This window comes from Anopheles stephensi, chromosome 2 (assembly GCF_013141755.1).
Source record: "Anopheles stephensi strain Indian chromosome 2, UCI_ANSTEP_V1.0, whole genome shotgun sequence".
Lineage (NCBI taxonomy): Eukaryota > Metazoa > Arthropoda > Insecta > Diptera > Culicidae > Anopheles > Anopheles stephensi.
In genome coordinates, this window is record NC_050202.1 from 84,484,206 (window position 1) to 84,625,785 (window position 141,580).

Genomic DNA, 141,580 nt, shown 5'->3' on the forward strand with positions numbered 1-141,580 from the left:
GGACGACCGGATGGGTTTAGCTGCTCTCAGTTTCATTGCGTGCAGGCTCACATTTACCGCGCGCCCGGCCATAAAAAAAACCCCGAAAGCCAAGTGATGCCACATACATTTTTTTTTTGTGTTGGACACAGGACAACACACATACCTTGCGATCTCGGCTGTGTGTTGTCTCAGCGGAAAAAGCTAAGCCCAGCTCGTAAGGCACCGAGAATGTTATGATGTAATTTTACTTTCGTTCGGATGGGTGCCATCGTCTTCAAAGCGATATACTCTCCCGAGCGACCGTGCTGAGCGCAAAACTATCCACCGAAGGAATCAATCAATGCCAAGCGTTAATAATGTGCTGCTTGCAGCCCGGGTGCTTATGTTTCGTGATAGGTTGCGCCTGTCGGTGCTGTGGCGATAGGTTCCTTGACCGATGGACCGAGGACACTGGAACGTTCCGGGATGGAAAAACAAAAACAAAAAGGAAATTGATTTCACAACGCCACCGGTCGGCGCACAAACACTCGGAGTACAATTAATTGTGTCGATGGAAACAAAACGAGGCGCTGAGGCGGGCGCCCGCTAAAGCAGTGGATTCGATCCGGAGTGCAGTGTCTCGATACTTTTGTTTCCAAGGGACGAGAAGCGATGGACAGTGGACGGATATCGACTGTGAAAGCTTTGTTGTCTATTTTATTTAACTATTGCGTGTAATAAACCTGTCCATTAAACCCGAGGACTTATCGGAATATCGTCCGTCTTAAATGTTTGATTAAATATTTTAAATATTTCCTTGGCATATTGATGTTGTGGATGCTGCCTTAAAGATGCAGAAATCATAAGAAAAAGGATTAATAACCATTTTTAGAGAGAAATATGAAGATTTATTCGAGAAAAGTAGTGAGTTTTCTACGCATAAACTCGCATTTTGTTCCTTATTAGCTTAATAGAGACTGAGAACGCATTTCGGGCACATTTTAGAGACTTGACCTTTTTACGTGGGATTAGTATGTCACTATATTGTAAAGTACTTATATACTGCACTTCTATTTTATTTATTTATTTCTTAAGCGTATTAAAGCTAGCAAGTGAAAGTGTAGAAAATATAAGCGATTTAACGTTGTTTTAGTAAAAAAATCCCCCACACCGTTAATTTTGTTTTGAAGGTCTAATAGGAAGATCCAGGTTCATACTTAGTATGTGCTCCTGGGAGATGTGGGCTCCAAAGGCACATACTGCGTATAACAAGAATGTTTATCTATTATAGATTTAAAGCGTCGGATTGTACACAATATCTCATTTTTAGGACTGATCGTAGACGTTTAGGAACATTGCCGATAGTTTGATGGAATCATCAGTGGACATGTCTAAGCCAAGCAGCTGCCTCAGACCAAAGTAACTCGATGAAAGTAACCGAAGGCCTTTTTGTCTTGCTCTCATAATTCAAGATTTATTCCAACTTATTTAAGTAATAATAATTTCAAAACGATATGAAGCGTTTTTAGAACAATTAAAAGGCTTAAATATTGAATTTCTTCTTCGTGTGATAAAAATGCAAACAATGCTTCGTAACAGCACCAAACCACCAATGCCCATAGTTCATAATTGGAAAATGACAATTGTGTTCGTCCTTCACACCCAACTCTTCACTTAAGGACAGTGCCATCTTCGCCAAAGAGTATGATTTCCGTTTTTTCTGCTGCACTTCTTCAATTTCTGCACACGGTCACCACCACCCACTGTCGATCCCATTGGGCCGATTACTTGGCCTCACTTGGGTGGCGTGGAGCGATGAGTGAGGAAAAAAAACCAACCGAGCAATGGAAAACATTTGCATTCACAACCCGTCAGCCTTGAACTTTTGCTGTCTTCTCGATGTTGTTTGCTCTCGCTCCCTTTCCCCCATCATCTGCCGTAATGTTGTCCTTGCCGGCCATATGGTTAGGTTCGCGTGGCCCGGCGGTAACGCCGCAGCGCTGGACGGCCGGATCGACGGATGGGAGAAAGTCAATCATGCTAAATCCGTCGGACGTAATGCAATCATTGCCACCATCGTGATGTTTATGAGGGCGCTGGCGGCACTTTGATGCATGCATACGATTGCGGTAGGACGATACAAACACACACACGCTGAGGCCTTCAATTTGCATCATTTGGCCGCGGGCAGGGACAGTGTAGTGGGCTGTAACATTAAATCACAAAATAGTACACTGCAAAAAGAACCCATCGGATAAACTCGTTTATTTGCTCCGTACCGTGGCCTTGAGGGAAGAAATAGCCGTTCATTATAAGAGAGTGAGAAGTTGAAGAAGTGTGCTATGGGAAGAAAAAATCATTCACTCAATATTCTCACTATTCGTTCATTTGATTATATTTTACACACAATCTATCAGGCCAACAAACTACCACACTTTACGAATCTATCAAGCGAAAACTGGAGGAAAAACACATAATCTTCCCGAAGTTACGCCGACAAGGGCAGGCAAGGAAAACTTTAATCCTCTTCCGAACGCGCGCGCACACACACACACACCACAACATGGCTTCCGGTGCTAACGGTATAGAGAGTACACAAAAACCAGAAGGAAGCAAAAAATGATCGTTCACGCCCCAAAACCGAAGATCCGGACCTGGCGCACAGGGTACACAGGCATGGCAAATAGATTTTGTTCTTAATTTCCTCCCGAGATTCGTTGCACACGTGGCATCTTCGTGTTCGGTTGGTGGCTGCGATGCTGACGAGAAGGAAACTTCACCGTTGATGGAATTTTGGTTTCGACGCTGATGCTGCTGCTGCTGCTGCTGCTTGGAGCCCGTGGTTTTTGGGGGTATTGGGAAAGTTTTTGTTCACGCGGTGCAAAAAGTGGAAGTTTGATTGGATCATTTTCGTTGCTGCACAGCAAGAAATCAATTGCAACTGTGTTACACACAATTCATATTTTGGGTGGCAACAGTGGAATAAAGTTACGTCAATTTGCTTTCTAAACAGAAACTAAATAGCTAAAAATGAATTTTGAATTTATTCGACGGGTTCAACTGAAAGCGCCTTTATGTATGCAATATAGTGTTTAGTAGACGAGTTGTACTAAACCGTACTAAAAATGGATTGCATACTTTCAGGGGTATTGATGCTTTGGGACTAGCAATTTCCTTAGTCTATTTTTTCGATTAATCACTTATTCATCACTTATAACATTGCAATACTATCCTTTAAAATAAATAAGCCTCCTTTTTCTTCGATCGATAGAGAAATGTTGTGTCTCTACCTCTATCGATTCCAAGTCTTTTGAAGCATTTATATCTCAAAAGTGCCATCCTTACCGTGCTTTATCCTTATCAAGAAACCAATAGCAATTATAATACCCTCATCATACCGCTTTACATTGCTTTCCCAGCAAAACGGACAAGAGCGTTCCCCTATCGCTCAACGTTGAATATTTAACCAATAAACTCTAACAATTCAATTTCCCATCGATCTCCCCCGGCACCGCAACCGGAGCATCCACTCATAAAGTGCCACAGATGCACCACATCCGAACAACCGCAACAACAGTGCCCACAACGGGGGTATAAATCAACAGGAAAACGTTGAAAACTTACACAGCCTATGCCAGAGGTACACCATGGGCCGTGTCATGGAAACCTTCCCGATGCACAATACGGGATTGCCTTTTGTGTCGTGTCCGGTTGGAATGGAAATAATCAGTACGCAAGAAAGGACTACAGCAAGGACTGTTGGGTGGAGTGAATCAATTGGCAAAGCAGGTCCGTTCGAGTAGGACGAGGCCGGTAGTGGTGGTGGTCGCTGTTTGCACACATACACATCATCATTGTAATGATGGTTCAATGGGTTCGAACCGGCCAGGCACACCAGGCCCCAGAAGGAGATTACCTTCTCCGTAATGCCATGAATTCTCATCTTCGCTTGACACACAACGTTCGTTCGAGCATTCAAAAGGCCGGCCCATCCTCGACGCCGCAACAGTGCAATAGATTATTCATCCGTCAAGAAAGTGTTTTATAGGATGAAAACCACGAGCCACCAGGCGTCTCCATCGTGCGCTGGCTGGTGGATCCTGTTACCCGTGCGAACTACTGTTGCTTCGCCACGTGGTGTACGCGTGTTGTATCGGTTTCGGTTAACGAGCGCTTTTATCGCACCACCCCCAACAGCCCAACAATAGCAACACACCGTTTTGCATATAAACGCTGCAAAGCTGAGCTGTGACCTTCGGAAGCCCTGAGCGAATCAGCTTGACCAGCTGATCCCGGTACGGTGCGGACGTGACCTGTTTATAGTGGCACGCTGGGTAGTTGCAATTTGAGTGTTCAATTAAGCGTCCCGTTACGTGCGATTGTAAACCGGGGCCGCAAGAAACACCCGGCGCCGGTGACACTCGCCGCCCGGGAACACCTTACGAGAAAAAAGGGTAATCTGCCCTGTACTGCCCATTAAAAGGTTATTATACCGATGGCAGCGTGGCGTCTACGCCTCGTGTTGCCATGGTCAAGGGCGTAGCAACTGGTAGAGGAAGAGGCTGCACTCGCTGTCGAGGCGATCTTGGGTCATAAAAATCGATCCGTTTTCACGAAGGATTTTAATCGAACGAAGACGCCCAAGGTAATAAAGAGCTTCCAGGGCCTGTTGTAAATCTGGACAGGGGGGTTTTGTTTTAATTTTCGAGAATACAGCAAACTCTCCGGCAGAAACGACCACATTCGACCCTCCAGCGAACCATAACCTCAAAAGTTGAGCAACGGATTGAGCCTTCCTGGCTGCATGCGTCTTAACTTATTTTTACCCTCCAGCCAGCCGGTTAAAAGTCAGACTGATGATTCTTAGAAAATTAGCGTCCAATTCCACGGCAGCCGTCAAACGCGCAGGCAATCAAAATCTAATTTCTTTCCATGCGTAAACTCAAATTCAATTTCTCAAAATACCATTGCATCGGCACTGGTGGAGTGTTCTTTCTTACGCCTTTCAGGGCCGGTTCAGCAGTTGACAAAATTCAAGACCAACATCCTACGCCGGGTGTGCGTCGCATGAATATCTTATCCGATGGGCGTTCTCAACTCTTGCTCCGTTTCCATACTTAGACACCAAAGTACAAGCATGTTTAGTATTAATTATTCATCCAATCGGTTCGGCTATTGTGATGAGTTTTGCATGGGGCGCTTTCGTTTCGCGGAAAATGTACCAATCACGGGCAGTGTCTGTATAGTTCCAGTCCAATAATGCACATCCCCAATCACGACAACGTGACGGTAATGGATAATGTGACCACCGCCAGCACTGATGCAAACACACTTCAATGCACTTGCACATCACTCGCCATCACCTTTGGCAACACATTTCGACACACTTCTGCTCTGTTTGATAAACTTTCCAATTTTCTTTCGCTCACTCGCTCGCAGCTGCCTTATCTTCGCCAGAAGATCCACACTCCACAGAGGGCCAGCGCGTTGTGTGACAAAATCTCCGACGAAGCTTCCTCCCATCACCGGTTGAAGATGTGCTGCATCTGACGGTATCTCTTGGCGTTGTGCAGCGATAAGCTACTTCGGCCCACTGCAACACAGCCAACGCTGGAAGTTTGCTGCTCCGTCTGAAGACAAACTTTTCCGTTCTTGCGAACCAACCAACCAGCGCCAGGACCAACTTTGTGCCGAGATTTATCCTCCGAAAAAGCATCCGTTCGTAAACACTACCGACTGCTACCGAGTGATGGGAACTTTGCTTCCTCTTGCCGCTGGCTTCTTCTTGGCGAGCGAGACTTTCTCATAAGAACCCATTCGCTTTGCAGACGACCATGCGGGTACGACCATGTGTGTGTGTGTGTAGCGTCGGGCCGTCTTGGCACGCGGCATTTTGACGCTCGTAAAACGCTACCGGAGCGATAATTTGGTTTGATGGTGTATCGAGCAAGTTTACAGGCTTATCTTCACCGTCGGTTCACATCACCGGCATGCGGCGCAACGCAATGCCCTGAGAAGAAAATATCTCGAATCTTCCGGTAACCCACGGGGAAGTTGGCAGATGGTTCACAATACGCATACGGCGGGGTTATAATCCGAGCGCTTTTGCTTGCATGCAAAAACGGGGGCCGTAATTATGATGCAAAGTTGTGTTGGGCTTAATTATTAGCACTCATTGCCCCGGTGGAGGTGGCACACGATTCAGTTAGACAAACAGTAAGTGCTCATTGAAGTAATTAAGTTAATCTGTAATCAAGTTTAGTGTTTGCATAGTGTCGGAGTGGAAGAGTGCTTTTTTGGCTCTGTCTGTCGTGAACGTGCCCGCCTGGAACGATCTAAAATTAGCGTTGAAGGAAATTAGAAGAATAAAATCCTGCTTATGTTGTACGGATTGCATACATTGAGGCGTTTAAGCAGCAATTAATGAAATTTATAATTAGTGAGTAGCCTCTCTTAAAGATAAATCCTTTTGAAAGTGCCTTCAAGTAGATAGCGCCTAAAAGTATGCAATCGCTTTTTCATGTGAACATTTTAGTACAAACCAAGCGTTCTATTATTACACAACGTTTTTTATACAAAAAAACTTGTCAATCGTTATCGTACATCTGTATTAACTAGTAGTATTAACTTACTACCAGAATACAAGATGCTTTCACTATTCTTCAACTTTAACTCGTGCGCTCGAGGCACGAGTCTAGCTCACATCAAAGCTTAATGTAGTATAAAAAGGAACAGACGTACGAATCAGTAACAAATTCCTCTAAGAAAGGATCAAAGCGATGAAACGAGACATTTTAGCAGCAAACATTACCCCACATGGCAAACTATTCCTGAAGCAGCAGCGAAATTCTTCAAAATTCGAACCACCCATCATAACTTCTGCTTTGGAAATATGGCCCACGTCATCACGGGCATAACAATTACATTCTCTGCATATTATCATCCCTTAGCCGCTAAATGTGTTAAAATGGCTTTTGGATAACCCTCGTCATCAGTCTCAACAGCACTACGGAGCTACCTAGCTAGCGATTAGTTTGATTAGTGTAAATTCTTCCCCCTATAAATGTTGCCCTATATCTACAGGAAATGCTGCTAGTGCACGCTCCGCACCATCCTCATCATCACCATCCAATGTATGTAAATGTTACTCCGAGTGAAAAAGGGTGGAAACGACTGGACAACCGTTTCCCGGCGACTGCCATAAATCATACGGCGAGCGTTTGCCGGTCCCTCTGGCGACAACTCGGCTACGAAAGGCATCTCCTTGCGCCGCACGATAGAGATCACACAAAAGGTGAGAATCGTTTTCTGGCATACAATTTTCATACCGGCTGGCTACATACCGTACGTGGAAGCATGTGGAAGCTTCTTCTGCCCGCACGAATGCACGAGCGCCTGAAGGGCACATCTCCAGGCACGAAGCATGAAGAAGAATCAGTGCACGTGGTTGGATCATGCACTTTGCCGAGTTTTTGGGATGTGAACATTCCTACCGCTCATCCATTTTGCAACCAGAGATCACTCTCCGTCGGTCCACGGTGGACGGACATTAAGGGTTCCCCGTGCATGCATAACTTCAGACTGGAGAGGACACGGCGAGGAATGAAATACTTCACCGAGCTGCTGCATGACTGACAGTGGGTGGAATTTGCAAATGTGATTAGCTTTTCCGGCGTATGTGTGTTTGTGTTTGAGTGGCTGTGATGCACACACACACACATACAACAAAGAAAGCTTCGTTTGGATACAACTAAAACACGCATAATGAACCGTTGGTGCCCATTGCAATTATAGAACCCCTGATGCTGATCAGTGAAGTTCATTACGGACTAAAGACCTCGAGTCTTTGTCCCAAAAATAACACAACCAGAGATTGTATCGCCACTACCTGGCGCCAGACCCAATCATAATTCGAGGCTTGCGGACTGTCGGCCCGCACTGAAGGACAATCGTTTTGCATTGATTTTTGTTACGTTTAATGGTCCCATACTTCAGGGCCAGCTGACGGGAGTGCAAAACCATGCCCAAAGCCCGAATGTAACGCAAACGCACCGCGAGGACCAATGGAGTAGTACATTTTATTGTCAAAAAGAAAACACTGTCGCTCGGGGCCGGCTTATGCGGCCGGTCGGATGAAAATCGATGACAAAGTTGGCATTGTTCGAGGACACCGGAACAACCGTCCAAAACTTTCCCTACCGCAAGCCGGTTGGCATTGGAGCGACGAGGTAGGAAAAACGCAAAAAAAAGAGGAGATCCGACGGTGGAGACTCGCAGTAGAGATGGAGCGACTAGAACTACATACCGATACAGTGGACTAGTGAGAACGAATAGCTTGAGCGACTTTTATTTCGTGGTGAGAAAGAGCACACATTAGACCAGACCGGATTTTTTTCTTCTTGGTGTCGCTCAGCTGTTTTTGGAGCTTTTTTTGGGGGGCGTTGGAACCAATAAAAATAACACAATATCGGACGAATAATATTGCCGTAAATCACGATATAAACCACTCGCTTAAAGCTTTCGAGTTTTTATTTTCAGTCCAGTGTGGTTTTTATTTTCGCCTCCCCAGCCTTCTCGGGTTGGCCCTTGAAGTGGTGGCCAATTTTTCCGCCGATAGCATCTTAGCAAAAGGACGAAAGCTTTCGGCTTCGTAAAACGCTTACGTGGTGACTGTGTATCGGAACGGTTTATGGGCGATTTATTTTTAGCACGTTGAGAGGCTCAAACCGTACTCTAAAACTATTAAAAATAATTTTTACTTCCTCGAGATTTCACGACAGAAATAGTCTATACCTGGCCGACACGATAACCTGTCGCTTTTGGTTGGCAGTAAAATGGGGTTTGGAGTTCAGAAATAGCTTAAAGAAGCTTCAGATGCTACAATCAGAGTCAATATCAATTCTTTAGCTTTTATAGGAGTATTGGAGCCTCTAAGGATTTTTTTTTTCTACCAAGAGATTGCAGTTTGAAGCTGATTTATCAGGATGAAATGGCTACGCTTACTTTCGTCAGGACAAAGACTTTATTCTTTGCAACCTATCATTACCATTAAAAGTAAATTTATCAAAATCGTTCAGAAGTTCCCAAAAGCCCTGCTCAAACACCTTCTAACGTCTTTTTCAAATTTCCTCGTTGTAATTCGAACATTACTGCCTGTTCGAACCAATTTTCGAATATCACGGTTGCTTCGAAACTCTAGCCGTCTCGCTCTGTTCTCCGTTCGAAACCGGTTGACAGCTGGCCAGCGTGTTTGTGTTGTTTTTATTGTTCTTGTTATCATTAAAACGAAAACAGTTTTTCACAGTTCTCCGCTTTCCTGCTCCGTTCGGTTGTTTAATCGGTTTCGTGTGCCAGTGAAAGTTTGTAATCACACATTCCGTAACATAATCTGTTGAAAAATACCCTTACTCCAGTGATGGAATCTCAAAGGAACCGTCTTGTGAAGACGTATTAGGAATTATCTGTGTCTGTGTTGTTTTTTTCTTATGTTTTGCTGTGTGTGATCAATGTAGATAATATTGCTGTGCTGTGATCGTGTCGAAATAGAAGGAAAACCTTCAAAGGAAACCAGGAAAAAAGAACGGTTCCCGGGTGTGTTTCTGTGTGTGTAGGTTCTTATCGCATTTTCATCGCTGGGTGTCTCGTGATCGGTGAGGCGGAAAACGTGACGTGTTTTCCTCGGTTTTGCCCGATGCACACACACGCATGACGTTGGAATGCAAGGTGCAGTACAGGTGCACTCGTCACTGATGCAACAGCGCACCGTTCGAGAAGTGTTTGTGCCAGTGCAATCGAGTCATCGCCATCGGTTGCTTCGCTTCGTACCAGCTCCGACACAGTAGACGAATCGTGCTGGGAATTACGCTCATCCGGGAAGGCAAAGTCCAGCGGCGCACTGAACCCTAACAGAATAAAACGTGCCCGCCGGTCCGCCACCGCTGCACCGTCTGCACGCACCCTCGGGGCGACACGATAATGATAAGCCGCAGTGCGGACCGTTGCTGGAATTGTATTTGCATTCAGTCGTGTGCCAGCCGCGCGTAGGGAAAGATTACAACGTGCTCGTCATCCTTCGTCACCGTTCGTCACCATCCGAAACACAATGGAACAGCAACAACAGCAGCAACAGGAACCGGAATGTGTCGTCCCGCTAACAAGTGGCGCCACTTGTTCCGAGGAGCAACAGAGCTTGATGCTGTTCGACACGCTGATCGATCTGTGCCGCAACAACATCACGTACTTCGAGAGTGATGAAACGGAAACCGGTTTACGGCTGCACGGCGCATTCGTCGGGCTGATCGATCACATCGAGATGGCCAAACCGCTCGTCCGGACGGTGCAGGGTTTCATGCACGAGTATGACTTCGATCCGACCGTACCGGGCAACGGGTTCCGTAGCTTCCTGTACGTGGTGGAGTGTTGCGTGAAGACGGCGCTCAAGCTGGCCCGCTACGTGATGGAAAACCGCAGCACGATTCTCTTCCGGAAGGCGCTGTACGTGAAGGAGGTCGAAGCGTACAACCATCTGATGGCGAGCCTCTGCACCTGCCTGCAGCACGCGCAAACGTTGCGCGAATGGACCCGCGAGTCGGGCGACCTTTTCCCGGACGAATCGCACTCGGTCGAGGAACTGTTTGCCCACGGTGGCATTATTAATCAGTACTGCTTTTACGGGCGGTGTCTGGGGTTTCAGTTTTGCGATTCCATTAAACCGCTGCTCAAGTTCATCTCGATCGGCATGGCGGGATTCTCCGAGGGTTACTACTCGGAGGGCGGTCGCATCTCGAAAGCGACCAGCCTGATGTACACGAGCACCAAGTACATGCTCGATCCGGAGCTGCGCGCCCGGCGAATCGTGAACATTTCGCAAAACTCCAATGTGGACTTTTGCAAAGCGTTCTGGTTTTTGGCCGAATCGGAGATGATGCACTCGCTGCCATCGATCGTCGGCTTCAAGGTGAAGGTGAACCGGGTGATAACGATCCCGCCGGAACCGATACAGCTGAAGCTGGGCGGTGGATCGGCGGAGGAAGACACCTTCGTGGACATACCCATCCCGAAGAGCCACGGGGGAGCGGCCCCCATCAAGGCGCGGCTCATATCGGCCGTCAAGCGGAAGGGCATGATTGGCGAGCGAAGCAACTCGCAGCGGAGCACCATCTATCCGGCGTCGCGCGGCCTGCTGTTCCACTGTCACGGTGGTGGCTTTGTGGCCCAGAGCTCGAAGTCACACGAATCGTACCTGCGCGAATGGGCCGTCACGCTGAACGTACCGATCCTGTCGATCGATTACAGTCTCGCACCGGAAGCACCGTTTCCGCGTGCGCTGGAGGAAGTGTTTTACGCGTACTGCTGGGCACTGCGCAACTGCGAGCTGCTGGGGACGACGGGCGAACGGATCATACTGGCTGGCGATTCGGCCGGCGCTAATCTTAACCTGGGCTGCGCGATGAAAGCGATCGAGCTGGGCATCCGGCGTCCGGACGGGATCTTTATCGCGTACTGTCCGGTGCTGATCAGCTTCGTACCGAGCCCGGCACGGATGCTCTGCCTGATGGATCCGCTGCTTCCGTTCGGCTTTATGATGCGCTGTCTGAAGGCGTACGCGTGTCCCAGTTTGGAGGTGTTGGAAGAAAACCGGAAGCGTCACGAGCAGCGGCAAGCGATCGTAAATGCCGGGCAGCAGATGCGCAACAATAATGTGGCCGTAATGGTGCCGGGCAGTGAGAGAAAGGATGAGCAGGACAGCAAAACACCGGATCGGTCCGATTCGGGTGATGATAACTCGATGTGGGAGCAGCTGAACAGCGCCAACACGGTACAGGTAGGTTGTGCTTGGCGGGAGGAAGATTTAATATCGCAATTGAAAAGGCTGGGTCGTTTGGTGTCACTCTCATGGCGTGACCTATCCAATTGAAGGATGATAGACATGAGGGCATGATCAGCAGGACATGTTACTGCCAAAATCTAAGAAGTTTTTGTTATGGCCGATATCTCTGATGCGTATGTGAAGACTGGGTCTGGGGTTCTTGACAGTCCCATTATCCGTAGCGCGTAACTCAACATCTATATTGCTTGGTTGGTGCTGACTCTTTGACTGATTCTTCAAGGTTCTTAGCCCGGCTAAGCCACCTCATACCATATCGATCCAAGATCAGTCCGCCCGATAACAGATGCAAGACTGTGATCTCTGCAATTTTGTGGATCAACTGTGATCATTGATTGCTTCATTGGTTTCTAGAAGGGAAGGATAAAGGGAAAAAGCCCCATACACTTCGGATCTCTCTTCCCAGACCAAATTGACATGAAAATAGTACATTAGAAGGCACACAAACAACGGCCGCATTCGCAGAGATCCTCTTCTGCTAACCTTAAGGTCAGTTGAACCACCGATAAGTAGTACCGCCGCATGTTGGGCTTAACCGTCCGTACTAATCTGAGCGAATTCCTTCCTGATTCTTTGACCTGCGTAGTCCCCCCCCGCCCTGATTGCTACCACTCACAAGACAGGCAAGGTTCCCATTTTCCGCGCATTCGGCTGATAAAGTGCTTCAAAGTGCGATTGAATCATCGAGCACAAGCGGAATGGCGAATCCAGATGCTCTGAATCACTGTGCGCTGGCCGCGCGCGTGTGTGTGTGTGACGTCAAATATCCTTCACCGGATGCCTGAAATGGGAACAGTAATTTGATGTTATTTTGGGGAAATCAATAACTTCCTTGCGCCCCATTCTCTTCGGGAAGGTGCGAGTGATGTAACACGGGCCGCGTTCTTCATCTTGCTGGGGATGATTCTTAAGAGCGGAGAATGTCGTAATCAAGCGCGTTATCGCCCGTTTGTCCTTGTGAGAGGTTTCTTGAGCAAAAAAGCTAGGAATTAAAAGGAATCGCCAATACGGTTCGCCATTCGTTACAGCTTCAGCATCAGCATCTCAGCCCGGTAAGCGACACGGCTAGCGATACGCTGGCGCTCAAGAGCCAATCGCTCGGGAACACTATCGACATCATCAGCCCGGACGAGAGCAACACCATCACGTCGCTGGAGGAAGACTCGCAGCCCATCACGCTGCAGCAGGTCAATTTGAATACGGAGCGCAGCAACGTGACCGTGGTGGACGATTTGGACATGGATATGCCGAGCGACCTTAGCTCGGAGCAAAACACGAACCAGAACGTTTCCAACTTTATCAATAGGTTCGTTAGAGTTTAGAGAGGGTGGGGGGAGTTGCACGGAATGGAATGATAATATTAATTTTCGCTCCCACCCGCAGCTACGTCCTCGACACGACCACCAATGCCGCTGGTGAGCTGGAACCGATCCTTCGTCCCGTGTCTCGCTCGCAGTCGGAGGAGAACATTGTGCTGGATATTGGCCGGGAAGCGATAAGCGTACAGAATCTACAGGAACGGTAAGATGTGCAAGCAAAGTGGGCCTCCTGCGACCCTTGCCTACCGAACTAACGCTCCGTTCTGCTGACAGGGTGACGACAGCGGCGAGCAACTTTGTGAGCAAAGTATCGAACACGTTCACCAGCATAACGGCCTCGAAGCCGATCGCTGGCGGCGGTTCACAGAACGAGCTGCAGACGAACCTGGACGCGCTGATCGCCCGCAGCCCGTCCGATGAGTTTATTTTTCACGTGCCGAAAGATTCCCACCTATCGCCGTACTGGGCGTCCGATGCGGTGTTGAGTCAATTTCCACCAACCAAGATTTTAGTGCGTGTCTGCTCCTTTGTGGATTCCCCCACACCGATACTTATTCGCTAAATCTGCTTCCCCCAACAGACCGTCGTGCTGGATCCGTGTCTGGATGACTGTGTGATGTTTGCCAAAAGACTGAAGAGCTTAAACCGGTCCGTTTCGCTTGATATTCTGCCCGGGTTGCCGCATGGCTTCCTGAACTTTGCCACCGTAAGTATCGAGCCGGGTTCGTCCCGATCCCGCTCGTGGTTAACCAGCTCTTCGAACGCAATGTTTCAGATCTCCAAAGAGGCACACGAGGGTTCGAAGCTGTGCGTGCAGCGCATTGCCGAGCTGCTCGAAATACCGACCACGCTGGACGATCCGGGCACCAAGCAGGGCTGCTGTTAGCGAACATGTTGGTAACGGTGCTGCCGCACGCTGTGGCCCTGCTTTTGCTACGGTCGTGGTGGCCGTTGACTGATGGAGACGTTCGTTTTTGCTCAGCCAAATGTTGGAACCAAACCACGCGAAAGACGCTAGACCCCGTTGTGCTGCAGCAAGATAGACGGAACAAACAACAGCTTGTGATCCCCTGGCGAACCCGAAACGTCCAGCAGAAAGGGTTGGTCCAACAAAAAAAAGGGCATGGCTCTACAATTAGCAGTAAAACAGCGGGTGGGGGGAGGGATAACGTCCGCGCCAAACGTCCTTTTAAAGCATATTGGTAGCGCGCAAACCGATTGGCCTTTCTCATCGTCCCTCGCGTACAGGTTGCATCGGTCCTTGTTTTTTACGCGGCGATGCAGCTTTACTACTATGATTGTTGCACATTTTTGCAATCAGCACCAAACGGAACGCATCACCCCTTTCTAATGCGAGGGAACGTGCGACCATTTATTCTGTCTGCCTTGACTTTGCGCTTACCAAAGCTAGGATAGTTCGAGAAAAGCGTACAAGCGTCGATTCGATCGCTTACCCACAACTGAATCAGCGCTAGCCGATATTACCGTTTTGTTAAGGGAAAGGGATTGTAAGCGTAGGCAAAGAACCACCGATTTTGGTGCTTGGGTGTAGAGTTTAAGTGTTTCCGTTAAATTGTTGCCTGCAATAGAATCTTGTTTTTCGTTCGCTACCACTGCAGGGTTACTCAGGCCAGCTTAACATTGTAACACTATATTTCAAACAGCCTTAAACGCTTATTCGACATCGAACTGCGCCGAATAAACCTTCCACTGGTGAGTTGGGAACGATGTACGATGTCGAATTAGCGTTTTATGCTGTTGATATGTGCTGTCCCGCAATGTTGAACTGGCCTGAGAAACCCTGTACTAGCTCTGTTGCACTCCGCGTAAAACGGGCGCATTGCGCGAATTTCTTAAGGTGTCGCGAAACAAAACCAAACTCATCGTATGGCCCCACACACAGTAACAATTAGCTTGTTAGGATAGCATGTAAGCCCCGCGTGTTGGCGCCGTTATCTTGTTGTTACCACCACGCCGTCATCGTCGTTGCAAGTTAATACTAATCGATCGTACACCAAGTCCAATGTTCATTGTATCCGTTACGGGCTTTCTTCAATCACAATCAGTGCAATAGATTTGGTTCGAAAGACTGGATTTTTCCGTACCTGCGCCCCGGGTGTAACACATTCTGGCGTCTATTGGATGGCAATTACTATAGATTAAACAATCACTATTTTGCTCGTATTAAGAATACAACACACACACACAGTGGAAAGGAAAGCTGAATCTTGTACAAGAAAACTCTTTAAGGCTAGTATTTTGTGCGAATGCAGGGATAAGGAAAGAGCTAATGTGTTTATCTGTACTATCTACTTCTTACATTAACAAAACGGATCGTTTTTTTCAGCTCGTAATATGTATTGTAAAACTATTTTCAAATTGCTGGGCACCACCATCGTTGGGTACGTGACGTGACTCACAGAACATAATTGTTATAAAGGAAAAGCCGCGGTGGGAAAAACAATACTCAATTTTCAGTGGATTGTAAGCGAGAAAAGAGGTACCTACATTTTGTGCGAAATATATATATATACATTTAATGTATTTTCTCAACGGAAAGCAGCGCTGTTTATAGATTTTTTTTATCCGAAGTACAGGTTCTGTGCCTCTGGCTAGATCCTCGATTGTTAGGCTTCTGCTATATAGGAGAGCCTCTAACCAAATGATGACTATGCCATATCGTAGCTGCTAGTGGAGCCCCTCTAGCTGTTCGTTGGCCTGATCATTTAGCAATGCATCAAGATACTGAGCCCATCGCAAGAGGACCTCTGGCTGGTAGCTGACCAAATCCCCATCCTTATTCCGACAGCAGATCACCTTAGGTCTGAAGTTACTTCGGCGATCTACTATTTCCTGGTACGTCTACGTGATCCGTTTCGACGTTCAACAAGCTCGACTGTCGTCACCGGCTAATCAACACGTGGTCTATCTGATTGGAAGCGGCTCCGGACCGCGGCACACTTGGCACTTGCTACAACGAGATCTGCAAGCTGAACCTGAATCTACTACCGGTAGCTAGTGGAGATCTATTTTCAGGTGCCTTTGTTCGTCAAACGACGCCATACAAAACGGGAACAAAACACCATTCACTACGATCACTGTACGTTAAAGTGATAAACTTTATTCGTCCTAAAGTAAGGTTCGTTTAGATGTGTTTTTGCGTTCACTTTGTGGTTCCGGGGGCAATCGTTACGTTACTATTTCGCTTAACTACTTAAGATGAGTGCTACAACAGAAACACAAACCAAGTCGCTCACGTAAGCGGAGGGTGGGGAACAGGAACTCGAGTTTATCGGAGACGGACATACACACACGCGCGCACACTCATATAAACAACTTTCAACACCGGGGAAAACCGAAACAGGCGGTACACGAGAAAGAACACAGGGCGTAACAGGGTTGGATGGATGGAACTGGGAAGGATGATTTGGGTGGGGCAAATGAAGCTCTCTTTCGTAGCAAAGATCGTTGCATGTACAATTTAACAAATAGAACGAATCCGCTATCCGAATAGCGTGACACTCAGCATCATCATCATCACCATCATCGACCAGCGCGCGAAAGGACATCTCATGGTAACGCCACACACACACACAAGTTCGATGATTTCCATACGCGGCCGGCGCTGAAGGACACGGGGGACAAATGGTTCTCGCGAGACGTTAACCACCACCGTCCCGACGCTTTATCGGTTCTTTTCCGCTGCTTGCGGCGTTTGTTGTGTGGTCGAGTTTTGAATGCTCGAATGATTGTTGTTAACGTTCGCGTTGGCCGCCGCATCCCGGGCAGCGGCACCGTCGGCCGGCGTCTCGTGGCTCTCCCCATTGCCAACCTCATGCTGACGGTGGTGTTCCTCCGCTTCGGAACTGTGGTGATGATGGTGCGAGGGATTGCTGTTCGCTGCGGCGGCCGCCACCGCCGCCTTCTTCGTGAGCGTTTTCTGCAGCACGTGCGCATCGGCCGGTTCGATCCGTTTGTAGTAGTGCTGTTTCGTTTCGACTATTTCGAACCCGAACCGTTTGTAAAACTCGATCGCACCCTTGTTGTCCACCTTCACGTGCAGGAATATGCTGTCAAAGTTACCGTCCCGCTCGACACAGTTCAGGATGTGCTGCACCATCACGGTACCGATGCCGAGCCGCCGGTAAGGGTAAAGGCACCCGAGCGTCATGATGTACAGCCGGCGCATGTTTTCCGACGTATCGATGCGGGAGCAGACGGCACCGACCACGACATCGTTGTAGTACGCGAGCTTAGCCAGCTCGCCCGATTCCAGCACGTCCAGGTAGAATTTATCGTTGTACGATACCGGCAGCACGACCGTGTTGATCTTTTTCAGCTGCTTCAGATTATGGTGCGTTACGTCGCCCAGCTCAATGTTGGCCCGGGCCTGAGTTTCACGGGTTAGCCTGATGGGGAAAACGGGTAACCCGACACACATACACGAGGTTGAGGTTAGATGTGCTGAAGGCGGTCTGGGATCGTTGCCCGTGGCGGGCCAGATCCGACACTTACCGAGTCATAATTGATCTTGCGCAAGTAGAAACCGAACAGGCGGCAAACTGTACAGCGGACAGCGAGGACACGCTCCTGCAACGACGGTGACAGTGAAGATTTAGAGCCAAGAACTGGCACGGACTATTTTCCTTTGCTCGGAGTTTTTCTTTTTTTGTTCGGCCCGATTAGCACAAAAGCAAAATTGGTAGCTGTCAGTGTGGTTGACGTTTTTGGCCCATCTGTCAAAATTGTTAGCCCGCGGTTAAACAAAACCGAAATGCGCTATTTAAATTTGTTGTATCAAAACTAATGTTTTTTCGTCGAAATTAATGAAAATCGTTGTTCTTTTATCCCGGATCAAATATAAACTAAACAACAAATCAAAAAACGGGTTAACCATTACATAAACGCACCTTTTGTTTTCATGCGACCTTCTCCATAGTGTAGCTCCTAGCTAAGAACTGTCACGGCTCTTTGTTATTCTGTGCGCAACTTCGAGACGGAGAAGAGACTGTTTGTTTGGGGCTGAAGGAAAAAGCACCGTAATTACTACTTTTTGTGCTAGTTTTATCGGAAAAGTTAGTGCCCTTACTGTAACGAACCGGTGAAAAGCTAAAGGGTTCAAAATGGGAGCCGTTTTGGGACTCATTCCAATGACCAGTGTGAGTATGAGTAATGTCGCAATGGACTCTGCTTCCGTATCGATTTTTGCTGGTGTTTTGTTGTTGTTGTGGTTGCTGTGGCTTCCCAAGGCCGACACAGAAAAAAAGTGTCTTTCTTCCGTAATTTGATTAGCGCATCAGTACAATGTTTCGGAAGCGATGAATCATCGTAAATAGAGAGACATTAAGAACCTCTTTATCTCTGTTCTCGGTTTTCTTCCTCCAGCTGGCATGCTGCTGCACGGGAACGGCCTGTTCGCTGTGCTGCTCGCTATGCCCGTCCTCGCTGCAGTCAAACTCGGCCGCCACCCGGTTCATGTACGCACTGATGCTAGTGCTCGGTGCCATCGTGGGGGCTATTATGTTAGCGCCCGGGTTGCAAGATTTTCTGCAGAAGGTACCATTCTGTGCGAACTCCACGTCGAGCGTATCGAACATTCTACCCGGTGGGGAAACGATTGACTGTAGCTCGGCCGTGGGCTATCTGGCCGTGTATCGTATCTGCTTTGCGCTCGTTTGCTTCTTCGCGTTGTGGGCAGTCATGATGATTGGGGTCCGTTCGTCCAAGGATAAACGTGCTGCGCTGCAGAACGGCTTCTGGGGCATCAAGTTCCTGATCGTGATCGGTATTGCGATCGGAGCGTTCTTCATACCGGAGGCCGGGTTCGCTTCGACCTGGATGTGGATCGGTATGATCGGAGGGTTCGCCTTCATTTTGGTGCAGCTGGTGTACATCATTGACTTTGCGCATAACTGGGCCGTGCTTTGGAAGGACAATTACAATCAAACCGAATCGCGCGGATGGCTTGCGGCTCTTTGCTGCGCCACCGGGATACAGTACGTGCTAGCGCTGACCGGTGTTGTGCTGCTGTTCGTGTACTACACCCAGTCGCACGATTGTGCGTTGAACAAATTCTTCATCAGCTTCAATCTGATTCTGTGCATCGCTGTGAGCATTCTATCGATCACGGAGAGCGTGCAGGAAGCTCAGCAGTACTCGGGACTGTTGCAGAGCTCCGTGGTGACGCTTTACACGATCTACCTGACCTGGTCGGCCATCGCTAACAATCCGGACGCCGAATGTAACCCCGGCTTTCTGGGCATCATCGGGGAAAAATCGAGCAAGGTGCACTTCGACAAAACGAGCATCGTCGGGCTGGTCATCTGGTTGCTGTGCATCCTGTACTCTTCACTGCGCTCGGCCAGCAACGTTTCGAAGTCCGATATAGAAGAGCAAGGTGGGAATCGGATTTTTAACGATTTATTTTTAAATCTCTATCACCTAACCTTCGTTGGTTGTCTTCTGCTGCAAGCCACATACTAACACCAACCTTTTCCTCCGACTCTTTTGACTTTTATGCACCCATTTATGGATGTTTTACCACTGCCACGCTGAACACATTTATCTAACCGAAACAAGGTCTTACAGCTGAAGATGGATCGGTACGCGACAACGAATCGACTGCCGTCGCCTACAATTGGTCGCTGTTCCACGTTGTTTTCATAACGGCCACCCTGTACGTGATGATGACGCTTACCAACTGGTATCAGTAAGTATTGGCAGCTTCTTTCGATTCCCTCCCCCGTTTCCGATAGCCCTGACATACGTTTTTTTGGTACCTTTCTCTAGACCCAATTCTTCCCTCGACACTATGAACGCGAATGCTGCTTCCATGTGGGTGAAGATGGTCTCCAGCTGGATGTGCGTTACACTGTACGGATGGACGTTGGTCGCACCCTTGGTACTTACCGACCGTGACTTCGAATTCAACTAAGCTAATCGCGAATCACTGTACGCTAGTTCCAACATTATTACAAAACTCAATCTACCCTTCCTTTTTTTTTAGTAGAACGTAAGAATCTTTATGTTTTTGCATGCATTAAATGTGATATGAATAACCTTTAGGCGAGGAATGGACTCGGGAATAGGACGACGAGATAGGGTATCTTCTTGATGCGAAAAAAAAGGAATTAGAAGTAACGAACAAAACAATCCATCGCTAGATCAACTTTCAACTAACATTAATTCTATATTTCTGTGTTTTCCGCAACATTTGGTTCATACATTTTCCATTGCGTTCATGGCGCCACGCAGCCCCGACCAGTCTGTGTCCGTTTAGGTGCGTACGAAAGCGTGTGTGTGTGTGTGTGTGGAAGTGTATCATACATTTATCGAACGCGCTGTACGAAGCTATACGTGTGGCGTAGACTTTTAACCCATCAATAAAACAAAAACTCTAGTGAAACTCGTTGGAAACCGACAAAAATCCCGGAGGCTATCCTATTTCTGTCTACCGGCGGCTAGCTCGATCCGTTCGACCGTTTTCTCCCGGCCGAGTATTTCCATCATTTCCGGCACGGAGGGACCTTCCTGCAGTCCGCTCAGCCCCGATCGTAACGCTTTCATCAGCTTCTCAAATGCAAGATGGTTCCGTTCGGCAAACGCCTTTATAAATCGGCTCAGTTCGGATTTGCTAAACTCGGGCACGTCCTCCTCGGTCGCAAGGTTCTTTGCCAGCACGGCTAACACATCTGAAAGAAGCGAGCGAGAGCAGTATAAGTATCAGTGCAATCGTGCCAGTTTTTAAGCACATTTTAAGCGTGCAAAGCCCCTTTACCAGAGTCGACGATTTGCTCGTTGTTCGATTTGGGCAACACCCACAGGAAGGAAAGCTTGCTTTTGACGAGATCCTGTAGCGAATCTATCCGTGGCAGCGACCAACCGAGCACGTCCCGCACGTGTTCCGGGTTGAGCTGCAGATTTTTCACGTCCCTCGAGAACTCTTTCCGTACCATCTCCGTCACGTCGCGCACGATCCGTTCGGCCGCTTCCGGGTCGTTTTCGAGCTTGTGCCGAATTTCCGCCCGATTGAAATGCTTCAACAGTTCCGGATTGAGGCGACTAGAGTGGGCGTTAATTTTCTTCAGATCAAACTGTCGTATCAGATCGGTCATCTGCGGTGCATCGATGTCCAGCAGCTCCCGCCCGAAACCACCGCCACTTTGCGTGATGTAGTTTAGCAGTGCCTGCGGAAAGACGCCATTGTTGCGATAGTGTTCCAGCTGGACGTCGCCCTGCCGTTTGCTGAGCTTCGACCCGTTCGGGTTCATGATCAGCGGCAGATGGGCGTACTGGGGCGGACGCCAACCGAACGCGTGGAACAGCTGTATGTGCTTCGGGGTCGATATTTGCCATTCAACGCCCCGCAGGACGTGCGTTATCTTCATGTAGTGATCGTCCACCACGTTCGCAAAGTGGTACGTCGGGTAGCCGTCCGATTTGATGATTACCGGGTCACCTTCCTGCTGTGCGATGAAGTACACGATCTTACCGAAAATGAGATCGTTAAACTCATCCCCCTTCGAGTCTAGGCGGAAGCGGATGCAAAACTTGTCGTTCCTCGCTAAACGTTCCGCAATCTGGCCCGGCGTGAGGTGGCGACATTTGTTGTCGTACTTCGGGACCTGGCGCAGCCGGAGCGCCTCCTTGCGCAGCAGCTCCAACCGGCGCTCGGTACAGAAGCAATAGTACGCCCGACCGTCCTCCATGAGCTTTTTCACCTCACGCTTGTAAATTTCGTACCGTTGGCTTTGCGTGTACGGACCGTGCGGACCGCCCTTGTACGGGTCCTCGTCCGGTTCGACACCGGCCCATTTCAAATCGGCGTACAGCTTCTCCGCTGCCCCCTCGACGAACCGTTCCCGGTCGGTGTCTTCGATGCGCAATACGAACTTTCCACCGTGTGCCTTTGCGTAGAGATAGTTGTACAGCGCCGTTCGCAGCCCTCCCAAGTGCATATGTCCTACAAGAAAGGGTTACGTAGGCATAAACCTCTATTTGGTATACGAACTACAGTCTACCAATACCTGTTGGACTGGGAGCGAAACGAACGCGCACTTCCTGCTCATTGCTGCCACTGGCTTTTCCACTGACCGACGGGTTTCCCGCACCGCTGGACGGTTTATCACAACAAAATCGCACACAGCCCACCGACGATGTCCTAAGCGACGAAAGCAACCCTACTGGAAGACTCGTTTTCCGCAGCGAACCAGAAATTACGTTCATCTCGGCACTACAACACGGTCATAGCCGTGGTCGGCGGTTTGGTGCTGTGATAGTGATGAAATTCCTTGTTTTGATTTGCGCTCAGTTCGCGCGTTTGACGTTTCAACCCAAATAAACAACAAACAGCGTGCGCAGCGAGCGAGAGCTGTCAAACGGCAAACTGTCAAAGGTCAGCTGTTTCTGCTGTCACCCGACGGACGAGCGGTGGTGTTTTCCTTGGAGCCTTGTTGGCTATTTTCGTGTTGCAATAGTAGGCAGGAAAATTGCATCGTTCGCCGTAACAAGCATGTGGCGCGGAGTTCCCAACCCAAAACGGCCACTGTGTTAAACAGGAAACGCACACACGCACACACATACACAAACACTGGTGGAAGTTTGGAAGGAATTTCCCGCGTTTCCCGCGAGTGCGTGTGTGTGTGTCTTTGGCAACGTACCATTCCAAAGATAGCAGCGTATAGTTTGGCCCCTACCTTTATTATAAGTAAGCACCCCGCACCACAGAACAACGGAATTGTTGTTCGTATTTCATCGCACACGCGGCACAGAGTACAATCGATGCGTCTGTAAGTGTCTGTCCCGTCACGAGCCGTCCTTCAGTCGCAAGCGAACTACACAATGAGGAACTACGTGCCAGACATAATCATTTTGTAAGTACGGTCGCGCTCATCACCGTTCCACTTCGAAGCACTAACACCCCGGCACATTACGCTTCTAGGTTTATCATAATCGTAACGATCACGATCGTTCGATTAGTGTCACAAATTCTGCACGAAACGCTCAGCGATGGAGCGCTGCCCGTTCCGCCCGCAGCCGAAGCGAGCGAACCAAAGCCCGAACCGTCCCTCAGCCAGCTGATCGATCAGAAATCGAAAGAATATTCATGGCTGCTCCGGTTGATGGTGAACCTGTTCGGCTATCTGTGCATTTTCGTGCCCGGCGTGTTGATCTACAAGTATGCGAAGCGCACCAAGTACATGGAACGCTCGGAACGATCGCATCTGTCCGGGCTGGTAAAGTTTTGCTTTGCCGGATCCGGCCCAGACAGTTTGGAACGGCCGCTGGACGGACAGGTCGGTGGTGGTGGTGGGAAGGGAGCGGCTAGCAAACGCACCACGGCCCAGGAATGTGTGCTGCTCGGGTACTGTCTGGTCGGTCTGATGGGTTCGTACCTTACCTGGGGCGTGCTGCAGGAGAAAATTATGACGCAAGAGTACGAAGGACCGGAGAAACGGAAATCCCACTTCAAAGACTCCCAGTTTCTGGTGTTCTCGAACCGCGTGCTCGGTTTCATGCTAACGGCCGTCTATCTTGTGGCGAAGCGCCAATTCCGCCACCGCGCCCCGCTGTACAAGTACTCGTACGCTTCGTTTTCCAACATCATGAGCGCCTGGTTCCAGTACGAGGCGCTCAAGTTCGTCAACTTTCCCACCCAGGTGTTGGCCAAATCGTGCAAAATCATCCCGGTGATGATAATGGGGAAAATCATTTCGCGCAACAAGTACGAATTCTACGAGTACCTGACGGCGGCGATGATCTCCGTCGGTATGATCTTCTTCCTGACCGGCTCGACCGACGAGTCGAAATCGACCGCAATGACGACGCTGACCGGGGTGCTGCTGCTGACGTTCTACATGATCTTCGACAGCTTCACGTCCAACTGGCAGGGCGAACTGTTCCGGTCGTACTCGATGTCCTCGATACAGATGATGTGCGGGGTGAATCTGTTCAGCACCCTGTTCACCGGTGCGTCGCTCGCGATGCAGGGCGGGTTCTACAGCTCGCTCGTGTTTGCCGTCGATCATCCGAAGTTTGTGGTCGACTGCATCGTGCTGTCGATCTCGTCCGCGATCGGGCAGCTGTTCATCTTCTACACGATTGCCACGTTCGGTGCGGTCGCGTTTACCATCATCATGACCCTGCGCCAGGCGATCGCCATTCTGCTGTCCTGCCTGATCTATCAGCACCGCATTTCGTTCCTGGGCGTGATCGGTGTGCTGATCGTGTTTCTCGCCATCTTCCTGCGGGTGTACTGCAACCAGCGGCTAAAGGCAATAAAACAACGGCACCAAACCAGTGTGGCCGGTGGGGGCAGCACCGGCAAACCTCGCATCAACGTTTAGAGCACGTGATAGGCGTGATGGCGCGCGTGCTTAAGCAGTATCTGTGTTGCATTTTTCGAATTTAGTTCATTCGTCTCGGTAGGGAGCGCAGACATAAGTTGAGGAGAATTTTACAAACCAGGACAACAGCAGCCAGTCAGCTGTGTGCGGTAGATGTTAGGAGTTAAGAGATGTGTTTTTATTTATCGAACCCCCGGTACGTGTTAACGGTGAGGCAATGTAGTGTAGCGCCAGGTAGCAAGTAGTAACGAAGCAAGCAGAAAACCCCCAAAACCCCGATACGCTTGAATGCTTGTTGCTAACCAAAAACAAAACAAAAAGTAATGTAACGATCGATAGATTGTGAATCCGTGATCATTATGCGTTTGTGTAGTAATAAAATACCCGAAACGAAATAAATGGCTAACCGTGTGCGAAAAATCATTTCACTCTGCGTAGCGTCGTAGTTTATCAATAAGAGTAAATTGGTCACACCTCCGATAACGATGGTTTAGCACAATGATAATATAATTTTAACTGCTGAGCGATTTATAATGGAACGCTACAGGCACATAGCGCTTCTCCCGCAAAACCGTTAAAAGCCACGTGTAGCGATCGTGGTGCGGCACATTAGTAGCTAGCAAACAGCCGACAGCATGATACGACTCAAAGCATGGCTATGGACGTTACAGATAGGAACGATATGCTTGCTGCTTCAGGTACGTGAAGTGAAAGAGAAGTTTGTGGCTTGAAAGTAAATCCTTATATGCATTTTACAATTTTTGCAGGGAATCTCTGGACAAACAACACCCAAACCGGTGAAGGTAATGATTGTTATTGTGTTCAGAATCGTTTCATAAGTTAACGCTGCATCCATCTGCTTTTAGAAAGCTCATCGGTTAGTTATTATAGACTACGAAAGAGTAGGAACTGCGGTAAGTTACAAAAGCTCACCAACGATCACCGGAAAGCCTTGAAGTTACTCTCTCGTGTGTTTATTTCTTTTTTGGTTCTTTAAGACCGGACAAGCTTCCGCACCGTTGAGGGTCCAGGTAATTGTGTTTAAAATTGAGCAATCAGCTACTTAAACGCTTAATCACTTGACTTCTTGCTTGCAGAGTACCACGGCACGACCGGCTTCGTTACAGGTACGGTTGTAGATAAGAGTTGTAAGTGTAAGGCAAGTTTGCTAATGGAAATCACCTATTCCTTCAGGTCGGACCTGTCGCAGTGAGGACGGGTGGAATGAATCAGGTGAGACAATGTGAAAATCTTCAACCTCAAATGAAGTCTAGTGAGCACGCGTTTCCGCTTACCCCTTGCAGCAAATTGCATACGGCGGAGGAATGGTGCAACCGATGGCATTGATGCCAGCAATGGAACCGCCTGAATGTGCAAACTGTTCCACCGATGTTGTGTTTGTGTGGCCTGACATTCACTACGAAGAGTCCAGCCTCGGTTGGTACGCCAACCTGAGCTATCCGGACTATTCGGCGCTGGACATGAACGGTATGTGCGGGATGGGCGTCGCGTCGTTATCCGTTGGTGTCTAATGCAATAATCATCTGTACCGCAATTCTATACCTTAGCAAACAACTTATCGGTAAGTGACAATTGGGTGAAACCGCTTGCAGTCGACACAGGAACCCCAGTATCCCAGCTAAATGATGGGAAGATCGCTACCATTCAACCTTCCGACGGGGATTTAATGGTCCCGCTTCCTCCGGTCATCATTCCACCTCCGGCACCGAGCATTACCGGCAACCAAAATCTGCAAGAATCGGCAGTTGCACCAACATCCTTGACGACGCCCGCCCCTGTATCATCCACCATGCGAACGAGTGCAAAATCCCCTACCAAGCGGCGCGTTAAAATATCCCGTTCGACCACCACTTCTACAACGACTACCACTACAACGGTACCACCGAGGCGTAAAACAAAGAAACCCAAAAAAGTTAAAAATGGCAGAATCCTGAAACAAGCGGCAACAACCACCACCACCACCACAACCACCACCACCACCCCCACCCCCGGTAGGTCGAAAACTGGTAGACAGAAGGAAAAACGAGTCCGCAAAAGTACCACCACCACGCTCAGCACTACTCCCGAGACCAGGAAAATGGCGAAAGAAAGAAAAAGAATGTAGAGAAAGAGATATGAAAAGAAAGAGAGTGCTTGGCGGTGAGTTCCAGTGATTATTACATATAACCACGCATGGGGGGGATGAAGATGCAGCTGCGTGTCTGTATGTACGCGAAAGGGACGAATAAAGCGCCTTAATCCGTACTACCTACGGGTAGGTTGTGCAAATGGGGGTTTGCTCAAATGGCAGCCAGTACAACAATTCATTTTAAACCATTTCCCCGCTCCACCGAAGGGCCACAGAGACGATGAAGGTAGTTTGGGGTTTGGGTTTGGTTTAATTGCATTCGTTACTGTGTTGTGTACTTGCAGGGGAATAGGAACAAGCTATTGTCCTTCGTCACAAATGGTTCTCTCTTCGGGGAAGAAAAGATATAAAGTAGACCACTTTATAGTTGGGAAGTTGTTTAGGAATGAAGCTTTAATCTCCTTTATCCTCCAACTTACTGGGACTTCTTAGGTTATGTGAATCTCACAGTGCAGCAGGCCGAAAGGGCCGCGTAGATGGCGAAGCCTTTTGTACGACAAGGACTCTTGATAGATGTGGTTATATCCAGCATGAGGTTCCTTGGATGAGTGAGGTCTTCCACTAGACGAGGTCCCTTGGATGGCGAGAATCTTTGCACGACTACATCACTCGATAGATCAAATCATTTTGATGAATAGATTTCTTGGACGAGGCTTGTTGGACGACGGGGGTCACATGGACGACGAGGTTTCTTGTGGGGCGAGGTCCCTTGGACGACTACGATCTCTGGATATATCTTTACAGACGGCTCCGTCCATCGTGAATCAGCCGGCTGTGGGATCCATTCTAGCCTCGATAACTGCGTCATCAAACTTCCTGACCACACATCCATCTTTTCTGCCGAAGCTTTAGCCATCCGACTTGCCGCTGACGAAGGACTACGCACCGACATACCGAATGTCATCCTCACCAGTACTGCAATAGTCTTCTGTTGGATTCCGGGTCATTCCGGAATCCAAGGAAACGAGAAAGCCGACCGACTGGCCAACAGAGGTCGGCTCCGTCAAACTGAACCACACGACTCCCTATCTCGCCGAGACGCCATCCGCCTTATCAACACTGCAATCGCTCAACATTGGAACACCACCTGGTACAACTTAGACCTCTCTACAAAACTCCGTACGATCAAACACAACACAGCACCATGGGATGATCCTGATTCCAGCCGCAACCAACGAGTCCTATCCCGTCTCCGCATCGGACACACCCGCCTAACCGACTCCTAACTCCTCGAAAAATCCAGTGCTCCACTCTGTGGCGTTGACATCACGGTCCGCCACATTCTCACCGATTGCTATGGTTACACTGTACACCGAAACACCTGTCAACTAGATAGCGACATAGCCACCATTCTCTCACCCGACAAACAACAACAAAACCGCCTAATTCGATTTTTACACATCAGCAACCTTTATAGAGAAATTTAGTTTTAATCCGCAATAGTTTTCTATGAGCCACACTTGGAATAGTCCTTAGTTACTAGCTGGCCATAACCACAATAGTCATGTAACCTTCATACCGGAGAGAGGCGAATGAAGTCTTTAAGACTCAAAGCCTCTATAAATAAATGAAACAAAAAAAATCTCTGGATAGCCGAAGCCACTTAGCTGAAAAGGTTCTTGGGGCAGTGAGGTTCCTTGGCAGCTGAGACTACTTGGACGACATGGTTTTTGGACGACTTAGACCCATTGTTACGATAAGGTGTCTTGACAGCTAAGTCACTGGAATGAAGAGATCCCTTGGAGGCCACTTGGACGTCGAGGTTTCTTGGGAAACATGGTTATTATTTGGTCGTTTGGTAGGCTAGAGCCATGATCGACGGTGTCTTCAAGGGTCCAGGAAAGGATTTCGTTCTGGAAGGGATTTATCCCCGAGCTATCCTCGGTTACGGGACCGCCTCAAAATATAACCTTCGTTTATTTAATTCGCCAGTGATGCGTTCCCGTTAGTGAATTTAAAGCCTTGACGAGCATCTTCAACTCGATTTAAGGAAGCTCTAATTTAAATTAGCGTGGCCATAAACCTAGTCAGCCAGCCTAGAAGAAAATCAATCCAGCCGTGAATCCATTCCACGATCCTCAGCGTGACAGATTTCTCGCACCCTCTCATTGTACCACGGCATTAACAGCTCCTGGCGTGCACGGTATTAACGCTAGTAATTTAAACGATCGCTTCTCATCTCATAATTTAAAGCGATGCTTCTTTAAACCGGCATTAAAAATATAAATTTAACTGCTTTAAACGAATGGCAGTGTGCACACGTGCCATCATAATTATGGCCACCGTCGTGATAGTGAACCCTCACGCTAGGTGTGGATGATTACTATCGAGCCGTGAAAATAAAAACCACCTACAATAACGACACTCGTGCCGTGTCGTTTGTTTGGTGCTGCTGCTGCTGCTGGATCGTGCAGGTAAGTACCGCAATCACAACGGTAATGGTAATGATAGCAAAAAGCAGCTGATGAATGTTAATAGTTGCAATTAAGGGAGACGGGACAGCGTACTCGAGTGTTCGTAGGTCTGTTACACACGCTGCCAGAGAAAAACAATCGAAGGCAGGATTCTGTTGTGCGAGGTGAATAGAAAAAGACAACATTAAAATGCACTTTATGAGTGTTTTTCAGCGGTTGGTAAGGAAAAAGTGTTACTGAAAAATCGTTTTCTTTATATGGCGCAGTTAAGCTTTTAAAAGCGTTTCTGGCTGGCTGCAAAATTTATAGCAAAACAAAGTGCAATGAAAAACTAAAGCACGACGGTACCTCCATCGGATCGGTCGGCTTCACTGTCCAGCCGACCCGTCGGACATGCATTGATTGGGATAAACTTAATTTCCTATCAATTTTTTCCCATTTCCCCGATACGCTTGATTGCGCCGGAACGATCGCCTTTCGTGCAGGGTGAAATAGAAACAAACTCCACTTTTTTTCCCCACTCTTGTCCTTGTCCGTTTCGATGTGCCAGCACTAGCGTCTTTACTGCTTTACTCCACTGCACACCACAGCCGTGCGGGTGGTGGAAAAGCACTCGTAAAAGCATGCAATTTACGAGCTGCGATCTTCCGAGCAGATTGTCTCAAATTGTCGTCTAGCACGGGCAGGACGGGTGCCATCTTCGCGTGGTGATGCTCTATCGGCGACCGTGCATTCCACCGACGGCCGGAAGTGCGCGGCATGTTGCTCTACTTTCGGTCCGTTATGCTTCGATGCCGGCCGACCGGATGCACGCGTCCCGATCGGCTAGCCCCACTCGCCCAGGTCCCTCCCGTCTGTCCATGGACGTGGACGTGGCTATAGATACGGCCAGTTCTTTAGATATGATGGGCACTGCTTTATCCATTGCAAGCCACCATTCAACCCATTGTTTTACTGACTCACATCCTGACTGCTGGATGGATTCACAGCAGGGTTCGGTGCTCGGCAGAAAGAAAGAAAAAAAAAAAAACGATCCCACCACGGTTTGTTGCCAGCTGAATGGTCGTTTAGTTTTGTGTCTCAGATTGGTGTGCCAGGCTGCATTTTTTGTAGCTGTTTTTGAACCCCTTTTTTCCACACGGAATGTAAAAGAAAAGGTTCGTCATTTGCAGCAAAAGTGTGCAACAGTTGAGATGTCGAAAATGAAAGGATGGTGGCGCGCGACGGGAACCGTGGAAAACAGAAAGAAAAGGCCAACACTGGTGCCGATGGTTGTTGGTGAAAAGGAAACTTTTCAAATCTCTTTGCGCTGTCTAGTGGAAGGGAAAAAAGTTGTGGTTGGATAGTTTTCAATTTGCATTCGGAAGTGTGTGTACGGTGGAGGGACGCACGAACATTGGTGGAGGCGCCCGATTGTTTGTAGGTAGGTAACATTACAGAAAACATTTATTGTAAGTGGAAAGAGCTTCCATACAATAGCGAATGATCAGTGATAGTGCGTGGTGAGTGGTGGATTGGAAAACGGGGAAAGGGGATAAAAGTTTTTCATTAAAATTGTTCTAATGTTTTGCTCTCCGCCAGGATCAGGTGACTGCTTCCTGGAAGCGAGCGGAGAAGCGTTAACGGTATGAACTTTGCAGTGAGCAGCACAGCACTGACCAAGATTGGGCAATAACGGATTGAACTGTTTGTAGCTGATTGCTTTATTTTTAGTTTCTGTTAACGGTGGTAAAACATTGCTTCTGAGAAAATTGGAAACTTTTAGCAAGCATAGAACGTAGTAGAAATTTAGTTATTGGTTATTATAACTGGTAATGCATGAACCTACACCAAACAGAATTCCATCAGAGAATGAGAGAGGGTAAAAAAGAGAGAAGGAGAAAATCATTTCAAATTTTTATTGCTTGAGGTTTGATTATTTTTATTGAAGAAATCCTTAAATTTCGATTTAATAAGTGAATTACAGCTAATTGCCTAAATTTAGGCGTAATGAAATTTATATTTTGCCTAGGCAATCAGGTATTCTTGTAGCTTTGCCAATATATAGGTATATGTACTGAGCTTTTCTTTCAATTCTATATATGGTATATGTACTGAGCTAAGAAACAATTCTTAGAAAAGAATGACGTCTCAGCAATCAAACACTCTAAACACTAAGGAGAACAGAGCTAGAATGTTAATTTCGCATGCTTTTTCTTCCTGTCCATCCTGAACTCCGTATCAAGCCTTCTAAAAACCGAGCTAGAACTTAAGTCAGCCGACGTTAAACTATTCTAATTATCTGTAGAGGCGAAGAAATATTCCTCTTACAGGTCTGGTCTATTTAGAGCAACAGGATTCCACGAATCATGGGGTCTGCCGGGCTTTTATGGGTCTTTGTTTTTCTAGGCTTTGGAACCTTTTCGATCATACCGACCATTTAATGGTTCTTTTGGTAAATTATTTCAAACCGTTTGCCTGATGTGCTGATCGTTTGGAATTAGTGAATGGTCCGGTTGTGAGAAAGACCAGGCTTGTATCATTAAACAACCAGGCGCCTCCATTATCCGTGCGCATTTTTCTCATTTAATTTTTTTTAGACATTTCATGATTTTTATTCAATAATTTATTTAAAATAATCTGCAAAACAATCTTTTTTCGATGAACATAATATTCAACTAAAAATAAGCCTGTTCCAGCTTAAACAAAAAGTTTTTTTTATATCTCATCTACGACGTACGTTTGATTCATTATTACTGCTTGCTTCTTCTTTTTTAATATATGATGAAATATGATCCTCTCATACAGTTCCCCAGCTTTTCCGCTTGCCAGTGAATGAGAAAACCCCCAGTCAGATGATTATCAGCATGGATATCGAGTGCCCCAATATCCAGCACGGTCGTTGCTCATCATCGATCGTTGCTCCGTCCAGTACCGGCTACCAGTCGAAACGAAATGAGTCGACAGAACCCACCGGTGATGACTTTTTCTTGTCTGGAGCTACCGTGTTTTTTTTTTCTACGCTACGCTTTCCAGTGAAACACACGCCCCGTACTGCTGTTTGAGTTCAGTTTCCAATCAATGTCATCCCATTTCGAATGAAGTGGACATGCATATTTTAGAAGCAAAAACGACTCGCTCTCACCGTGTGTGTGTGTGTGTTCTGTGTGTACCTAAACCGGAAACCCGGGGTATATGGTCAGTTGTGTCCCGCATGCAAAGGGTTCGAATGAATCGTAAAATTTGGACTACTCATGACGACAAGGATTATGGGATACGGATTACCATTGCACAGCCAAAAACCCGACCACATTCGGTGCTTTGTTTTTCCGCTCCCCGAAAAACAAGCAAGTAAAGTAAATTTGATCACCGAAGTACGAAACGGCCATTACAATGCACGAGAGGAAAGCTCATCTAAAAATAAGCAGCATCGCTCCACTGTGGCGCTCGTCGTGCAGCAGGTGAACGGAAATAGAAATGGTCATGAAAACACACTTATCGTGCTGAACAGCGAATGCATAAATAAGCTTTTTCCAGCTGGCGAAAGGTGTCTCTCGAGGTACGGTAAAGGGGTTCTGTTTTCGATTCACGTCGAATTATGATGTAATGTCGAAGGGCCCAGTCTGCCGATAGAGTGGCAGGTCAATTTACTGCAGGGATAATCATATTTTCGGGAAAACACCGGCTTTCGTACCTTCGTGCTATGCAGTCCATTAGGCTACCACTTCGGCCGGGTAGAAGGTGAAAATTGGTTGGTATGAGCTTTGATTTTCCATGCTGGCAGAAAAATCAACCCGGGCATCGGGTAGTAGAACGCGTAAACGAACACTTTCGAGGCACGAAGTTCAATAAACCGAACCGACGGAAAGATAAATAATGTTAATGGAAGATTGTATACGACACTTGGGTTGTGAAAGAACAAAAAAAGGAAAACTCGCGCCAAGCTACGGAGCAACAGAAACAATAATTCGTCTGTTGGATCTTCTTCCGGCAGGTTAGTCGGCATTTTCTTTTTGTTCTTTCTACCCAGCAAGTTTGTTTGATCGACGACGCTTTCTCCGGGCCGATCGAATTTCGCACCAGCGTTTTCCGCAATAACAACCGCGTACCCCAATGGCAAACCGGAAAAGTGGAATGGAGTCTTAACTTTGAAAGATTTGCGGCACTAGGTTGGATTGATGGTGGGCAACGCTCCGGGGGTGGTCGTTGTGGGCGATGATTTAAGGGTGGTCAATGTTTTGGAATGGAATTTATGTACGTTTCCCTTTTGGCTTCTCCGGGAATTATTCGTGCAAGCGGAACAGCAAGCATTCCACACATTTAAGGGAATGGACAGAATGACCCGTTTCGTGGCGAAGCAGCAAGTGTCGAAGCGTTGTAACGTTTGGTTCGTGAGGTTTTTCCTTTCAAACTCCCCTGTTGGAGTGTTTTTCCAGAAATTCAACTAACAAAGAATTTCATTAGAGAGAAGGCTTTTTTGTACCATTTAGAGTGAAAGGATCGATAGCAATTAGAGCTTTTTTGAGGCTGTTTTTTGAAGCTATAGCTAAGCTATAGCACTTTCCTTAAAATTCTTTGGAAATGCAACAAAACTAGTTAACAATTGTTAAATGCAAAAATAAAAGATTTTTAAAGCTTCTAGAGGCGTTCACGTTTGCTAGAATTATAATAAGAAACAATGATTTCCATTTGAGAAATATTCTTGCCGTACGCCGTGCATCAAACGGTAACAAAATAAATCCCCGAGCTCATTATTGCATACCTTTAGGCGTTCCTCCTTCTTTATTCCGGTTTTTCTTACTATTTGTTTAAAATTCGAATGGAATGTTAATAACAGCAAAACAACTGAATAAATATAATGAAATGCATCTGGATGAGAGGATTCCACGTAAGCCTTCGCTGGTATTGCAATTTTTGCACAGAATTCGTATAGTTTTCATCGGATCGCGAGAACAACGAAACAGCGCGAAAGACGCGAAACGGTGTGTTCTGTGTTTTCTGTTGAAAAATTTAACTTGACGCGAATTGAATTAATTTTTCACCACACTTGAAGTGTAATTAAAATTTCCCATTTCCCCTCTCTCGCACCGACATTCAAACGAAAGGAAAATGAAAGGATTTTTCCTATGAAATATTCATTTGCTTCTCGTTTCTTTGGGATTTTTTTTTCTTTTGCCATCCGAACCCTGTGCTTTTGTTACACGATGGAGAATGTTATGTTATCTTTTTTAATAAATTCATTTCGCATGTTTTTGGCAAACGGAGCATGTTTTTTTGGCGTGCCCCGACAGCACGTGCCACGCCAGGCACTTGCACAGCACACGTTGAATGCGAAATGTCATTCAGCCAAACAAAGCGCGCCACGGTTGGTGATGGACCAACGCAAAATCCCTCCATCGAATCGATCGTTAATTTGCATATCATCTTTGTGTGGCCAACTTCTAGGCCTAGGTTTGTGCGTGTGTGTGTGTGTGGTTGTCACCGCATGTACGTTACGGGAGCTTCATAATTCAAAGCGCTCATCGCAACGGATGAAGGGAAACAATTTACAAGCATGGCATGTTGTAAGAACACAACAAGCTAAAAGAAACAGTACGAAGGGCTCACCCGTATTCATGTACCTGATTGTTCACTTGTTTCTTTTTTTTATGTCAGCCACTCTCGCAAGAAAACACCACAAGAGGGGCAACTTTGTGTGTGTGTGTGTGTGTGTGTTCGGCCCATACCCCAAATGGGCGCATACATTATGCATGGGTGTGGGAAGTTGCTTTGTTGCAGTGCGTTTAGGCTTAGGTTTACCCGCCAAAACTCGGCTGGCGGTCCTCGAGCTCTCGAGGTGGTGATAGAAAACAGAAACAAAGAATCCATCCGTGGATGGGTGAGCCACGATCAAACGACGAGAAATAGTGAAGTTTGGCGTTGGTCCTGTCAGTGAGTGAGTGAGTGACACTCGCCTTGTCTCACTCTAATACCGAAGCAATTCGATTAAAAAGCTTCGTAAATGCTATTACACGGTACGAGCCGGAGAACTCACGTTCCTTCCAGTGAGCACTCACGCCGCATACCGTTCGGGTAACTCAGTGTGTGCAGTGGAGTATTGCTAGGCGACGAACTCGACAGCGTCACGTGAGTTAAGGCGTTCTTTACGCACAATGGAATATTATTTTTTGGCTTTAAAATTGTAAAAAGATTTTAATAGTAAAAATTCTGAATTAAATTTATTCTAAAATCAATAAAAGATTGCTTAAATTTATTGCAATCAAATTCAGAATAATTCTATTAAGTAGGGTGTAGCCAGCTTGAAATCTTTTAAACCACGTCGATGTTGATTTGAAAAATTCAAGCTTTCGTCTTCCATCAATTTTAATCCCCGTTAAATGTCAACAAAATCACTCCCGCTCGAGGATGATTTATAGAAACAGTTTTGGTTTCCGCCTTTATCCCGATTCTTCTTCACCGTGTAGCTTTCCCGCTGCGACGAAAGCATGAATGAACGCGCTTTTCTTCGCGCGCGTCAACCGGCATCTTCGTAATTGTTCCTCGTGTCCTCCGTGTCCTCCGCAGGCCGTACTCCCCGCAGTATGCTCGGTAACTCGAGTGAGTGTTGTGCAGGCAGACCCGATGGACCGAACCAGGCGGCGGGCCCAAACACGCCCAGACGTCCTTCGCATCTACCCTGCTGTTCGTTCGGTACGGTCGGTTTCGGTTTCATTTTCGCGCGCGGCACACCACTGCGCTCGTTTGCTTAGAGGAACTCGGCCGTTTTGCCGTCTGTGTCGTGTGTCGGTACGCTGAAACACACCACAGATTTTCAGATCGTTCAGTCTGGTGTGAAAAATCACCTGCAATGGTTTAGTTGCCGTTAGTGTGTTTATCGAGCGTACGGAACACGAATCAAGTGAGTTTTTCCGTCTCGGATCCGGAAGCGAATAGTTTTTGCCAGTGCCAGGAACTCAATGACTTTGCCAATTTCGGGAGTTGGTCGAGGTTGCCGAACTATCCCGTAGTTTGATAGGTTTTTTTTGTTCAAGGGGAGGGGAGAAAAACGGAAGGAAATGCAGTGGAAAACTAGGTCTCTAGGGTGCCCATCCCATCTCACGCTCTGCGTATGTGCGGACCGTGCGAGATAATGTCCGTGATTACGGGTCCGAACGGTTGACCACAATTAGGAGGTGTTGTTGTGCTCACGGAAAACGGGGTCAACGAGGCATTCCCATCTAACATAGCACCAGGAAAAGGCGAAGTAAGAAAAGGGTTGGAAAAGTAAATTGGACGCCCCAAAAACGCAACACGTCCCAAGTGAAGCGAGTGCTGTGTGCGAGTGTCGCGTGTGTCTCGTGCTTTTCGAGAGTTTTCGCCTTATCAGATCAAATATTAATTGCTGTACGATATTGTAACTTTTCCCAGGCAGTTTGTGTGTGTGTGTTTGTTGTGAAGAAAGGCCAATTATAATTAACAACAGAAAATAATAATTCATCCGGATGTAGCCGATGCCGATGCCGATCACGGCGTGTGTCGCGTTTTTATTGCCTTTCTGGTCGTTAACGTGGGTTCTTTCTGCCTTTTTTTCCTTTTAGAACAACGTGTGTGCGTGTGTCTGATAGAAGTGAGAGTGGGTAGACTGGGAGGCAATGTAAATTACATAATGAAGCAGTGTTAACGGTGCGAGGTGTTTGTGATCGTGTACTGCGAGTGTTAAGGGTAGCATTGAACACAGTTCGCCACAGGGGACCCACACACAGAGGGCGAGAGACTCGCCGTATCAGCCAAGCGCCAAGCACATCAAGCCAAACAGAACGATGGATAAGGATTTAACGACCGCTCAAAGGTAATTTTTAACGACGATCAATCGATTGTTATTAACAAACAACAACAGAAAAAAAAACGTTAAATTTTCTCAACATCAAACACACGGAAGCCTGCAGCCGTCATCGCGTCATCGTGGCCGTTTTGGGCAATCAGCAGTCGGCGGCCATAAAAACGGTTACGAAACGTGGCGGTTGGGTGTGCTTTTTATCGATTGCGTCGTTTATTTGCGTTTAATTTTCAAAACAGCATAAACACGGCACACGAACGGTGCTGTACGGTGCTTTTATTTGCACCGATGCGAGCTTCTCGTCGGCCGGGTGTATTAAATAAAGTTCGTACACTGGGAGTTCTTTCTACCTTTAAACATTTACACCACCCGATCGGTTATTTCATTTTTCGTACTGACAATTGAGTTTTACAAATGACACGGGCAAAAAGGTTTCTCACCTCGCCAGAAAGAGGCTTTTGCCATGCGAGTGTGCTAAATAGTAGCAGCATTAGGGGCCACAAAAGTACATTTGCTAATTGCTAAATTTGCAGGTTGAACGATAATGTGGGTCATTAGGATACGGTGCCGTCGTCTATCCCTGGTTTCGTTGCCGACGTCGAACACACGTCTGTTTATTGTCACCGAGCCGAAGCGAACTAACGAGGTGGTTTGGTCCCGTATCAATTGTAACCGTTTTTGCTGGCACATTTGCAATTAGAAATGGGGGTTTTTCTGGGTGTGGTGGACCTAATTCGAGGGGAGAGAAGCTAGCAGAGAGCGGTTATTAATTGTGTGCTTGCAGATAACCTGTCCCTTTGTGTGACACTGCTGTCTAAGGGTGACACACTCTCTCTCTCTCTCCCTGCCTGGGGCTGGCCTTCTTAAAGGGGATGTTTAGATGGGAAAATTATTACAACAGTAGCTTGATTGCCCTTATCATTACTGTTGCTGCAAGAAGTTGCGAAATTATTTATTTTAAAAGTTTGAAGCTGGCGAGAAGAAAACTTTCCTTCGTACTCCTAAGATAATATTCGATGCTTCTTCTGTATCGCTTATGGTGTTCATCTTGCTCTTCGTGGAAAATTTATCTCGGCCCAAAAAATGGAAAATAAAAGCCATAGACCAAAACAGAAATCGACGGATGTCTATTTGGTACGATTGAAAAGCTTAAAACAGTTCGCCGAAATTTGGGGCTGGCAAATTCATCCCCTCACCCTCCCCCCCCCCCCCCCCCCCCTACTTACCTTCATCCATCCCCATTGTTCACTGTTCGGTAACTTTTGCCGAGTGGCGAGAATTGGTACGCCGTTTGCTCTTATGAGTACCGGAGTGCAGCGTTCGATATTAAATGTTCGACAAAGTAAAGAATACCAAACTTCCCCTTCCCTCTCCCCCCTTCACTCTCCTCCCCGCGATCCATTGCTTCTATCCCTTGTTGGGTGTGTGCTGATTTTGCTACCCCAGGCGCACAGAATACGCACCAATCGTTTTTACTGCACGATAAATTGTTTTCCGAGTAATGTGCGTACAAATGGTTGTCTGTTGTTTGGAGGAAGGCGAGTTGGGAAGCTGGGCGAGTTGGGAAACCTGGAGTGCTCTGAGGAGGAGAGGAAAAGTTTTATCTCCACAGCGCACCAGATATTGCAGAATCCAAGTGGTAGTCGGTAGATAGGTAGGAAGGTAGAGTATCCCATATCCCAAAGTCGTCTAACCTCTCGCTGTACGCCTTACGTGCACGTTACGGCACAACCCCGTGTAAATGAAACAATTCATCCGTGGAGGCCCAACAACGCACACGCGTTCTTCGCTGCGTTTGCTGGAATTTACCTTTTTCTGCCACGGGTTTTGTTGTTGTCGTCGTTGGTCGTCACAGGCTTGTGGTGGACTCATACCATATCTCATGGCAACGGAAACAGATTTATGACCCCTACAAGCCACATACACATACAGAGGTTTACACATAGCTGTATAGCTGGAAGGACGAAAGAGTCTGAGCCGAAATGAAAGATGTTCATCACAGAGAGAGCTTACCTGGAAGGAGCAAAACCCAGCCCCGTTTCGAAATTCAACCCGAATCACCAACCCTTCCCTGCGTGCGCCCCTGTTTGAGTATAAATGAAACGTAATCAAATATGGACGCGTAGATTTCCGAGACACGTGTCTCCACATATGCTGCTGACCACAAAAGGTGAGAGAGATGATAAGACTGTGCGGCGGTGGTGGTAAAGGTGGTTTGTGGTTACTTATGTAGCTCGAAGAAGGAAGGATGAAGAAAGGCCCCCCAAAGTTTTACCGGGCACGTAAAACAGTTTGATGTGAACAAAGACATATGGGTTAACGGCGCGGGTAGGATGTGTCTGTATGTGCATAAGACCGACCCCGAGACCCCAGGAGAGATCAAATAAACCATCTTTATGAAGTGTGCTTAAAGATATTGAATCAACAAGAAAAGGATTTTCGGGACACGGGGTATGTGGGAATCGAACAGCTGTCTGTCGGTGCGAGGAACAATCACTCTGCCCATCACGCTATTCCGATCGATATAAGCAGCACAGCTAAGCGCCACTACAAATGACCACAAGAGCTCGTGAAATGGAAAATAATGATAATTATCCTTATCTAATCACATCACACCACTATCTTAATCCTTAATACGCTGTCATTAAGGTAGATCTGAAATCAAAATCCAACAAATGACATAAGTTATTAGACGGGCGACAGTCTTTGAGCGGCACACAAAGAAAAAACACAGTCGTTAAGGTAACCTTATTTATGATTATGAGCCCAACCGCCGGCTGGGGATTATTAAAACTTGCCACCGGGAAGTCATCGGATGCGGAAAATAGGCATCGTCTCCCGTTACCTTCACCAAATGAATCCCATTGCTGTCAAACAGGCCAGCAATGAGATAATCGCAGTAAAGCGGACCTCGTTGGCACGAACTTTTTCCTACAGCTAATCTCGGTGCTTAAAAGGTGGTGGTGGTGGTGCGGAGGTTCGGCGGACGGTTTTGGGGCAGAATATGGCAGATGGCATTCCGCCGCTGTACAGATGCGTCAGATAAGACCGACATCGTCGACATGTATTCAGATGTCAGTAAAACTTCACCATTTCCCTGTTACGAGTCGAGGCCCGGTGAAGCGTACCGCGTCCTGGTTGACGAGTTCTGCACGGTTAAGGACTTTGGGGGTGGAATGGATGAACGAAACGAGAAGAAAACAAACTCTACTGGAATTCTAGCGAGAGAATAATCCTGTTCCCTAGTGCCACCACTATACGGCGAATGGAGGACACAACTGGTCGCATGTGAACTCATGTCGAGTAGTACTTCTGCTGGTGCAAGTGTGAGTGAGGGGTGTCGGCGCGGGGTGGAACTGAGAGGATGGGACGTGAGAGATACAAAAACACGGTGGGTGTTGTTTTTAGCTGCCATCAGGAACAACGATCTGGGCGGCCGTATGTGTGATATAGGCGGAACCCCCGACATCGATTCCTGGGACGGTGTGTGTACTATTCTGCTGTTCGAGCCCATTACATGTCACTGTACGTTGACGTGACTTGTTCACGTGCGAATGATTCTAATGACTAGAACAGGAGTAAACAAGGACCAAAAAGTGGAGGACGAATGTGGGAAAAAAGAAACGCTCCACCTCAATGATTCCGATGGATGCGTTCCGGGAAGTCAGTATGGACAGGTTAGGGCGAAAGGTCTCAGCTGGCTTCCAGTGTGTTATCGTTCCTTCAGCGTGCCGCTTCGACAGTTGACGGTTGACCGGCGAAATCACACCGATAAGAACCATCCGACCGTGGTTCGTTCGATGCGCTCGTGTGAAAACGAATTCCCCCCGGGTAACGGGAGATCGTAAGTCGTCTCATTACTTTCAATATTCAATATGGCCGCGTACGAGAAATCTGCGCATAATAGTGAAGACTCTAAATTGCATTCTAAATAACGCTATAAACAAACTTCCATCTCTAGCACTCGCTATGCGTGCTTGCGCCCACAACAAGACGTTCCTGGCGAGCAATCCTGGCAAAGACGTTTCCATGACTTTGTGGAGCGCTATAAACATGCCAAGAACAGGCAGGAAGCGCAGGAAACAATAACAGTCGGAATGATGCCTTCGGGGTATTTCGAAGCCCAGGGAGGATGTATTCCTGGAGGCAGAAGAATATTCCACGGATAAACAGCCACTGCCCGGCAGTGTTCCAGATGGTCCGGTGGACATCAAACAGGGCTCTAGAATGCTCACTCACTCACTCACTGCTTGAGCATGGTTCGACATCGGTTTCGGCAAATACTCTTGCCATCTTACCAGTGTCGCGGAAGGAACAGTGGTTCAGGTTTCCGGTTCTGTCGTCGAAAATCTCTGCTCAAGCCACTGCGGATGGACGATGAAGTTCACCGCACGCCGCCTTGGACGTGGGCTGGAATGTTTCAATTTGCTTCGTGCAGTCGTCTCCTGCCGGTATTCGAAGGAAAAGCGAACGAGCACACACACACACATTGTAGGCTTCCACGGTGTACGGTGGAAATTTATTCACAACGGGCAGTGGCACAAAATAATCGGGACGGGAAACTGGAAGATGGCGCTGCGGACAGTGGTGGTGTTGTCGTATCGTCGGGACGTGTTTGTTGATTGTTTGACTGGGTGTGTTCGCTTGTCGGTCGATGGAGACGCCCGATACTCGATCGTCAGCCGGTTGGCGATAATGGCTTGGGCAAAGCGGTGGGAAGTCAATCGATACCAGCGTTCATTTTGAATACGTACCAAGAAAGTTATGTACTTTACCGGGGACGTTGATCGCCCGAAGGTAACCGAAGGAGGAATGCAATATGCTAAAGGTTACAGGTCGGTTGAACAATTTATTTTAACAAGTTTAATTGTTTGTTGTTGCGCTTCCCGCAACAAGCTGCTTGTTAGAGGAATCATTTTACATTATAACACATCCTGGTTGGATTGGGCGGCCTTCTTTCATTACACGTGACGGTTAAATATTCCGGGAAAAATTAAATTCCAACGAAAACTGTTTTTTTTTTGCTCCGATTCCAGTGGATTAATGTCGTTTCGTGGAAATTTCATTTTAAATTAACAAGACGACACGAATGTCACGTGTCTTTAATTACGTTCATCACCAGGGCACACATAGACAAGGGTTTGTTCGAATTTTCCACCCAGCACGCCGACACACGCCACTGAAATAGAGAAAATGTTGGGCCGAGGAAGGTTTCTTAGCAAACCCCGACCCGAAACCCCATCATCGAACAAAGGAGTGCCTCGAGGCGAACTCCCTCCGATCGAACTGTACACAATAAATCGAACGGTAGCGTAGGCTTGACGAGTGCTTTACATCGCCCGGTTTTTGAGCCTACCCACGCCTGGCGGTTGCTGTTGTGCTGGAAGTAGGTCAAGAGTGGTGTCTTATCGAACTGAAACACCCGAAAGGTTAACCGAAGCAAAAAGGTTCTTCGGGCCGGTCTTATGCACAGGTTGTCCACACGGTAAGCGAAGCGAATGGCTGTTACAAGAATCAGCCGATACAGAATGTGGTCCAGCGAGTGATGCTGCTTTGTCTATGATTCGCTTGACCGAGTCTTGCCCACAGAGAGCCACTCTTTGCTCTGGTCTGTTTTGTCTGTTGCGACGTCATTATTACGCACATTGAAGCAAACCCGAGTTAGAGCGATAATCCATGCCATAAACCTTACTTCGCTCGCTCAGAACCGGTCTAGAATGTCGCATTCGCACAGTCTAAGAGCTGCTATAAAGTGATATAAATAGTGCGCTAGCGAGGATTAAAGTTTGTAAATTATTCCACCCGCCAACATTCACATAAGCCCGTCGGCTTTTGATGGGGCCAATAAACTGTCCTTTCCTGGGGTTTTTTTTCCACCCCCAAAAACACACCACGATGTTCGTTTGGTTTTACTTTTTCGCCGGGAAAAAATGTGTCCGAATTTGAGCCGCAGCCACGCACCGTTTGATGGAGTTGTAACCTATGGAGTTTAATTTACGAGCGACCAAGCCATCGGATGTTACAATCACTCGAGGCAGAACGGTTCCCATCCCAAAACAAAACGCAAAAATAGCACAAAAGTTATGTGTTTTTCGGAGGAGGGTGGCTTATGTCCGAATTTTATCACTGTTTTGAGCCACTTTTAATGGTTTATTGAAGGGCAAGCAGAGCCTGTGGTGGTTTGTCCGTACGTCGAATGATGTTTAGACTTTTCTCCACCATCATGGGTAGTTGTTAAAATAAAAAAAGCTTATTAAAAATATTCTTCATATTAAACTTAATTAAAAACCTCTTTGTTCCATTCCGCGCTATGTGTAAGCGGGAACAGTTTTCGCACATGCTACACTCCAATTATAACTTTTTAAACGGTTTCTTCCTTCCGGTGCCGGTGCAAAGCAATTTTTTTTGCTCAAAGTTCTTAACGCCCTCAACCCGCGCGTTATTGTATCGGGGTGACTTTCTGTCGACCCTCCGTATTGAGCTCGGAAAAATGGGATTCATTCTGATCCGCGGCAACCATAAAAACGGCTCCCATTGAAATGAATAGCGAAAAATCCATCAACTTCTTTTGCAACTTGTTGACGATTTTGTGGTTTCATCGCGCGAAGGTAAACCGTGCCACCAGCCAGCACTTGCTTTTGACGCGAAAAACTTATTCAAAGCCGTAAGGCGCGTTTGGTGATATTACATTTTTCTTCGCTCGACGCTTCTAGCGCACTGCTCGCGTCACCCGCTTTAAAGTGACCTGCTTCTTTTGCCGGCAATCGCAGCACGGCGCACTGAATGGTGAGGATCTAATAAAAAGACGGGGGGGACGTCGCTTTCGGGATAAGGATTCCTTTGGCGAGCTGGCTCTAGTTAACTATGAAGGGTATCCAATTGAATCGGGCGGAATTAAATTAAATCGAGCCTTTGCTGCCATCATGTTCAACGATAGGGATACTGCTTGTGACGGTTGTATCTGGGTGGTTTTATTCTTTTTGCCATCGCGAGTGGTCTGGGGATCTTTTGTAGAAAATTGGCCACATTAAATTGAACGCATTACGGCTGATGGAGTGCAGTGAGCTGGAACATTTCAAGGCTTAGCTAAATTAGGTCCCAATAAAGGCAGGCTTCCAGCACGAGTGGAGCTTTGGAGTTGAAGATTGATGAGAGACTATATAAAATATTTAGAGCACAGAAACAGATGTGATAAGGCACGCTTTTAGCAGCTCTTATTGTCGTCTAGGAAAAAAAACTCAATTCTTTAAAAGCATAATGGAAACGAAATGCAGCACGTAGTAATAATCTGCTGCTATGGTTATCTTGTGCTGTAAGGTGCTTAGAATACAGATGACATTCCTCTCGGGTAAAGCCATTCTTGGTGTAGAAAATGACCCGGAGTAGAGTGCATCGGTTGTAAATTTGAAGCTTTCCATTAGCAGTGCACCTAGACGAGCTTTCGTAAGTATTGCACCAGATGACGATGACGATGGTATGCTCGGTGAGGCGAACTAACTGGTTTATTTATTAGTTGCCCTCAGGTGCCTCAGTGCCCGTTTGCCACTGGAACAGGACTCATGAGGGTTGAAGTAACGCATTTAGCTCATTGACTTGAATGTAAATTCGTTAGGGAGTAGCTGCTTTTTTCGCCCTCCACAGAAGCGTATTATAAATATTAAAACTAACCTTAAACATCCCATAAGGTGTGCTACTGGGAGCCGTTACCGTTTGCTCTTGGAATTGTTTGATGGTCTTAGCTCACTTCAATCGCACTCACTTGCTAGCAGACATAATCCTGCTCCGCGTCTCCGGGCAGCATCAACACATTGCCACAATCAGTCAAGCAACGTACGGCGTCCGAAACACGGCTCAAGCAGTACGAGTGCTATAAATCTTTCCCACACGCTCGCACACGTATCTGCACCTGACGGCTGTAACAGATTTGTACTACGCTTTGCACACGTTTCGCTCGGTCTCGGTCCACACTTGACCTTATTCGTTTGCATGCTCCCAAGTGCAATCTGGCTCGAGTGGGTATAGGATGTACCGGCCACAGTACACACACACACACACCAGTGCACTCCATGGTAAAACCAATTGCCAATATATTGAATGTCCGTATCCTTACCAGCGGGTTTCAGCGGCGGTGGTTCGTTCGACGCCCAACTGCAGCCCAATATCGTAACCGGGCGGAGATGAATCGGAAGCGAAGTGGGATAGAAGTGTGTGCAGTGGTTTAGCGCAAAATGGAGAGTAAATGCATTTGCACTGGAATACAGATGAATGCATCAAAGAATATGGCTAATTGTGAGCTAATAGTTTCTTTTGAAATGAGCTGTGAGCTGAGAGTGGAGTTAAGTGGAATTAATGGAGGCGCATGGTAGTTTGTAGAACTGTTTGACATTAGCTGTTCTGCGTGATCAGTGAAAGCTGGTTTTGATTGCGAGTGAAGATGGATTAAAATATTGAATGTTAATAAAGATTAAAATCTCATTTAAAAGGGTGCTAAAGAAGATGTTTATTTGTATTCATTTATTTATTAATTACTACGCACAGATGCCGAAAATGTTTATTTGTAATAAAATATATGTTTTTGCTCTAAAATTCTCAGAATATTTCATATGAATTGAGTGCTTTATGCTTAATAACATACTCTCGGCTTAATTTATTAGTTTGATCCATCAGCCTCTCCACCTCCGTGAGCTGCAACATACTACGCAAGGTTTAATTAATATTCTTCGCAGCCTTGTTTACGCCCGCCAATCACATCACATCCGTCCAATGAAGCGTTAAACAACGCGTTAATAAGCTTTTGTTTGGAAACCTCCGGGCTTGGAAAGCAAAAATGTGTCCACGGCACACAATCTACACCGTTCCGGGTTGCTGACCATGGCATTGGAGCGGTGTTTCCCTGGGTTGACAAAAGATTGTGACCGTGGACGTTGTGCTCGTCGGTTCATTTTCCGGTGCGTCCTAGTGTGACGATTTGTATTATCATTTCGTTTGTTTACGAAAACTCGGGACTCGGGGTGGGATGGGAACATCCCGGTGTTGTGCAGAAGCACAAGAAGCGGGAGAATGTGTCGTGTTAGTTTCATGTACCTCATCACGCCTTAACGATGGCTGCCACGCCGGGGATGCTTGAGCTCGGAATTCTCCATGGCATAAATGGGCGATTCGTGCCTCCGATGTAGGTCAGTGTGAAGTTGTGGCAGAACGATGGCAAAAAATCGATTCCTGATGCCTGATGCCGTTCCCGTTTCACCCTGTTGGGATAGTCGTTTGCCTATTTGCTCTTCTTTGCATAACTAAGGCAAGTTGTGGTGGGATCTGTGGATTGTAATGCTCATTCGAAAGAGAGAAAATTGTATGATTTTAATGACACACGCACAAGAAGGAAAATTAATCGACTGCTTGTATTTAGGATTTTTCAACCGAAAGCTCGTCTCGTAAATTTAATGAACTTTCGCTTCACGTTTAATTGCATCCAAGAACGGTATTGACATTTTCCATGATGGTTTTTTTTTGCTTTTCCGGGATCAATTGGAAACGGATCGATCCACCCCTTTTCCGGAAGAAATTTATATCTTTTCCACAGTGTGCCGTTCGTGATGTGGTGTGGAAAAGCTTATATGTTTGCAGCTCATTTTCACCGAATGCTTCGTTCCATCATCAATCATTGTGCCACGAAGGGGCGAAGCAGTAGCAAGGGATAGCGGTGCTGCTCCAATGTTTCGTCGTACTGTTGAACAATTTCAACAGCCTGGTTCACCCCCATTCCTCTACAAACAATACTTCTACCATTGCACATAATTTTGCAACAATGGCTGCTAAGCCGTAATGTACAAATTGTTGCATTTTCTCAATGCTGCTTAAATAGAAACTTGTGGAATGTTTACCGTCGCTCGTGGTAGATTGCAATGCGTCTGTGCGCCGGTAGACGTGTGTATTTATTTTATCCAACCTCGACCTAGTGCTTAAATTAACATGTTCTGTTTACTGAGCGTGTGTGTGTGTGATGCGTCTGCAAGCTGCTTTGTACGTTGCTGTGGCTGGAACTTTGGGTGGTTATTTAATGGTAGTAATCGACCACAGCACTCGCTTCCAGTGCCAGATGGAAGTGGCAGCACCAGTAGCAGCAGCAGCAGCATCATGCATAGGGAATGAGTTTTTGTTCTCCATAAAGTTAGCCACCAAATTGATTTCATTATGCAAACTAAAAGTCTGCACTGGGGACTTTTGGGGTAGGTTCCGTTGTTTATCGACTGGCGAAAGTTTTTGGTGATGAAATGAAATTTTATAATTACTTCTCATACGTATTTGATGTTTGCTTTAGATAGGAACATATTGTAATAGCAATTTGGAGCGTATGGGTAGATTTAATTTTATATCATTTTGTTCAATGACCTCTCAAAAAGCGGAAACGGAGCTCTTCCTTTTAAACGATTTATTGCGTAATGTTTTGTAAGCAAAGGCTAGACCGGCTCACTACCCGCATCCCTAGACTCCCTGGAGAACCGGAGACAGGGTAGATTTATGACCTCGGCAAGGCATATCCATTATGTCCGACATCGAAGTACCATCACACATTGTGCGTCTGATCGCATCAGGCAAAATGTGTTTAATGTGGTGTTTGTAGGATATTCCGAGTGCCCGAATATGGGCCCTGGCTCTCGTCGGTTCGTTCATCTAAAGACATCTGGAGCACGTGTAGCTACGAGAAAAAGAGACTTCCACGAGCGGCACACACAGGGATGATATGTCTGACTGTGTCGACTGTGTCTAGCAAAGAGAGTAATTCCCAATCCCCTGTTCGCCTTCCCCACCATCCCTTGCTCATCCCCGAAGCATGATAATCCGATACCCAAAACCCATCGTTCGTTATGATCCTGGGCCTATCATTTATCTGTAAACAAGACACGATCTCGCCAGGGTGGTTATGCGATGTTTTCGCATCTGCCTCGCACACACTAACTCGGTGGCGGATGGATAGACCGAGATTGTAGCGTGAGTTAGCCTTTTGATGTGTTCGACCATAGTTGTGGTGTCGGTGCCGGTGGTCGGTGCAATTTACCAGCCGTTTGGGGTTCGAGTAACACCGACCAAATCATTTCCAATCAATTGGCACTTTATCATGACGGGAGGGGCTGGTCGGTGGTGTCGATTGTACGTTGTGGTAAGCCGGGAAACGGAATGATGCTTTACGACACGAAATGCAATTCCGATTGATGATTATATCGATTCGGTCGGTGCAGCTGTTTAGGGTTGTTACACTTAATCTGTTACGCAAGTACGATACGGCAAGGGGTGTGTGAGCTTCCATGGTTTATTTACATTTGATTTAATCTTGGGATGAGGAAAGAGACGAACGACGGGATGGATTCAAATTTTGTGCATAATGCAGCTTAATAAGGATTTATTTTATTACGGGACGGTGCTCTATTCGGCGTTTCGGATGTTCTTTTGTGATGTTTCCATATGTAGCTAAAAAGGTTTTATAGCTCAATGGCATCAAATGTACGATGCTTGGTTTAGTGGACTGAAAAAGTGTGCCAGCCGCATCGCATGAAGCATTTTTTTGTTGGGAAGGTTGATGGAGGCGCCTGGTTGCTCATGGATTGAAAGTAAATAAAAGGAGGATTAAATTTTTATTTCAGGTGATTATCGTAAAACTAATTCTATTAAAAATATCGTTAATGTTCTTTTGATAGGGAAATTTGATTTTAATCCATAAAGTGAAATACCATACGAAGTAATTAGAAATTGTTAGTCAAAATAAAAACGAAATATGCTCGGTCTTCATTGACCCTTTAAATTTCTTTTCTGGTGGTTCATGGTGCTGTGAGAAAATGAGTTATGAATGGTAAAGATCACAGTTTAAATTTATAAAATAATAAAAATAATGTTTCGAAAATTGAGCGATTTTTTCAGAAATAAGGATGGTTTCAGAAGCGTTAAATATGGTCTTCTTCTTATCGAACTCAATAAGTAAATTTGTTTTATATCATTTTTGTCCTTTTTTGTTTTCTAAAATCGCTTTAATAAAGTGTTGAAATATTTACTTGCAAATTGAATTATCATAGCTTTATTTAAATTTTTGCTTTAAAAGCTCATGCTAAGAGTAGTTCCATCTCGATTACTATGCAAAACAACACGTGGAGCTCACGCGCACGATAATCCTTGAATAATACCAAAGCAATGAAAACCCCCATGCAAGTATCCGCATGAAAGTGAAAGTGTTTTCTTTCCCTTTATTTAAATTCATATTCGCTTAAATGGCGTATTATCCGAGGTGGAAAGATAAGTGGCGGATGTAGCTTCCATATCGTTTTGGTTCATCGCAGGCTGCCGAGAGTACCTGTGCGACCCGTTTCAAGCGTGGCACGATAACGAGAAACTGATTGTATGGCAGTACGACTAGAGAGGACTGAAGCAAAAGAAAGTTTTCTTCCTGGGGCATGAAGTGTTTTTGGGGCAAAATTGTTTGATGAAGAAATTTCACTCGCCAAAAGTGTGCCGGCGTCTTCTCACCAGTGGCAGGCACGTGCCCCTGGCCTGTAGACAGGTATTAAAATAGAGCGTTACGGAAATAATGCTCACAATCTCAGCTCCCGGTGGGCATACGCATTGTTATGATAGTGAAATGTTTCCACACCGACCACTGACTTAAGCTCGAGCACGAAGAAACGAGCACGGACCACCAAATTTTAAGGACGGCGTCTATGCATGCATTCGCATCATGATGGAAGAAAGCGCTGAAACCTCAAGAAAAGCGGTGAAGAAGTTGAAAATGTTTGGGTGAAGAAACTCATCGTCCCACCGACACCACACGATCGATTGGTTCGTTAGCAACGGTTGCAAGTCTTGCCGGCCACAGCTGAACCGTTTTTCTCAAGCACTATTTGTCAGCTGGGGGTGGTTTTTTGGGTTGCGGGATCCTCTTAGAACAGATTACGGTGAGCAGCCGGAAAGTTGCAGTATCAGCAGCTAGTGATCGTTTGCCCTCTCCCAACCAAGCGTCCTTTCTCTTTAGCCCTGTATATGCAGCGAATGCTAAAATGAAGCGAATAGAATCACGTTCAGCATAAAGGCAATGTTATTTCCGACCGTTGTAGAACACTCGCTTCCGTGTGCAGATTGGTACGAAGCGATGGTGGCCGTTTGGAGATGGGATTAATTTTGTTCTCAGCACCCACACAATGGCGCAGCATTTCGTACCGGTCCGTGAAAAGGGTGCAAATTTAGCAGAGTACGCTTCATTTGCTCATTATGCGATGGCTTTTGCGTTTCTATTGCCTTTGGAGTGCAGGTGTCTGTCTGGCTTTGTGCTTTATGTGTGAGAGTGTTTTTTAACTCACTTCCTAGAATACAAATTACACGGTTAGCTACGAGGTTTGAAGTCTTGCCCATGGCAGCAGTTATGTAACTGCAGTTTCGCTACAGTGAGCACAAGTTTTGCATAGCAGGACGCTAGGTTATGCAATTTATTACACCAGCAGTCACAAGATAATCGCAATACAGGATTTATACATCGAACGGGGTGAAAAAGAGGGGGAGGGGGAGTGGGAGGAGGAGAGGAACAGCAGGAGGTACGTTTTGATTTCCTGTCCCCGTCTTCCCGGAAGCAGAATGCGGATTGTCCGTGTTGACCCGAAAATGGTACGTGACGAGAATAAGGTAAGCAACGCAGGAACCCAACCTCTTCGGTCGGAGGAATTGAAAAGTTTGACGATGCTTCCGGCACAATGGCAGAGCGTGAAATAGAGGTGGGTGAGAGAAACATTTTTCGGCCCCACAAAGATGGGTTGGGAAAGTTTTGCAGAGCTTTAAAATTATGACTGAGGAAGGTTATCGGTAGATTGATTATGACGTCTCGAAGTTAAATCGTTGTCAGGTGGTTTGGGTCTTAGGGGCGTAGAGAGCTGGATCGAATGGATTGAAATGTGAGTAAAATCCGCTCATTATAATGTATTGAACATCATTTCAAAACGATCTACCGCAGCAGCTGAAAAGAGCTATCTACGAGCGGAGATGAAATTTAATATCACAGCAGAAACCCTTGAGAGGATGTGGTTCGTTTACTTTCTAGAAATTGGTTGGTAAATAGTTCTCCCCGCCGTATTCAAAGTTAATTACATGAGAAACTAAATTTTATCCTTAAATACGCTTAATAGATCAGAAAAAAAAACATTTAAAGGGCCAATAGCATACTCTTAGGCGTTTTGCAAAATATATTGCATACTTTCAGGGGTTCAAAATTTATAATTTTTGTCTGTAAGCAATTTTGATGCGAAAAATCTAGAAAATCTATCCATCTTTGTAGTCTCAACGGGGGGGGGGGGGGGGGGGGAAACCTTACTATGGCAGCCAAAAAAGCAGTTCCGAACCGATCTCTTCTTTTGCTCGGGAACTTTAGATCAAAGAGCTACGATACGGGTGGTAAAGGCATGGAAGGTGGTAAAGGGGAAGCTAGAAAGCTAATCTACACACAAACACCGGAGCTGACGCGCCGGCATACCGATGGACATAACTCAGTGTGTTGCGAGCGAAGCGTACGTGCGTGTGTGTGTGTGTGTGTGTGTGCTCACCCACGGGCTGTTTATTTAGCAACTCCGGCAGTACCTTTGCCGTGTCTCACCTGTACGAAAAAGTAAACCGGCGACAATCTGTAGGGACTATCTGTTATTTCAGGAAATTATAATCTACCCTACGGGGAGTGCAGTAGACTTGTTTTCGGGAGGAAGTTGTTTTGGTGAGCTGCTCTGTACACCGAGCGAGCAGTTTATTGTCGGTTGGAGTACACCAATAAAACGAGCAAGAAAAATATTTGCTAAAGTTGAATAAATTATCACACACTTTATATTAACACAAGAAGTATTTAAGCCTCAAATTTTAAGTGGCTCCGAGAACCACAACAAAAGGGCACTCACCTCAAGCATCCTTCGAAGCGACTTCATCCAGTAACTCATGAGTGACTTTCTGTGTTGTGCAACATTACACCATGCGACACATGGGCCCTTTGGAATACTCTTCGAAAGCTTTCCCGAACCACCCTGTAAAAGCTTTCCGGAGTGGTTTATCCGTTCTGTGTTAGCTTTTTGACTGTTGCTCAACACGTGAGCGGCGTGATGCGTTTTCCAGTAACTTTGTCGCATCAGCATTTATTTTTCGGTTGCGGTAAGTGTGTGTGTGTGTCTGTGCGTTACGTTAACGTTACTACCTTATGATGCTCTCTTTCACACCGCCACGCACAGCTTCGGTACGCGTGTGTACCGTTGTTGATGTTGTGTCTGTCGCCTCACGCTGTCGACCAAAGGAGAGAGATGCGCGTCACTTCACGTGATTCTGGAGCACAATTTTGGGTTGGCTGGCGTAAGATATTGCCGCATGGCGAGACGTGTTGTTCCATCTGTGGGCTCCGGTAACCCCAGAGCAGCATCGCATCACCGTAGCAGGATGGCATTCGCGTTCGATCGGTACACGGTAACGGTTGTGTTGCGAGCAGGCAGCAGTACGGTTCTGTTCTGCTACCCGGAAATGTGTTTTCAATAGAAGAAACACCACGTGTGTCTGTGTGTGGTGGTGGTGTTCCGCCAGTGAGAAAAAAAAAAACCCGAGTAGTGTCAGAGTTGTGTTTTCCGTTCCACACAGTTCCACACTATTATTTGGATCCTCGCAGGATCGTAACGGGTGCCACGGTATTACTTTGCTTTCCGTTTCCACAGCTGTTGCTCCGATCCGGAACACGCTGGCCGGGTTTGAAGTCGTTTTTGTTTTAATTTAATTTATTCCCTTTTTCCGGTTGATTGCAAGTATTCGTGGTCTCTCTTGCTCTGTGCATGTGAGGTAGCGTGGTTTACTTTTTTTGTACAATAAAAAACCTTCCGCTTTAACTTTGTAAACCACGTGGTATAAAAACAAAACGCTTCGAAAGGGGAATAAAAACCAGTTCACCAGGATCTCGTGCAGCTCGCGCGCCCGTGTCTATTGTGAGGACTGGTTTATGGTTATTACTTTTGTGTTGCCGCGCGCATTTTTATGCGATTTTCCTCGTGTCTGTTTGTGTGTGTGTGTGTCTGGTGTTCACACAGGAGAAGGATGCTGTACACCGTTTTGATACAAACGCCGTGGTGTTCGTCCATCCGATTAGTGACCACATGCTAACCTTATAATCGTGATTTATGGTGTTGCTTTAAGAGCCCAGAGCCCAGAGCGCGGTGGAACGTTGTGTTCTGGACTTTCTTCTTGCCAGGTGTGCACGAGAGTTCATCAACACACCATAAAACCGAGCGATGGTGGCACGGGTTGTGGAAAGGGTTGTGTAATGTGCCCGGTGTGTACGTGCAGGAAACCATCTGATGCAGAAGCGAATTGGTGATTGAGTAGCAGCCGCAGCTAATTGCAATGCACGCTTGCCTGTCGTACGGGCCCGTCAACAGTCAGCATTCGTTGATTCCCCGACCATTTCCACCGCAATGAACCAGGAAATCCTGTGGTGCAGAAACAAGGGCGCATTATGGTGCACCGGGAGCGTTCGAGCAGGGGTTGAAGGGTTGGGAAAGCGTTGTTGAGTGAAGTGAGGAACGGAGATCAACAAAAACAGTGAATCACGTGAGACTCGGGTTTTGAAAGTTTTGAATGCTTGCTTTCTCTCTCGGAAGTATTATTTTCTGATTATTTTAATCACAGTTTTTGGTGCAATATTGGAATGATTTTGTAGCTCACGAAGCAGTGAAACTTTCTGTGTGTTTGTGTTGCATTGGACAATCATTGTGGGTGGCCACGTGAGCCAGCTAGCGTTCCTAGAGTAGACATCCACCATTCGCTATTGAACAATGGAGAGCGGTGAACCGAGCGCTCCCTCGCTACTGTCACCCGTGTCGGGCACATCGCCAAACGCCGGAAGTTATGCAATACGCCCGCCACCGTCCGCTTTGGCCAGCGGCAGTACGGCCTTCCCACAACCTGTTGCGGTCACGACGGTGACGGCAGCCAGCAACAATCCTCCTAATGGCCCGGCTGGTCCGGGCCAGCAAAGTTCACTGTCACCCCGTCGGCGGGCCCGATTGCAGCGCTCGGAGCGCCTCCAGTCCGACCACTCCCAATCGTCCCCGTCCTACTCGTCCTGGGAGGCGCTGATACGGGACAGCTTCGGTCAGATCGTTTGGCCCATCCGCATCACCAGCTGGGAGATGGTGCAGAGCGATCGGGCGGCCGGTGGGACGGGACCCGGTGGTACGGTGGGGGCTGGGGGTGGGTTTATGGCCGGGGGTCGTAATGCTTCGTACCATGCGCCCGATTACGTTGCAGCCAGGTAAGTTTCAAGCCATGAAGCAACACCGGCAGGAGTTAAGTAGCCATCGGGGAGCGTGGGTAAACGGGGCAAATAAACTTCCAACTGGTACCAGCCCGGGAAAATATGAAAATCTTGTATAGAAAATGAGTTGGTAGCAGAGAAAAAAAAACACAGGCACAAAAACAAGTTAACAGGTCTGAAAGCAGAACTGAAGGGGCTAGAGGAAAAACGCTACTTGGCTCGAGATCCTCATCAAAGCGGATGGGAAAATATGCTGTTTTTTCCTGCTGATGCGAGAAAGCGATCGTTTCTAACTGGTTTCGCTTTTCAGTTTTCCATCTGACTAGCTGTAAATGAAGGGAGCGAGAGAGAGAGAGAGAGAGAGAGAGAGAGAGAGAGAGAGAGAGACACTTTCATTCAACTCTAAAGCGGTCCACCTTGGGATGCGGTTTTCGCAAATGGTGGAAGATTCATTTTCCCAGCATGAAGGCAGTTATCGTTTCATCTTCGTGGTCTCACCCAAGGCCCAACATTTTGGTGATTGCATAATGGAATTATGGCGCAAAAACACCTGTAACAATTAAATCCCGTGGAGAAAGGCGACGGTTTTGCCTTAAACTGTTGAAGTTTGACCCCGAGGGCGTAGCTTCAGTTTTGGGAGGATTTTTTTTGCTAGCTGCTCCGTGTCATCCATTTTATCGCGATTTTCTTAAGTTGTTTTGCGATGTTTTTTTAGCTTAAGGTATATGGAGTCTGTAGGTGACAAGCATTGTTCTGAACGGGACTGCTTGCGATCTGATAACTAAGAGGCAGATTTGGAGGGAAAAAAACACCTCACAAAGCAGTAATGATACTAATGAGTTCCATTTAAAACGTAAATGCTGCTAGGACGCACAAAAGAAACGACCAGCCAGAAGAAGTTTAAAGAATCGTTAAAATGGTGATCAGTTTTCATTATACTTAGTCCGCTGTGTCTAAATTATTGTGCTTAGTCATTAGTGTACTTTTCGCTTTGGTTTTCTTGTTCTGTAAAGAAAAGCTTTAACTTCTTCTTAAAATGATGTTTATTTGTATTTCATACTTAAGAAAGACAGCAGCAGTAGCAACTTGCACATAAACTAGGCATAATATTGATTGGATGAGCCACTTGTGTCCCACACACACACACACACTCACGAACCTCTCGTCACGCAGATATGAGTAAAGTTTAAAGTTGTGGAGTAAAGAAAAACCCACCGCCCCAGTCTCCACCCACCCCCAGGAAAAACACGCCCAATTATAACTTTGTCAGTTAGTCGGCGGGCACTTTGAATGAGCAGCTTGCGTACGTTCAATTACATCAGCGCGACGTGGAGGATTGTTAAATCGACGGTAAACACGTCGGTCCCAGCGGCCAAGTGCGGAGACTGTTGCTTTTATTGTGCCCGAAATGAATTGGTAATAATGATGGGGGGGAGGGGGGCGAGGATCGGGTGGATGCTACCTATTCAACCGAAGCCTCAACTTCCCGAAGAGTTGGCAGTGTGAAGATGTTTGATGTTACTTTTTCTTCTGTCGCCCTTAGTCACTGCTAAATGTCACACACTCGAGCTGTGTGCGGTGCGAGTTAGGCGAAGCCCCTTCTTGGTTGAAATAATATTTAAGGCACCGCCACCACCACCTGGCATTCCACCAGCATCACCATCACCCGCAAAAACTGGCAACGATAACGAACGATTCGGCCGGGAATGCCAGAACCAGTGTGCCATAAACCACCGGCAAGCAACAAATGCAATAAAGTACCGAGCGCCCTGTACATACTTGCATGGTTTTTGGGAATTTTTGGCATGTTTTCCGCCCCGGGGTATTTTGCTGGTGTGTGTGTGTGTGTGCGTGTGCGTGAAGAAACGGCCAGCCCGAGGCAACCGGCAACCGGTTTGATATGGTTGATGTGAGCAGCCAAGATGGATGGTTTCCTGAACGTTACGCTTGCAATATATGTATTATTGGTGGAAGAATTATGATCGCGCGTAAAATGTGATTCGGATAGTTGAAATGCTTTGTATGAGTCGTTTTTGAAGGGAAGTTTGGCATTCAATATGGATGTGTTTAATGGGGGCGCTTTGTGCGGTAGAAGGCATGATGGTGGTTGTAATAATTTTATTTAAGAAAGAAAAAAGGCATTAGCTTCACGACTTTCTAATAATGATTGATTCATTTGTTACAGATAATTACATATAGAACCTGGATCATTTTTTTTTCGACCCAATTCCCGTTAATACAAGCCCACATCCAATTGCACTCTTAATGATATTGATTCGCTTCACTGAACCGCAGTCGAACGAAGCGAGAGTCACCATCGCCCCTCTGCTATGGTCAATATTTTCTCAGCTGTGCTAACGAGCCCGTGCGTACGGTGATGTTGTTTATCGCTACCTTAGCTATATTTCGATCGCCGATAAACGTATCGGGCAACGATCGGTGAAGGCGATTGCTGCCGACCATAATTGGGCTACGGCGTACCAGGCGTCTCCATGGAGAAAGGCATGAGCCTACGAGGTACCAAGCGTCTCCATGGATCGGCCGGTATTGCCGGTGAAGATCCTTGGCGGTAAAAGTTTTGGAAAGTAGTAAAACAACATTAGTTGTTTTAAAGGCAGAGAGAGAGAGAGAGAGAGAGTCGTTTGGATGTTTTTCTGAGCAAATATCATCTCGGTTGCTCGACGATCGGATCGGGAAACATTTTAATGATGCTATCTTAGTAATAGGGAAGTGGCTACTTTGACGTATAATTTCGTACAAACATTGCCTTATGTGTTATTATAATACAATCAGGCTACTATCCAAATGCATCACGTAAGAAATAAAACAAAGAAAACGTTAGAGCTTCCCACAATGATTGGCATAATGTGAAGGACTTTCTTTCTGGTCTGTTTCTTGCAGGGCATTGTTCCAATCACAAAGCCGTTGCAGAGTGACGCATGCCACCATCACTCATGTCGTTGAGGATAACAATCATTGCTCTTTTTTTCAGCGCTTTCTTTGTCATTCTTTGCCGCATAAAAGGGTTCACCGATGAACGAATCATCATCAGGAATAGCAGCATTTAAAAAAAATCGTTGTTCAATGTGCAAACAAAAGCATTATTCTATTTGACAGGTCATCGCAAAGGAAAATGCGCCAAAAAAACAGGTCAACAGATATCACAACCAGCAAAAAGGGTTAAAAAAGACAAACATATAGGTTTTCGCTATGTTGAAAATCAACCTTTCCTCACACAAAACACAAAAGGGCTTGTGCGTGTTCCGGCACCTCTTGCTGATCTAATTATTCGCGTCACGGATACGGGTAGGATAAATATTTAATTTCCGACGCGTTACATCTATCCGGTTACGGTTCGTTGCAGCCCGTTGCGTCGGGCCGAAATCCGTGTCTAATTACAAGACAAATATAGTCAAGGCTGGCAGCAATCGGTTTGGCAGCACCAGCACACTGACGAGATCTTCAGTGCTACCTGGTAAGGATGGCATCAACAGGGAGTTAAGGTGATAAGCTATGACACTTCCAGTTTGATGGCGTATCAAGTAACATTGCAATAAATGTCCTGAATATTACATGCGAGCAGATTGCTTTGTCCAAATATGTCTACGCTCTATAATGGGTGACCATTTGCAGATCTGGACTGATTTTGTTTCTCGCCCTGTTTGTTGTCAGCTGTACTTTAAGCGGAATCGTTACCGCCACGATTCCTCCAACTTCAAAGCTTTGCATGCGCCGTCAAGTTGCTCGTGATAATGCTCGGATGTTTGATGGAAGGTACCTTTTTTCCTTATGCTCGATGCTTCATCCTGTCTGGTGTGCGGAGCACAATGATTGAAAGAACGTGAAGCAGTTCCGTTTACCATTCATCTACCGACCTTGACATGGCGTGGCGTGTACCGAGCCAACACAATGACACGAGACAATAACGGCTGTAGAATCGTTACTGTAATGCTGTGGTATGTTTTGAGTTTTCTTTGATGTGAGAGCAGGAAACAGGAGTTGAACAAGACAGTACCAGTACTGTTAGTTAAAGAGTTACACCGTTGGAAAGTCTAATGTTACAAAACTGTTTGTTCAAAGTACCTTAAAATTGTTTGTAAAAATTTCAAAACCAAAAAGTTTACTCAATTCATCACAAGCTAAAAAGGAAGTAGCGTCCCTTAAGGATTGGGAAAAGTTGGAAACTTCTTCATCCATCACACAGCAACATTATTTTCCCTTCAGATGCTTTACTCCACGTCAGCTGATGGATGTAACCATTTGAACAGTCATACACGCGCGCACTAGAACAGTGTGGTCGGAGGATTAACGAGGCACGCCTGTGATGGGTGTCCATTGTCAACAGAGCCGGGCGTGTGTACAGAAGCTGCCACAGCTCTTTCGAGAATTCCAAGAAAATGCCTACATAGTTGTACTGCTTTTTTTCTTCTATGTGTTGCCGTACTCTACGGAATCAACTTGTCGAGCTGGACGCATCGGAAGAGAACGAGCGATAGAGAAAAAAAACTTTTTCCCTGCCATATTGATCTGGTTGTTGAAACTTTGTTGAATGTTTGAAATCACTTTGTTTGGTTTTCTTTCCTCTCTTCGATCCGTTCGCTCTGCACCGTTCGGCTGCGTATTGATTTGTTATGCTGGCTTCGTTTCGTTATTGTAGTCGATTTGTTTTTTCGCAACATGTTTGTTTGCCGTTTGCCAACAGTTTGTGTGACCTGTTATGTCTAGAGCGAGAGAGAGAAAATCCATTCGTACCACATTGTTTTGCTGGTGTTGTACACTTTACAAGTTGTTTTTTTACACTTTCTTTACTGGTGAAAGAGACGCTTCAAATGGTAGCAAATTCACACATATTCACATTCGTTGTGACATAATGAGAAATTTTATGATTCGATGCGTTCCGTCCGTTATCATTACAGGGCAGCAGCATTTTGGTCGGACGGTTCGCTCTTTGCTCGATAGCGTAGCCTTTGATATGCTTCGGCTCGTCCTACCTCCCATACCATTCCATACCTCTCGAGATCCACCCGAACCCGCAAGTACCACTTAAAACAAAGTGTTAATTTTTGATCCTCGAAATTTCTCTTTCGACCGACCGATAAGGGCGTTCCTAGGAAGTTTTGCTCCCAGCCGGGTCTACGCCAGCAGAATGGTTGAGGTTAGATTTAACGGTCCTATTACGACGAATCTTGGTCGGGGGCAGATTTTCCCGACCTGCCGACGGTATGGGCTGTAAATTAGAGCACTATGTTCCGCCCGGATTAGATTCGAATGCCGGGCAAAGGCCGTAAAGCGCTCGTTCGCTTACTGTTTGCGAGGAAAAACCACGCTGCAAGCATACACGTACGGGCCTGTGCACCTCGCTTCACGTACGTTGGTATTGGTAAAGGGCGGGCTTTTGTCGTAACCACCGTAAGGTTCCCGACTGCTGCTCCCAAAACCAGACCAGAGACCCTTGCGAGCAGATGTTACCCATGCGCCATACCTTTTGAGGTTTTTGGGGATGGAACCTTATGGAAAATGTATGCCGCCGCTGCTGCTTTGGAAGAGTGAAGTGGTTGGTTGAACTCGTTGATGGAAATCGTGGAACGGAACACACCGCTACTCTTCTTAGTAGACCGACGGTTTGAGGTCAGTGCGGGCTAGGTGGCAGGATTTTCGCGGCAGTTCTCTTTATGCTTTACGGTGCTGGATGCACGCATCGCTCGCTGTCTGTTGTTTGCACACGTGAAACCCTACATACCGCTGCAGCGCAGGTGCATTCGTGTGGGCTTGCAGGCTTGCAATTACGATACGACCCGTGCGTGCGGGATATGTGAAGCGGGAAAACAGTTACTTAGCTGGTTGTTGGGTGCACCGTGCATCACAGCCTCACTTTTGCCAACGGAAGCTTTAATCAAACTTTATGAGTTAAAAGTTTCCAAAGTGCATTCGAAGAATCGCCGGAAGCTAGATGCTGCTAGGTAAAGTCGCGTAATAAAGATACTCATAATTAATTTACGTGAGAAGCATTAAAAGCATTAAGCTGCGAGAGCTACCGTAGCTTGAGTGAGAAGAATGGCGAGTAGTTTGGGAAAGGTTTCGGTAGAATAGAACTCTCTGCGGGGGGTAGTAGTTGCGCCCGCTACAGAAGGCACGTGTTGGATAAGAAAGTGCACGCCGTTCTTTGTTTACTGAAATTTTGAGTTTTTGAGGGGGGGAGCACTGGTGAAGCTGAGAATTTATTTAAAAAAAGTAATTAAATTTCAATTAATAATTTTATTAAAAGAATAACTCGTTTTCAGTTCTAACTTGGATCATCCGTATAAAGAGAGCGGACTCGAATTGTGAGGAGCAGGTAAAACAATATAGCAAATGAAAGCTTCTACCGCAAAGCATTAGAAAAAAGCTACCAAACCATCAACAGGTGTTCTTATATTGTTATTTATCATAAAGCTCGCTTATCAATCACCAAGTTACTGAATTCCGGGAAATAAAAGTTTTTTCCCAAGGGTTATGTTGAGAACTGAACATGACACGAGCGTGTTCACATACCTCTCTACCGTACTGACTACTCTATTTTACCAGTCCTAACCGAGAACGTTATTTCGCTATCAAAAGCTTCTTAAATCCATTCATTCTGTCATCAATCAGTGTGTTTTTGTGATTGGCTGTATCGATTTCTGTACTCCATTTCATCATCATCAGCCGTAATTGTAATTCATGAATCACAAACAGCACTCCGAAAAAAAGGAACGGTTGTAACACACGGCTGTTCGGTGCCGGCATCATGCAGAGCTCTAAAGTGGTTCAATAAAATGTAAAGCACTAATTAGCATACAAATGAACATTGCTGTCGTGCAAACTTCGTAAACAAGTCAATGCGTGTTGCCTTACCGAAAAGCAACAGTAGAAAGAGAGAAAGGGAGAGAGGGAGGAAGGGAGGAAGAAAAAACGACAATTGAGCTTATCCGTGATTGAGCTTCGATACGATTGCAGTTGGATGGAATTGATCAAGCGGGATTGCAACAGCAAAATGCGCATAACCTGTTGGTAGTTTCAACCTTGCAACCCAATGTTCGTAGCCATAACTTACAATACACTCGCGCTCTCTCTCTCTCTCTCTCTCACTCGAACCTGAGTGAGCTGGTTGTGTTGCATTCCCTGCCGTTCGAAGGGTGTTCGTGATTCAAGATAAAACTGCACTTACGACGCTTCAATATGAAGTTTAACCATTTTACATACATTGAATTTTCAAACACGAATGCGCGAAGCACGCAAGATGTACCAGCGTGAAGCGTCGTACTGCAGTGGACGAAACGAGCAGCACATTTTATGCACCACTTACAGTTTCACCATGGAAATGGATCCGATTTCGAGGGAAGAAAAGTTTTCTCATTCGCTGTTCCCATTTTTATTCTGTCCTGTCTTTTCGTTTTCATAAAATGTGGTGGATTGCAAGCTCAGTTCTGTACTCACCCAGCCACCCGGACAGCGAGCAGTGTAGTGTTGGTGGCAAGCTGTAAGCTATTGTGTAGCCGTCAGTATGCATGGATTAACTTTCCATTTGAAAGCGGAGGAGATTTCAAAAAAAAAATCCATCCCTTTTCCGTCTTACCGGTGCAGTCACAGAAATTGCTTGTGTAAGCAATTACAAGAAAATGGGTCACAGCAACGAAGTGAATCGAGTGAAAGTGAAGTATCAAAAAGGGCGATGAATCAGTTTTGTCTTTAACAGGATAGCATTTTATGCGTGCATAATTTTATGTAAAAATCCTTTTTCATGTATTTTCAATGCACCGTCGCATAAAATTTAAATCATAAACGCATTAAAACAAACCCTTCCCCACAGAGCGCCGAGCGCGAACTTCCGGGAGCCCGAACCCGGCGGCAATACTGATACCTTTTCACGGTCGAAAAGTAGCCCCGGGAGAGATGATAAATTATTAACATGCTACCTTAAATTGCTTACCTTTCGGTGCACGGCACGACTTAAGAAGGTACCGGCAAAGGAAAGGGAATAAGCGACCGTGGCCCTCACCGTGGCCTTCTTAACCCGAGTCCGAGGGATTGAGCGCCTTTGACAGTTCTGCTTATTTCTCATTTCCAACGCAAATTCAGCTGAAGAACCCTCGGCAATAACAACGTTATGCTTTCCCGCTGCTTAACGTCATCGAGAGAGAGAGAGAGAGAGAGAGAGAGAGAGAGAGAGAGAGAGAGTGAGGGAGAAAAGCAGAAGAAGCTCGTGGCTTTAAAGCGGCTGAACGGGCAAAAGATTAAGAACAACCCATTGCATGATGGGAAGAGCGACGACGACAGCTTTCCCATCCTTTGAAAAAAAGGGCAGCAAAAATCGCATGTAACTCATGAAGGAAACCATTACGCATTGAGGCAAGAATTCAACCCCCGTAAAGCATGTTTGAAAAACCCACCCGCCTTAATTTTCCGCAAACGCAAAACTCAACGAACATTCCCACATAATCACACACAGGTGTTCATCGCGTGCCATACATCACGGTAACATTGCCATAACTATGGTCATTTGTTTTTTGTGCGTTTTTCCACCCAGCCTCTGATGCAAAAATTCGAAAACAAACGTCTTGCTTTTTTTACTTGATTTCTCGGCTTGTACTTGACCGACCGTGGACGTAGGCGGGAAGTTTGGTGTTAAAAATTAATATGAACATAATTCGCCATTTTGTTATTTGGCCGGTGCAGTTGAGCGAAGTGTAAGATTAAATTTAATGCGTTTGCGTTGTCATTATGCCGGCTCGAAACCGAGGGTCCAACTGCTTGGAGCTAGGGGGGGTTTTCGCTTTACGCTCGAATAAACATTAAGGAGAATTAATTGTGTGAAACGTTGATCTCCGGGCACAATGTCGGGGCCTGTCTGAGCGACAAATGATATCTAATGGGGGTTTGTACGCGGTTTTTTTGTTTGTACTGTGCGATGAAAAGTCGATGTAACGTAATGAATGGAAATCGGTGTTTGCAAAGTTTCTCCTTTTAAAAAATTTGATTTGGCTGGGAATGGCGAACGGGTTTGCTCTTGTGTAAAAAAAAATAGAGGAAGGATAAAAACCATCAAATTGTTTGGAACTTCTGTCTAGACTGTTTTTTTTTTCAATTTAAAATAGAACAGAGCATTTGTTGATATGGACTTTGAGAAAAATGTTCATAAGATAAGTTATTGCAGTGACAGTGCTTCTAAACGTCTCCTGGAATGTTCACAGTATGAGGAGTTCTATTCTATTCACAATTTTCGTAGAATAAAAATTTTCTTGGAAACTACCTTTAGGATCTTTTATCTAATTCTTGAGAGTTTTTTTTTGAAGTGCTAGTTGAGAGCATCTATTGAACTGCCTAGCGATCTGACATCGACAGTGGCTGTATCGTTCAGCAATCGATCAGGCACACCGATTCAAATAAACCATAGCTTCCGATCTGAAGTAATCTTCCCCCTAGTCTTATTAAGCTGCTCACTAATGCCATTCTGGTTAAATTGATCTTTGGATTTCACTTCCCTAAGACGACCTTAGGCTACTGGACTTTGATGCTTAAGAATCGAACTTGGTTGTTAGAGTGTAACACCCCGAATTTCTATTCCAATTTCTATTTTATTTAAGAAACTCGAAGGACTTCCAACTGTCATTGCATGGGATGCTGAACATGGCTAGAGTAAACAAATTCCAGATATTCACTCTGCAGTACAAGAATTCTGATAATGCTGTATATTGAGAGAAGCTTTTTGTTTGCTACGGATCATGCCCCTAAAACTATTTGCGTTAATGCTATATGCTGTTTACACTCCTGAAAACGCTATCGTCTGACTTTATTCTTTCGATTGGTCTGCGCAAGAGCTTTGCCGTCTGATTGCTGTGTGAGACATTTCAAAATTGTGGCTAGGACCATGCTGGATCAACTACCCCGTTTTGGAATAAAATACTCCATAAGTCTGTTAGATACTATTACAATATGAGCTAGGAAAGGTGGCCAATGGGGTTACAAAACAAATAAGACGAAGTTTTGAATACCTCGAAAGGTCATGATGCATGATCTTTCGGTGGCTCTAGCGTTCCGTAACTAAACAGCAACTAATCCCAGCAACTTAATCCCTAACACACACACATCCATAATAGGAGGGGGATTAGTCCATCAAACCGGAAGGAAAATCTTCTGCCGACTAATCCATTCATACACCATAAATCCTTACCAGCTCACCGAGCGCACAGTGTCTAATTAATCAAGTCAAACGGCAAAACCGACCCTCGCTCGTCTGCCAGTGAGACGAGAAATAAACAAATCGAATGAATGAAAAAAGAACATAATTAAAGGTAAGCCATCAAAGGTGAAGAAGCGATCAATCTAATTTGCTTGCCGTGGCGTTGCCTCATAAATCAATCATCGGTATGTGTGTGTGGGTCGGGGTTCAGTTGCGATCGAGTGTGGCGTTGACATTACGCCGTGCTGCGCATTTCACATAAATTCATACGATATGTATATGTGTAAACCAGCTTTCAACCGGTCGACCCGTCGTGTGGGTATGTGTGTTGGTGCGAGTGTGTTTTTTTGTACTAATTTTGTTTCGCTCCAACGAAAGTGCTCATTTCACGAGTGTGTTAGCATGGCGGCCCGTGTATCGATTCCAACGAACCGGAAACCGAAGCTTCCGATGCCCGGAAGACGCCAAAGATCGATCGATGGAATGCCGTTTTGGCACCGGTTTGGGATGGTAAATTCGGGCGTGCAGTTGGGTTGGTGGGAGCAGGGAAAACCCTCGTTTTCCTTCCTGTTCACACTCGCATCGGGACGAGTGATTGGTATCAATCGTGGAAAATTGTATGGCAGCTAGTATGACGGAAGGTTCACCGCCACTCACCGGAGAAATGTGCCGAGTGTCGTCCGGTGGGAGGTGTTAGTGGTTGGGGAAGGTGGCTGTAATTGATTCGATTTGTTTTGGGTTATGTTTTCACTCGCTCGGTTTTGTTCCTGCCGACAGCGGTGTGCTGTAAGCGAGAAGCTGACCATGTACGGTGTAAAAGGGAACGATTATTAAATTGTGTGGTTAGTTATTACGCTGTAAGACCATAATGATTTTGGTTTTACAGTTTTCCTGGGCTCATTGCGGAAGGAATATATTAAATTTGGGAGTTGGAAAGTAAATAAAGAAAAAAGAGTTGAATTTTTTTGACTAACATCGCATTTTCTTGTCTAATTTCAGGTATGATTAAAATTAAACCTATTCCTAGCGTGCCTTTCGCGCGTAAGTCAAGTAAGTGAAGATGAGATGAGATTGACTTCCCAATCAATACGCTAAAATAAACATAACCTACTGCCTAGTAATACTATTAACTCCACAAATAACTTTCACACTTGTGCCGGCGAAATCATTTGACTGCAGCCATAAATTACGTCAATGGCAGTTCGTTAGAGCTCCGATTGAGTCGAGAAATTCAAATCTTGTCACATCTTGTGCTCTCGAACATGAGCTTCAAGCTCTTGGAATGGTGTGCAAAAATAATGTTTAATTTGTCACGCTCAATTTTAGACACGTCACGTTTATATATAGCAAAATTCTATTTGCCTACATTTTCCACCTAATCCTATCGCCCCAAATAAGTTAGAATCCTTCTCAACGTCAACCTCCAGGGGGATGGGTTTGCCTACGGACGTTGACCATACCCAGCCAAGAAGCGTCCGAGAGAGAGAGAGACCTTTATTCTGTCTGAGTGACTTTAAAGATGCTTCCTGCTAGAACAAACTGCAACCGAACTGCTTGTTTTTTCTTCGTTCGGGAGTTAAGTTTTCTCACTCCCATCGCCACCTCAATATGGCCCGAGTGAGCAGTTTTTCGTAAATTGGTTGTGAAAACGGTTAAATTAGATTTCCCGTGACGATGGACTGAACGGGGGGGAGTCTAGGCGAGAGTAGTGCGGCTGGGCCATCACATCAGTTCTATGGGTCAGCCATTGTTTGTTCTATTGATTCCGGGGACTTTCCGAGGATTCTTCGCGGCAACCGAGAAAACCGAGAGGGTATTGTCGGGAGACTTTCAAACAGTCGAGCTTGGGTTACCTTTTACCCAAAATCCTCCGATTTGGAAGCACTAATGGAAAATACCTTCGAATGCCGGTAGAGGGTTTGATTTATGTTGCGGCCGAACCCCATTCCATCCGTAGGTACGTACGTGACAGCGCGTCAACACGATGACGGAACCACGGGCACTGAACTCACACGAAGAGAAACAATTAAAGTAGCGAAACTAGCAATGCGAGAGAGAGAGCCCGCTTGACGAAGGGCCCGGCCCTGACACTGGGTGGGAAAAATCGAACATTTTTGGATGTCCGGACACCGTAAAAAGGCAAACACTAATGCCGGGAGGATTTCTTCGGAAGCCAAGCGGCTTACGATGATGGCACTGGTAGCACAAGGCGCAACACGAAGGCAAAGAAGGTAAAGCTCAAGGATTCCACTTTGCTCCTTCAGTCGCTAGCTGATGCTTTTCCCAAGTATTTCGCTTCCCGTGCGAGGGTTTTATTTGATCAGCGCGTTACCCTAGTCCAATATACCATATATCAACAAGTACCGGAGCTCGTTTGCTCAGGTGATACAGCTGGAGAAGCACAGTAAGCTTCATCCCGAGCTGATACTCTATTGTGATGAAACGCACATATCATCGAACACATCCTTGGAAGTTGGAATTCTTCCTTGTGATCTCTGTAATTCTGCTGCCGATAGAAAGCATTCCATCGGCAGGCTCGCATTCAATTTCAACAGGTTCGTCATTTTTGCCAGTGGTTCCCACGTTTAAAGCAAATCAAGCCCCTGGCCTCGCAAGCTGCCGGTCCAAAGTAATTAAGATAATTTCCCCTTAATTTGTGTGTGCGCGTGTGTTTGAGTACGCAGAGTCAGGCAGTCGAGATGAAGGTGGCATGAAAGTGATTAGCAAAGTGGTTCTTGAGCAGTTTGTTAACTTTTTGATTTGCATGATTTATGACGAAAGCGACGTCGGCCGAGCCTTTTGCTTTTTGTTTGACATGCTCGAGTGGACTTGGCCGAAGTTGCGCGAGAGTTGGTGTGACCGTTTGAAAACCGGTGCTTACCGGAGCGGACGCAGATGAATGTTTGATAAGTAATTATCACAACTGAGCAATCATTTTGGAGCATTCCTAGAAGTTAACCGATTTGGATTAGAAAGTTTAATTTTGAAGGTGGAACTGAAGCATTCGTTTTTGGGACGGGAAAAGACATTCGATCGGTGAGGTGACAGTGATGATTGTTTGGCATTTGGCATTTGGAAGGAAAGGGCTCACTGTCAATCATTGTTAGACACTATTGGAACTCAATGTTCCGAACAAATAGGTTAGAAAATGGCGAATTCTACTCCGAAACGGTCCGATAGTTTGTGAGCTACCTTGCTGAGTTGTGGAATTCTGGCAGCGAGCCAACGGTCCAGAAATGCAGATTACTCTTAATGGACAGTCCAACACCAATGTCCCTGTGTCAATTGAATTCGAATCTTGGTTGGGAAATTCCGCATAAAAAGAAGGGGCTAAAACACACACACACACACACACATAACGACAGCAACACACGCTGGTGACACTCACAGCGACGGATGTCATGGCGCGGTGTCGATGTCGCCGACATTGACATGAGCTGCACGGCTCCCAATAATCCCGTGCACTCGACGGATGGATGCTGCTGCCCGTTGTTGTCGCTACGGCTTAAAGTCATCCCTTCTGCCGGCTCACGGGATGGGATAATGGATCCAGCTCAAAAGCGAGCGAACGAGAGAGGGATAGAGAGAGAGAAAGCGAGAGAGCACCAAACGTCATGCTAAGGATAGCGCGCATCCAAGCGGCAAAGAAAGGAAAATGAACAAAAAATAAATAAACAACAAAACCTGTGGCATGGCGGTGGCCGGTAGCAACAGCAACAAGCACAACAATAATAATAACAACATCGCCGACAGGGGCCAGGGTCGTATATGGTTGTGGTGCGATAAAAATATGCTTTCGAATTGGCGGCGCTCGTGACGGTCGCCGTGCCGTCTGCCTCTGGCAAAGTGGATGGGGCCGTTTTGGGGGGGGGGGGGGGGGGAAGAAAGCGATGGAAAAGTGGAGAGGGTTTAAGCGCGAAGATTCGCCCAAAGGGATGTAACCGTCCCGGGGAAAAGGTGGGGTGGGTAGTAGTGAAAAATGGGCTAGGGTGAACAAGGAAAAGCGAGACGGCGAGACGGCAGATCAGAATGAGAATGAAGCAGGAAGAAACAACAACATGCAGCGTAATGAACCGTTTTAGGTGGAACGAAACGTTACCGGCGAAGGATCGGTGTTTGTGCGTTTTTAGAACAATATTTGTCCAAATGTTTTATTCATGTGAGACGTCGTGTTTAGACAACTTTGTTTTTCATAGATGTTCGTGTTTTTGTGTGTCGCAGTTTTATTGCTGTATATTTTTACACAACTTTGTTTGACAATTCTGTTATCTATTCTTTTTTCTTCTTTTTTATTATTTGTCGTTTCTTTGATGTCGATTCTTCAATAATGATTTTAACTCGGTTCTTAGAAGTGCTTTGCTGATGTTGTGTTTTCATTATCCTTGATAATGTTTATCATACTTTAATTTGACTTTAAAATAATATTTAAGACAATACTTTTAATTTCCCAGAGTTTTTAAAAATTCTATGCCTTCATGAAGCATGATACTTTTTCATTGTCTTTGTCTTTATTTTACTTGCTATTTCATAAGTTTTATAGTAATTTTACGATTTATAATAAATATATTTTATTTAAAAATTTTAACGTTGTTTTGCTGCTGTAGGTGCCTTATGGCCAACATGGATTGGACTGCAGTTTTTTTTAAAGATTTTATATACTTTTTATATTACTTTTACTCAATTTTCTTCCTTTTTCTTTTACGTATTGCTATGATTATTTTTATGTTTTTTTTTTGGTTTAAATAATTTTTAATTTGGTTTTGATTCTTTTTATAAATTTTAGCTCAAAGCTTATTGTACCAGTTTTATTGTTATGATTATTTTGTCGGATTTTGAAATTTTGAAATATTAAATGATTCCTATGCGCATTATTTTTTTTATTCATATTGAACGGACAGGCATTTGTGATGAAAGGCACTGTAATGATTTTTTTAAAAAACTTTTAAACTGTATAAAAAATGGCTGCAATCTCCTTTTGCCACAAAAATGCAGCCTGACACCGAAAAAACGGACGATGTAACGTTGACATTCCATTACACATAATTGATTCCATAATATTCGCTTCATCCCTCTGTGTTTTTTTTTCGTCCCCAATTTTATCTGGTTTCGGTAGCAGTTGAGTCGGTGTGTGTATGTGTGTGTGCTTTATCTCGAACCACCAAACATAGTTTTATCCCGCTTGTTCCGAGTGGTTCATCCCTTAAAACAGTTGGGCTAACAGGTAGCAACCGGATTGCCTTTCTACCTCACAAATGAGCTCAATTACCGGAAGTTAAACAAACCATCATTGTCTGCGGGAATGCGTCCATGTCCAGGAAGCTTCGATCGTAAAGTGTTTCGCTAGTGTGTGTGTGAGGGACGACCAAATCACGGCTCGATTCACCCACTACCAGGAAGTGAAGAAGGAAACGAGAAACAAATAAAAATCCCCATTCTCACCCCGTTTGTACACACCCACAGTCACACACACACACAGAAACGCTCACATAAAATGGCAACAGGCAAGAAATGCTCATTCCAATGGATTTGCTCCCCCATACATACACACAAACACACACACGCGGCACAGTACGAGTAGTAGGAAGGAAAGAGACAGGGAAGGACACATTGTCGCCACATTCGGGCAAAAGGATAATATGGGCAAACGAGAGCTGGCTGGCTGGTTAGTGATCCGTTCCTCCCCGGTGTCTTTTTTTTTTGGCTCAACGATCGCGCTTTGAACAATCTCAACGTACGTGTTTGCAATAGTGTGAGTGTACGAGATTCGAAAGCAACAGGAAAATCGGTTCGAAAAAGGAAAAACAGGACAAACATAGTACAGGAACCACCGTCTCCACCATCGCCAGGCAGCAAATCCCTCGCGTGGAAATGATGGAGATAGATCAAGCCTCGAGAGCAGTCGTACCGACCGTGGGCAGACCGGGTAGACCGTGGTCGCGGTTCCGTGGTCAAAGACAACTGCCATCACTGCTCGGTACTGGTGAGCCAGCGCCGTCATCATCGTCGTCGTCGTTGGGCCACAGTCGGTTGCAGTCGATGCTGCTGGTAGGACCGTGGGAGTTTTCTTTGCCGCGGAGATATTTAGCGAAAGGATTACCCCAGTCTCAATCCGTCGGACCGTGGTTGCGTTTGTGTTGAACCTCAAGGGAAAAAGGTAGACTGGTGGACGATAGTGTTCGTAGAATCGCGGGTTTAGAATTACAGAAATCAGACGAAACGAGTCGTTGGGCAGTGAAATATGCAGTCGAGTGAAGGGATGCCATTTGCACGTAAACGTGAACGCCTAAGTGATGAAACGATCCGAAAGGAGCGTCGAGTGGATTAAAAAGTGTCTTTAACGGAACGACGGAATCGTTTGCTGTTTCATCTTCGTGGAGCCATTTTCCTTAAGCGTCAAACTTTCGGTTCGCCGTTTTGAGTGATTGTAACGATGATCCACACTCGAATGTCTCCGGACGCATTCCAACCTCCCAACTATGGCGTAATCCTATTTGCATACTTATTCAACCAAAGCCGCCGAATTACCGGTTATACCCGATTTATGACTTTTCCGATCGATTTTCGCTCACCGCCACCGCCGCCGCCGTCCAAAATCCAGTGAAACATCTCAATTTAAGTTGTCCTTACCATCTTCCCCATCAGCGCCATCATCACCATCAGCGTCGTCATCGTTCGGGTGAACTGATGTTTCCCGGCCCATTTCCAAGAACTGTTGGTACATTTCCCGGTGCAAACAAAAGGGCAAGAAACACCCTGGGAAAGCGCTTCACAATCAGCAGCAGCATAAGACAAACTAGTTTTCCGCTTCGCATGTCAACTGCACGCCCACGGTTCATTAAAGTTCACGGAAAACCCATCAAGATGCTATTTACACACGTTTCTCCCTTTGCCTCCCATTTGCCTCAGCCCTTTCTTACCTTCACACACACACACGCTCTAGCCCTGCCTGTCGGACAATCGTCAGTATCGTGTCAAACACACGGTTTTCCAATCCGTTTCCGCGTGTGTGTGTGTGTGTTTGTAGGGCTTTTTTTCTCTCTCTCTCCCATCTTCCTACCACGCAAAGGAGCAATTAATGGAAATTCGCCCGCTGAAAGCCGTGTGCACTTAATGTGCCGTGTGAGTGCGCTTTGGAAGAGGATTAGCATTTTTCGCTTTTCCTTCCCGGCCCGTGCTCGTAAAAATTGTGTGCATTCGAAATGGCACGTACGGTGTCGAACGAGTGCGTCGTCTTTCCTGGGAAAAAAAGGAAAAGAAAATCGATTGCTATTCGTGGAAAGTCACTTGAGCGGTATTGGTATTGTTTAAATTTCCTCTCGGTAAAGCACACTCTCAGCGACGATGAGTGCGAGTACCAAGGGGGGATGGGTTTTATTCACACTCGTCCGCTTTCCACCGACGCCACTGCCGTCGTGTAAACCCAATAAATCTTAAGCCACCAAGCGGGATGAGTGCTTTAGTAAGGAGGGAAAAGTGTAAAAAAGTAATACTTAAACTTCATCACTGGAAGATGATTGGTCCAACTGCTCGGCTCGGAACCGGAGAACAATGCAGCCACATTAAAGCGACAATCGATAGGTCTGCTGCCTTCGTCGTCGCTTTCAGCTGGTAGCGGCCGATGCTGTGTCGCTGCTGCCACATAAAACATCGCCAATAAACGAGTTAACAATAAGCCACAGTGCCGCACGTTGATCGATCGCGCCCGCTGCACTGATACAGCGTTCCGGGCTATGGTGGTATTCGATCGTTCCGGGAGCGTTTGTCGTTCGACAGTATAGCAATGAGATTGATCACATGTGAAGGGAATTGGTACGCTTGCTCGTTACAGCAATATATCATCATGTTTTCATGTTTGATGTATTAAATTATGGAGATTGAAAAATTCATAATTGTTACAAATATTACTTAGGAACTTACTTTGTTTCGTTCATATTCCATTATCATATCAAAATTAAAATTAACTCTAAGAAGATTAGAAATGATTGAGTTCGAACCAGTGTATCCATCCATCTAATATTGTTGTAATTCACTTGAGTGCAGTTACCATTTACTCCAACCAATGAACCACTTGAGATGTCTTCGTATTGCCTACATTTTGGCGTGAAAATAAATCGAATTTTCGGTTACCTAAAAGTAAAAATTGAAATAAAAATTATCCAAGAAAAAATGTTATTCTCATTCCTAGAACAATATTTGGCCTTAGCAATTAATTAACAAAAAATAATATTGACAGTCAGAAACAGCAAAATTGATAATCAAACTGTGAGAATGAATAATATAAATGTTAGGAATAAGCAAGCGAAAAATAATAATTTATTTTTACTTTAAGTTATACAAAATTGGATGAACAAAACACAATAAAAAATGAACTCGAAAGAATCTTACAATCATCAAATCAATAAGGAAGCAGTATGAACCCCTATTCGAATGAGAGACATAAACAATTCACCAGTAGCTATAAGAGCGATTTCCCTACTTCAAAATCCTCTTATCTACCTAACAATACTCTCGCGGAAAATAAGTTCATAGCAAACGGGAACTGGTAACCATGTTAACGTGTAAAAGCATTAAAAAAGACAACGCATTTGAACTGAAAATGAACACACCGAAACTCGGTTGACTATCGCGTCGAACGCTTCCGGAACGATCGAATCCAGCAATGGCGCCGATTGTGTGCCTGTGAGAATAAACGATGCTCATCAAAAAAAGGGATGAAGGCATAATGAAAATCTTAATCGAAGCAATCCACGGGGATATGCACATCCGATGGTGGTGGTTGCTCATATCACGTCCAAGTTGTTCAGCAAGACACCAAATCCCAGCGTTTCATACCAGCAGCCGTGGTTGATGGATCGGCAAACTTGTTCATTATCGGAAGCTCGCGGAAGCGCACATCAGTGTATAGAGTGTGTGGGTGTGTGTGTGTGATTGTGTGTGCTCAGTACTCGGTTATTTACAGCTCTGCACGCTGGTGAGCGTCAGACGTTGCTACTTTTCCAGGAAGGTATCCAGCTAGCTTTCATCATCCCGAGAAGCCGAGTGGCCGTGTTGGTTGGTTTTCTTCGACAAGACGAACAAACCGTTTTTTTCCCCGCTTTCCGTGAGTGAATCAATATTATCACCGACACCGAGAGTGCATCGATTATAATCGCACTGGAGAACACACACCCGTGCCCGTGGTTCGGTTTTATGTGTCGCCCTGTTCGAGCGAGGTCTGTGTGATGGCTCGTTCGGTGAAATCGGTCAAACCGGGCCTACTGCTCGAACCGGCCACCCTGCAAACGAGCTCCGTATCTGCCGGCAGTTCACCATCCGGACGTCGTAAAAGTGTGGCCCTACGAACCGGAAGCTTCGACGAGCAGCAACTGCTGCGGGCTGAGTTGGCGTCGCGCGGTGGTGCTTCCTCGACGCCGAACACCGCTCCCCATGCATCGCCAAAGTTCTTCCGAACGCAAAGCTTCGGTGATCGGTTGCTCGCGTCACCAAAGTTTGTGAAGTCGAAAAAAATGTTCCATTCCATCGGACAAAAGTCGTCCTCGTCGACGGTGCTATTTTTCCCGCCCGAATCTTCATCGCCTGCTGCGAAAACGAGCGGGACTAGCTTTGGATCACGTCGCAAGCATCCGGTGGAGGGATCGGTTCGTGCACAGGAACCTGCAACATCTGAACAATCGACCCCGGAGCGTGATCCACTCGGTGCGTACCGGGAGGAACTTCGGCAACTTCGCCAACTCCAGAAGGAACGCTTTCGGTCACGGAGCAGCAGCATTTCCATCGAGCGGTGGAATGAAAGTGCCACCGGACAGAGGTGAGACGGGAGGGACGGGAGGTAGTTGGAAATGTAAAATTAATGGTTTGATCCCGAACCGTCGTCCAGGTCGAGCAGGTGTGTGGCGCATCGATTTGTGATTGCCGGTTAGGCCGATCCGAATTTATTGCATACCATTAGTCACGGCAGCTCAATTGAGTTTTTACCAAACGCTAGGTCTAGTTTGTTGCGGCCGATCACAGGAGGTGCGTGATATGACACAAATGCAGAAACGTGCGTCCACCAGCCCCGTTCTCCCCCTCCCCCCATGATACGCATAGTTTACAAAATTGTTGGAGTCCGAACGCAAACAAAAAAACGGTGTCTCATCATTCCCGCCAAGCTGGACAACCAGCTCCAGCTGGTGATGGTGGTGTTGGAATGATGTAGTGCCGTTCAAAATACTAGATTGATAAATGGGATTCCTTTTCGATGGACGTTTGCTAGCGGGTCGTAGACGGAGAGTGAAAGAGACCGAGAAGAGAGCTCCATGCACGTCTCCATTACGTGCGAGGATGGCAGTAAAACGATCGTGCACGGGAATCCGTTAATCATCGCGGCTGATAAATGGGACAGAAGATTTGTGTGATTTGCGGATCGTCTAGCTGTTTTTGGGGGCCTTCTGGGTTTTTTTCGTCTCTCTCTCACTCTCAAACGCACCATTCATTTTTACCAACTACGAGCCTGTTCACAAATTTGAGCTATTGCGGCACGTGGCCTGATGCAACAATGACAGCTGGCTAAAGCGGATGGCTGAAAGCGGGCCTGTCATCGAAAGTGGGACACAATCGGACGAGTGTTGCTAACGATATACGTTGAGTGTCATTAGTGATATATTTTTTTCCTTTGCTCCTCTTGCTCGAGAAATTCACACCTACGGGAGATTGCTCTTTATCGATGAATACTGTTACAAAGGCCTGCAAATATAATTTTATACGGGAATACCAATATTTTCTAAACGTAAACTTTTTAGATTGTCTCTTCAAATGCTGAAGTGTCTAACAAATTCCTACGATATTGATTGACTGTGCAATAGTTGTTTGTCTAGTACCTGCACTAATGAAAGCAAACACTCTGGGCCCCAGTTCCCTGTGTTTTTTTATTATCTCAAAATTCAATAGTTCGCTTGTTTGTCAATCAATTTCCTACACCACTCCAGAGACTAGGATGAGTGCAACAACAACAACAGACAACAAAAAAAGCACCTCCCCCTGTTTGCATATAAGCTGACGGAGATAAATACTGCCAATCTCCCGAACGGCAGGCTTTTTGCCCTGGATCATACCACCCAGAGACATCGAACGAGACTCCCACTGTCCCTGTGTGCCTTTCCACGATAAATCAATTATTGGCGCGACGGAACAATTACTCACGAGCTCGCTTGCCATCACACGTGCCCGGTGCGCAGTAAAGGTAGTGTACCGCCATCACTTTGTTGCTTCGTCGGGATGGGAAAACACACAGCTTCATCGCTGCTGGCCGAGATCCGACTAACGAACGCGCGGATGTTCACGATGTTACGTTTAAACACATTCAATTTGTTGTTTGTCGCGATGACGGCGGAATTGCTCGCTGTAGTCGCTGGTGACAAGGATTATGAGCTAATTTAATCATCAGACTACTGGTGGATCTGGTGGTGAGAGCGCGGATGAGCTTTACACACTCAATTTCAGCTGTGGCGTTGTGTAGTTGCTTGCGAGCAGTGTTTAATCGCTGTTCGGCGAAGTTGAAGTGTTGTTGAGATCCGATCAAAGGGTGCTTTGTAAATGAGTGTTACAAAGATACAGTGTTTTCTAGTCCATACATCACGTGTCGCTATGTTTACAATGAGCGAATTTGATACAGCACAACCTAAAAGAAATATACCTCTTATTGAAAGCCTGGTAAACTAGCGGTTTTCTTTTGTTCTAATCTACTCCGGATCGGCTTCTTTCGTTACCTGTTGGCGATGCAATTTTAATCCTCAAATGAGGGGTTGAAGTCACCTGATGTAGCAAAATATGAAGCACAAAATTCTTATATAGAAATATTGACTATAATACTAACTTCAACCATCTATCCTCTTTTCAATCTAATCCAACCCAACATGCTATTTGAGCTACAATATTTGTTATAATTTATGTTTTAAATTTCTTTCTTTTTTCTATCATTTCAGGTAAGCTGATTATAAAATCTTCTACATGTGATCATCATTTCGTAAGTGTTAGAAAAATTTATCTATTCCTCCATATCCTTGGTACGTGCGCCGAAATGTAGGCAATCCAGTGTAAAACTTATGAAAGGTTCAGTGTAAAATTTAAATTTTGTTTTATTTTGTATTTTCTGTCTGTTTTATTAACCGAATATCGTCTGATCTAAATTTTCTCTTACTAGTTTTGAATTGAAAGAAGGGAAATCTTTTATTATCCTTTAAAACGGCCTTTTGTTTAAAAACTCAAGCGTTGCTGAAATATTTCATTCGCATGTGAAAGATTTCACGCAGTACTAAATGCACTCCATCACACACTTAGAAAAGCTTCGCTTTCTACGAGTGTTTTCCACGAAAATTTTCCCAGCGATAAAAGCTCCCTATCGTTTGAAGCTTTCCAGCCAATCACAACGTTTCAACGGCGATGTTTTAGCGATACGTTTGCTCGTATTTTCCACTTCCAAAAGCACGTGGCACCGTTGTTCGGAAGGGCAAGTTTGTTTACAAACCACTTGCCCCACCACGCATGTGTTGGTGGGAACGCTTTCCAAAGGGCCGGTTTGTTTGTGTGCGTGTGTGTACCGACCGTGCCTTACTATGCCCGAAGCACGGCAAATGATATGAATGAAAAGCGTCCCGTTTCGACCGACACAAAGGACGATGGGGTGGTGCTCGGTTTTATTTTTCTCGCCTCACGCAGACGACTCGGTTCGCATACTAACATCCATGCTCGATGAGCTTTTCCTGTCCCACTTTGGCACATGCCGTTGGAAGATGGCCGAAGATGGAGTTGGCGTTTTGCGGATGGGGGGATTTTATTATTACCTTTTGTTCGCCGATCTGTCGTAGTCGAATCGTCTCGCACTTGTCCTCCTTGCGACGCAATTTACGCCAACCGAACCGCCAAGCCAAGTGGCATCTCTAATCGATGACGTTACACACTCGCCGCTCCGTGACGTGTCTGATGCACGCCTTCCTATCTGGAGCATGGATTTTCCCGTCGGGAAAGAAGCGAAAGAAGAAGCGGAAGCAACAAAAAAGACGGAGGGTCGTAGATTTCGGCAAGCTTGGCGCTAGCTTCGGATACTCATTTCGTGTCAGTTTTCCACGAGCTTTCGGCCGGTATGGTTCGGTGTTTTTGGTGCGGTTCGAGCGCGTAGTTAAACGTTTCGTTTGTCGCCGATTCGGCCAACTCACACACTTGGATATACGTACAAACACACGGTTCGTTCGGTTGCAGTTGTTTTCGAATCGAACGAGGCGGCGGTCGGTTAGCTTTTCTTCACTGGATGGTGTAGATAATCGATGTGTGTAGTGTTGTGGTGTGTTATCCGGTTTTTGATGCATGAAAAATAAATATAGGCAGCATGTGGTTCGTAGGGTTAAGTGTCGGTTTATCAGAGGGAATAATCGAGTGTGTTTGTGAGTGGCCACACCTTCTTCCGGTTGAGTGATCGCTGCTTCAATGGTTCGGAAAGAGAAGTGTTAAAAAATGCATCCACTTAAACCACGCATCGTAAAGTAACCGTAAATTGAATTTATTGCATTCTTCGGGTGAAGGAAAACCCGCAAAATCAAAAATGTCCGAGAGTCGCGAAGAATGTGTTTCTCGTTTTCCTTTTGCATCGGGCTCACAATCATCAGCCTGAACCGGGCGAAGGATCATCATCACGGTCGTGAAGTCAAACTCATGAATGAGATCCCTTTCGTGGCTTTCGATGCAGCAGTCGTTCGGCACCAGGCATCAGCCAGCGAAGAGCTGAATTAATAATCATCGAACAAAAGGCAACATAATTTCGGAAGAATTACGGCACTCCGGCTACGCTGGCCGGATCGTAGGGCCACCGTGTTCGGTGCGGTTTTGGTCTACGCCTTGGGGGTTGCTTCGGGAGCGTTCTGGCCACCCTAAATTGGCTCTATGTAATTGAGTAAATATAATTTATTCACTTCGCAACCATCATTCGCAGAGCACCGGACGGCAGCACAGGCTGGATGCTGAACGGATTTCAATTAACCATCGCATAATTAAATCAGCAGTTGTGTGCTGGCCGAACACAACCAGCCACACGTGGGACTAGGAGCTTATTGGGCGAACGCGAATAAGAATTGTCTAGTGGACTGTAATGTCCCCACTTCTTGAGCGGTGTGTACCATAATTCATGTGCCCCTGCTCGTGCCTTCGTCCGCATGAATAACTCAGCTCAATCGTCTGCTGGTAAAAAAAGAAAATTCATTCACCGGCCAGCACCCTGTTTACGAATGTAATTAATTAACTCTCCGGAACGTTCAATCGGTGCAACTGTTAACCGTTTTGCGGTGACCATCCCAAGTGTGTGATCGGGCATGATTGATTTCCTTTCCTCTGTTTTTTTCTCGCCTTCCCTCCATCTCACCGGCTCTAGAACGGAGCTGTTTGCGAAACGTATAAAATGCCGCAAAGTTTCCACACACCCGAACGCTGTAATTGATGTCAATGGGATGTTGTGCGATGTTGGCCGTGGGTGAAAAACAGTGCGTGTATCGGGGGCGGTTCACAAACATCGGTACATCCCTTGCACGGCACGTTAATAGGAAAGTGTGGTCTCGTGTAGGTTTTCCCATCGGATATAGTTGGAATGGAATGGCGGTGCGTATCGTATGTTGATGAGTGCCGTTTGGAATTCGATTAGCATCCGGTCTAATTGTTCGTGCGATGAGCAAACAATTGTAACAGGAACGCCGTAGGGTGGTTAATGTAACGGGAAAGTAAGGTGATAACGTGACAGTGGCTCATATAACGATTTATTGTCTATAACATAAAATTTTTGCACATGTAACATGAGTCTGAGTAGAAAATAGAAGTTAATTGGGAAGCATAATTAATTGCAGTTTAAAGTTTTTATTACAAGCTACGTTGTTTAACGGACGTGGGCCAGAATGGTACACGCTAAAGAGCGATCCAATTCTTGAACAAAGTTTTCATCAGCGAACATGTTATCGATCTCATTCCGATCACTGTTTTGGAGTTTATTGTAGTGGTTGCTTAAATGTCAGGCCACTTAACGGCCTCTTAGGCTGTACTTTGAGCCCTTTCGAAACTTCTGTGGGTGGTGAATTCTGGATTGTCCTTTAGCAGTTCAAGTGACAAATTTTGTTGCGATTCTACAACAAAATTAATGATTGTCTTTAAGGTCAAAATGTTTTTTTAATGTACAAGATCAGAATAAAATTCAAGTTTATAACATTATGAGCAAAGTGCCGAGGATATATGAACCTGTGATAAACAATCCTTACTTATGGGCCCTTCATCCTATAAGCATATCTATCAACTAATAATGGATTTTTCAGGATATTAGAATACTTTTTGCTATGTATTTCTTCAGAAAGATATGCTTTTTGTAGAATATTTTTTATAAAATTTTACAACATTTTTAGAATCGTTTGGTTAGATGGTCCGAAAGACGGTCCGATTGATATTTTAGCCCCGACTCTGCAATGTAAAGACTGGCACAGCAACAGCCGGTCTAGATCTAAGTTTATAAAAATAAGGAGTTGAAAAGGAGAGAAAAAAGAAGAATAAGAAGTAGGCGAAGAAGAAAAATGTTAATTAAGAAACAAATAAAACAAAATGTCAGCTTTCCTTCAACCATAATAGATAATTCGATACAATATGGAACAACAAAAAAAAACTGATTCAATGGGAGACAGTGAACTCTATTCATAGTTAATTATGAAGCCTTTCCTATAACACACATTCCATTGATAGACGAAAAAAAAAACGTTATTACTACAGCACAGTATCTCAATGGCCTAGCATCAAACAAAGGCATGGAAAAGAAAAATGGAAAACCGCTTGGATTTTTTCCCTTAAGGATCAAAAAACCTTCCACGACTCCTCGATGCGAATCCGACTGTCGACACGGTGGACGTTGGATGATGATCCTCGGAGGAATACTTTCCCAATACACCACCTACGGGTCGCACAATCTCATTACCTCGGCTAAATCAAATATTTTCAACATCAAAAACAAAACCGACACACGCTTACTTTCGTGAAGGAGGTTGAGTCAGTTCGTTGCGCATTGAAGTGCAAACACTAAATTACCCTAAATCAACTCAACCCGCAAGAAGCACGGAGGGTGTGTGTGTGTGTTTTTTCTCTCTCTCTCTCTCTCGATTTCCTCATTTTATTTCCAGTTCTTGCTTTTCTCTATTTCCCTTTCCTCCTGCCAGAGATATTTCCCGATCGCCGGTTGGAAACCTAGCATGTTCGTACCCGACCGTGCCACCGTTTGCGTGGGTATCACGGCCTGCATGTGATGGGTCAAAGTTTTAATTACCTTCGACGGAGCACGCCCGAAAAGATGAATAAAAGCTGCTGCCATTTCGGGTTTTACTGTGCCCAGTGCTTCCACGGGGCTCTTTTTCTGATTTGTTGATTTAGTCGACGTTTTCTCGACATGAATTGAACGCTGTTAGGAGCCCTATTTTAACCCAGTACCGTGATGACTGATCCCACACTAAACACGAAACCTGGGTTTGGTTGGGGATGGTAAAGTTTCACATCCCCCAAAAAACACCATGGTGCCCGGTTTGCAAAAAGCACCCAATAGCGCAAAACTTTTTGCTTCACAAACTTTGGCGATTGGTTTTGTCGCTTCAACTTTTTCCTTTCCTGAGGTGTTTTTTTTTTTTGTTCGGTGTGCGCAATGTACGCAGAGGGTGTTGGGTGATGTTTTGCCGGGCAAACCATCTCGCGCGCTAATGGATGTTTGATCGAGCATATGACGGAAGCGAACAAAAAGGGAGAGGAAAGTGTCACTAGTGAACACTGTGTACCAGCTTTTCCACCAGCGGCAGCACCGACTGCTCGAGTCCAGCAAGCTTGATTGAGGAGTAATCATACCGTTTGAAAGAAGCTCGCTCGGGATGTAAAATCAATTTCGTGCCAGGGCAGGGATTTTCACGCTGTAATGCGCTGTGTCTGTGTGTGTGTGTGTGGACACAACAAGCTTTGTTTGAGTGTGCCAAAATCAGACTCGATTAAATTTCCCAAGCGTGTCTTTTATTTTTGGAATCCATTAGCTTTTTCCTCGGCGCGTTTTCCAACAACAACAACAGCCAGAAACGGCTGTAGGTGATAATTTAGCGCGGAAATGGTTTGTTGTGCTCGCTGACCAACGATTGGTGTTAGCAGTGCTGGGCTCACCACTCAGACATTCATTTATGAATATTAAATTAATCATCATTCATTGTGATCCCCGCGAGCACAGTGCGAGCTTGTTGTTACCAGCACAAAGAGCAGCCCGTACACTGTTCAAAGTGAATCTGTCAAACGATCGATGTTGAAGCTCGTTCCACGTTGGGTTTGCAAGTTGCATGGCAAAAGAAGCACAGCAACTTTTCAACTAACCAACTCCCTGTCACTTTTCCACCCGACAGCATGGAAATCGGCACAAAACCACATTGCATTGGGAAAGTTTTTCTGCCATTCTTCCGCACCGAACACCGGATGTCGAAAGGCAACGATCGACTGGGACATGAAGCCACCGTGAAAACTGCATGGGTACGGCTTTAAAGCATTGGTCACTCAACTGCCGTCTTGGGAAGGGCATTGCTTTCGGTTCTGGTTTTTGTTGTTGTCTCCGTTAGGGCTTGACTCTCTATCCAAGCTTGTGATTTATTTTTAGTGGCTCACACATGAAAGGTCGGTTGGATGTCCATTTCAGCTGTCAAAAAAGCTACGGTTCCGTACCTTAAATACACTGCCCACAAAACTCTTGTTCCCCAAAATGTGTACACGATCTATGTATGGAGTTGTGTTGTTTTTTGTTGTTACTGGGCGAGTTCACATTTGACCCGATCAATATTCAGAAATAACAACGACCAGCACCAGCCCCGAGCAGGAGACTGTATTGTAAACTAAGGCAACAGTCCCAGAGCTGACGTGAGTTGCAGTGTCTGTAAGGCGAACGCTAGAAGAGAGTCGCTCCTTTTTAGCTTTGGGATTTGGGATGAAGAATTATTATCCTTCAAGTATAGAGAAGGTGACGTTGAAGGATTACAAAAATAACGAAAAAGCGAAGCCATTTTCTTAACTAGTGATTGATTTTATCTTATGAATAATGTGATACTTCAGTCTGCGATATGAACCCATTCTAAACAGTGGTTCTTGGTAAAGTTTTCTTAGACATAATAATTATAAAATTATATCCATATCTGGATTACTGTTTTTGTAATACGAAATTATTTTGCTATAAAATTCTTAGACATAATTCATTCTTTCATTCTTAGACATAATAATTATAAAATTATATCTATATCTGGATTACTGTTTTTTGTTATATGAAATTATTTTGCTATAAAAAGTTTGCTTATTTAGTACAGCAAAATGGAACAGCAACAGATAACAGAAAATTAATTGATGAGCTTGAACCATATTCATGATTAGGAACATTTTTCATCGCTTCTAGGTGTCATTTGTCACCACGCGGAGCGTTTTGAGAGCGTGTTGGTGGTTTTGCGTAATTTATTAGTTCATACCCAGTCCTTTTTGTACACCGTTCTTTAATCATCATTATTGCGTTTCCATGTCGCTGCTCGCCATTATGTACCACCCAGCGGTAGGAAATAATCCAGAACCTTAAATTTTAAACACAAAACTCATTTAAAGACGAATCGAACTACACGGAATGATTTCCTGACGTAATTCATTGCGTCATCATCGCCCAGTTTTTTCCCGTGAACGCTCGATTTGTCGTCATAAGCCTCCCCTTAACGTCTATTGTAGCTCACGTGGCCTAGACAACGCGCACGCAAGTGCTGAGCGGAGCTTCGATCATATGTCAATACCGTCGCTGGAATTGGTGAGCTACTTTGTACTGGAATCAATGTTCCCCATCACGTTACCTGTTGGTGGCAGCAGAGACAGCGATTGGGGCAGAAGCGGCATGTTTCCCGTTTCATCACGATTGGCTTTTCTTCCTGAAATCTCGCCAGCAGCGCACCATCCAGACAGCAGGTGCAGTCCGTTTGCCGTAGGATAATGGTGATGGCATTTTTATCGGGTTTTTTTAAGCCCTCAGTTACAGTTAAATTGAAAGATTTCAATTTATTCAAACCGATGGAGACGCCCGGTGGTTTTCAACCCGATAGGAGGCGCCTGATGGTTCAATTCAGTGCAAGACGTGGGAGGTGAATAAAGAAAAATCCCATTCGATAGGGAATAAAATTGTAGTCGCTTAAAAGCTGTTGCTATTCATTTTGCTTTCCTGTGCAGCAAATAGTTTGTTGAGACTTAAATGTCAGTTATGGGCAGAACTTTGCTCGCGTTCCAGTCTGTTCCACATGAAAGATAATTAGCTCTTTAAATGAAATAGTTGCTTCTTTCCAACTACTTGCAAAGTTTTACGACTTGTTAACACCTAGCAAGGAAAGGTGTTAATAGTTGTTACTTGAGGAAAAACATTCGATGAGTTCAAGCGATTCAGAGGTGATATTAATCATTTTCATACCTAAATTAATAATGAAAAATATACCACACCATGCAATACCATACCGAAACATGTTGCAAAGCTTTAATTAACATGTATCCGATTCAACCTCATGTCATACTAATTACATTCAGCATGAACTCATATCGTAGGTTTACCTTCGTTTACACCTTTGCAACACTAATCCCTATTAATCTTTTCTTAATTTAAGTAATCCCAGCAGCACGACGAACCGCTCTCAGCTCGCCCGAGAAAAAGGGCTCCGATAGTTGCTCCCCTCAGGCCTTCTTCTACCGCCCCAGCAACAGTCTTTTTGCTGTGGTTAAGTTAGAATTGAATTAAATGAAACACCCATGATTGAGGTTTAATTGAGACGGATGATTTTGATGCCCCTTGCGCACAGTTATGCTTCCGTCAGCAAAACGGCTACCAGGATGAGGGAAACTGCGTCGAAGCTTTCATCATTGCCGTTGGTGAAAGAATCCGATTACGGATCGCGTCATGGCAACATAATGAATGGTGGTCGCTTCTCCACAAACAACACAGCAAACCGATTCAAACGATGTGACACGCGAAGTTGTAGAGTAATTGAGCTGTTGGTGGGTATCTGGGATCGCTGCAACAGCATTAATGTCCTCAGAAACTAAGGCCACCGCTGTGCTGCTCTGTGATTAAGTTGTAAGATGATAGAAAATGGAAGAGAACCGTTGCAAAGCTTGACAGGAACTATTGCATAGCTCCTTTGGAAAATTGAACTTGCTTCCTGGAAATTTGTGCGAGCGACCAGTACACCATAGCGCAAAAGACCAACTCTACAATATCAAGAATATCTCCAGGCAATAATCGATCCACTCAAGAGGTAGAAGCAGTCAAGTATTCAGCCACACCTCCGTAAACCTGCCTACAAGAAGAGAAAGAAACAAGCTACCAAAACCATCCCGAACGATCCCAGATCACAAGTGAAGATAATCGCTCAAGAACAATACTTCATCCGATGAAGGCCGGACTGCATCTTGAACGATACATTCGTGTTGGTCGTGCTGACTTTGAGCTTCTCGAAAGTGATCCTGCGATCCTTGAAAGGGTATACCGGGTCCGGACAGAACCAATCAATAAAGGTAGACCAGCAGCAGACAGGCATATCCTTCTTCGTTATTCACTTCGGTCAGGCTAAAGGCCGAAGCATCCCAGTATCACTTTCGGATGGATGGGGGTCCAGTACTAGGCGAGAAGGAATTATACACACTTTCGCCATACCTTCGCATACCATCCATCAATTGACCCGTCTTCAAAGGCCCGTCCGCTGCAGCGTTCTTCGGGCACTTAATGGATGTTGGAACGAAATTGAATCGCCGTAGCGCTACGCCCATAAGCATTACATCGATCGTATCGCTTCATTTTTTTTGTGCCTTATTTTGTTCGATTTCGAGACGAAGCTGAACGGGGTGAAGCATGATAGGTAGCTATCAATATTTCTGTTATTACTTTATCCTTCCGAGCGTGACTGTACACCGCGTGATGGCCGTGATTGCAGGGAACCCTAACCTGTGGGAAGAACTTTCGACTGCTCGAGAAGTTCCGATAAGTGTGGAAGTCGTGGAAGACATCCTTGAAACTTGCTTCGGAACTATTATTCATACCGAACCCGATCATTTCCCTGTCCTCGGCTCGGTGGCGTAAGACGGTAGTGGGATATTAGCTCAATTGTATTTGCTACCAAACTTCCTTGCTGCAATTGGTTCTTCTTGAACTGTCCTGTACTCAACAAAGGCTTTTTTCCGTTAAACTTTACCCGCCATAGAGGAACAGTATGTGCTCTACCATCCGTAAGATCGGGCGAGACACACGCTTTGAGGGCACATCGTCCAACAGCAAACTACCCAGCAGGACACCATGACATAGCAAGTACATGCCAAAATGGGCTGTTAACTTTCATTCGCTTACCCCAAACCCCAAACAGTGACGCAGATGCTTCCTTAAGGGGGGAAGGCGAACGAGATGGGCCACAGTAGGTCGTTGCACTTTATGGCCACACTATCGAGGTCAGCCATGGAGTGTCATGGTTTAGCTTATTGCGGTAATCCGGAACCCGTGGTCCCTTGCTTGCGACCAAACGTCCAATTTTCCATTTTTTTCCCCGATTCGGGCGCACAATACAAGCCAGCTCCTAGAATGACTTCATACGAGAATTGGTTGTTGGATATTCTCAAAAAAAAAAAAAAAAAAGCAAAACTGCATCATCTCTGACCGATAAGCAGCAGGGAGCAGCTTTAAAAATGTAAAACCTGCCCCAAGCCGAATTATCGATTGGTGCGCGTAAATACGGTGAAAACGGTTTGTTGGTTGGTGATGAAGTAAACTCAACGGTGCGGTAAAACGGGTTGCCATCTACGGTCCGGCCGCCGGTTAGCGGAGTTATGGGATTTGTAGTTTTTGGTTGTTTGCATTCATCGTTCCACTGACACCATTTTGCGGAGAGGGATTGTTTTTTGGCCACTGTTCAACGGGGCTGGCGAGTGCCAACATGTGATTGTACACATACGACGATTGACACCGTTGGCATACGAGGGATACTTAGTAGTTAAACATGTTTATTGATTATTTTGTGTTTGAATGGCTTTAAAAGTGCACTTTAACACTAAAACAGTAACAATTGACAAAAGAAATAGGGTTGAAGATGAGTGAGGGGTTTGTAAATTGCATACTTTTAGGAGGGGGTTTTTGTATCATATGATAGCAGGTCGATCAAATAAACTGAGAAACCCTCTGTCGTGCAGATTCCAGATCTTCCTCGTGTCGAAAGATCAATTTCCCTGGGGCAGGTTGATGTGTTCAACAATTTTATATAACACCATTCAAATTAACGACGCACAATATTATGTGAGCAGAAACCCAGAGCACCGAGCCCCGACTGTCTCAGCTACGACTGTACGTCTTATTATTTTGCTGAGATAAACGAATTTTAAAACAAACAAATTGCCAGACACCACAGCTCGTACGCGTGTAAAAGTTCAAAGGCACAGGAGGGCATATTTGTTTGGAGGATTATTCAGGTTCGCTTCAGGTAACAGCGCAAATACTGTTTACATTACAAACTAACTAGCTCAGACACTTCATTCGAATGGGAGAATGCTACCGCTCCTACATCTCCTACCGACCAGCACAATGTGTCGATTCAGCTGTATGTAATGAAATCATGTACATCTGCCAACACAGCTCAAGAGGAAATGCCGACCGGAAAAGCGTGTCTGTCTGCGTTCCGTTCCGTACGAACAGCCTCGAAAGCACACCACTGTCCAATGTGTTGCGCTAACCCGGTACGCATATAACTCGAACCTGCCCAGCTGCTATCATTTCCGATTTTGCAAAACCCTATGATCTGTTTGTTCTCCATTTCTGCTCGATAATTCTCGGCAGCCCACTCGGCCCACCCCGATACAGCCTTTGCCGAGAGCTGAGGTCGAGAAAATCGATCGGTGAAGAGTAAACATTGCACTTAATGCATTTGGAAGTGAAACATTTCCCAACGCAGTGGAGCCACGCTTGGTGGTGGCTAGGGAAAATCCGCCAGCACTTGTTCGGGATAACCGTTTGACCTGATGCCACACAAAAAGAAGCAATCCGTACGTCCGTTTTGGCGTATCAATCGGTGCTAAAAACCGTTACCAAGGTGATATTAAAATGAGGATCGCTTCAAAAAAAAAGTCACCCCAACAGATCGGAAAGAATGCGAGAAAACGACACCATCATGCGGATGGGACATTAGAATATGGCAAGATTTTCATCACCATGGTGAAGTAAGGTGCATTGTGCCGGAAAATTGGCTCAAACATTGATTTTAGCATTCGCTCACACTTTGCCATCCATCGGAATGTGTCACAAAACTGTTGATGGGGGCGAGCAAGGAATAGGAAGAAGCGCAGTGAGATGCGACCGAATAATAAAGATATAATGTCTTTGCAAAAGCGATACCCGATGTAGCTTTGGTTCAGGTGATTTTCGTTCTCAGAAGAAAAAAAAACAAACTTGTTCCAGGTCAGGTTGTTCGGGGAAAAAGTAATACCAATTAAAGTTCAGCAAAGTAGGGAAAGATGTTTAGAGGACTTTAAAGCAGTCATGTTTTTATGCTTGCTTTGGTTGTGCTGTGTGGAATAAGAGATTCAGTTGTTATTATCCACCACTGTGAGACGTTTCTACCTACATTCGGGAAAGCTTCATCAGGCACGTCTTGTTAAAATTATTGCCTACATGTAGGCGAACCACACCGGGCCATATACCTAAACTGAATCTAAAAAAAAGAGAACCAATTTCTTTTGACAAAAATAACGACTAAATCACGCATTTAATTGCGATACGTATTGAGTCATGGCTTCAAAGCTTTATCTATCGATTTTCTGTCCGGGCACATGGCCGTTAATAGTCATTAGCAATTGATTAAACGATTCTTCGCTTAATGGGCGCTTCTGGGGTCGTGTGTCTCATAAATATACCTGTACGTCACCTGTCCCACCCAATCCCACTTTCCGCTTAGCAAGCCCCGGTTCTGATTTGTGGAGCCCATTCCGAGAAAAGCACTCGTTCCCCGTGCTAAATTAGCTATCTTTCCCGTATCCGTATCCCGTTTGGTGTGCATCCACCGTAACTAACCTGCCACTAATCACATCCGGGACCGGGCTACGGGATTGCATACCGTGCGGCGCAATTGCAACAGTTACCCAGCAAAACCTCGCTGCAGTTAATTACACTCGAGTAATCGTACCGATTACCGAAGTGAATTTGAATCTTGTAAGGCACTGCATACGCTCCCCTAGAACATGATTTGACGTAAGCGCAACCGTTTCGGATTGGTGCAGCGAACCGCGCGACTAAGCGTCGGATTGTCGGCAATTGTGTTCCGTCCGCAATCCGTCTGCCGGTGACATTCGCAGCATTGCCAGTGTCGTGCAGTGGTGGTAGTTAATGAGAAAGACAAAGTTTCGTCCTTACCCTTTTGGCGCACGTCATTCCCCGTTTTTCCCTTTGGCTCGACCCTTGAAGCATGAAAACGGTTGAAACGGCTGTCAGGTAGCGGTGCGATCGGTCGTGTTGTTTTGTTTTCTCGCTAGTTAGTTTTCATAACAAAAACGTGCGTGAGTGAGGCTTTCGTGAGCGAACCGATACCAATTGACAGCTTTATGAAGCGATGTGTGGGGGTTTTTCTCTCATGGTGCCTAAATGAAAATCGCCTCTCAATCGTGGATCGATATGGAAAGCCTATTCGTTACTTTTATTGAAGTTTTCGACAAACTTTTACCACCTGCTAAATGGAAAACTTTTCTTGTTTACGATTTCATTAAACTTATTGGAAGTTTTTTTTTTCTGCAAAAGTTGATCAAAACAGTGTTTAATGAGTTTCTGAAGCTCATCTTAACCAGCGTAGGTGAGTTGCTCTGCAGAATGCATACTTTCAGGCATATTCGAAATCTTCGCCTGAAAGTATGCAATGTGATGTTATTTTTCTAAACAATCGTATTGAACCGCATTTCAAAGGATAGTTAGGATAGTGTAACGGTTTATTAAACATTTCCTAATGGTGTATTAATCTAAGCGTTAGAATTACTCAACCAAACACGAAAATTGATATGATTGACGATGCCCACGGGTGCTTATCAGTGAAAGCTGTACTGTGTTTGATCGAAAAGAATGTTCAAACGACACTACAGAAATGTGCTATGTACCATTAGAACATTGCCACAGCGTGATGGCATGATGTAGTGAATTGGTTCCGTAAGTAAACAACCATGTTAAAGTGATTCCGACCATAAATCGTCCCCCGTGGAGCGTGTTAAACGAGTGTCTCCGTGCAGTAGCAGCAGTCCACACAACGCAGAAAGCCACCCTGAGGCACCATCAGCAGCGAGCCACCGTCCCGACAGTACCGGAGCGACCAAACACCAAAAACCGGTAGCCAACCGATTCCGTTCCGTTCCTGCTGCGTGCTCAATAATGAGGCAATGTACGTACGTCGTAATGGGTGGTAACGGTGGCCGGCTCGCCATGGCTCGGATGTGATGTGTAACGGTTAGGCGCGCGCGCGTCACAAACGCCACACGTTCGGATGGACAATGTTGTGCTTCAATCTGAAGATAGCGACCATCTTCCGTACGTACCGGGAGTCGGATCCGGTGCGCGATCGGAGTCAAAGTTTGTTCACACCGCCACCGCGAGCACCGCACCGGGACATCGGTGCACTGCGGGTTCTGCAGCGACGAGCGTCCAGCGTAATGTAAGTTTTGCTAACGGTTGCTAACAATTATCCGGAACTCGTTACCACGTTCGATGGGTATAAGCTACACAAAGTGCTATGCATCGCCCGGATACATTGTTCGCTCGCCGGAAGTGGGACCATCTATCTGGACCATCTCAGAGTGCGCGAGTGTTCCGGGAATAATAGGGTGTCCGATAATAGGGCAGGTCAAGTTCATCATTGATAGCATCGATCAAACCCACCCACCGAACCATTCATTATTCAAATCGTTGCTCTAACGGCTCACCATAACTCCGCTTTTTATAGGATTCTTTTGTGTGTCAGCGCTTGGGACTGTGATAAAAATGAAACAGAAGGTACATTAACTACACGCGGCTCACTAGACACCGGGCTGGCGTGCCACGGACACGGAAACATTAGGACCTGGTCCACTTCCCTGCTATATCCCTCCTGCACCACGAGTGTACTATTTATACCGGTGCGCTTACGTGAGGCCACAGCACTCGCTATCTTTCGTCCAGCTTATTCCAAACCATTAAAATAAAGACGAGCAAAGTTGTTACGGAGTTGTTTGTTTTACGTCATGAGCATCATCAACTCGAACTCCTCCTCCGGTGCTCGCATGCTCACGAGGCGGACGCTCGCAACCCGGGAACGTTGAGTAAGAAGTTTAGCGATTCCTATTGTCGGTACGGTTATGTCCAACTGAAAGACAGCCAAAGACAGCCAAAGTTTATTTCCGTGCCCCGTTGCATGGGCTATGGACGGTTCGGTTACGTACCGATACACTCGGCGAAAGCGCACCAACTTTTATCTCGCATGCACAATCCGGGCACGTAGTTGATTGACATTCTCATCTTTCGGCTGCAATAGTGCAGCTCAGCATCGAATGCGTTCGATCGAAAAGGATTTCGGTCACTTGCCTCGCCGCAAACAAAAATAAATGGCTTACAACTTCAAACACACTGCCCCAAAACATCATTCGCCTTTGATTCATCTTGCTTGGTGAGGCGTACGTAAACGGTGAGCGTTGCAATCTCGAACCGTGCCGAAACAAGATTCATAACCAGTCGTGCCTGAATGTACAGTATATACGCCTTACTTCCATCACAAACACACCGCACGCCAGCATCAAAGCGGTCCGCCCGTATTGTTGTACCAGCCTCAAGAACCCGAAAGCCCATGCCCATGCTTACAACCGGGTCACGCGCCCCAAAAAGCCCCAAAAGCATATTATTGTTTCGCTTTTCTCCCTTTCGACCTAACCTGTTTGCGTTCGTTTACATTTCGTAGATAAACACAGGTTGGTCTTGGATGTTGGGGGTTGGCTGTTATTTCAATTGCGTACCAAACTTTCGTTTCGTCCTTAAGGTATATTATTCTAGTGGTTTGGTGTGAGTGGGGTAGCACGAGCCATTTAATGTGAGCCAGACGCGTGCTAGATGGACCAGTGTGTTTATTAAATTTTTAGAAAGTTTTTTCGCCTACCAGCGAACTTTAACTATTTAATCAATTTTATTTATTATTTAATTCAAACCATTAAAATTAACACTAGTCGTAATTTGTTTGAATAAAAAAGCGAATACCACAGCATTTTTCAGCTTAAAGCCATTAAGTCTTCCGCATTGCATACTTTGCGGGGCAGTCATTCATGATGCACACCTTGCAAAGAAAAGCTTATCCAAGCAACAAATGAGCTGTCCAAGCAAAAGACGGAATCTGAGGCATGTGTCATCGTGTTGCGCTGATTGCATACCCCTAGGCGTATCCACCAGCAACATTCTAAAGTATGCAAATTTCATGATGAAACAGCCTGTTTATCTATTTGTTATCTCCTTTTTTTCAAGCCTAAATTAAATATTTGTAAGCATTTATTTCTTATGAAAATAATATCCAATAACTTTACCCACTCGTTATCGTTAAAATGCACTCCCATAATCCGGGAAGCGAAGCACCAGCGGGTCCGAAATAGCAGCAAATCAAGATTAGCCAAAAATTAGGTTCAGCTCAACCATAAAGCCTGCTCACTTCCAAGGAATTTCATAGCACCTCCTTCTCCTCCTTTCGACTGTTTTAATGCCGCTAAACTGCAAATGAAATAACCGACCCGACCGAATCGAGAATCCGACCGACCGAAAGAAATGCTTCTCACGGAAGCATTCGGATTCACAACAACACACCAAATCTGCCGCATAGCACAGTTTTATTTCATTCGTTGCTGTGTTGCTGCTCCTTTTTGAATCCTTCTCCTGGGTTGGCAATACGAACCAGGAAACAGCCACCATCGTTATCTGGTGCTTCGAAAGAGTGATTCGAGCGACCGCGTATCATTGCAGTGTGTAGAGCTTGGTATTTCCCATGGTAACGCCGGTGACACTGATTAATGGGTCTCGGGGAATGGGTCACACGATTCCGGGAGGTCGGAGTTGGATTTTTGTTTATTTGTTTGTTTGCACACTTTACGTTCGAAAATTTTCTACCGCATGACCTTCCGGAGTTTTGGGCGGGGGGAGTTTTTGATCCTGCAAGTGTCTATTTAGTACCAATTAGCGCAGCTCGGTTGTGGGTTTATTTTTTCGGCTGCTTCTTTACGCCTTCACATCGGTTCGGTGAGCCACTTGGCAATCCAAAAAAGGCGTGTTTTGAATTCTACAGGTTTTTATTTTCTTGTTAAAAGAACATATCGTGAAGGAGGAAATTAAAATGGAACCTCTTTTTTTTTTCTTATCCGCTTTTCATTTACAGCACCTCGGCGACAGAACTCATATCGAGGAGAGGCGTTTTCTCCAGGCGCCATTATGGATCAGTGGACCAGGTAATGTAAACGTTCCGTTGTGCTTATCGGTGTGTTATAATTAAGACGAAGCTGAACCTTACCCGTCCCCGATATCAAAGAAAGTGCAAAAAAAAAGTATTCCCGAGAGTAATGATCGATAAGCAAAAGAGCAAACGAAAATCCTTTTTCTATTATCACACTCACACCTTTGCAAGGGGCTCTTCTTGCTCACTCACATCTTTTGAACCATTTTAATGAACTTAGTTTTCTTTCGATCACACCAATTCCCTTTTAACTTCCCTATTTTTTTACTCGCGAAATGAATAAAGACTATGAATAATTACTTGCCCCAGAGAGAGTGGAAACTTTTATTCGTGAACTTTTTTTTCCGCGCCATGATAGAGCATGTCGATTAATTTAGCCATTTGCCACAGAAACACAAGACTTAAGTGAGCTTCGCAAGGTTATCCACCTGAAAGATCTGTCCTCTGTTTTAATAGGAGGCAGATTTTTCGTCCGGTTTAAGGGTGAATCTTTATAAATGATTCTTTTTATTCCTGTAGTGGAGGGCTTAAGAATGGAATGTAACTGTGACCCAAATAAATCGCTTTTCGGGTTTCCAAAAATGGAAATCGGCTGTAAGAAGAGACTAAGAGATTACAGGATGAGTAGCTGAAAGAGAGATCGTTTGTTTAGCATTTTATATAAATTAGTTTTGCTGGAAAGGATAAAAGAGATTAAATCATTTATGATATCCCCAACTTAAACTAAAAATTCTCCTAACAAGTGCTTAAAACTAAATGATTCGAGTGTTTCGAGCGGCAGAGTTGTGGTTTGCTGTCCTGTGGAGTGAAACAATCAACGGTTTGAGAGAAAGAGAGAGAGAGAGAGAGAGAGAAAATGGCCATTAGTACAAGCGTCCACCGCCTGGAAGGCTACTCACGTTTCGCCAGTATGTAGATCTTGTTCGTGATCGGATAGTAGTCGTAGTCTTCCTCGACCTCTTCATCAGCACCGACGCCCGGATCGTCCTCCATGTAGTCCGGATCGCGAGCAACACCAGCTGTGACGTGGTGCTGGTAACCATGCTGCTGCTGTTGCTGTTGCTGATCAAAGCTGCTCAGAATGTGTGCCGGAACCTTCGGATAGGTTCTGTTCGGCATAAAGTCGATGCCCAGCTTCATCAGTACGTGTGCTTTGATCGATTTAAGGGAAGCCATCGCGTACACGTTACGATACTGGCACGCCCGGCAAGGATATTGAATGATGCGTGGCGTCAGTTCGTCCGACTCTTCCATGTACATTTCGCTGGACGTGTTGTAGTGATCCTCCTCCTGCTTGAGACCGCTCGTTTCCTTCGAGCTGTCCCGGGGCCCATAGTTCTCACCCTGCACGAAGGATAGCAACAGGGTGGAGGCTTGCAGTAGCCACACAATCACCAATGCCTGCGCCAAACGATGGCAGAAACTGCGTGGTTTCATTGCGTGTAGCGAGAGACGATTGATCGGTGGTAAGGCCGAGACTGGAGACCGGAACGTCTCTCCGTAAAAGTTGATCCCCGGAGCTCACGTCACTGTCACTTTCGAAACTTTCCGACACGGTTTCACAGCTACGCGCTATTCACAGCCCAAAAGGAGAGCACCAGAGCACTGACGACGATGACTGCACTAAACCATCAACACCCCTGGGAATCGGTTACGCGTCACAGCAAGATCCCAACTGCATCCCAGCACCACCGCCTATACAATGTTGTGCGCCGCCGCATGGGTAATGATATTTATACCGATCGGTTTTGGGGGACGTCGGCCGGGCAAGACGGCTCGGACGGCGCGGGTGCCACCCATTCGGCCATTCACCAACGTTCCGCGTGTCAATCAATTGGCATCAATGAGTGGCGCTGGAATGGCGCCATTTTTCGCGAGAACTCTTGGAGGCCGGACCTCCACCCTTCGTGCTCTCCCGCGGGGGCCAAGCTGTTAGGGCTCGGCGGGTTAAATGGTTTCAATTAAAATTGATTTTAATCGGACACCATCCCAGCTCGCCCGAGTGAGGGACCGCGGTGTTGCTATGGTGTTGCCCGGCACAACTCGGCTGCTCGTGGCCACTGGCGCTGATGTCGCTGAACTCTTTATGGTGCATCTTTATGACACCGATTGGCATACGATGCGTGCGGTGCATTAGCGAGCGGTGTATCGAGGGAGCGATGTTGTATGGGGTGTAATGATGGCAGCAACATTTTAGTGACTAATTTGTTGTGCATTGAGCTATCAAGGGCGAACGAAAGTGACTCAATTTTGGGGCGTTCTGTTTTGCTTTTTGTTTTCTTTTTACTTGAGTTTGTGGCAGTGGTGGGTCAAGATATTTGGAGGCCCCATGCGGATTGGCAGTTGAAGCCCCTCTAACTGTGATGTTGGAAGTGGGAAAAACAGGATCACTGGCTTGTGGGAGTCGCTGCCCTCGATTAATAGATAAATTATTTCTTGCGAATGGATTTTAACTGATTCAGCGATTTTATTTTGCTGTTTTAAATAAAACTGAACTTGTTGGTTGTCTGGTATCAGTCTCATAATGGTCAGTTTAAAGCCGAGAATGATAAAACAGTTTGTTCGTGCATCTTGTTGCTTTAAATGCCTCGCTTCGGATCCTTCTTTCGCAAAAACGTTGTCTTTGATGTCTTCAATTCCTGCGACCGCTGAAGGATTTTTCCACAAGACACTTGATAGCATTATTAATACCTGGTGCTCCCATCCGGTGCTCTAGTTAGTATGGAATCTTCCTGATTACAGTATCCAATTGCCTGGAGAAGCTATCACACTAATCAAATTCAATCAGTAGTTTTACTATTCTTAGAATTTATAGACTTTTTCTACGTAAAGGTTAATAGGAGATTCAAGGTGCGGGTCGACTGAATTTAATATTGTTTGACCCTTTTCAAAAAGTCTTATAACAAGGTTTCTAACTCAGAGAAGCTTCCAATGGGAACGCCTTAATGTATGCAATGGAAGGAGGCTTATAATATCTTTTAAAATAAAGTAAGCGTAAGGCTAATAATTATTACGAAGATTAACAACAGGATTTGGAAACAAATTTTTTGTATCACTGTGTTTTTTGTATCAACAAAGCTCGAAATTGTTTGACATCGAGGAAAAATAAATACTTCAAAACTATAAGCCTCTTCAACAAAGATATGCGCCTTGTTGTTAAAACTGAAACCCTTATCCCTGTAACTGCTCGTTTTTCCTAGCATACATTAAAAACCAATAAATTATTCTCCCACACCTTGTGAATTTTATTTGAAGCACACAAGCTTTTGCCAAACACCACCGACCTGTTGATAATATTCTCCTCCAACCGCAATGAGCATGAAAATCATCGTTCAACAGAAGAAAAAACGCCAACCATCCAATGGTTTGTGAAACTGGAAGCCATCCAGATAGTTTTTCCTTCTCTTTCGCCAAATACTTGTTTGACATGTTTCAAGCGTGGCACACTAGAAAAATTCCGCCAATCGAACACCCGCAACAGAGATCTAGTTTTTTTTTTTTTCGTTTGTGCGGAGCATTATAAGAGCTAGATTATATCGCTCACATCAAGCTCCACTCCGAGCTACATAGAAGCGGCTCGATAGTTTGGCTAGTTTCCTTCTTTTTTCGATTCCTTGTTTTTTTCCCCGTCTGCTTTGCGAGTTGTTGCGGTTGTTTCAAGGTTTTCTGTTGTCACACGGCTCTCCTGGTTCTCTCCCGTTCGGCCTTTGGTGGAAGTTTCTATTGACAGTCTTGCCTCGAGATAGTGGCAAGCGACGGTTTCTTCTTGCTTGTAGGAAGCACCACTTGTTGTGACGTTTAACGACGCTTTTCTATCTATGTTTAATTCATATGTCGGCTCGATTCTCCAGCACATCACACATTGGCTTCCGACGAGCTGGTCGAGCGGAGAAAGTTCCAGTTCTTCGAAACGGCAAGATGCGATTCATGAAACCTGATCCACAAAATCGCACAGGAACTTTGTGCAACAGTGCGTTCCGTGGATTCTTTGTTTGCTATCAAAGAATGGTGAATTTTTCCCCCTATCGCTTACACAAATAACAATGAAAAATCATATTTATTTTATTTATAAAACAGCTTTTCTGAAGAATGAGCTCGTACCGTCCCCACGCGCTTGGAGAAGCATCCCTGTAGCACGGCTGTATCTACTTTAAGCCCACATCTCATGGTTTCCGTTCTCACGAACCGCTTTGTGCTTCACCACATTCCAAAGAAAGGAAAACAATCAATTGTATGCCAGTTTTCCACTCTCGTTCGCCTCCGGTTCAATTCAGCCTCAGATGGGCTCAGGTGATGCTGAAGCGGTTTCGAGCGGGTTTTTGGTTGGCATGCTGCTGAAACGGGACGTCTGCGGAAGACACTCGACACGGTGACAGAAAAGGGAGAGAAATTTACGACCATAACCTAATAGCCTCGTCGGAGCACGTTTTCACATGCGAAGGATTTTCCAATAAACGGATCACACCACACACGAGACACGAGCTGTCGGTGCTGTGATGTTTGATCCGAAATCCGATACCTGATCCGACGACGACAGACCGAGCGAGCGATGTGCCAACATCAGCAGGCAGGTATCGGGAAGGTGTAGTCAGCCAATCATTAGCCACTAGCACGCTTTACCGTACCGGGGAGGAAAAACGGCCATCGTTTTCAACACAACGATCGAGCGGAAAATTGAACGAGACTTTTGCATACGTTCACCCTCGGCACGCCGCAACAATTGCACACCGCAAAACATCAACATCTTCTCGTCTATTCTTCCCTCTATGAAGGTATGTCGGCATGATGGAGTTTGATTCCACGTCCCGAACCTAGGACACTTCCGATGGAACAAACGCGTTGCTGAACGCGAAACATCTTGCCACCGGTACTGAAGACGACCGGTGAAGTGAAGTTTGTACAAGTGGTGTTCCATTCGAGTAGTAACATCGTCCACTCGCACACACACACTCGTTCACATGCGCCCAAATTACCATAGCGAAAGGGCAATCTTCCAGTTTAATGAATTATGCATTCCGCGAAGGAATAGTTCTGTTATCGAAGTCCTTCGAAAAGTGTGCTCGCGTGCTGCACAGTCAGCAGAAAGTAAAACGACGGTACTCCTCGGTCGAGTCGAGTGAAGAGTATGCTTACCAGGGCACCTAACCTTCGCAGTATGACCGGCGGTGGTTTGAACCGTACGAACTATGAAAATGAAAATATGGGAAAATGGACAGACTAACAAAGAAGCTGCAACTTGGAAGAAAGGAATGAATCGTCTTTGCTGAAGGTGCCTTTACACGGTAGATGTGTGGATGATGCGAGTGAGAGAGAGAGAAAATGTTATTCAACCGTATCTGATCTTCTCTTCTCTTTTTCCCTTCGATACTCAATAGTCTCGTGACTTTAAGACGATTTTCTACAACTGTTCAATATGTCTCATTTGACTCTTTTTGATCCACTTGACATTCTTAGTAGCATTAATTTAGCGCTTTGAAAAAGAGTGGCCATCCTGGATTCATATTAATAATAATGCAAGCTTACTAATAGCACCGGATAACTATTAAATTATAGCAGAATCCTTCTCTCGTATCCAAGACTGAGATCTTCTCTATACGGGTTAATTAAGTCAACAAAGTCGCAAAGAGACAGGCCAAGGCCATTCGAGATTGAAGCTTCTAAGAGAAAAAATTACTCCTGGATTGGTTCTTGGTACGAAATGCGTCGAAGAATAATTATTTGAGAAATAATAAATATACGTTCATACGTAGGCTACATTAAATAATCCTTAAAGTTCTTTAAAAATAATTTTTTTTAATATTAAAATTATTATTAAAAAAGTATTTTCAAAATAAATGCCTTAGAATGCTAGTATATCAAAATTCAAAATAATTTCAAAACAAGGGTTCCTACATTGCTCACTCACTCTGCTGCAGTGTACGGTCAGCTTAAGCGACGTTACACGTCCTCCTACGACCGTGAGAAGCACGAGATCAACATCATAATTGCTGAAGCGGCGATTCTGCATAGCCGTGGGACAATCGTTTTTAATTATTCACCCACAGTCCCAACCGCTCCAGCCGTATGTTGTTGAACCTAGCGTCCCCATGCTGAGCATTCTAGCTTCGACCAACTCCAAATGTGTTGTGGCGAAAGAGGTACAGCATGTGACAGCAAACGGGTCGGGACGCGCTGTTCAGGAAATGTGGCTTTTACGGTTGCTAATATGATTGACGGAAAAGGCGGAAGAAAATCAACTAACTTATTATTTTGACGGTTTTGACACTTCTCTCTCTCTCCCTCTCGCTAGCTACCACAGTCAGAGATTGATGGATTGGATCCGAACTGTCGCCGGTTTCGGTTGGAGAATGGAGAATCGTTAGCCGAGAAGGACGAGGTAAGTAATTGGGGGTTGTGTTGATTTCGGTTGGCGAGTGTCATGATTCGTACTTTGGTGTGACTTTAAGAGTGTTGTAAGACAACTTTTGGGGAGAGAGATGAATATCAAACAGAATTAATTTAAGCTGCTTTCGGAGGCTTTGGTAGGAGTTTATTTTCTCGAAGTAGGAATATTAAAGCATCCAAACCAATTTGACACATTTGCACACGCCTCCGAAGCTAGTTAAAAACTTTATCTCCAACGATAAATCCTGAAGTTTGTTGTTCCCACGCTTTTAAAATCAATTTACTCGATCGGCACCCATGCTACCCTTCTGACTGTGGGTGTTTTTAACCCCAACTCACCCTTAGTTCCACACCTTTTTGTCACCCTCCCCCCTCGGGCTCTTTCAAGTGGTGATGGATAAAAATCTCAGCATGGAGATCAATTTTCCTGAAACTTTATCAGTAATTTGAATGAATTACGTCCCACGTTCCCTGTAAGCTCCTTATCCAACCACCCGAAGTAGCATCCCCGAGCGATCGCACCCTTTCCCGGATGTCAGCAAATTGGCATCGATGGCACCCTGGAAGTGCTAGAAGAAAAAAGTGCAGGAGAACAAATCGAAAACTTCCGTTACCGGTGACAAGCACTCCTCAATTCCCGTCGACCAATACATCATCCGCGGTCGTCGGTGATTGGGTCGACCGTATCGATTAGTGGAGTAGCTGGAGGGTTTTGGAGCCGAGTTGACGTGGATGCTTTAAAGCTTAGACGAGAGCTCACTACAGCAGAAAAAAAGGCAACAGGATCGTCGTCGTAAAGAAAGACAAGACAAGACAGGCCTCCGTGGTCCGTTGGGGATAAAAATATTCCATTTTTCATCTCGTTGCTATTCATTTTCTCTCTCTCTCTCTCTCTCTCTCTCTCTCTCTCTTTCTCTCTATCTCTGTATCCGTCTTTTACGTTGCGGGAAAATCCCCCAACGTGCACATCAACCAAACGCGTGTCGGACTACCCATTATAACTTCTGCACAACAACTCAACTGCAACGGTTTTGATGGGCTGTCGATTGATGGAATGAACAACAAAAAAACCTTTCGAACGACGGCACACAAAAAAAAGGTTTTTGGATCGCCAAGTATTCCTATCCTGGAGAACCCGGAACATCAAACACGATGGTACTTCAAGTATTTTCTGGGAAAACGTAAGTATGATGCAGCATTTAAACATTATTTTCTCTCTCTCTCTCTTTCCCTTTTGTGGTCATCCTTTATCGTCCATTTTGGTGCTGTGCTTCATCCTTTCTGTCGACCGACGAGGACTCTATTTGCTTTTATTAGATTGGAAAATGTAGCTTTTTCGCATGAGATTTTATTTCCATTTTTGTTTATTGATTGATGACCTGTGGCGTTTATTGCTGCACTCGGTTGAAGATTTTCGTCGGGAAATTCTATTTTAAATAATAATTGCCAGCCAGAAAGTTAACAATTTTCGTCCTATTAATTTTATAATTTGTACTTATATTTGTACTGGGTTTTTTCTCACATAAATTAAAAACGTGATAAAATTATACCGGGATGAAGGAAAATAGCGCAAAAAGCTAGAATTATGTGCTTAATTCGAAGAGCTTCTCCAAAAATTAGTGCCCAACACCCTGAACGTATGCAACAAATAATCATAAAAAAATCTTCACAAAGGTTGCATACTTTCAGGCGCATTATTCACTGAGCTCCTTCTCGTGCACTCAGAAGCTTAGTAGCAGAACTCAAATAATCACTCAGTAAATCAAATAGTTCTTAACATGATTTTGCCTTTTTCATTACAGTACATCAAAACTATGTGGGAATCGATTCGGAGAAGAACCCATACTTTCTCTCGATCGTCTCGCAGGACTCAGGCAGCAAGTGTATGCCACTGTACCGTGTAATGCTGTTCCGGAAACAGGTAAAACCCCATTACTTCGTGGCCTGTTGTTTGTGTTAGAATGAGCAGTTAAAACACAAAACCATTTACATTTGAGCGAGTTTGAGATTTCCCGGAAACGATAAGCGCTGCTTTAAAGCGCTTTAAGCTGAAGTGCTCTTTAGTGGAAATTTTGTGGAAACACTTCGCTTTGCGGTGCTGTGCGGGCTTGCCTGCCGGAACTAATTATTCGCAGCGTAGCAATTATCTCTATTGTGCGTTTTGTAGCCAATTGGCGAAACACTTGACCGACCCATGGAATTAAAGCTGGTGGCTGGTGGTTGAAGAGAACGATGATGAGCGTATACTGTCGATCTCGACATCAGCATTTATTGATACGTTCTGTGTCCTTGGAGTTAGAATAAAAGAAGACCCTCTCGAGTGGCATACTTACGCATCGTCACACAGCTTCAGGTAGTGGTTCGTGCCCGTTTCATGACCGGAAGCACCACGCTCACCATTTCGCCGATCTCATCCGTTTCGTATCGCATAGCAGAACCCTCAAAAAGTCCCATTCCATCCGGTTGCGTGTGTCGTGTGTATGTAGAGGATCGTTCTCGAGCCCGAACCGAATCGAACACCCTCCCCCTTGGGACGGCTCATGAATCGACGGTACGGATGAGCAGTTATTTTGCGCCTAAATGTCTGCAATCGTTTCTGTCTGTCGGCAATAAACATTTTGCAAACCGGAAGCTCAGGTCACCCCGAGCTTGCTGCTCTATTTTTAGCCTGCTTTATCCGGTATTTAGAAAGAGAGCGTCCCAAAAGAGGGTTTTTAAAAACATCCTTTGCTGAAGTGTATTTTGATAGGGGTGCATAAGCATATGTGTCGTTTTGGGGGGTAAAATGGTCATCCGCTCCAGGAAGCAGGACTATCGAATCATCCTCTTAGGATTTCGGACTTCTATTTTATTTGACAGTATCTTTTTAGAGCATAAATAAAGCAGAAACGAGGGGAAAAAACGATATTAAAATAATTCATTTTTGACGCGATCCTCTACCAGCCGAGCTGCCAAGGGTATAATCCTGGCCAAGTGAAAGCGAAGCGCACACGCACACACCAAATTGCTTTGTCTCGTCGTAGCGTAACAATATGCGAATCACGGAAAAAAGCTCACGTTTTTTCACTGTCGAGAATTTTCCCGATTCCCGGCTATTGATTTATGGTTCGCACGTTGTAGCAGCACAGTTTTACATATCCGTTCCACTGGGAAAGCCAAAAACGAGTAAAAGATTTGTTTTGCTGGAAATATGTTCGGGGGGGATGTTATCCGCCGACGTAGCTTTGTTTACAGCTACATCCACAAGACGCCACGAGAGTACGTACCTTACGCTTTGATGTTTCACTGTCGTCTAACCACCGTGACATCGCACACACACACACACGCACGTGAACAGTACGGCGAACAATGTTGTAGAAGAAAATGCTCCTCTTCACGACGCTTTCCCACGTCATCGCTACAGTCAACGGCACAATAAAAAGCCATCCAAGCGTAGCGTGTAGGAGCGTGAAAGTGCGGAGAACATTCTTCGACGCTGCTGGAATGATCCTGCCTTTTCTTGTGGGGTAAAAAGAAGACTTTCCCTTGGATTTTCTTTTTGGAGGGTGTAAAAATGGTGAACATATTTTAATTTTAATTCCACTCGCGAACATTACACAACCAAGCAAAAGCGTTGGAGGGCCTGGTTGGTGGTTATCAGTGCCTAGGTGCTAATGTTCAACTTTCCCCCTTTCGCTCCACACTCGCCCAGGGTGCACAGAAACTTGCGCTGCCGTACAACCCGCAGCAGAAGCTCACGGTGAAGCAGATACTATCCAACTTCACGCTGATGGACTCGAACAAATCGCCAAAGGAAATCTTTTCCGCCGACATCCAGAAGGATCTGCTGCTGCTCGAGGAACAGGAGGGCTCGGTGAACTTCAAGTTCGGCGTGGTCTACATGAAGGCGGGCCAAAAGTTAGACGATGAAATGCTGAGCAATGGTGAGTTGCTGCCTCGTCCTCCGGAACGTTAGCCGCCATCTCCGCCAGAACGTCAGATAAAATCTCCATTCCTCGCTCTCTCCCTTCTCTCGCGATGTTCCAGAAACCGGAAGTCCCGAGTTTGACGATTTTCTTACCCTGCTCGGGGAAAAGATTCGGCTAAAGGACTGGGAACGGTACCGTGGGGGACTCGACGTCAAAGGTAAGGTATAGCACGCGCCACCAACAGTCAATATACGCAACCCCCGAAGCAAAATAACAATTACGTCTCACGCCGCCCGTATGGATGTAATTTGCGCCAGAAAACAAACGATTCCGGTCCATTTCGGTGTGCTTATCTTTGTCCGCTTGCGTACCACTGTTTTTCAGGTGACATGACGGGCAAGTACTCCATCTACACGCTGTACGAAGGGCACGAGATAATGTTCCACGTATCGACGCTGCTACCATTTAGCCGAGATAATCGACAGCAGGTGAGTGGGCAGGGTTGGGGCGTGCGTTAATTTATGCGCTAATTTGCTTGCCCGAATGTATCCGGCTGCTGCTGCCGAAGGTCAGCACGATAAGACCTCACACGACCGTTGAGTGTGTCGTGGTGTTGATATTTTACGCAGTAGGCCGCACTAGGCGAGCGCTCGCTCGTTATATGTCGCTTTTTCCCCTGTGAGGGCTAGAAAGGTTGATGATACTTTGTATCGAAGCTACATCGACTTGGATTCGACTTCCTGGTGATGATAGCCTTATTAAAATCGATAAATAAGCTGTTAATAACCTCAACTTTGTTGTGCAGATTGCATGCACGCCTAAAAGTATGCAATTTCTATGTTATTTCTGATCTAGAATGTATTTTAACCTTTTTCGCTGTTATTGTCACCTAGTTGAAGTATATTCATTGCAAGCAAATTTAAAGCAGCACAATATTTTCCTAAAAAGGTAGTGAAAAGCAGATTCTAATGTACCTTTTCTATTTCTTCTTCTCTCACTCCCTTTTGTTTGTGGAAAAAACACATTCACGCAGGTCGAACGGAAGCGGCACATCGGCAACGATATCGTCAACATCGTTTTCATCGACGAAGCGTGCTCGGGCGAAGAGACGGAGTTCATACCGAACAACGTAAAGAGTCAATTTACGCGTAAGTACATCCGGTGTTGTTGGTGGTCTCGGGCCGACAATCGCTTTGATGCGGCAACGACGAGCACACACTTTTGAGGCGTTGAAATTAAATTTCACTCCCGCCCCCGGTCCTGGGCTTACCTACTTGCCCCACCATCTGCGTGCTTTTAAGGGGCTTAACGCGAATCAATTATATCTAAGGGATGAAAAGAAAATCGTACCAAGTGCCTCGGCTTATCCTTTTGAGGAGATTTTTGGCTATTTAAATCTGGTTTAATCCTTTTAGAAAAGATACATATATATTCTTTTCAGTTTATTTAATGCTAGAAATCAAATTCGAAATTTCTCTCTGTATGCATACATTTAGGCGCGTTGTATGCTTTACTTTACTCTCCAAAAAGTGTTCAAATTGCATACATTTAGGCGCTTCCACTATTATTTTCCAACAGTTCCAAATGAAAATCGTTTCAACTTTTTTCCACGTAACTCACATTTCGCGACAATCCTCACCCGAAGAATCGCAGTAATTGGAACAAATTCCAATTCATTCCACCGCGAATGAATCACGTTTCTGCTGCAGCACGCATCACCGGTCTCATAAATCATACACATTCGTCACACCTGTCCGTGTCAGGCTAACCCTTGTGCTTTCCCTCCACCATATCCTGCAGATGTGTTCGCCGTCGTGACCAGGCGCGGTACGCGCTACCGTTTAGCTGTCTACTGCGACGAAACCGTACCACCCTTTGGACCAACGCTGCCCAATCCACCCGAATTCGAGGTAAGTCAGGCCGGGCCTAGGTCTCCCATCACCGATAAGCCGCCCGGTTTTACGATCATCACCATGACCTGGTTTTTGCGTAATGAAATACAGTTCTAGCGCCGACTATCCTTAAAGCTTACTACTGTGTCTCTCTCTTTCTCTCTCTTCCGCTCTTCGGGCGTTAAATGTAACTCAGTGTAACGTTAGGAGTGCGACTAGTAAATCTCAACACTCTCAACACACCATCGGGAATGCAAATCTCATCCTTGTTAATTGACCATTTCTAGCTCTTTCCTTGTTTGGCTTGTGCCCTTTTTCCGAGCTGTCCTCACCAATAATTACAAGGGCGTTCGCACGCGCTCGAGTCCATTTTTCTGTCGGTAAAAGACTGAATAGGATAACACACATACACTCACAAAACAACGCCACTCGGGGGCGGGGAGAATACTACGCATCACGTGACTTGTAAATTGTTTCCCAGTTCCTGCGAAATGTCGGTTGAACGGTTGCCGAACGAAAATGGCGTAGGTCGGGCCGGAAACTTGTAATAATAAACCGCAACAAATTGGCAGACACCCAACCGAATGGGACAACTCTGTCCAACACCCTCTGTGACAATTCGTCCCACTAAGAGTCAGCCTCTGATCTCTGATGGATTATTAGGGATTATGGGCGACGGTTTTTTTTTTTGTGTTTGTCGTCTCGTTATCCAGCTTTAAGGGCAAAGGTTTGCCGATGGTGAAAGATCAACAATAAAAGCATAACGTCAATGAAACAGGTCAAACGCCGACGCAACAAAACGATAATGGCGCGGAACCTTTTTGCCGCGAGCTGTGCTGTTGGTCCGTCCTTTACGCCTTGATTAGAAAATGGCCGCGCGCGCTCGCGAGTGGAGTGTGAGAGTGTGTAAATGAATATGAAAAATCCGGCACCGGTACAAAAACGGTGGGACGGCAGAGATGAAAAATGGCGTCCCGCGAAACTCGAAACCCCGACGGACCCAAACAAACCGTAAACCGTGTGGGGCGTTTCGGGATTTGGAGCGTCGCCGAAGCTACAAGTAAATTGTGTTTTTTTTTTGTGGGGTTTTGTTCTGTGTTGGGTGGAAAATTAAGGGTGGTACCGAGTATGGAAATATGATTTAGTGGATTAGCTTTTTATTCTGCGAACAAGTCTTAATTTTATTTTTGTAATTTGAAGTTGGCTAAAGGAGCACTTTGCCAACCGATATTTTAAAGAGTGTATAACAGTTGGTATAACAGTTTGGTACTGAGTTTCTGTAAATGTACCATGAGTATTTCTGTTGGAAGAGGTATTTTCAACTTTAAACCTAGCTATAGAATCGTGTTATAATATAAAACACATCGAACAGTTGTATAACAGTTTGTACTAAATTTCATTAGAAACCTTCTTTGAGGTAATCAGTTCTTCACCAGACCACAAAATTCTTCTCAAGGCAGAAAGCTATTAAAATGACGAAATGGTCCCTGCTTGACCATTCGGAAAGATGATGGGCCCTAGGAAAAAATAAAATAATACGGAAATAAAACCCCAATCCCACACAAAAACTCATGTACACTAGTGACTGTGTTTGGCTAAAGCATTTTCTTCCCTCGTTTACTGTCTTCCCTATCCATCGCTATCATCGTAAAACCCGGCCCCCGACGGACGGATGGTAATGTCCAATTTCACCGACCGTCAAAACATGGCCTCCAACCTACCAGGATCCGGCCGTCTTCCGGGACTTTCTGCTGGTGAAGCTGATCAACGGTGAGAAGGCCACCTTCCAAACGCCGACCTTTGCACGGAAGCGTGAACGGACGCTGGAAATGTTGATAAAGGATCTGTACGAGGAGTATGTGCACGACAATAAAATGGTAAGTGTGTGTGTATGTGTGTGTTTGGGGCAGGTTTTGTAGTGCTGGGTTGAATAGCTTTTGAAGCAAAGAAAACAGAGTTCCTGTGTGTGTGTGTTTGTGTCTGTCCTTCCGGTGTACATTGTTTATTTTTCGAAACGGCATGCTCGAGACAGGATGAGCCTCGACATTTACAGCGAGTGGTGTTGGATCTTAGTTTCCCGCTGTTGGCTGAGTAAATAAACGAAGCAATTAATCGTTGGGCATTTTTCTTAAAAAAGTTCAAAGTGTGAAAAAGCCACTTCAAGCCGACTGTTTAAAACTCTTCTCCTCTCAATTTCCAGAATATGCTTAATAGACGAGCATTCTCGGAAGTTCTTTATGATGCGCCTCGCACCTCGAAGCTGAAGGAGGACGCCCGCCAGGTCGAGTTTGTTCGAATCGGGCAAGCTCTCAAGTTGGAAGCGATCGTGCGAGGTGACGCACCGACCAGCATCGCATCGGCCGGCACCGTCTTCAAGCGTCCGCCCTGGGAACCGCACTGCTTCTATCCCACGTTCCAGCCACGGAACGATCTGGTCGGCGATAGCTGGGGCCAGGATCAACTGTTCCTAGCCTCGGACGAAGGTACATATCTGATCAAGGAGGACCAAACGCACCGGGTCGTGTTCGACAAGACGCTGTGCGTGAAGCAGCTGAACGTGGTGGAAGATCACGGCATCATGCTGGTGCGGGGTGGATCCGCCCTCCAGAAAGATGGCCACCGGATACACGTGTTTCGGTTGAACGAGTTTTCCGACGATCGGTTGGTGCAACGATCGCGCGTAGACGTGAAGGAGCGACGGATCGAGAAGACTCGCGGTTGTCATTTGTACGCGATATCAAGGGCTGGCGAGGCACATCTGCGGATGGCGGTAGCCGTCGGGAGGAAGCTGTTGATCTACCAGTGGAAGCATACCGCGGCCTGGACGTCCTGGTGTCCGAACAGCGATAATGACACGGTGGAAGGGTTTCTGTTTCTGAAGGAGATTCATCTACACGACTCGCCGACGATCATGACGATACTGGAGGGATCCTGCCCTAATGCGGGGTTGCTTATTTGTGTCGGGTATCGGCATCACTTTGAGATCGTGTCCGAGCTGACGGGCCATGCGACGAAGCTGCACGAAACGGATACGTTGAAGCGTACCCAGACACATCTGGTGGCTGCGCTGGATCTGTACGATGGTCAGGACACCGAGCTTCTGCTGTGCTATAATCGTGAGTACTTTGAGTTATGTCCGTCCTCCACACGCTTGATGTGCAATGTCCTCTTCCATTTCAGATACCTGTCACTTCCAGAAGCTCTCCGAGGAGTGCAACAACAGCACCGAGTTTGACTTCCAGTTCAATACGCCACCATCGTCGGTCGTGTGCGCCTTCCCGTACATCATCGCATTCACCCCGGACACGATGGAGATCCGGCTGCTCGTGAACGGCAATCTCGTCCACACCGTCACGATGGCTGAACTGCAGCTCATCACATCCAAGAAAGACATCTTCTTCGTTACGACTGCTCCCGAGTTCATTCCCAAAGGTGCCAAACTGCGTGGTCTCGATGCGGAGGATCACGAACAGATGAACAAACCCAGAATCGAGGAGAGTCGTGTCGTTCCCGACGCGGATGACTCGTCCACCAGCCCGGGACGTAGTAGACTGAGTTCCGATGAGGAAAACTCTTCCGGTGGTAACGCACCGGCTCCCGAGTCGGATCAGAGCGATCCTAGCAAGGAACCGATCGCCGGCGGACTAACAACACCCCAGATTCAGCGTGCAAAGTCACTGCAGAACCCCAAACCGGAGTCGGAAGTGAGCAAACCGAAAGAGGTCACCCTGTCGGTGGACGATCTAAAGCGACCAATTTCCAAGAGTAATTCGTACGGTGAGGCCGGTTCATCCTTTTCCATACCGACCACAACTTGTAGCAAAGATTTGGCGAAACATTTCGGAGCTCAACCGCTACCGAACACCAAGGATCTTTGCCGACACTTTGGAGAAGCGTCCGTACCGCCGAACTCTCCTCGGAACAGCACGATCGTGAAGGGCACATCGCCCAGCTCTCCGACGCGTAAGTCCTTCATCCGACAGCCGACCCTGAATCTGGGCAAATCGCAGACGAACGAAGGCGAAACGTCCCCTTCGAACGGGTCGTCCAACAGTAAGCCATTGCGCGTCTACCGCATACCGCTCACCAATCTGACCGGCACTCACGTCCAGTCGCACCACTATCACTATCCAAGCAATGATCCTGCCAAGAAACCGATCGCGATCGCTACCAAGATGCATCCGAGTGCGGCCATTGCTGCGGCGGTCGTGACCCGGCCAAGCGAGAGTGCTCAGGAGCGGGTACGTCAGCTGCAGTCCTCGAACGAGGAGGACGAGGAGGGCATATCGCCGTCGGACGAGTCGCACGGTGAGGTGGCGGAGGCGGCCGAGGTGGCCATTCCACCGACGCTCAGCATCTTTGACCAGATCCAGCAGGATCTGCAGGAGCTCAGTATGAAGGATAAGCGCGAGCAGGACGAACTGTGCAGTTCGGTCCTGACGCCATTGTAAGGTGGAGGTAGTAGCTATACGGGAAGTCTCTTGCTGCCACTGACTGGTTTTTTTGTTGGGAAGGTGTACACGGACAAACACGCACACACTCGGAGATGGGACGCACACTATACTACACTAAGCAAATGGTTTCATCATTAAGCGCGCATGCGTTTTGTTGATGTTAGGTAAGCAAACATGGCGGCACCGGTGATCGGTCGTGATCGCCAAAAACGTCGTTATACCCTGAGCACTGAGATGATGAGATGGTGGTTGTCGAAGTCTAAGCGCAATACATTGGAACTGATTATGCACTGGGATCGCTTGTTGGAGGCAGGAATCGCTTAGTAAACAGTTGTAAGGTTTTCGCGAAATGGTTCATGGTTCCGATGTTCGGGTTCGGGGAAATGGATCAATTCAATCGAGCCCCTTGAATTGGTTCCACACACACTCTCTCTCACCACCGGCAGCATTGTGCTGGAACATCCGAACCAAGACAATTTCTTGTGTTGAGTATTTTTAGCGATGAAGAAATGTGTACGGTCGATCGTGAGAAGCGGCAGCGTGTTGTTCATTATCGATAATTACTAACTGTAGCTCTAAATAACCGAAGTACACAAACACACATACCTACCAGGATATCGCAAGTGTTGAACAATATACCCCCAAGAGGGGTAAACCGAGGCCGACTGCTGATAGGGGAAGAAGGTGTTAGAGACACCCGTAGGGCAAGAGTATTTTATTGACAGAGGAAGCAGTTTAGTGTCCGTCGCCATGTTGGAACTAGTGCTCATCACAAGTATTAAGTAGAAACAAACACACACACACAAACATATATACATAGAGGAAATCATGCTATACACATGACTATGGCAGGAGGACACATACAAAGGCAACTGTTCTGCCCCGATCCTTTCGGATATTTCGGCTTCACACAACAAAAAAGTGGAGGAGAAGACCAACGCCGGCGTTATCTATTTATCTTCTCTCGTGAAGCCCTCCCCCGCCACTAGTACACTCACTCACTCACACAGGCGGCATGTTGTTTCCCTGTTTTCTTGCGCTGTGAAATTACAAAACAAAGAAGATAACACAGATTAATGTTCATAAGCTGTAACACAGCAGAGCAGCACTTAGGATGTTGAAGTAGCCGTTGTCCCGAACTACCTAACTGGAATCTATCTCGTCCAATCCGTCGAAACTGTTGTGCTACAAAATGGCTGCTGGGTGGACGGAACTATGACACACAACAAACTAGTACACACTCACACACAAATGCTATATGTTACAACGTTGAAATGATTCAAACCAAAGAGAGAGAGAGAGCGAGAACGTACGGAATCCGCACATATTATACCGAACTGTATTTACTTGCTAGAAAACTATTAACACTACAATATCAAGCTATTATTTACACTTCGCTAGAGGAGCCTACAGCCCCGTCTGCCCACAACCTGTCCGGGGGATCGGATGAGGGGTCACCGTTTTATTGTGTGGTGTGGCGCATGTATGAGGTAGCGGACCACAGACAAAGCAAATAAAGGGTTTTAGTTTAGTTGAATGACTTACGGTTTGAGGGACTCCTTATTTGCACTTCGCATGATGACATACCTACCTACCAGACTCATCTGACAGCAACATCAAAGGTCGTTCGGTATCATTCTCATGACAAGACCAGCACAACGGATGTTGGCGACGCTAACGAAACACGCAAAAGGTTTATAATCAAAGCACAAATTTATTATCGTCTGTTTCGTCCCTCTCCTAAGGTTCCTCAATTCGTTTACATGCCGCAGCTAATTGCACAGTACATCATCCAACAACAGTATTCATTCTTCTACATGAGTTTCGTTCAATTTTTTGGTTAGTAAATTGATGTAAACCACCTCACACAAAAATCATTGCCTGCTTTGCCCTTACCTTAGAGAACGGGTTTTTGTTTACGTGTACACAAATTGACTTATTTAATATCACTCAGTTTTATGATCAGTGTCATAAATTAGTATCTATCGCGTCGGACAGCTCTCTCTCTCTCTCTCTCTCTCTCTCTCTCTCTCTCTTTGTTGCTGGGTGTTTTCAGTGTCGTTCTTTACTGTTCTTTCGTCTAATTTATTTCGACGTTGGTTACGATGAATTTTGACCCATTTCTACTTCCGTACCGCTACGATCCACCTGATTGTCGTGTATCGAAGATGACTAATGACTAGATCAAAATCTATACCGCATGCACAGAAATCTAGCACCCGACCAAAAGACCCAAAAGAGAAGGCAGATACTCCACACAAAAGCACACGATCAGAGAGCAGAGAGGCATCGGAGACACGATCGTCTTAAAAATCTACACGGGGTTAATGAGTACGGTTCGTATAATACAGCTTTGCTTAAGTACAATTCACACTATACGGCCGGATCGAGCCTATAAGGTGGTTAGTATCATATAAGTAGCATCCGGCTCTCCTTACACGCCAGCTCCAGAGTTCCGGAGTTTTAAAAACCTAGTGCACAGAGAGTTACAAACGCGAACGCCGGATCAGTACAGAACATACCACGGTAACGTCGCTGTTCCGATCGACCGAGCGACGCACCGTTTGCGGCTAAAGCTACAATAGTTTGAAGGCAGGAAAAGCACCCGATGCGTAAGATGAACGCTTCGCAAACGTACGAACGCGCGTCTCAAATCGTCAAATCCTCCCAATCTTCCTTCTCCCGCTCGGACAGCTCGATCCGGAACGAGACGACGGCATGCTTGAGCAGATCGTGACACATCGGGGTGAGCGGATTGTGCCGCAGGTCGACCACCTCGAGCGAATCGGACGTGATGATTTCGTCCCGGTCGATGTCGATGATGGCGTTGTTGTTGGCCTTCAGCTCGCGTAGCTTCGGCATCTTAAACACGACGGCGGGCAGTGTGATGAAGGTGTTGTGGGAAATGTCCAGCATCTCGAGCGAGTGCAGATCGGCCAACTCGTCCGGTAGCCGGGCCATCTGGTTGTGGGACAAGTTGAGGTCTGTGGGAAGCGAGGAAAAACAGGCATCTATAGTACGGTGGAGGTCATTTGGGGCGTGATAAGGTGTAGCTCACCTGTGATGAAGCTGAACTTGACTGCAAATTTGGGAGATATCTTCGTAATCACGTTGCTGCTCAGATCACACGTCTTCAGCTCGGTGTGTCTCATCAGATGGTAGACTGCATCGGGCACCTGGATCAGCTCGCATTCCGAAAGATCTACAATCAGGTAACAGAGAACGATAATTAGAAGGAATTCCAATAAACGACCGATAATTGATTAAACAGTAATGTGTTTAGCTTAATCATGCTACACGAAGAGTCATACTTAAATGCTTCGATTCCAACGCATCCTCGCATCGATTTACAACTTTTGCCACAAAAGATGCCATAACTTGTCAGTTGGAACTCCACCGTTTCCTATTAATATATCACTAAATGGTTACAACTTTACCAAAACCACCGTATCGGCCGCTCCGGTTAACGAACTAAAATAAATTGTTACTAAAAATAACACTGACTTCACCACCCGCTAAAACGGCCACGCGAACGGACCCTTAGCTGAACACACATTACTTTAGGTGACGCAATTCATGAATGACAAACACTGTCAACAGTCAACGACAGGCATTTGAAATATAGGTAAATCAATTTCAATCCTTTTTTAATACAATGTACGCACATTTAACTTTTGAAAGGGTTAAAAATAAACGTTTTAAAATAGCTGAGCTTAGAAATCATTTTCAGGCTGCAGATTTGTTTACAACCGCAACAGGTGATTGTGACACATAAACAAACGCGCCAACTGTCAGTTCGAACCGCAACGCTTCGACGGATATAACGGTGGATTCGGGAGTTCGGACTGAGTTGTACGATGAAGCGTTTTGGCGCTTTGATGTAAATATGTAATTTTACGTTGGAGAATGCACCTTTCAGCCTGGGTTTTTCTCTTTATGGCCGTTTTGCATTAATTTGTATAGCTTTCTACCGAAAATATATAGTTAATGTACTTCATCATACACTTCCCCACTCAAAGGGATGTTATTGCACCCCACCTTATCATCCCCAAACGATGACCTATATTAAAACCCACTCGTGCACATGCGCCACCGTACTGATCTAGCCCAATAGTAAGCGGATGTTTAAATTCATTGCCTTCCCACAAGATCTAGACAAAGGCACCACAAGTTCGTTCGTTCACGGTTCAGCGATTGCTCTGCTTAGCTGCACTGCAAAATCTATCGTTGGTGCCGTGCGTTATCAGCGTACATTTGCTACCACGACGATATCGGGTACCAGAGCGGCCGGATTGCAGCGTAATTTACAAGGGCACTTGTTTACCAACGAAAAAACACACCACACCAGACAAGCCGGAGTCTTTGTCATGGCGTCGACTCCTACTAAGTCGCTGTTGTTCGCGGTGCACTCGAGAGCAGCAGCCCGATGAGTGGGATCGCGATGAACTAATGATACTTCGCCGCGATAACGTAATATTGCGTGCTTTCTTCGGCGCGTAATATCGAGTCCGGCGCAATCGATGGCGCATCGGGTTTGTTGCATCCGGTAGAGAAGAAAAACAGCCAGAGAAAACGGGAGACGAAATTGGAAAAATAAGCTTGTAATGATGAAGCGTATCAAGCCCACTCACAACACCAGACAGTCGGAAGTGGCATGCCGTTGATGGGGTATGGTAGCCGGAAAAAAACCTTACCAAACAAACATAACAATGACGAAAATGTACCAAGCAGGATGTATAGCGGCCACCGACGAGAGAAGGCACGAAATCGATCACAATGCTTCCACAAATGCCTTACCCGTCGTGGCCGGTAGTGGAGCCATTTTCAATATATGCTGCATTGTTACCGTTACATCACCACGTGCTAGTATAATGATCGTGCCTCCATGTGCAATGGCAGTTTTCGCCACTCGCGCACATAACGCTGGACATAGCAATGGACAGTGAAAATGGCTCGCTGCCAAGCCGAAATGCATTGCCGGTCCACACGAGCTGCGTGCGTGAAAATTACTTTCCGATTCAGTGGAAAACCCCCATTTTCCCGGTGCTGCGTCAAAGACCGCACCCGAGGTCGAGCGTCGTACGATGCGAGGTTTTTTTTTCCGCAAGTGCGCAATCCGATCCCCGGTCGGTCACCGGAAAATTCATAAATCACCTCCCTGTTCGTACAGTGGTGGATCGGAAGATGGGTAGGAGGAAAGTACGCCGGCAACGTCCCATCACTGACAGCTAGACCACAGCGGGCAACAGTTTCCTCACACAGACGGGGCGAGAATAGAATTTCCCTCTCAGTTTCCGAAATCGGTGCCAAAGACGCACAAAGAAACGTCCCCCCCCCCCACCCCTGGGTTTGAGTTTATTTACACAAACATACAGGCCGTTTTGCTTCCCATTACGGCTTAAACCCAGGCAAAACGCAAATTGGCAGACCTTCTGCTCTTCTCATGGGCGCAAATGCGTAAAATGATGCACACAAAGACGACATTCGCTTGTGTTTTGCTCAGTGCGATGTGATGAAAACCCCGGTGGCGAAAAACGGGAGCATTTTCACTGCAAACGGAAAACAGTACCCGGTCAGTCAGCAACAGGAAGTAGGTTGCATCGAATGCATTTCACCGTACCCCAGGCATGACCTGAATAGCTGTGCATTGGATGCCGCAATCAACACAACAAGTGAAGCGTTCATTTCGATTTTGGGGTCGACTAAAGTCGTCGCATTCGATGCTTATGAAATTACACCTTAACGCTTAACAAGCCGCACAGGAAAGCATAATAAACCTGCAAATGAGATTTCGCTTATGTTGCTTTCAATTTCATTTCGCTTAAACGATACGAATCATCGTGCAAGTGGTGTGTGCTGGCATTATCGCACTATCCATCCAGCCAACCGACAGCGAGAGAAAATAAACGAAAGGGAAATTTGAATTTACCGACCCTCAATCAGCGAGCCGGCGTGAACCGGCGCGGCGCCGTCGTGTTGATTTAATCGCTCAAAATGGTCAAAATCGCGATACGCGGCGCGCAATGGATCTTCCAGACCAGTTAAGACATCACGCATTCCCATCCCGGCTAGGTTCATCCATTGCGGGATCCGACGCCGATGCGATTTTTCGTTGATTAGGTCTGATTAATAGGGAGAAAAGGGTGTCGGGGATGCCCGTTTTAGCCGCAAGTCTTTAGGTGACTCACGATCAGATAAGCGTAAAGGATTAAGATTGACCCAACAATTCTCGTTTGGCGGCAGTTGTGAATAATTACGCGACTTTACACGGTGTCACATTGTATCGGTCGGTCGGTGTCATGTGTTTGTTGAACGCTCTTTCAAAATGGGAGCCTCACATTTATAACCGGGGAGCATCACGTTTGCCGGATGCAAATAAGCGTTAGCGGGTTGATAAACCTGACGGCTCCTTAGCAGCAAACCATCGAGTCAATCGAATTTAAAAATTAATCACCGGGCCGACCAGACAGCGGCGTCGGTCTTCACACGGCAACACCGGGCTTCAAATCTCAACTGGGCCGTTCCCCCCGTAGAGAGAACTGACTACCCAACTATGCGGTATCACTAAGTCTAGCAAGCCAGAAATGGCAGGCATAACCCAAGAGGTCGTTAGACAAAGAAGAAGAAGAAGAAGTATAAATTATCCCAAATGTAATCAACTTACATTCAAATTAACCTTTACCACACAAAAACCTAAGATTACAGCTGATATGCCACCCCAACCCCATCTGAATGTCCAGCTTTTGGTAGAATCAAGTCATGGAAGCCAGAAATGGCAGGCCAAGACATCTTGAGGTTATGAAGAAGGCCAGTAGAGAAGTAGAAGAAAATAAATTGCTAAAGGTGTTGATACAGCAAAGACACTCTGATTGCAAACTAAGTCACACCTATTCTGTCATCATCAACCTATCACCTCCACTAAACCTGACCACATCTCAGGTTTTGTTCAGAAAACTTTATTGTCCTCAATAGTGGACTCATCCAAAAACGGTTTCAAATGCTTCTCTTAACCTCTCCATTTTATTCCTCCCAGCAATAAAATCGATCTATATTGCAACAAATCTCGATCGAGTTGCTTCAGCCGGAGTTGCGAGTTGCAAAAAAAAGGCCCGCAAACCGTCTTTGTAACAAACTTGCCAAAAAGCTAATTAACTAAAACAGTACTCCCCCCATCAGGCAAGTAGTTTAAGGTCAGCACGAGCGCGCGCTATGAACCGGAAGCTCTGGGGCCTCAACGGTGGGATGGAAAAGTCTCACTTTTTAGGACCGCGCTTCATATCACGCGACCATCCGCCGTCCGTGTGGAAAATCTAGGCCAGCAGCGCCGACTTTTCCGAGCTTTGTTTTGATGCTTTTACTTTCTCGCTGATGTAACGTCGTCTCCGAGCAGCGGGGGGGTTTGCTCGGTTCGATGGAAAACCTGAAGGCTTAAGCCGCTTATTCAACCGTTTACCGATTTTTTGGACAATCCGCCAACACCGATCGCTTTGCTTTGCTGAGGTGATGCTTAGTAAGTAAGTCAATAAATAAATAAACGGACTGATGGGCCGTTCCATCTATGTGTGTGTGTGTTTGTGTGTGAAGGAAAAGAGCAGAAGAAAACCCCGTATGACACAGTTTTTCTTTTCCCGCTTGCGCGCGCCTCCACGATTGCGCACTTTCGATGGTTCAGAGGGTGCGCATTATGCAAGGGTGTGTGTGTGTGTGTGCGCCAAGGGGTGCATACGGGGACTGTGGGGGCTGCCTTAGCTTCTGGACCACACGAACATCGGCGGTGCATTGTGTGTGCATTCGCGTTGTGAAGGGAAAGTCACACAACAATCGAACAAAAGCCCCGGCGCACATTGCTACATTTATGGCGTTCCCATCTGTTTAACCTAGTGAGGAGTGATTTTTCCCTGCCTTTGCTTGTAATGTCCGGGCTGGGAAATTGTTTCACTCATCGATCAGTGTGACCTTCTTTCGGTTATCTGTGGAACAAAAGTTCGTTACACCTCGCCTGTGTGGGCAATCACAATTATGATCGTAATTTACAATTATTGATTCGTTTACGGTAGCTTAATGCTCTTTTTCCTGATTTTCACTCTCACTCTCTCGCTCTCTCTCGGGCTTCTTGAATGACAATTGTAAAGGAGTTTGTAACGGAGTAGGCGAAGCATTGCATCACATTTAAAGGCGCATTAAAGCAATTGTAAATTCGATTCCGATGATTAAATAATTAAGATAAATCTCTGCATTACAACATAAATGAGCAGTGGGTTAGTGGGAGCGATCGAAGTATGTAAGTCAAGAGTGTGATGCAAAATAAAATTTAAAACAGCCGCCAAAATGCGCAATTTAAATAGCAAAATCTAAAAAACAACCCCTATCCAACAAACAGGTGCAACTCATCATCATAAATCATATTTGCGTCTTTGCACCGTAAAAGGAAAACTGGAAGACGTCACAGACGCTCACGGCGCGATGTCTTAATCGGCGTAGACATGTGTCAGACGGCAACCGCAACCGAGCCCTTTGTACGATGAATTATGAGTTGTCCCAGGCACGATCACGATTTCTGCCACATCCCCAACGAGGCATGCGCCCGTCCACCAACTTCCTCTCACTCGACCCGTCTCGACCATCGTGCATTTTATGGGCTTGCTTTTACCTTAAAAGGGCTAATTCTGAGTGCTACCGCGAACCAAGCCGGACCGGGCCCGAAAGATCAATGATCAAGCCTGCTGACCTCGCGCGCGCAAACTCCGTACAATCAGGAAGCCTCGCAAAGAAGGAAGGCGCCACACACGCATACGGCTGGGGGGTTAAAATATTTTTTTTTTTTGCGATTTGTAGAGGGAGGCAAAGAAGACCGACTCGAAGGAATTAACAGTAGCGAACGGAAAGCAGCTGGAAAAAATATTGTTTCACATTATGCAACGAAGCGCATTAATGCACGCCCGATGCAGGGTGTTTGTATACAAACAAATGTTAATGCTCGAGCACCGGATGTGATAGAAAAAAATGGTGTTAATTTTATTAAGACACCAAAATAAAGTTTTACATTAAATGTGCCTTGCTTCCTATAAGCGTGTTTTGTTACATCAAAGCTATGTTACATCAAGCCACTTCCACAAGTCTGTATATTCCTTGTAGGGGTGGGTTTTTAACCCCCTAAAGCACGCTTGCTCCACTACCCGTCTAACTTGACCCAGTTATGCTAATGCTTCTCGGGACCGAAACCGAGCCCGAACAAGCCCCAATGAAGCATAATCCAGCATAAATTAATCCATATCACCGAGACTCCACGATCCGAACGGCGTGAACCGACACGTTTATACTACCCAGGTCGGGTGCTCCGGCTGACCACTAATGCACAATCGCTGTCAGTAGCCCGGTCACCGGTCACTTACCGCTTCCTTTCGGGAAGATAATTTTAGGTCAAACGAAACGATCGCGACTGGGTGATTCATGCCCAGGGTGAGGGAAAAACACAAAAAACATCGTCTCGTTTCACGTGCTGCCAAGATCAGACAAGATCAGTTGGTGGGGAGGGTGAAGCGATGCGCGTTTTGTTGTGAATTTCACTTTCGATTTTCATCGACGTAATCGTAAGGGCCAGCGAGAAGGGGGGGGGGGGGGGGGGGGTGCAGGAAAGGAAGTCGGAGAGAAAACGGAAGTCTATTTTTATCATTTGGCACATTTGCACATTTGATTACAATTTAATTACGATTACGACATCCGGCAGACATTGGGTGAAAGAGAGAGAAGCTGAGAGCGAGAAAGTGAGTGAGGATTCGGCAAAAATCATTCAAACGAATGATGAGCCAACCGATCATCGATTCTTTTCGAAGAAAATCAGCTCCAAGACGCTTCCAAGCCGTGTCTCTGCATTAACTATTAACGGCGCGTTTACAGCACCATAAAGCCTCTTACCCCTCCCCTGATCGAGAGTAAGTTAATCACTTACAACACCATCGACCGTAAAACGCTGTCCGCACGCTACAACAAATGCTAGCCCCCGGCGTGGCGTGGCGTGACGTGAAGATCACCAATTTAAAGTCCAAGCCTAGTAACCTCGAAACTCGAAACCACGTATGAGAAAATTTGGGTGCCTTTTTTTCGAATGGGGGTCGAACGCGGTGGGGGAAGAGGGGGAAGGGTTGAGGCTTTCCAAGAGGCACACGCGAAAATTGTCGTCCATCGTGGTGCCGTGCGTTGGGAAATGGACGACGACTTAGCTAACCCTCACTCGGCGGTAAGTTCGGTTGGGTCAAAAAAAAAAAACACCTCCACCGGGTCCCACTGGTGCTCGGGTGGAGATGGTTGAATGATCGCGAGCGAAAGAACAATCCCAACCGTTTGCCACCACCAAACCGTTGCCGAGGGTCTTTGGAGCACTTTGGAGCAGGCAATGCGCAATCGCTGCGTGGATGGTCGTGCGCAACGCAACCAACTACGCAACGAACAGCATGGACCGCGGGTGCAGCTTACTATCAGCGAACCAGCCTTTTTGACGAAACGACAGACCCTGAGGTTCACCGTTCGTGCTTTACTTTACGGGCTGCGGCGGGGGAGTTTTTTTATGCAACCAGCGTGGTGCGGGTTTTCGCAGGGAAGGCATCAAGATGTATCGGGGCACATCAGGTGGATATAAGTTCCTGTGTTTTAGGCTAGCTAGAATGGAAGCTACGGTAGAGTCAATAACATCTGGACAGGATCCTGCGGGAACTTCATTACAGACCAAGAACTCTTGAGGTTGAAGAGCCAATCGTAATGAAGGAGTCTAAGTTATTTTAAGCCAAGACCCGGTGGTGGGCAGGACTGGGGTTTAGATCTCATCTGAGCCCTTCCTCCATAGTGAGGACTGCCTATCCAACTTTGCGGTATTAATAAGTCTAGAAAGCCAGACATATCAGGCATGATCGAAGAGGTCGTTAGCATAAGAAGAGAGAGAGAGAGAATATAGGATAAACTTCCTACGAATCTAAAGAATCGATATCAGATAGATTTCATATTGGCCGACCGGTAGCATTTTCATGGCACGCTCTAGATACGGTTGAGAGTGTTCTAAAATGAAACGCTTAAACTTGCTGCTACTCAAAACATAAACGCTTCACTAAGACCCTGAGCCAACGCTTCCTTCTTTGCGAACAAAGAACCTGTAAGAAAATCAGAACAAAATACTGAAGGCATCCACATCAGCGCGGTCACTCGAGAAACAAGTCCTCTGAAGGTGCTTTAGTTTAGTCACCGGGTAGTTCCATTCTCAAACGTGCTCAGACGTGTTGAGGTGCCATTCATAAGCAATAAAAGCGAATAACCGCATAAAAAAGTATCAGCATGAGCTAGGGGCAGCAATACATTCAATGTATTTCCCCTGTGATTCACCTCACGCTCGCTTTCAAAAACGAAGACAGAGCACAGTATCCCAACCGTTACCGAAAGTACTGAGGTGTCTTCAAGAACACTGGATACCTCAAGTCACTCATCATCAGCGACATCTTACCTAGATTGTTGTTCTCCTTCGCATCGTCACAACGCTCCACAACGCGGATGATGCCACGGCCCGCCACCTTCGGGAAGTTAATCGTGGCGCCCATCTGCGTCAACCGCTCGACGATGTAGTCCGTATTGTTTCCGCCATTGTTGCCTCCATTTCCGCCTCCTCCATTGTTGTTGTTATTCTGCTGATCGTCACCGTTCGCTCCGGTGTTGGTAATATCGTTACCGAAATGCGTCGGAGGCCTCATGTCGGAAGAATGTGTGTATCTGTTTCTGGCTGTTCACACGCAACAACACAACAAAAATATTGCAAATCACCAAACGCGCTTTCACTTCGCAAGTTCGCAAGGATCTCTGGAACGCAACAGGATCGTAACTGGGAACACTTGCAATTGCACCGTGTAAACCTCACAACCCCAATTGCACTCGATGACCAAAGATCAACTTCACTGCAGACTTTGCCTACACTACTAAAACTGGCCAACACTTGAAGTATTATTGTTGCTGCACGACCTGCAACCGATATGCACCGTTCCACTGTCCGGACGCGAATGATTTTGTGCTCTCGAGCGCACGGCACGGCGTCCATCAAGCGACACCGCGAAAAACCGCGCAATTCAACCCCACTCGCCCGCGCTCACCTCCCGGACCCCCCGCCCCCCTCCCAACCCCACTACCTTATTCACCCCTTTACACGATGGCGCACGGGGTGTATGTGTGTGTGTGTGTGAGCTGCATTGGGGTTCGTCGTGCAGCATGGACTCGCCGGACGTGTTGTTTTAAATGTCCGCGTCGGTTGGTGCTTTGTGTCGCCGACGCAACTATACGACGAGTGTAGCCGATTAAGTATTCCAAACACTAACATCAGCAAGATGCTTATATTTGTCTTTCTTCTCCAAAATTACCACTCCCAACCCAACGAGACAAAGGACCAGTGCACCGGTTCTTGCTCCCCCCCGGGGTTGGGATTTTTCCGAACTGGAAATGGCCTTCGGGATGGGTTGTTTGCACATGACGAAAATGAGGGACGGGTGGAAAATCACTTTTCCGCCACACGTTCCACGTGCAGGGACGTGTTTCTCCCGGCAGTGGAGATCGTTCGTTCTTGCCATGTGCCAGAAAAGGGAGTTTGTTTTCGTTGGCGGCTTTGTAAGTGCTGGACGGGATGGATGGAAAACTGCGCATTGCAAATAGGGGATGGAAAGTTTTTGCCCTCCGCCCGGATTCGTAATCGTACGTCGCAATTTCGATTCCCATTGTATCGAGTGGATATTGTGTTTTTGTGGGCAGAATTTCCCTGTTCTTCCAAGTATTTAGTACGAACTTTAGTTCACCAGGTCACATGGGCGAGTACATAAAGAATTTCCTGTGTTTGTAAAATCCTCCTGGGAAATTAGGACAACAGCTGCCCATCCGGGTTCGCTTGTTGCTTCTGTCTGTATCCATTTCCATGGGGAAAAGCGTAGAAAATTCTTTGTGTCGTTCTCGATCGCTTCAAACCCAGATGACTCGTCTCGCGTTCCAGCTCCACCATCCCCCATCCGCTCTCCACACAAATTGCGCTGTGAGAAAATTGTGGTGAGGAAAATGTGCCACCCCGCTCCCGCGGGAGGGAAAAACAAACTATTTTGCGTCGAGTCACCAGCCAGCCCAAGCACGCGCGCACGCGCCCCAGATGACGGAAATGAAGAAAGCAACACCGATCAGCTGAGCTCACGCATCTGCGAGCCAACCCCAGCGCGATGGGTGCGAGCGAGACGGCACGAAAACAAAAGCAACCATAGCAACGCTACACACGCACACACACACCAACAGCGCACCGACTGACTGATCGTGTTAACTGGATGGTGGAAGGTGCAGGGGAAAGGGAGCGAGAGAGAGAGAGAGAGGGAGAGAGGGAGAGAGACGCGCGTGTGCGGCGATCTTTGTTTGGTTCCGCACGGCTTTCGGTGTGTGTTAAGTAATGGGGTGGTAGTGGTGGTAGTGGCTACAGACCGCTACACTAATTAGTGTATGGGGCGTCGTGTTTGAGTTGACGTGTGACGGATCTGATAAGTGACGCGATTGGGGCTTGCTCCGTAGTGTAGAGCATGATTCGATGGGGTTTCCTATGCGTCTCGTCGTTGCGCTTGTTTAGTTGCCCTTCGAAGGGGAAGATAAGCGCAGCAAAGCGGTTTCTTGGTGAATGTGAGAGAGGGCTTGCAACAGTCACGGAACTGTGGGAGGCAGACGACACGTCGAAGTTCAAAATACTCGTTAAGGAGAGATAATGATGATAAAACAAGTTCAATGATATTCTTTCGATGTTTTGTTGCGTTGAAGACATTTGGTCTGACGGGGGACCTGAGGCTTCTTCGCTGGCAGAACTGCAACCTCGAGAGGTTCCTTGACTTTCTTGACTCAATTTATATCACTTACTGGATAATTAATGCGGGGTGGTCTGATGGCCGAGTTGATGACAGCTCTGGTCTTTACACGGCAGGACTGGAGTTCAAATCTCATTCGAGATGTCTCGCCATACGCACGGCTGACTATCCTGTTAGAAATGGCAGTCACATAGAGAAGGATAGTTTGTCCAGAAAACGCCAAGATGGACCGGACCGGGTCTCGAAGACCGACATCCGGACGACCCCAAAGTTTACAGACTTTTAGGCTATCTCGAACTGCCATGTATATCGTCTTGAGTCCCAATATGCCCATCATGAAAACAAATGTTGACTATCGATACGAAACTGGCGAATAGTCTAAATGGTCTGGCTTGTTTAAGGTAGCTCACCCACATTGGGGAAAATCAACCGGCAAATTTCATCTCACACACCAAGTCTTCCTTTCTTCCTTTTCCCACCAGGAACGACAAACACCCTAGTCGTAGACACATCAAGCTTCCAGCATTTTGCCCTGAAAACACCTTGAAATGAAGTGTCAACATGGGACACGTATGCATGCACGCTTCATCTATTTGCTCCATCCATCATAATCCCAATCGCCCACATCATTGGTCTGTCCATGCCGGTGGTGGGCGGATTCCCTTGAACCCAAACACAAACCCACACACACCGGGAATGAAGGGCACGGAAGAAAATGCTTCCAGTGTTATTCCCTTTCGCGGGCGTTAGTCTTTGTTCCCGGCCAAAGGTAAGCCACGGTTGGGGGACGTTTGGAATAAACACGGGGGTTTTGCCCCTGTGGCGTAAAGTGTCAAGGATGATCATTGTGTCGCTCACGTTCACGGGGGAAAAGCAAGTCGGTGTGAAAAGTGTTTTTCCTTTGTGTGACAGGAATAAACTCTTCCGGGGCATGTTTGTAAAGGATTTCCTTGTCCGATTTTTAAATGGGTGCGCTATATTCCTTCGGTCGGTGTGAAATGGCGTTGTTGGCAGGGGTCGTCCGAACTGGAGCAAACTCGCGTACACCGGCAGACGATTAGTTTACGACTGTGGGCAATATACTTGAGCCATCGAAGGCTTATCAAGACAGGCCTAGACCGACAAAATTCGATGAACAACTAGATGAAAAGAAAAAAGAATCTCTCTCCCTCTCCATCTCGCCCATGTCCCTCGTGGCCTTCACATTACATTGCTTGCTCCTTCTTGTAGCTAAGCCCAATGATCCAAACCACTTTCGGCCGTTGTGGTCTATTTGCGCTCGACCGTCATAATCCATAGGTTCGCCGTATTTAGGCTCGATCGTCAGACAACACCTAACCGATGGCTTTACCTGCGTAACGTCGCACGGTTCGGTCTGGTGCTGCAACATTTTACCCCTAGCAGTAGCTCTAGCTGACTGATTCGCCTGAGAGAGTGGTGCGTGTCCGCGGGTCCCCTGACGTGGTCAGCCCAGAATACTCCCAGTTATGCCACAAATGCGGATGGGACACAGCGAACCACAGCAAAAATGCACATGCAAGTAACGCAGCAAAGCACGAACCGAAACACACGAAGCGTTACGCATTGTTTTGGGGGTCTTGAGGCGTTTCGCTGGCGTTTCACCTGCCCATTCCCCAGATAAACGGTCGATAAATCATTCCACGGTAAATACTTCCTCGGTGCTAACTTTATCACAAAATTCACTTAAAATACCGTCCCGTCATCATGGTGGCTTCCTGTGCCATTGAACCCGCTCAACGGCTACTCTTTGTATAAGTTTTTTATTTTCAAATTTTCCTAATGCGCTGCCTGGTAAGGTGTAATTTTTCCCATCTCGTCTACCTCCCGCGGTCCAGTCAATTAGTGCTTATTATCCGGGAGCAATACAAGAAAATCAATTATCACGACCTCACCGACTGTGTTGTATCGGAGTCCTTCCGATCAATGTCCACCGAATGTATTATGTTGCGAAAATCAATGTTTAGGTGTAGTCTCCCTAAATATAAGTATCGTAATTCCAGAGTGCTAAAAGTGTACTCTATAATAGTATTCACCTCGGTGTCTGATGTGTGCCAGTATTATGTGTGTGTGTGTGAGTTGGGCTATTTAAAAACAACTGTCAACAATTAGAGCAATTAGAGTGTAATTACACAAAACCAGAACACGTAACATGGCCTATGCACTCTACCGCCTTTTCCATCATGCGGGGTTTTTCACGAACCGGGGCTTTCTGTTTTAAAAAGGGTGATGAAAAACTTCCTCCAAACTTCGCATGAGCAAAACACGCACACACGCGGCCGGGAAAGTGATTTGTGGTTTTCGCTAGCTTATAGTTGTATACAGTTGCTACAGTTATCACTTATATGCTACAGTACGTACGGCTTTGCTAATCAATCTAGGCGCAATGGATGAAAGAGAGAGAGAGAGCGCGGTGCAGTATGGTTTAATTTGATCGATTGTGACACGGGCTCTACTGAATGCTTGTACGTCTAGAATAAAAGTGAGTGCGTGGTGATGGCCCGCTTCACGAAATGTGAGTTTAGTCCTGCAGAAATGAGTTTGATTTTTACTCCCCTTGACGTTGATCTCCATTTGCTGTGACTTATGTTTTGATCGATTATTAGTTTTGATGTGATCTTCCTACTGCTTTCAGTGCTTCAGGCTCAAGCCCTTAACGTAGACATTGTACAACACACTACAGTATAAATGATTTGCTGGTTTTGGCATTTTTTCAACGTGCAAAACAATGGTTTTTCCCCGTTTTCCTTTAACACACACACACATATGGGGATGCTACACGAGAATGCACGACGCACAGAAAACGCATCACAAAACTTCTAAAAGCGGGTTTACGAAGTACCATTCACGAACCATTATAGTAGTATCTGGGAGCGACGAGGAGAGATTTGAAACACTAACACTAGTAACGTTTGCATTAAAAAATAGAGCAAGTTTGAGGATTTTTCCTGTGAGGCATCTGTGTCCTGGCGATCCACCCGATGTACAGACTAAGCGTTACAGAATCATCAGTTAATGTAGAGCTGATCTGGACCAAGCGGTTAAGGGACTGCAAATCAAGAGCGACTAAAATTATGGATAAGGAGACTGATGGACTCTGGACTATAATCTGGTAGTTTTATCCTTGTGAAGCTTGGATCCAGATGTCGAAGAATCCGTCTTAATGGTGGCAAATGTCCTGGATGAGATGGGCATTGTTGTACAGAATTCGCAGTCGATGTCTGAAAAAAGTCTTCCTTGATTATTCCATTTTTTGAGCACTACAACCTCGAAGGGTCTCAGTCTCCCAATTCTGGCTTTCTCTGACTTGATATTTTACCCTCAGCTTGATCGTCTCAGAGAGCAGTTGAGAGCACTAATAGAAATATCTGTGCGTCCGTGGACGTTACGGTCATTCAACAGACTCCTATATGTCCTGAGGACCCTATCAGTGTCAAAGAAGGCAATAATATTACGAAGTGCTCCTTGAATGTAGGATTCGAGGACAGTTAAATCCATTAAGTTTATACACATCGCCATTCAAAGTTAGTCTATTTCTTAATGCAAACCTTAACAAATCACTGAAACCGAATAGCTTCCTAATGGTTAATAAATAAGAGATAAATTAACTGAAAGCACCATTAAAGGAGACATTAACGTCCTCGTAACTCTACTTCAATATATCACCAAACGTGCAATTCAAGTTCCTTATTCCTGCTACTTATTTCTCTCATTTCTTTATAAACACAGAAATATCCTCCTAGTGCTCCCCTAAACTGTCCACAACACTGTACCCTTAAATGCTACGAAGCCTAAACTTAAACGCTAAACGAAAACAACAGCCTTCATTTCAATTTCAATTTCAATTTCCTTCTCCAGAAGGGGTTCGGTTGGTGGAGTGGCATCGATTTGCCACCGACGACGACCACCGTCGTTCTCAGCTTCTGCAGCAACTCTGCTTCCCACGTCGCCCGTGTAGTCCGTAGCGTTAGGTCGCCTATACTTGGATGTTGATGGGGTGTTGTGTGTTGGGTTTTTTTTATTGGAAATGGTTGCAGAGATACGGCGAAAGAACCGCGGTTTGAAGTAGACAAAGAGATGTTCGTTTAAACAGTATCAAGTGTACAATTCCTTTTACTGGAGTGTGGGAGATTTCGGGGTTTTTTTGTCACACGAGTTTTTATGTTTCCTAGCAGTCTCACAAGGGTAGCGTTAGAATTATTGACATTTCTAGTAGATTCTTCAGTATGAGATTGGCATTACGAACAAACACCTGGCAATAAGCTGTAAGGAAATCTTGTGAAGTACGTGTGTGAGCTACAGCATGTTGGTGTTAAAAGCGTTGTTGAAATCGGAACTAGAGAATAGAGAGAGCAAGTGTGATAAAGATGTTGTCAAAAATTGCTTCTACTTCTACACATCGAGACGGGGGAAAAAATCGGTTCACCTATTTTTGAATGTGATGTGTCGTCATGGATTGTGTATAAAGCTACATCTAAGCACGTTGTACAGATTAAATTCCTAGGCAAGCGCGAACGTGTATGCTGGTGAGGATCGATGGCGTATCTGTACTGACGGACATGTGGTTTAGTTAGCGGAACTGTCGGCACTGTAGCCGGTAGCGTTGGACGAAGCGCTGACACTAGCGGAACGCTGGAAAATGCCGAGCGCCCGCTTGCGACAGACGGAAAGGCGACGCGAGCGGAAGGGACTCTTTCTACCACCACCACCAACACCACCACTACCACCAACGGACTTGTCCGCCATTAGTAGCTCCGGTAGTCTGCTGTTGCTGGTGGTGGTAGCTTCTAGCAATGACGAGCCCAGCGAGTACTGCCGAAGCAAATGCTATTCTCATTGACCGAGATTACCCTGGACGTACTGCAGACCGGAGCAGAGATGGAGCATGATGATGCTGAGCGCCTGCACCCGCTCTTCCGATTGGCCCGCCAGGAAGGCCGATCTGGTGCTGTCGTGTTGCTGTTGCGCTGCCGACCTGCCCTTTCCGTCGGTGGTTTCTAGGCACGGAAAGCAGAAGAACGGTGAGGTTGAAAAGAAATTTCCAGCATTAAAATTAACGGCTAAGGAGTAGAGTAGGCCCACAGTTTGATGTGATTTTAAATGTAAATTATTTTGTCCTATCCCGCCCTGTTCTCGTTCCACTGTGCACCTCCACGGAAAGCTTGCGGCGTACGAGTGCGCTCGATGCAAGTTGTGGAACCTTTTCCACTCCTTATCCAATCTATTTGCTTATATAGAGGCGTAGTAATTGAATCGAAAAGTAGCTGCAAACATTGGAAAAGTGCAGACAAAAAGAGGGAAAAAGAAGCATAAGTAAAAAAGGGTGCAAATAAAAATTAAAATGTGACCACGTGCTTGAAAAAACGAACGCTTCCGGATGTGTAAAACCAAATCAAACTAAAACACACACGAAAATAAAGCCAAACAAATCGAATATACATTCACAAACGTAAACTAAACGTAAAGTATGAGTATATTTATTGCAAATTGAGTCTAGTTGCGAGTTGAAACGATTATCACAATATATACGCAATATCACATCCAATCTAAAGCCGATTGTTCTGATCGTTAGTTTAAAATGAAGCAGCCAATAAAGGAGCCCCTAAGTAACATGCCACGGTCTGGACCCGCTGTTCCGATCACTTCCCTTGCCTAGTGCCTCCTCCATCAGGCTATTGCTTGTCTCTCTATCACACATACACACGTGAGTTAAAGCAGAAGGGCTAAAATAAATCTGCCGACCTACCTTTGCCGTTCGGGTTAGCACCTGCGCCACTATTGCCACTACTAGCACTACAACTACTACTGTTGCTCTCCTTGGTCGCGTTTAGCGCGGACTGGTTGATGGTTTCGTAGTCCAGCGCTATGTGCAGTTTGGAAAGCTGCAAAGAGAGTGCAGGGAAAGGATTGAGTACGGCGCACGGTGGCGGACGCACGCGCATCGTCCGCGGGGCCGGCCCTCACCAGTTTGTTTATCTTGTCCGTCCGCACGTCCGGCTCGCAGTCGCCGTACATCGCCTTGCTGCTGCTCTTGGCCAGCGCCATCAGCGTATCGGACGGACCGTACTCGATGAGCGGTGCCGTCAGTTCGACAATCTGCTCCATGCTCAGCTCGTTTACGTCCTCCAGCAAGCTTTCGAGCCGCTGCGTTACCAGCAGGAACGGGTTCGCGCTTACACTTGCGAGCGACTGTTTGCGCGGTGTGTGTTGCGGTGTTGGCGGTAAGCTTTTGCTGCTCGGATTCAATCCACCCATCGTGGGAATGGACAGGTTGTTGGCGGAATTGACACGCTTCAGGCCCTGGACGAGCAGATCGCTAAAGCTTTGGCGATGTGTTTCGAGCTTCGTCTTCGACGCGATCTGCTGCTGTTGCTGTTGCTGCTGTTGCTGCTGCTGCTGCTGTTCTTCGGCAATGTCCACAAAGTCTTCCACCTCTATCGTGGGTGATTCGGGTTCGGTCACTTTAAACTCGGGCTGTAGCGAACCTGGCGAGGCGGCCGCCGCTACAACCGACGCACTGCTTGCGCTCGCTGTCGTTGTCGAGGAGGAGGACGATGATGATGATCGTTCCACTGGGGCGGATGTCGCCGCTCCAACTGCGACCTCGTTTGCCGTACAAACGGTCGAACTTTGACACTTGTTGATGCACTTTTTGTGACAGCACATCGCACAGTCACGACACTGTACGGCGTCCTTAAGCCAGATCTTCTTGCCACAGTAATCGCACTGGGTCGTACGGTGGAAGTGAGTGCGAATGAAATCGTGCTGCTGCTGGGGTTGTACCACGGTCGGCAGCTGTGTGAAGGTGGCCGTGGTCGGTTTAACCTCCAGCAGCCCATCGGTACGATCCGCATCATCCAGCTTGTCGGCTGATCCTCGGCTGATGGTGATGAGCCGTTGCTTCTTGTTCTCGCCACTGACGCCTTTGCTGGGTGTTGCCGAGGAGCAGGCAAGCGCACTTCCGTTCCAGACGAACGACAGCAGCACATCGCCGTAGCAATAGTTTTGATCGAAGCCAGACTGCATCGAGAGGGGATGATTTGAGCTGCAAATTTGAAAGAAATCATTAGACGCTGCGAGACAAACATGCAACCACGCTCATACTAACACATCGATCGCTTCCGGTGGCAGCAAAGGATACTTCTTCAGATGATGGCCCAGGTGAGATTCATTACACTCCACCAGAATGCTGTTGATCGGGATGTTGAGATACCCGAGCAGCCGGTGCTCATCGCTACTCTTCCCGAACACGCTCAGGTTCAGGTAGGAGTACTTCTCCATCAGCTGGAACGTGCACGGATCGTCCAACCGAATGAACGAGTTGAATTCCGCATCAACCGACGAGTGTTGCGGGTAGCAGTCCCCACTTCCCTTCAACTTCCCGCCCGTGCCTGGTTCCGAGAAGCTTCCGCGCGGCGTTGTCTCCATCCCAGGGATAATAGAGTCACGCCCAACAGCGATCGGTTTTTTCACCGGCGTCGTACCGGGTGTGTTCGAGTGGCTCGATTCCCCGCCACTGTTATCTTTGGAATTTCGCCTCACAAGCTTTCGCTCGCGTAGAACCGTCCCACCAGCGCTACCGCTACCGATTTGTACCGCCTCAACGTTCTTCACAAAGGTGATGTTCAGATTCGGATCAATCTCCTCAAAATCGGGCTCGAAATCTTCCAGCAGACCATCGTTCTTTATCTGGCCCGGCACCAACCGTTCGATGCGCAGCACAAACATTGGCCGGTTAAGCGCCTTTATCACCTTCGGCACCTGGCTAATGTTCGTCACGCGTTTGCCCTGGATCGAGAGCAGTACGTCACCGCGGCGTAGTTCCGCTTTCGAGGCCGGTGTGTTCGGGATGACCGCATCGATCAGCACCGTCTGGTCCGTTTGCTTGAACACGATACCGATCTGCTGGTTTTTGGCCTTATGAATTTCGATATCGAGCGACACGATCATGACGCTTTGATCCTCCTGCTGGCGCGCTACCACCCACGGCATGTGGGCCAGCGTTAGCGTGCAGTACACGTGGGTGAGCGTGCGGATGGGAGCGTTTAGGCGCGAGATTTCCGCTATCGTCACCTCCAGCGATCCGTTCGGTACGATTTCGTTGAGTTCGTAGTCCTCTTCCACACGGTGGAAAAATGGTTTATATCTAAAAGCGAACAAAACGGACACGATTAATATGACGGAAAGTGCAGGTAAGTAACCTCAACCGCACCTTAGCTTATAGTTAGGAAGTGTATGCTTCCGGCGGATCGCCTTCCGTATCTGGTTTGAGATCAGGCTGGTAATGTTGGACTGCATCTGGCGCCCTTGGAAGTGCGACTGCACGTCCAGCTCCACCTTCGGATCGTTGATGAAGCTAAGCGACCAGTGCGTGTACGGTTTGCGCGTAAACTGCAACCGTGCCAACCCGGACACTTGCTTCACCCGTAGCGCCAGCGATCCCTTCTTCCCCAGCACCATGTCCGCATCGATCGTGAGCCGGAAGTTGCCCTCGTAGTGAAGATCCAGCAGCACATCCAAACTCTCGATATGGCCCTCGTCCGGGTGCAGATCGACCGCATGCAGCCGAAAGTTTTTAATCTCCGGAAACTGGCTGCCCAGGTCGAGATCGCGGATCTGAAAATGAGCGGTACGTTACCAGTCACGAAAAAAACCATCTCACCCGTCCTTTCCCAACACACCGTCAGCTTGTCGAACAGCTTGCCCGTCGTCGTTTTGCTTATCAGCTCGTCCAGCTCGAGCGACAGCTTCCGGTGGAACCACTTGCGCACGCGGTTCGACTGCCGCAGCTCGAAGTACAGAAACTGCAGTATCAGATTGATGGCCATTATCGTGGATTTGCTCTCCTGATCCGGTGCCTTTATGTTTTCCAGCAGGGTCTGCGCGTCGGGAATGGAAAAAAAGCGATGGCAAAAACAAATTAAGAAACGAGCACGCGACATAAATTGTTTGTAGTTAGTTGAATGGAGCGCCATCGTTCGACTGTCCGCAGGGAGTCGTACCGTCGCAGCGAAGGGCAATCAGCGCGGCAATAATAAGCCGCGCACAGCAAAAGGGCCCTAAATCATACATATTGCTCCACAATATCACAGCGTCGGTTGGGCAGGAATTACAGTACAAACATCCAACGAAGTCGCAACCAGGATCCCAGCAGGATCCTCGCCCACGTGTGTTGTGTTTCGCCACGCGGGACTACACGCAGCTTCCCGAGGCCGGCAGCGGACGTGTTTGGCACGATCTCTAAAGGACGTGCCTGTTCGGGGTGATTGAGCGCGTTGAGCAATTTGTTTTCACCTTCTATATAAAGCGTCGGAAAAAGCGAGCAGACCGAACGGGTACAGTAATAATTCTAAGGAAAACTAATCACCCACGTGCGGTGCGGAGTTCAGTTTAATTGGCACAATTTTCCTCCCAAGCTGAGTGCTAATTTTGAGGCCTTCCTCAAAATCCTCCTAAAAGAAATCAGACAAAGCACACATCGGCAGTGGAAAACATAAAAATCCCTACATTAAAAAGCTTCCGCGAATTTCCCCATCCTTCAGGTGCCGCTCTTCCGCCTGGAGCAACTAGAGGCTTCTCGGCCCTCTTCCTTGGCTTCTCTCCCAAAACACAAATACACGTCCAACAAGTCACATCCAAAGTCTTTTCAACTGATGCCTTCCGGCCGGATGGGCCGAGCACCATCGCCATAAAGCACGCCTTTTCTCTGAAGGAAAATCATGTTTGGCGTTTACGGTTTGACCCGTCGTCCCGCGTCAGCGTTCTCACCGTTGACATACACACTCCAAGCCACATCGTCGTGGCTGTCGCCGTGAAACGCCTCCGGATATTCTTGCACCCAATGCCACGCGCGTTGTCACGAGTGACGGTAATTAATTAGGACGGGCTCAGTGAATTATCTGCAGTATGAATTTGGCGCTAGGAAAATGCTCAATTCGAACGAAAATTGCTCCCCCCCGGTCCTCCTTTGCGGACTGACGGTTGTAGCTGATAGCGACCTTTTCGTAAAAGGTTGGCAATGGTTGGCGTCGGTTGGTTATCACCAAGCAGTGCGCTAATTAAAGGCAACTGCCTGTTAATTGTTGTCCGTCGTGCGGAAACGAGAGTAAATACACCGAGGAAAGGCCATCTCTCCTCTACCATACTTTATTATCCGCAGCTACCATTCGTTTACAATTTTTCAATCACTCTCCAAACCTTTCTTACCGACCATATAACGAGCATCAGCAGGCACGTGGTACCGATGCCGATCGACACGATCATCGATATGTGTATGACGAGCTTCGTTATGTTGTTCACACTGCCGATCACGCACAGTCGCAGCCCTTTGAACGCTTCCCGCGGCAGCGTGCAATTGCACTTCCACATGTCTTCGATGGACGGTGGCCCGTTGGCTCTCAGTTCGCAATCCGGCAGCAGGGTGGACTCTTCCAGCGTCGGTGAAGAGTCGTAACCGAGACGGAACACAACCTGCGAGTAGCTCTGCAGCAGCAGCGTGTAGTGCGTTTCGGGTGCGGACGGTACGATCGTACCGCAGCGCTCCAAATCTACCCGCACGTGCTCGAGAAACAGATCCGTACAGCCCGTGGCCTGGTTAACCCAGAAGGTGAAGCGGACGAGCAGCTTCAGGCCGCAGAATACGTCCAGCAGGCCTTCGACGATTTCGGTCGAGTTGGGTTGCTGCTGCGATTGGATGCGCACCGTAATGCAGCGAAAGTCTTTGATCGGGTGCAGTACGGCCGGCAGCTCGATGTTCGATGACGGCTGATCGAGCGTCGCGATGTCGTAGATCCGGTCGGGAATGATGAAGGACGCGTTCGACTCGGGCGTAACGATCGCACGCACCAGACAGGGTGCCGCTGGGGACTGGGTCGGCGGTTCGGGAGTTTTGCCATCGTCAGCGTCATGCAATACCAATCCTTTACCACCGGGCAGAGCGTTATTCATTATAAACTGTCCGCGAGTGCTGGGAAGGATGACATGCAGCAGCGCCACTACCGTCAACCGTGCCCGGGAGTGTAGCATCGTAATATTGGTGTGAGACTGACGCGAGGCTCGTTACCTCGCGGCTTTTCGGGCACGCATAGTTAGCCTTTGATTGGATAATAATTGATGGCAAACACTGGTTGCGTTAGGGAGCTCGTTGTGTACTGAGGGAACAACTTGCCGAGGTTCAATTGCTTGTTGAGCAATGTCGGCAATTCAAAAATGGTCGTTAACGCGTTTCTCAACTTCACGCCCAGCTTTGGGTTTAAATCTCAACTGGATTGCAACTTTGGATTCGTTGGAGGACCCATTTGCTCATCCTGGCAGGAGTCCATTTTCCTCACGGAAGTAAATCGTATCTCCTCAAGAAATGCTAGGCCGCCTTAAATATCTTGGCAATAAATAAACTCCCCTCCAGGAATTCCATGCTCCAGCAAACTTCTTGTCGCGCGTCCTAACTACCCACCCATTATTCTGAGAACTGTGTACGTCCCCAGGGAATCAGATTGAGGTCGTAAAATTTACAGAACCCGGAAGCCGTCCGAACATGCCTGGGCAATAAAACCAAAGTGATAATGAGAAAACCCGGTTGCTTGATGGAGAGGGAGAGACAGAGAGATGGAATGATAGCAAAAAATGTCTCCAAAAACATAACTTCACGAGACTTTGGGAAGACTGGGGCCCTCTTCTGCTTGTTAGCAGGTGGAAGCGAAGGATCTGCAAACCTTCAAAAGAAAGCAGCACACTATTCCCTTTGCGGGCGAACATTCATTCTTATTAGTTTTCTCCGGGGCGGATGAAAATTATGAACCAGAGGCGCCTACTAACCTGATGTGGGAGCGTTTTTAACGATGTTTGTGCTGCCTTGAGTTCTAACAGGTGAGACGAGACCACGTTGGTAAATCTTTAACATCACCTGCCCCCGTCGGTGAGCGAATTCCATGGACCAAATCATGAGGCTGCTGCAGGTGTTTTAACTGCAATCAATAACTTCAAGCGCTGGGACGTATGCCGGTTATGTAAGGTTCGTACGGCGGCCGGTGGTTCGAAAAATCTTTTCCATGACGTCATGAAGCGATACGGTTAAGCTCCACCGAAAAGCGCTCCGTGGTACATGTCACATTGTGCAGCAGCAAAGCACACGTCCAAAGATGCAGACAAAGCGTACTTGGAGCACCGAAAACTACACGACCGGTACACTATTTATAACCACTCATTATGTGCTTTGTCCGGGTGGGGTTTTGCACCGGCATCTTCAACCGGGTCTAACTTCTCGCATATCGCCTGGGAGTAGTAGGAACAGGACACACGGTACGGGCGAAACGAGTTTTGAAATATTTAAAGAACCAACCGCCCCACATCCAGAAGATGGTGGGAATTCTAAGCATCCGAAAAAAAACGCTTTTCTCCGAGAAAGATGATTAAGCAACTACAATGACAAAGAATGGAACTTCCCGAGCTCGAGAGCAGGTTGGGATTAATAGGGCGGAAGGCTTTCCGTTTTTCTGTGTGTGTGTGTGTGTCGCTACTTCCATTATGGCGGCTATCGGATTTAATTGAAAGCCCAGGGGGAGGGATTGACAAAAGAAAAACCCGGAAGTTCCTTTTCCATTCTGCCTGACATTTTCCAATTCATGCATCCGGCTGAATTGAGGAATCGTGCGAAGGGCGCTAGGATGGAATCAGCTGGAACAGGCCAGACTGCAGCAAGTACTCGGGGAACACCCGATGATGGTGGCGGTTGCCCATCCATTTCTCTCGGCCAACAACGCCGCTGCCATCGAACAAGGTGGGGGGATTACTCTTGTTTTCTTTTCGTCCGCTCACATGGAAGGATTCGCTGAAGCGTTGCTGCAGCAAAAGGGTTGCAAAACCATCCTTGTAGAAAGGACTCGATCTCGCAGTGTGGAGCATCAGCTTCTCTGGGGGGGGGGATCTCGAAACCAATCTCAGGGGGGGATGCGCACACTGTCACCCCAAACTAGTTGGGAAAGTCTTATCAGCTACCGACCAAACCTTAGACCGAAACACACACGGAACATCCAAGTGGCTAAAACGAAGAAAAAGAACATGAATGGTCATGGTATTCTGTGGCATGTCTTGGCCGAGAGTTGGTTCTTCACCGATTTCGATGGGATTTCCAGCACGCGCGCGGAACCATGGGCGTACGTACGGGTGGGTACCATGATGAAACATTCTTTCGCCCAACTTTTCCCATCCCAACTCGCCATCTCCCCCTCTTTTGCAAGCCCACCTTCCCAACAGCGAACGCGGTCGGTCGCTTTCCGTGAAAAGTTCAGTTTATTTAATGTGCACAGAATATGGGACGATGGGTTGAAACTTCTCAACCAGCGCCAGCTTCTGCGAACCGTGGGCGTCGGGGTGGAGACTGCTATTCCGTTCGAAATTTTCCCGCCCAACCTCACCGGGTCAGTCAGGTGGTTGTGGTGGTGGTGGTGCTTTTCACTCGGCGGAGAAGGCCAAACAAAAAAAAAAGAAGGGTTGTCCTTTTGATCTGTCTCTGCGCTGCTGTGGGCTGTTTGGTGTTGTTGTTGGGCGGTTGGGTTAAAAATTAGCATAAATATTTGCTTAGCGCCACCCCACTGCGCGCATGGGCCAAAGGACAGTAGGAAACACGGTTTGTTGCAACTTTCCAATCCAGTGAGAGAGTCACTCTTGAAGGCAAGATTCTTTAGCGGAAAATCATTCCACAACACAGCAACAGTTCCCCGACGGTTCTGCTGCTAGGGGCAGTTTAAATCTCGCTGCATAATCCTAAACCGTGGCGAGTTTCGGGTGCGGTACACCTGCAAAGTTTAGCACCCCGCGTGGTTGAGGGGGTTGAGATTTACCCGAAACATACCCACACGCGCCAGATGTGGCCGAGAGTTTGTACGTGCAAAATCGATCCGATGCTTCATTAAATCGCAATGAGCGCTTGACTCGTTTATGCTGCCTCCAGTGTGTCCCGGTGTCGAATCGTCCATGAATCGTTTTGCATCATTTATGGCACACCACCACCATCGCCACCATCACCAGGATATTCATATTTCATAATCCAGCGGAAGAATTTATTTCGCCAAAGCATCAGAGCGGAAGATGGACCGGAGCGGAGATTTGTAGCGCAGTTTTTAATGCTTTACAATAATGAAAAGAGGCATGGCGGCTATGCGTATAAAGCAGTTTTAGTTGTCTTCGTTTAACCGGCATTGTACAATGCGCTCGGAAGAATAGCTTTTCCGCGACTTTTGGGAAAGTTGGTGAGCACCTTCCTGACGAGAAGTTGATGAGTTCTGCCCTCTTTGGAGGTTTCTCTTAATTGCGGAAGTTTTGTTCAGTGGACTTGTGGGGATGCAAAGCTTTCGATTCTAAAATTTCGTGCTAGGTTCTTGGTGGACCGTGTGTCTGAAATAAAACTTATTTAGCGATAGTAATTGGTGGTGGTGGCTTTCTGGGAACTTTACAGGAAAGCCAGTCCATATAAGAGGCGACTAACTTGCTTTGGTTCTCTTTACTTTGTACTGAACACAAACCTTTTCAGGAATCACGTCGAGACACGTGTTACGGGCATTGTTTCGTCACGGCCTTCGTCACCACCACCATCACGGATAGCTACACCCTTACATCCGCCGTGAAAGCTTCTCTTTGCATAGCTCAGGACTCGTGCCGGTAGAGCAATAAAGGAGTTGCCAGTCTGCGCGCTATGTCTCCCGTTTCTTGTCTTGATGGGTCTTTTGGATTTTAAGAGTTCTTGAGGTCAATTGTAGTACTCGATTTATTGCTTTGCTTGTTTCGAAGTAACAACCATAGCAGCAAAGCTTTTGTTTCAGATCTGAACTTAAGATTACTTTTACCTTACTAAGACCGCTCTTTGCAAGACACATTCCTGATCTTTTTTGAACAACAAACTTTGAACAGTAATGCAAACAAAAATGCCACAGATAACTCAATTGATTAGAAGATTAGAAGGCACCTTAACCTTGGCATTTGGTAAATTAAGTTTAGGATTGCGTTTAGCAATTTTGGGGCCTTGGTTATCTGCTGCTTCAATGTCAATGGCTGACCAGACGATGTTAATGTCCGGTCACAGAATGATAGGAAAGGTCCTCCCATGGAGTTTTGTCCCTCAAAATCAATTGGCCGCGGTTGGGGTGACGAGAGGCCGTGTTCTACTCTTTCAAAGGGGTTGAAAATTTATTCTACTGGGAATACCAATGAAGAAACTTCTTGATTATTTGTACAGGGTGTGAAGCATCAGAGCCTCAATTTTGTTCGTTCCCTCACTACCGGGGAACGGTCCGGATGAGATTCAATTCCTCTCAAGTCCTATTCTATGAGGATCGGCGCCGATCTCGCCTCTACGAACGATCAGCGGACATAGAATTTTGCTTCAAAATTAAACTCTACTGAATCAACTGAACCATATGAAGATTCGTTAAAATGTCTTTTTAGTGCATGTTCCTTTGCGCCTAATCACCAAACACACCAATGCCTATTGGTTAGCTCTTAGGGTCGACTCCTGGCGCTTATTTAAGACACCAAAAAGGAATATTTAATTTCATGCCATTTTATACCATAATTAGACTAAACTCTTAAGCGATTCCAAGAATAGTTCTCGATTCTTTCTCGAAGACGGAACACCAAATTCTTATCATCAGCTCCCTTCCGTGGTGAATTCACGTCCCGAACCCAACACGGCAGGGCACGGAACAAATGGCACACGCAAAGCCATTAATTCACATCGCTCTTCTTCACCAGCAAAAACACAAAACCTCCACCGAAATCGATGAACCCATCAACGGGTGCGCGTAGCATTAGGACATCCGGTACGTGTCTGTGTCGTAAAACGAACCAACAAAAAACTGTGAAACCTGCTATCAACTCAAATCCGGCCGTACGATTGTCTCCACGATTGGCACAGCCCAGCAACAGTCTCTGACACACGACCGGGTGGATGATGATGACACTGGTGGGTTGTATCAACCAGCCTAAAAACCCCCACAAACCGCCAAACTGACTTGCCGCTAATCACAACCAGCAGCTCGAGGGACTTGCTCCTGGTCGAACCGATGCAGGGCGCACCGGTACGTCATTTAACCGGAACGAATCGCCCTGTAGCCCTGCTGCTACGACGGACCACGGTGAGCGATACGGAAAAAAATATGTGTCTTCACGACGGCGGCGGCGACTTACACGCCAGCAATAAAACAGGCCTCCATCCGACCATTCCTTTCTCCCCGGAGCTGCAGTGTAGGACCGGGCGAAAGTAGGTCACGAGTTTTCGTGCATATTTCTCCAGCCCCTGCGGTGGCAATAACAGTGGTGTAACTTCGTTTCCCGGTCTTGCTGTTTGTTTCGCTCCTTTGCTCCCCCCAAAAAACAGCCCGATATCCATTGGGCTTCTACTATTCCACTTCGATGCACAACGGTGGGGCCACGACCCTCGGGGTAAGGTATGCTCTGTACGGAACACCAAGGGGCAACCCGGATTAATGTCACTAGTGGTGAGTGAAAAAGGGGAAAGCGGAAATTGAGAATTCGACAGGGGACTTACATCGGGCAGGACGTATCGTTCGCTGAACGCCGATCTGCGCTGATTCTCCTGCTCCTGGTCCAGTTCCGGTAGGCGGAAGTATCGCACGAAGGCGTAGTACTGGATCAGCAACATCACGACCGCTCCTATCACGCACGACATCAGGCAGAACAGTAGCAGATTGACGAAATCCATCGCAACGGTTCGCGTCCCTCCTGTTGCAGAGGCTGGCCCAACAAAGAAAAGTGCAGCGCGTGCTTCAATTATGCTGGCACACAAAAACGCTTTGCCTTGACCTTTTCGCGCGCTCCCTCTCTTTCTTTCCCGAGGCGGCAGGGGAGCTTTTTGTTTGTGGAGCGCTATTCGTTTGCCCGGCCGCCGGTTGTTTAAGCAATAAATTCACTTTTGTTTTCAATTACACATGCAATCGCCGTTTGGCAGGCGACTCGGCCCCGGTTCGGCCGGTGCGCGATGACTAACTTTTAATCACTTCCGTTCCCACCAGCACGGACCGATTTCGTCACCTTGTGTGCCGTCGTCGTACACAAGCCTCTGTCACGGGGAAAGCGGAACTCGCTACATGCCTAATGCCACCGGCAGCGTTGCACTCTGGGCCTTGCTGTGGGCTGTGCAATTTCACACCGGACCGCCTGCAAGCATTATTAATTTAGCCCTAATTCACCGAGCGCCACCATCATCACCACACAACAGCACAAGCTAATGCAACACGACCATTGCATTGTGAGTTGGACGCATCTTCGGCCACGGTAAGCACACGCATACACAGCACAGCACAGCAACTTGCACCTTAATTCGAGTCGCACCCGCACAATCACAGCGGTCGCGAAAAGAGGAAAAAGTGCTTTTGTCGCGGCGCGCCAGTTAATGTTGCTGCCTCCGCATCCGCGATCGAAATTAATTTACGGGCTTACGGGCAGCAGAAAATGCTTACACCATTGTTGTTGTTGTGCCGTGCCCGATTTGACAGCTGACAGCGGGACAAGGTTGATGTGGGACACGGGTGAAATCGGATTGCGTTTGTGTGGTTGATAATTACGAATTGAGGGATAGTGTTGTTTCAAGGATGTAAATTACGCAAAACAATTATGATTTTCATAATTACAGTTCAGAAAGTAAAAAGAAGCGTTTATTTGCTTCCAATTTTAAAATTGTTGGTCTCTTAACATGCCACAGTTGATTTTGTTACCCATCTCGCAACGATTGACGTTTGAAACGTCAAACCGATGAAATCGCCGGTTGCATTCAAATAACAGTTCTTATTAGATGTCGTAGACGTTAAGTTGAAAAAAATTGTACCACGCGCAGTAATTTTTCATTTTTCTCTCTTGTATATTTTTCATTTTTTTCTCTATGTATAGATTTAATAGAGACTGAGAACGCATATGTGGATACTGAGCTATTTAATGTAGACCGAGGCTGCAGAAATGCTTGTGCAAATCCCTCCCTGTGCGAGTCCCTAATAACTCACTTGGAGTTGGAGCCACACATGGAGCCACAACGCAGCGTAAGAGTTCATGTTTGATCCTTATTGCTGTTGGGAAGGGCTTAGAGTCGGTTTTAAAAGACTCATCTCCACTTTCAAGCACGAATTTTGTGATATTATAAATTTCGATAGTAAAGAAATAACTTCAA

General features: G+C 46.3%; 9 protein-coding genes across 23 annotated transcripts; 5 read left to right on the forward strand and 4 right to left on the reverse strand.

Annotated features, from left to right (window-relative positions):
- Positions 1–9,229: 9,229 nt before the first annotated feature.
- On the forward strand, positions 9,230–15,726 carry LOC118508269 (hormone-sensitive lipase). 2 transcript variants are annotated; one of them, XM_036047910.1, is made up of 7 exons: positions 9,237–9,320; positions 9,474–11,785; positions 12,877–13,154; positions 13,232–13,369; positions 13,441–13,678; positions 13,748–13,873; positions 13,943–15,726. In XM_036047910.1, the coding sequence occupies exons 2-7, from the start codon at positions 10,064–10,066 to the stop codon at positions 14,051–14,053; spliced, it is 2,613 nt and encodes an 870-aa protein (XP_035903803.1). In that variant the 5' UTR covers positions 9,237–9,320; positions 9,474–10,063; the 3' UTR covers positions 14,054–15,726. The 2 variants fall into 2 exon arrangements, with proteins under 2 accessions (XP_035903802.1, XP_035903803.1); XM_036047909.1 differs by having other exon boundaries at positions 9,230–11,785.
- Positions 15,727–16,252: 526 nt separating this feature from the next.
- Positions 16,253–17,902, reverse strand: LOC118508270 (probable N-acetyltransferase san). Its single transcript, XM_036047911.1, has 2 exons — positions 17,683–17,902; positions 16,253–17,576 (listed from the first exon to the last, which is right to left on the reverse strand). The coding sequence occupies exons 1-2, from the start codon at positions 17,688–17,690 to the stop codon at positions 16,853–16,855; spliced, it is 732 nt and encodes a 243-aa protein (XP_035903804.1). The 5' UTR covers positions 17,691–17,902; the 3' UTR covers positions 16,253–16,852.
- Positions 17,903–18,134: 232 nt separating this feature from the next.
- LOC118508273 (serine incorporator 1) lies at positions 18,135–20,593 on the forward strand. Of its 2 annotated transcripts, none has more exons than XM_036047914.1 (4): positions 18,135–18,326; positions 18,553–19,564; positions 19,747–19,876; positions 19,957–20,593. In XM_036047914.1, the coding sequence occupies exons 1-4, from the start codon at positions 18,291–18,293 to the stop codon at positions 20,099–20,101; spliced, it is 1,323 nt and encodes a 440-aa protein (XP_035903807.1). In that variant the 5' UTR covers positions 18,135–18,290; the 3' UTR covers positions 20,102–20,593. The 2 variants fall into 2 exon arrangements, with proteins under 2 accessions (XP_035903807.1, XP_035903808.1); XM_036047915.1 differs by having other exon boundaries at positions 18,137–18,326; positions 19,756–19,876; positions 19,957–20,587.
- On the reverse strand, positions 20,332–22,502 carry LOC118508271 (probable glutamate--tRNA ligase, mitochondrial). The gene is made up of 3 exons (XM_036047912.1): positions 22,194–22,502; positions 20,945–22,129; positions 20,332–20,858 (listed from the first exon to the last, which is right to left on the reverse strand). The coding sequence occupies exons 1-3, from the start codon at positions 22,390–22,392 to the stop codon at positions 20,608–20,610; spliced, it is 1,635 nt and encodes a 544-aa protein (XP_035903805.1). The 5' UTR covers positions 22,393–22,502; the 3' UTR covers positions 20,332–20,607.
- A 56-nt stretch (positions 22,503–22,558) lies between these two features.
- On the forward strand, positions 22,559–24,935 carry LOC118508272 (adenosine 3'-phospho 5'-phosphosulfate transporter 1). Its single transcript, XM_036047913.1, has 2 exons — positions 22,559–23,039; positions 23,108–24,935. The coding sequence occupies exons 1-2, from the start codon at positions 23,008–23,010 to the stop codon at positions 24,510–24,512; spliced, it is 1,437 nt and encodes a 478-aa protein (XP_035903806.1). The 5' UTR covers positions 22,559–23,007; the 3' UTR covers positions 24,513–24,935.
- A 133-nt stretch (positions 24,936–25,068) lies between these two features.
- On the forward strand, positions 25,069–26,846 carry LOC118508275 (rho GTPase-activating protein gacK-like). Its single transcript, XM_036047916.1, has 8 exons — positions 25,069–25,210; positions 25,280–25,315; positions 25,379–25,426; positions 25,511–25,543; positions 25,610–25,639; positions 25,707–25,745; positions 25,817–26,000; positions 26,081–26,846. Exons 1-8 carry the CDS (start codon positions 25,148–25,150, stop codon positions 26,635–26,637), a joined length of 990 nt encoding a protein of 329 aa, XP_035903809.1. The 5' UTR covers positions 25,069–25,147; the 3' UTR covers positions 26,638–26,846.
- Positions 26,847–35,818: 8,972 nt separating this feature from the next.
- On the forward strand, positions 35,819–111,082 carry LOC118505347 (GTPase-activating Rap/Ran-GAP domain-like protein 3). 11 transcript variants are annotated; one of them, XM_036041016.1, is made up of 14 exons: positions 35,819–35,952; positions 36,632–36,882; positions 92,828–92,897; positions 99,192–99,278; positions 100,386–100,467; positions 101,089–101,207; positions 102,978–103,209; positions 103,313–103,411; positions 103,579–103,682; positions 104,228–104,342; positions 104,995–105,104; positions 106,811–106,963; positions 107,287–108,202; positions 108,267–111,082. In XM_036041016.1, the coding sequence occupies exons 2-14, from the start codon at positions 36,854–36,856 to the stop codon at positions 109,535–109,537; spliced, it is 3,387 nt and encodes a 1,128-aa protein (XP_035896909.1). In that variant the 5' UTR covers positions 35,819–35,952; positions 36,632–36,853; the 3' UTR covers positions 109,538–111,082. The 11 variants fall into 11 exon arrangements, with proteins under 11 accessions (XP_035896909.1, XP_035896910.1, XP_035896901.1 ...); XM_036041017.1 differs by having other exon boundaries at positions 35,863–36,297; XM_036041008.1 differs by lacking the exons at positions 35,819–35,952; positions 36,632–36,882 and adding exons at positions 52,279–52,550; positions 53,542–54,166.
- Positions 111,083–111,234: 152 nt separating this feature from the next.
- On the reverse strand, positions 111,235–121,591 carry LOC118505351 (leucine-rich repeat-containing protein 20). Of its 2 annotated transcripts, none has more exons than XM_036041020.1 (3): positions 121,029–121,591; positions 112,599–112,742; positions 111,235–112,524 (listed from the first exon to the last, which is right to left on the reverse strand). In XM_036041020.1, the coding sequence occupies exons 1-3, from the start codon at positions 121,270–121,272 to the stop codon at positions 112,190–112,192; spliced, it is 723 nt and encodes a 240-aa protein (XP_035896913.1). In that variant the 5' UTR covers positions 121,273–121,591; the 3' UTR covers positions 111,235–112,189. The 2 variants fall into 2 exon arrangements, with proteins under 2 accessions (XP_035896913.1, XP_035896914.1); XM_036041021.1 differs by lacking the exon at positions 121,029–121,591 and adding an exon at positions 112,852–113,316.
- A 3,561-nt stretch (positions 121,592–125,152) lies between these two features.
- LOC118505350 (PDZ domain-containing protein 8) lies at positions 125,153–140,906 on the reverse strand. Of its 2 annotated transcripts, none has more exons than XM_036041018.1 (7): positions 139,949–140,906; positions 132,090–132,287; positions 131,621–132,024; positions 130,517–131,554; positions 129,373–130,453; positions 129,155–129,290; positions 125,153–128,405 (listed from the first exon to the last, which is right to left on the reverse strand). In XM_036041018.1, exons 1-7 carry the CDS (start codon positions 140,120–140,122, stop codon positions 128,242–128,244), a joined length of 3,195 nt encoding a protein of 1,064 aa, XP_035896911.1. In that variant the 5' UTR covers positions 140,123–140,906; the 3' UTR covers positions 125,153–128,241. The 2 variants fall into 2 exon arrangements, with proteins under 2 accessions (XP_035896911.1, XP_035896912.1); XM_036041019.1 differs by lacking the exon at positions 139,949–140,906 and adding an exon at positions 132,411–132,536.
- Between the last annotated feature and the right edge of the window lie 674 nt (positions 140,907–141,580).

Excerpts from the sequence above, each read along its gene's own strand:
- LOC118508275 (XM_036047916.1), top strand. The coding sequence starts at position 25,148 with ATGATACGACTCAAAGCATGGCTATGGACGTTACAGATAGGAACGATA. Across the intron at positions 25,640-25,706 it reads CACGACCGGCTTCGTTACAG|GTCGGACCTGTCGCAGTGAG; the intron begins GTACGGTTGTAG and ends CTATTCCTTCAG. Across the intron at positions 25,746-25,816 it reads GGACGGGTGGAATGAATCAG|CAAATTGCATACGGCGGAGG; the intron begins GTGAGACAATGT and ends TACCCCTTGCAG.
- LOC118508269 (XM_036047909.1), top strand. The coding sequence starts at position 10,064 with ATGGAACAGCAACAACAGCAGCAACAGGAACCGGAATGTGTCGTCCCG. Across the intron at positions 13,155-13,231 it reads GTTTCCAACTTTATCAATAG|CTACGTCCTCGACACGACCA; the intron begins GTTCGTTAGAGT and ends TCCCACCCGCAG. Across the intron at positions 13,370-13,440 it reads GTACAGAATCTACAGGAACG|GGTGACGACAGCGGCGAGCA; the intron begins GTAAGATGTGCA and ends TTCTGCTGACAG.
- LOC118508273 (XM_036047914.1), top strand. The coding sequence starts at position 18,291 with ATGGGAGCCGTTTTGGGACTCATTCCAATGACCAGT. Across the intron at positions 18,327-18,552 it reads GACTCATTCCAATGACCAGT|CTGGCATGCTGCTGCACGGG; the intron begins GTGAGTATGAGT and ends TTCTTCCTCCAG. Across the intron at positions 19,565-19,746 it reads GTCCGATATAGAAGAGCAAG|GTCTTACAGCTGAAGATGGA; the intron begins GTGGGAATCGGA and ends AACCGAAACAAG.
- LOC118508272 (XM_036047913.1), top strand. The coding sequence starts at position 23,008 with ATGAGGAACTACGTGCCAGACATAATCATTTT. Across the intron at positions 23,040-23,107 it reads GTGCCAGACATAATCATTTT|GTTTATCATAATCGTAACGA; the intron begins GTAAGTACGGTC and ends TTACGCTTCTAG.
- LOC118505350 (XM_036041018.1), bottom strand. The coding sequence starts at position 140,122 with ATGGATTTCGTCAATCTGCTACTGTTCTGCCTGATGTCGTGCGTGATA. Across the intron at positions 132,025-132,089 it reads AGCTGTTCGACAAGCTGACG|ATCCGCGATCTCGACCTGGG; the intron begins GTGTGTTGGGAA and ends GCTCATTTTCAG. Across the intron at positions 130,454-130,516 it reads CCACCGGAAGCGATCGATGT|CTCAAATCATCCCCTCTCGA; the intron begins GTTAGTATGAGC and ends TCAAATTTGCAG.
- LOC118505351 (XM_036041020.1), bottom strand. The coding sequence starts at position 121,272 with ATGAGGCCTCCGACGCATTTCGGTAACGATATTACCAACACCGGAGCG. Across the intron at positions 112,743-121,028 it reads GAAGGAGAACAACAATCTAG|ATCTTTCGGAATGCGAGCTG; the intron begins GTAAGATGTCGC and ends ACCTGATTGTAG. Across the intron at positions 112,525-112,598 it reads CAAGTTCAGCTTCATCACAG|ACCTCAACTTGTCCCACAAC; the intron begins GTGAGCTACACC and ends CGCTTCCCACAG.
- LOC118508271 (XM_036047912.1), bottom strand. The coding sequence starts at position 22,392 with ATGAACGTAATTTCTGGTTCGCTGCGGAAAACGAGTCTTCCAGTAGGG. Across the intron at positions 22,130-22,193 it reads TTTCGCTCCCAGTCCAACAG|GACATATGCACTTGGGAGGG; the intron begins GTATTGGTAGAC and ends CCTTTCTTGTAG. Across the intron at positions 20,859-20,944 it reads CGAGCAAATCGTCGACTCTG|ATGTGTTAGCCGTGCTGGCA; the intron begins GTAAAGGGGCTT and ends CGCTTCTTTCAG.
- LOC118505347 (XM_036041007.1), top strand. The coding sequence starts at position 73,589 with ATGGCTCGTTCGGTGAAATCGGTCAAACCGGGCCTACTGCTCGAACCG. Across the intron at positions 103,210-103,312 it reads CGATGAAATGCTGAGCAATG|AAACCGGAAGTCCCGAGTTT; the intron begins GTGAGTTGCTGC and ends GCGATGTTCCAG. Across the intron at positions 106,964-107,286 it reads ATGTGCACGACAATAAAATG|AATATGCTTAATAGACGAGC; the intron begins GTAAGTGTGTGT and ends CTCAATTTCCAG.